Here is a 144,179-nt window from a genome sequence, read left to right as displayed (position 1 = left end):
TTACTCCATGAGTAGCCCTTGGATTCACACCAATAAAGATATTTACGCCATATCTTATGATAGATTTTCCTGGTGACACGCTTTCGTGCATGAATTAAGGTATCAATGACTGACTCGGAGAAACCACGCTTTGATAAAAACAGAATTTATGTTTACCTGATAAATTACTTTCTCCAACGGTGTGTCCGGTCCACGGCGTCATCCTTACTTGTGGGATATTCTCCTCCCCAACAGGAAATGGCAAAGAGCCCAGCAAAGCTGGTCACATGATCCCTCCTAGGCTCCGCCTACCCCAGTCATTCGACCGACGTTAAGGAGGAATATTTGCATAGGAGAAACCATATGGTACCGTGGTGACTGTAGTTAAAAAAATAAATTATCAGACCTGATTAAAAAACCAGGGCGGGCCGTGGGCCGGACACACCCTTGGAGAAAGTAATTTATAAGGTAAACAAAAAATATGTTTTGTACAACAAAGGTGTGTCCGGTCCACGGCGTCATCCTTACTTGTGGGAACCAATACCAAAGCTTTAGGACACGGATGAAGGGAGGGAGCAAATCAGGTCACCTAAATGGAAGGCACCACGGCTTGCAAAACCTTTCTCCCAAAAATAGCCTCAGAAGAAGCAAAAGTATCAAACTTGTAAAATTTGGTAAAAGTGTGCAGTGAAGACCAAGTCGCTGCCCTACATATCTGATCAACAGAAGCCTCGTTCTTGAAGGCCCATGTGGAAGCCACAGCCCTAGTGGAATGAGCTGTGATTCTTTCGGGAGGCTGCCGTCCGGCAGTCTCGTAAGCCAATCTGATGATGCTTTTAATCCAAAAAGAGAGAGAGGTAGAAGTTGCTTTTTGACCTCTCCTTTTACCGGAATAAACAACAAACAAGGAAGATGTTTGTCTAAAATCCTTTGTAGCATCTAAATAGAATTTTAGAGCGCGAACAACATCCAAATTGTGCAACAAACGTTCCTTCTTTGAAACTGGTTTCGGACACAGAGAAGGTACGATAATCTCCTGGTTAATGTTTTTGTTAGAAACAACTTTTGGAAGAAAACCAGGTTTAGTACGTAAAACCACCTTATCTGCATGGAACACCAGATAAGGAGGAGAACACTGCAGAGCAGATAATTCTGAAACTCTTCTGGCAGAAGAAATTGCAACTAAAAACAAAACTTTCCAAGATAATAACTTAATATCAACGGAATGCAAGGGTTCAAACGGAACCCCCTGAAGAACTGAAAGAACTAAATTGAGACTCCAAGGAGGAGTCAAAGGTTTGTAAACAGGCTTAATTCTAACCAGAGCCTGAACAAAGGCTTGAACATCTGGCACAGCAGCCAGTTTTTTGTGAAGTAACACCGACAAGGCAGAAATCTGTCCCTTCAGGGAACTTGCAGATAATCCTTTTTCCAATCCTTCTTGAAGGAAGGATAGAATCCTAGGAATCTTAACCTTGTCCCAAGGGAATCCTTTAGATTCACACCAACAGATATATTTTTTCCAAATTTTGTGGTAAATCTTTCTAGTTACAGGCTTTCTGGCCTGAACAAGAGTATCGATAACAGAATCTGAGAACCCTCGCTTCGATAAAATCAAGCGTTCAATCTCCAAGCAGTCAGCTGGAGTGAAACCAGATTCGGATGTTCGAACGGACCCTGAACAAGAAGGTCTCGTCTCAAAGGTAGCTTCCAAGGTGGAGCCGATGACATATTCACCAGATCTGCATACCAAGTCCTGCGTGGCCACGCAGGAGCTATCAAGATCACCGACGCCCTCTCCTGATTGATCCTGGCTACCAGCCTGGGGATGAGAGGAAACGGCGGGAACACATAGGCTAGTTTGAAGGTCCAAGGTGCTACTAGTGCATCCACTAGAGCCGCCTTGGGATCCCTGGATCTGGACCCGTAGCAAGGAACTTTGAAGTTCTGACGAGAGGCCATCAGATCCATGTCTGGAATGCCCCACAGCTGAGTGACTTGGGCAAAGATTTCCGGATGGAGTTCCCACTCCCCCGGATGCAATGTCTGACGACTCAGAAAATCCGCTTCCCAATTTTCCACTCCTGGGATGTGGATAGCAGACAGGTGGCAGGAGTGAGACTCCGCCCATAGAATGATTTTGGTCACTTCTTCCATCGCTAGGGAACTCCTTGTTCCCCCCTGATGGTTGATGTACGCAACAGTTGTCATGTTGTCTGATTGAAACTGTATGAACTTGGCCCTCGCTAGCTGAGGCCAAGCCTTGAGAGCATTGAATATCGCTCTCAGTTCCAGAATATTTATCGGTAGAAGAGATTCTTCCCGAGACCAAAGACCCTGAGCTTTCAGGGATCCCCAGACCGCGCCCCAGCCCATCAGACTGGCGTCGGTCGTGACAATGACCCACTCTGGTCTGCGGAATGTCATCCCTTGTGACAGGTTGTCCAGGGACAGCCACCAACGGAGTGAGTCTCTGGTCCTCTGATTTACTTGTATCTTCGGAGACAAGTCTGTATAGTCCCCATTCCACTGACTGAGCATGCACAATTGTAATGGTCTTAGATGAATGCGCGCAAAAGGAACTATGTCCATTGCCGCTACCATCAACCCGATCACTTCCATGCACTGAGCTATGGAAGGAAGAGGAACGGAATGAAGTATTCGACAAGAGTCTAGAAGTTTTGTTTTTCTGGCCTCTGTCAGAAAAATCCTCATTTCTAAGGAGTCTATTATTGTTCCCAGGAAGGGAACCCTTGTTGACGGGGATAGAGAACTCTTTTCCACGTTCACTTTCCATCCGTGAGATCTGAGAAAGGCCAGGACAATGTCCGTGTGAGCCCTTGCTTGAGGAAGGGACGACGCTTGAATCAGAATGTCGTCCAAGTAAGGTACTACAGCAATGCCCCTTGGTCTTAGCACAGCTAGAAGGGACCCTAGTACCATTGTGAAAATCCTTGGAGCAGTGGCTAATCCGAAAGGAAGCGCCACGAACTGGTAATGTTTGTCCAGGAATGCGAACCTTAGGAACCGATGATGTTCCTTGTGGATAGGAATATGTAGATACGCATCCTTTAAATCCACCGTGGTCATGAATTGACCTTCCTGGATGGAAGGAAGAATAGTTCGAATGGTTTCCATCTTGAACGATGGAACCTTGAGAAACTTGTTTAAGATCTTGAGATCTAAGATTGGTCTGAACGTTCCCTCTTTTTTGGGAACTATGAACAGATTGGAGTAGAACCCCATCCCTTGTTCTCTTAATGGAACAGGATGAATCACTCCCATTTTTGACAGGTCTTCTACACAATGTAAGAATGCCTGTCTTTTTATGTGGTCTGAAGACAACTGAGACCTGTGGAACCTCCCCCTTGGGGGAAGTCCCTTGAATTCCAGAAGATAACCTTGGGAGACTATTTCTAGCGCCCAAGGATCCAGAACATCTCTTGCCCAAGCCTGAGCGAAGAGAGAGAGTCTGCCCCCCACCAGATCCGGTCCCGGATCGGGGGCCAACATTTCATGCAGTCTTGGTAGCAGTGGCAGGTTTCTTGGCCTGCTTTCCCTTGTTCCAGCCTTGCATTGGTCTCCAAGCTGGCTTGGCTTGAGAAGTATTACCCTCTTGCTTAGAGGACGTAGCACCTTGGGCTGGTCCGTTTCTACGAAAGGGACGAAAATTAGGTTTATTTTTTGCCTTGAAAGGCCGATCCTGAGGAAGGGCGTGGCCCTTACCCCCAGTGATATCAGAGATAATCTCTTTCAAGTCAGGGCCAAACAGCGTTTTCCCCTTGAAAGGAATGTTAAGTAGCTTGTTCTTGGAAGACGCATCAGCCGACCAAGATTTCAACCAAAGCGCTCTGCGCGCCACAATAGCAAACCCAGAATTCTTAGCCGCTAACCTAGCCAATTGCAAAGTGGCGTCTAGGGTGAAAGAATTAGCCAATTTGAGAGCATTGATTCTGTCCATAATCTCCTCAAAAGGAGGAGAATCACTATCGACCGCCTTTATCAGATCATCGAACCAGAAACATGCGGCTGTAGCGACAGGGACAATGCATGAAATTGGTTGTAGAAGGTAACCTTGCTGAACAAACATCTTTTTAAGCAAACCTTCTAATTTTTTATCCATAGGATCTTTGAAAGCACAACTATCCTCTATGGGTATAGTGGTGCGTTTGTTTAAAGTGGAAACCGCTCCCTCGACCTTGGGGACTGTCTGCCATAAGTCCTTTCTGGGGTCGACCATAGGAAACAATTTTTTAAATATGGGGGGAGGGACGAAAGGAATACCGGGCCTTTCCCATTCTTTATTAACAATGTCCGCCACCCGCTTGGGTATAGGAAAAGCTTCTGGGAGCCCCGGCACCTCTAGGAACTTGTCCATTTTACATAGTTTCTCTGGGATGACCAACTTGTCACAATCATCCAGAGTGGATAATACCTCCTTAAGCAGAATGCGGAGATGTTCCAACTTAAATTTAAATGCAATCACATCAGGTTCAGCCTGTTGAGAAATGTTCCCTGAATCAGTAATTTCTCCCTCAGACAAAACCTCCCTGGCCCCATCAGACTGGGTTAGGGGCCCTTCAGAAATATTAATATCAGCGTCGTCATGCTCTTCAGTATCTAAAACAGAGCAGCCGCGCTTACGCTGACAAGTGTTCATTTTGGCTAAAATGTTTTTGACAGAATTATCCATTACAGCCGTTAATTGTTGCATAGTAAGGAGTATTGGCGCGCTAGATGTACTAGGGGCCTCCTGAGTGGGCAAGACTCGTGTAGACGAAGGAGGGAATGATGCAGTACCATGCTTACTCCCCTCACTTGAGGAATCATCTTGGGCATCATTGTCATTATCACATAAATCACATTTATTTAAATGAATAGGAATTCTGGCTTCCCCACATTCAGAACACAGTCTATCTGGTAGTTCAGACATGTTAAACAGGCATAAACTTGATAACAAAGTACAAAAACGTTTTAAAATAAAACCGTTACTGTCACTTTAAATTTTAAACTGAACAAACTTTATTACTGCAATTGCGAAAAAACATGAAGGAATTGTTCAAAATTCACCAAATTTTCACCACAGTGTCTTAAAGCCTTAAAAGTATTGCACACCAAATTTGGAAGCTTTAACCCTTAAAATAACGGAACCGGGGCCGTTTTAAACTTTAACCCCTTTACAGTCCCTGGTATCTGCTTTGCTGAGACCCAACCAAGCCCAAAGGGGAATACGATACCAAATGACGCCTTCAGAAAGTCTTTTCTAAGTATCAGAGCTCCTCTCACATGCGACTGCATGCCATGCCTCTCAAAAACAAGTGCGCCACACCGGCGCGAAAATGAGGCTCTGCTTATGCTTTGGGAAAGCCCCTAAGGAATAAGGTGTCTAATACAGTGCCTGCCGATATTATTATATCAAAATACCCAGATAAAATGATTCCTCAAGGCTAAATATGTGTTAATAATGAATCGATTTAGCCCAGAAAAAGTCTACAGTCTTAATAAGCCCTTGTGAAGCCCTTATTTACAATCGTAATAAACATGGCTTACCGGATCCCATAGGGAAAATGACAGCTTCCAGCATTACATCGTCTTGTTAGAATGTGTCATACCTCAAGCAGCAAGAGGCTGCACACTGTTCCCCCAACTGAAGTTAATTGCTCTCAACAGTCCTGTGTGGAACAGCCATGGATTTTAGTTACGGTTGCTAAAATCATTTTCCTCATACAAACAGAAATCTTCATCTCTTTTCTGTTTCTGAGTAAATAGTACATACCAGCACTATTTCAAAATAACAAACTCTTGATTGAATAATAAAAACTACAGTTAAACACTAAAAAACTCTAAGCCATCTCCGTGGAGATGTTGCCTGTACAACGGCAAAGAGAATGACTGGGGTAGGCGGAGCCTAGGAGGGATCATGTGACCAGCTTTGCTGGGCTCTTTGCCATTTCCTGTTGGGGAGGAGAATATCCCACAAGTAAGGATGACGCCGTGGACCGGACACACCTATGTTGGAGAAATCAAGCGTTCAATCTCCAGGCAGTCAGCCTCAGAGAAATTAGATTTGGATGGTTGAAAGGACCTTGAAGTAGAAGGTCCTGTCTCAGCGGCAGAGTCCATGGTGGAAAGGATGACATGTCCACCAGATCTGCATACCAAGTCCTGCGTGGCCACGCAGGCGCTATCAAGATCACTGATGCTCTCTCCTGCTTGATCTTGGCAATCAGACGAGGGAGCAGAGGAAACGGTGGAAACACATAAGCCAGGTTGAAGGACCAAGGCGCTGCTAGAGCATCTATCAGCGTTGCCTTAGGGTCCCTGGACCTGGATCCGTAACAAGGAAGCTTGGCGTTCTGGCGAGACGCCATGAGATCCAGTTCTGGTTTGCCCCAACGATGAATCAATTGTGCAAACACCTCCGGATGGAGCTCCCACTCCCCCGGATAAAAAGTCTGTCGACTTAGAAAATCCGCCTCCCAGTTCTCTACACCTGGGATATGGATAGCTGATAGGTGGCAAGAGTGAATCTCTGCCCAGCAAATTATTTTTGAGACTTCTAACATCACTAGGGAACTCCTTGTTCCCCCTTGATGGTTGATGTAAGCCACAGTCGTGATGTTGTCCGACTGAAATCTGATGAACCTCAGAGTTGCTAACTGAGGCCAAGCCTGAAGAGCATTGAATATCGCTCTCAGTTCCAGAATATTTATTGGAAGGAGTGACTCCTGAGTCCACGATCCCTGAGCCTTCAGGGAGTTCCAGACTGCACCCCAACCTAGAAGGCTGGCATCTGTCGTTACAATTGTCCAATCTGGCCTGCGAAAGGTCATACCTTTGGACAGATAGACCCGAGATAGCCACCAGAGAAGAGAATCCCTGGTCTCTTGATCCAGATTTAGTAGAGGGGACAAATCTGTGTAATCCCCATTCCACTGACTGAGCATGCAGAGTTGCAGCGGTCTGAGATGTAGGCGTGCAAACGGCACTATGTCCATTGCCGCTAACATTAAGCCGATTACTTCCATGCATTGAGCCACCGAAGGGCGAGGAATGGAATAAAGAACACGGCAGGAATTTAGAAGTTTTGATAACCTGGACTCAGTCAGGTAAATTTTCATTTCTACAGAATCTATCAGAGTCCCTAGGAAGGAAACTCTTGTGAGGGGGGATAGAGAACTCTTTTCCTCGTTCACCTTCCACCCATGCGACCTCAGAATTGCCAACACTATGTCCGTATGAGACTTGGCAATTTGGAAGTTTGACGCCTGAATCAGGATGTCGTCTAGATAAGGGGCCACTGCTATGCCCCGCGGCCTTTGAACCGCCAGAAGCGACCCCAGAACCTTCGTAAAAATTCTTGGGGCTGTAGCTAACCCAAAGGGAAGAGCTACAAACTGGTAATGCCTGTCTAGGAAGGGAAACCTGAGAAACCGATGATGATCTTTGTGTATCGGAATGTGAAGAAAAGCATCCTTTAGATCCACTGTAGTCATGTATTGACCTTCCTGAATCATAGGAAGGATGGTGCGAATAGTCTCCATCTTGAATGATGGAACTCTGAGGAATTTGTTTAAGATCTTTAGATCCAAAATTGGTCTGAAGGTTCCCTCTTTTTTGGGAACCACAAACATATTTGAGTAAAATCCCTGTCCCTGTTCCTCCTTTGGAACTGGATGGATCACTCCCATAACTAGGAGGTCTTGTACACAGTGTAAGAATGCCTCTCTCTTTATCTGGTTTGCAGATAATTGTGAAAGGTAAAATCTCACTTTTGGAGGGGAAACCTTGAAGTCCAGAAGATATCCCTGGGATATAATTTCCAACGCCCAGGAATCCTGGACATCTCTTGCCCACGCCAGGGCGAAGAGCAAAAGTCTGCCCCCTACTAGATCCGTTACCGGATAGGGGGCCGTTCCTTCATGCTGTCTTAGAGGCAGCAGCAGGCTTTTTGGCCTGCTTACCTTTGTTCCAGGTCTGGTTAGGTCTCCAGACCGTCTTGGACTGAGCAAAAGTTCCCTCTTGTTTTGCATTAGAAGAAGTTGATGCCGCACTTGCCTTGAAGTTTCGAAAGGCACGAAAATTAGACTGTTTGGCCCTTGATTTGGACCTATCCTGAGGAAGGGCATGACCTTTTCCTCCAGTGATAGCAGCAATAATCTCCTTCAAACCAGGCCCGAATAGGGTCTGCCCCTTGAAGGGAATGTTAAGCAGCTTAGACTTTGAAGTAACGTCAGCTGACCATGATTTAAGCCATAGCATCCAATGGAGTCGCTACCTGTAAAGCCTCTTCCAGAGACTCAAACCAGAACCCCGCAGCAGCAGTGACAGAAGCAATGCATGCAAGGGGCTGTAGGATAAAACCTTGTTGAATAAACATTTTCTTAAGGTAACCTTCTAAGTTTTTATCCATTGGATCTAAGAAAGCACAACTGTCCTCGACAGGGATAGTAGTACGCTTTGCTAGAGTAGAAACTGCTCCCTCCACCTTAGGAACTGTCTGCCATAAGTCCCGTATGGTGGCGTCTATAGGAAACATTTTTCTAAAAATAGGAGGGGGAGAGAACGGCACACCTGGTCTATCCCATTCCTTAGTAATAATTTCTGTAAACCTTTTAGGTATTGGAAAAACATCAGTGCACACCGGCACTGCATAGTATTTATCCAGTCTACACAATTTCTCTGGCACTGCAATTGTATCACAGTCATTCAGAGCAGCTAAAACCTCCCTGAGTAACACACGGAGGTGTTCAAGCTTAAATTTAAATGTAGAAATATCAGAATCAGGTTGCATCATCTTCCCCGAGTCAGAAATATTACCCACAGAAAGAAGCTCTCCTTCTTCAGCTTCTGCATATTTTGAGGCAGTATCAGACATAGCTTTTAAAGCGTCAGTATGCTCTGTATTTTGTCTAACTCCAGAGCTATCTCGCTTTCCTCTAAATTCAGGTAGTCTGGCTAATACCGCTGACAGTGTATTATCCATGACTGCCGCCATGTCTTGTAAAGTAAACGCCATGGGCGCCCTAGATGTACTTGGCGCCATTTGAGCGTGAGTCCCTTGAGCACGTGGGGAGAGTTAGTCGGCATAACTTCCCCCTCGTCAGATTCCTCTGGTGATAAATTTTTTAAAGACAGAATATGATCTTTATTGCTTAAAGTGAAATCAGTACATTTGGTACACATTCTAAGAGGGGGTTCCACCATGGCTTTCAAACATAATGAACAAGGAGTTTCCTCTATGTCAGACATGTTTGTACAGACTAGCAATGAGACCAGCAAGCTTGGAAAACACTTTAAATCAAGTTAACAAGCAAAAAATAAAAACGGTACTGTGCCTTTAAGAGAAACAAATTTTGTCAGAATTTGAAAAACAGTGAAAAAAGGCAGTAAATCAAACGAAATTTTTACAGTGTGTATAATAAGCTAACAGAGCATTGCACCCACTTGCAAATGGATGATTAACCCCTTAGTTCAAAAAACAGATAAAAAAAAACGATAGACGTTTTTTAACAGTCACACCAACTGCCACAGCCTTGCTGTGGGCCTACCTTCCCCAACAAACGATTTTGGAAAGCCTCTGAGCCCTTTAGAGATGTCCTATAGCATTCATGGGACTCCTGGAGGAAGCTGGATGTCTCAGTCTGTAATTTTTACTGCGCAAAAAAAGCGCTAAATTAGGCCCCTCCCACTCATAGTAACACAGTGGAAAGCCTCAGGAAACTGTTTCTAGGCAAATTTAAGCCAGCCATGTGGAAAAAACTAGGCCCCAATAAAGTTTTATAACCAAAGTATATATAAAAACGTTTAAACATGCCAGCAAACGTTTTATATTGTAAATATAAAAGAGTATTACCTCAGAAAGTAAGCATGATACCAGTCGCTATTAAATCACTGTATTCAGGCTTACCTTACATAAATTTGGTATCAGCAGCATTTTTCTAGCATTCACATCTTCTAGAAAATAATTTTAACTGCACATACCTCATAGCAGGATAACCTGCACGCCATTCCCCCGCTGAAGTTACCTCTCTCTTCAGTCATGTGTGAGAACAGCAATGGATCTTAGTTACAACCTGCTAAGATCATATAAATCACAGGCAGATTCTTCTATTTTTCTGCCTGGGACAAAATAGTATAACTCCGGTACCATTTAAAAATAACAAACTTTTGATTGAAGCAAGATAACAGCTACATTTCACCACTTTCCTCTTACTACCTCCATGCTTGTTGAGAGTTGCAAGAGAATGACTGGGTATGGCAGTTAGGGGAGGAGCTATATAGCAGCTCTGCTGTGGGTGATCCTCTTGCAACTTCCTGTTGGGAAGGAGAATATCCCACAAGTAATGGATGATCCGTGGACTGGATACACCTTACAAGAGAAATATGATTATGTATTTTAATGCTGTTTTTGCTAAAGGTATCTACCTTCCTACTGTTTGTTTCACACAGGGGAAGTTCTACAGATTTCTCTCCAGGAGTTATGGGTGTTCAAAGAGACCCACTGTCTTTGAGACTTTCTTTTACCGTACAAAGAAGGATGAAACAGTTTTCTGCCTGTTCATGTCTGTTCAGTGTCCTTCAGTAGATGTGTATGGTAGTAATTCTAGGCCTAACGTTTGCCACATGGATGCTATTCCTTTGCTAATTTTCATGATGCCTTTTCAGCTTTGTATGCTTCTGCAATGAAGCAGGGATCATACTCAGCTTTCTTATATGATTTGTTTGTTTCCAAGACACGACAGTCCCTGTCTTGGTGGCTGGATCATCAGTCCATTATTCAGGGGGCTCCTTTTGTTTATCCTATTTGGGTTCTATTATGACAGATGCAGGTGTTTCGGGCTGGGGTGCAGTCCGGGGGTCTCAGAGAACACAGGGAGTTTGGTTGCCTCAGGAGACACGGTTACCAATAAATGTTTTGAAACTTTGTTATCTTCAAGGCCTGTTGGAAAGGGAGTCTCATCTGTGTTTTCAGCCAGACAGCTCTGAAGTTCATATTACAGGGGTGAGTAATTGGGAAGCAGGTTTGCTTAGTCGTCAGTCCCTGCATCCAGATGAATGGTCTCTTCATCTGGATATCTTCAATCAGATTGGGAGTCTTTGGGGTATCCCAGAGATAGATCTGATGGCCTTTTAGTTGAACAACAAATTTCCCAGGTACTTTGCGAGGTTCTGGGATTCTAACAATTTGTGGATGCTCTTATAGCACCTTTGTGGTTTCTTCTAGCCTATGGGGTAAATTACCAAGCATACCAAGGTTGACAAAATGACTCCCAGAAGAGGAATATTCCAGCATGATAAAGATCCAAATCACAAAATAGTTTCTAAAGAACAAAAAAAGTGAAAACTATGACCTGGTCAAGCTTGTCACCTGACATAAATTCAATAGAAAACCGTTGAGTATTTTAAAGGGAAAGGAGGAGCAACACAACCTCTCCAGCAAAGAGCAGCTGAATAAAATTGTTGTTGAATGGCAGAAATGTCTGTAACACTGATATCCTCCATGCCAAAGAAGATTGAGACTATCATCAAAAATAAAGGTGGGCGTAGGACGTATTGAAAAGTAAAAGATTTGAATCTCAGTAATGAAAGATGTACTGACTTTTGTTGCATTGAGGTCTTACTGTGGGGCCGGTCTTTCTATTATAGTAAATCTAAACTGGAAGTTTTTAATTTTACATAAGAACAAAACTTAGACGTATTACAATTACTGAAAGGGGATATAATTTTGAATCACATGACATTGAATTGTTAATGCACAGAGGTGTACTCACTTCTGTTGTATACTTTATACACTCTAAGATTGCCTGTTTCTAAGCCCCTGCAGGACACCCTTATCTCCCTGTTTTTTTGTTTTTTTTTAAGCTTTTTACAGTTTTGCACAACAGCCAGACAGTGCTAGTTCATGTGTGTCATATACATAACATTGTGTCCACTCCATGGAGAATAATGGGTTCACAAGAACCAGCACTAATTGGCTTAAATGCGAGATTGTAAAAATCTAACCCCCACATATATAATGGTCATTCCGCAGGTGCTTAGATACAGTTAAAAAGTGTATAAACATAAGTGTTTGTTATGCAAAACTGGGGAATGGGCAATAAAGTGATTACCTTTTTAAACAATAACAATTTTCAAGAAGACTGTCCCTTTAAGTATTAAAATGTTCAGTATAGGTGGGGATACACCAGGCAAAAGCAGCTATTTCAAATGACAAAAAAAAAAAGTTAAAAGGATTTATTTATAACCAATTTAAAACACTTCAGCATATAAAATAGATAATTGAGTACACATTAAAGGGACACTGAACCCAATTTTTTTCTTTTGTGATTCAGATAGAGCAGCAATTTTAAGCAACTTTATAATTTACTCTTTTTTTTTACATTTTCTTCATTCTCTTGTTATCTTTATTTAAAAAGCAAGAATGTAAATTTAGATGTCGGCCCATTTTTGGTGAACAACCTGGGTTGTTCTTGCCGATTGGTGGATAAATTCACCCACCAATAAACAAGTGCTGCCCAGGGTCTGAAATAAAAATTGTCTGGCTCCTTAGCTTAGATGCCTTCTTTTTCAAATAAAGATAGCAAGAGAATGAAGAAAATTTGATAATAGGAGTAAATTAGAAAGTTGCTTAAAATTGGTGCTCTATCTGAATCACGAAAAGAAAAAATTTGGGTTCAGTGTCCTTATAAAGATGAGAATAAAAAATACAGTTCACTGTCACTTTAACATTGTAGATATAAGTAAGAAACAAACAAACATAACTTTCTACTTGCAATATTTACTGACATGAAAATAGCCTGCAAAACAAACAAACTAGAAAACTGCACTATTTCTGCATTCAGGAAATAAATCTACATATATAATAAATACCTCCTTATTCAAATATAAATTGAGTTATGTTTTGGAGATTAAAAAAAAATAAAAATCTTCATTTTCCTATTATCCTTTGTTTAAAATTAGTAAGGTAAGCTCAGGAGCGTGCACTTTTTCTTCTCTCTCAAACAAGTGTAGAGAGCGAGACACAGCTCTCCGTCTAAAGAAAACAACCTGCTTAGTAGGAAAGGGCATTTAGTAGTTTGTTTAGCTGCTGAATGTGGGAGTAGGTGGACGCTTGTGGACCGGACTGATGCTTGTAAAAGATCACCACACATCAGTGCATAAATCTGGCACAGAAAATAGCCAAAGCCAACGAGGTGCCGAATGCCCGTGCCTACTGTTTAGGGTACGTCCTCTAGCAGATTCATTAACAAGCTATCTAAAGCAGGTGATTGCAAAGCAGAAAGGATGTAATATGGAACCAAATTACAGCATTTACACAAAACCTGATGAAAGCACAGAAAAGGTTACTATGTACAAAAATATAATATAATACATTTATATCTCTAGTGCCGCAGATCTCAAATTCCAGGAATGTTTTTGTCATTGGAATTGATCTAGTTTTAACCCAGTTTCTCTTTTTGTATCTCACTCTCATCTTAGCTGGTTAAAGAAACACACATGACAAAGTAAAATAGGTTTATTGTGTTTATTTTTGATCAAACTAAAGATTTTAAATAATTTATAGTACAAAGTTACATATATTATGCTGCTCCCTGAAAACATAATAGGTTGTAATTAATGAGAACATCAAATCATCTGTATTTTACCAAACACTAAATGTCACTTATCAAACCATTTTTATAGCCAAACAACGGACACAGCCCTACTTTACCTGGATAGAGCGGGATACATATGCCACTTCGGTTAGTAGTAGGGACTGGCAAATATTCCACATTCATCAGTGATTTTTTATTTTATTTTAAAAAAAGCAACAACCTATTTTTGCTATGTTTAACCCCTAAATCAGGGCCGATCATCATGGACACTAGGGTGCATGGAAACCCTGGCACTGCCCCTTTGAAGGAGAGAGGAGAGGAGCTAAAACACACTTTTTCCCTTGACGCATTGCTCCTAACATTTCCGGGAGGCTTCAGCTGAGTGAGACAACCCATAGGCATGTTGTGAATGATTTATTAAAAGATGTTCAGTAAACATCTAGGAGCCAAGGACGCAGTACTTTGTTCAATTTAGAGAAGAATAATTGTCAGTGATACAATCTGGAGAAGTATATGTAAGTATCCCCCCAATCAAGGGCTGTATCCTTATCTGGGAAAACACAGAACAGACTACTGGGAACGTCTGCCGGACCTGCCAGGTATCTAAAAATACTCTTACAAACAGGGGCACTTTCATTTATTAAACTTTACATTGAAGCTTCATTTTTAAAATACTTACCTTTATGAGCTGGATGCCAAAGGGGGCACGCAACGATTGGAGGAAGCCAGATTCGTCATCGATCTGGTAACTACAGCAGGAGATGTGGGCGGAGGATCGCTGATCTGTTTTCCATAAAGAAAGGTTAAGTATTTTAAAAAAGAAGCTTCAATGTAAAGTTTAATGAATGAAAGTGCCCCTGTTTAAGAGTATTTTTAGATACCGGCACTTACTCATTGAACTTTACAATCACTAGCGTTGGAGCCCCAAAGCTGCTTTTGCACTTGTCTTTAGACATCGGACAACAGTGTTTACAACAATGTTTATATCAATGTCATACACTATGGCACATACTGCTAAAGACACATACAAGCTACCTACCTAGGTTTATTTTTCAACAAAGAAAACTGAGAATATCAACTTGTTTGCTGCAATTGTTTTTCAATAGCAAAACTACCCCCAGCAACTGACTTATTTGGAGGAGCCAACCTGGACTTGTTACTGTAGTAGACAGCTAGCCACAGACATTATGTTAGCAAATGTTCCATTGCTCTTTATCTGATCACCTCTGCTGAGGCCAGGACTTATATGTAGCAGGGTTGGGCTTATGAAGCCTGACAAATGCACTCTCTATGCTCAGACTTGTAAAACTAAATCTTAAAACGACAGTAAAGGAGACAAAATACATAATGAAATATCTCCTTATACACCATAAAAGGAACATATCTCAGCATTAAAAGGGACATTCCAGACAAAATTGGAATGCACATGGAAGCATTTCAGTTTTAAATAGAAGCAGTTTTGTACCATACACGTGTTAGCAAAAATGCTTCTAATAAAAGCTATAGCCGTTTCAAAGGTGTATTTAAAAGGGACACTAAACCCAATTTTTCTCTCTTTCATGATTCAGATACAGCAGCAATTTTAAGCAACTTTCTAATTTACTCCTATTATCAATTTTTCTTCGTTCTCTTGCTATCTTTATTTAAAATGCAGGCTATTTTTGGTTGAGAACCTGGGTTATGCTTGCTTATTGGTGGGTAAATGTCAGCCTCCAACAAGCAAGCGCTATCCATGTTGCTGAACCTAAAATGGCTGCTAAGATTTACATTCCTGCTTTTAAAATAAAGATAGCAAGAGAACGAAGAAAAATTGATAATAGGAGTAAATTAGAAAGTTGCTTACAATTTCATGCTCTATCTGAATCATGAAAGAAAACATTTGGGTTCAGTGTCCCTTTAAGTATGCCCCGTGCACCAGCATTTAACAGCACTTTCACCATCTGGTAATGACTCAATGTGTTAATTGCGGACATGATTACAAGCCCCACTGGCACTCTGAGTAGCTGCAGTAGATAAAATGCTGGTGCACTGAGAATATCTAGCTATGCTGCCCATGTACGTGCAGAGAAACATGCTAACACTAAAACAGTGATAACGTTTACTAGAAGCATTTTGCTAATACATAAATATTGTAAATAAGTTTCTATTCAGAGATGTAATTCCTCTATGTGCATTTACATTTAGACCGGAAAGTCCTTTTAAATTCCCATCACATTTATTTAGAGACAGAAAACAACACACTTGTAGGAATCTCCCGCTGCTACATAGCGATTGCTTTAAGTTTACAGGAGCTCAGTTATATCCTTCCAAACTGCACACAGCAGGACATGCGATACACAATGTTTAAGGGGTATATTCTGGGACAGCTTTTTATAGACCAGTATATGCAGTAGAATTGCATAATAAACAAATGCAATAGCACTTAGTCTGAGCTTCATATAAGTAGTAGATTTGTTTCTGACACATTTTAAAGTTTATTTCTACCCTTCCAGTATCATGCGACAGCCATGAACCAATCACAAATGCATATATGTACCATGTGCTAGCCATGAACCAATCACAAATGCATATATGTACCATGTGCTAGCCATCAGCCAATCACAAATGCATATATGTACCATGTGCTAGCCATCAGCCAATCACAAATGCATATATGTACCATGTGCTAGCCATCAGCCAATCACAAATGCATATATGTACCATGTGCTAGCCATCAGCCAATCACAAATGCATATATGTACCATGTGCTAGCCATCAGCCAATCACAAATGCACGAGTTGGTGACTCAAGTGTAAATATAAAAGGACTGAGCACATTTTGTAAATGGAAGTAAATTGGAAAGTTGTTTAAATTACTGCTCTAAATCATGAAAGTTTAATTTTCACTTGAGTGTCCCATTAAGCAGATTTATTAAGACGCATTTGCTGCTTTGCAGTGCACTCACACGAGCAAAACCTACAACTACAAATTTAAGAAGCTGAAACTCTCTCAGCCACCTCAGAGGTAGCAAGACAAATCACCTGATACTTGCTTGTTCAGAGTGATTGACATGCCCTGCTCTCACAATATTGGTGCCCAAGATCAGGGGCAGCATTGTAGAAGAAAGCTCTTGTGCAATGTTAAAGGGACATAAAATCCAAACATTTTCTTTCATAATTTAAATATAGCACGCCATTTTAAGCGTATTTTCAATTTAGTGCTTTAATCAAATTTGCTTCATTCTTTTGGTATCCTTTGTTAATGGAGCAGCAATGCACTACTGGGGGCTAGCTGAACACATCAGGTGAGCCAATGACTACAGGCATATATGTGCAGCGTCCAATCAGCAGACAGCTCCAGGTAGCGCATTGCTCCTGTGCATACCTAGATATGCTTTTTTTAAAAGGATACGAAAAGAATGAAGCTAAGTTGATAATAGCAATAAATTAAAAAAATGCTTAAAATGGTATGCTATATCTAAAGCATGATAGAAAATATTGGGGGTTCATGTCCCTTTAAATTTTGCAACGCATTGCAAGGAGTGTTCTCTCTAAAGCCAGTTTTGTGAGACGCACAGCAGTGAATACGCTAATTAGAGCAATAAAAAAACACTACACAATGCAGACTGCAAGGTGTGGTTCCCTTATTAACTGTTCCACTGCTGGTAGTTCACATTAACAAAACTGGCCTAAGAGGGAAAACTAAATTGCAAGTAGCAATTTCAGATGGACAGATTCTACTTGATACCTTGTCCGCCTACAATGTCATCCCCCATAAAATATGAAATAATGCATAAATAAAAAAAATGCAATTTCATTATTTATTTTCTGAGTTTCCTGTAATTTGACTCAAATTGTAGTGTCGTCCAGACCCCAGGCTAATATGTGCAGGGTATCATTTATACCTGTCCCTAATTGGCCACAGTAACCAAAGTACAATTATCAGTATTCTAGGGTGTGTCATGTGACAGCAAAACAATACACAAAATGACAATTCTAAATGCTTTTAAAAAATGTAATTCTTTATAAGATTTGTTGCAATGCAATGAATAATTTCTAAGTCACTAATAAGAAATAACTTTAGTGTCCATTTCATTGTGCATATAAAGAAAAAACAAAATCTTTAAATGTCCCTTTAAGTGTTTCTGAATAAACAAAGTTAGCTCAGTAAATGATACTGTAGATTGTTTGATTCAAAACCAACTACAAGCTATTAAAGGCTATGCAAACAGACAAAATGGTCTAATACACAAGACCTTAAGTTTGTTGATGCACCAGAGCCAGCATATAGCCCCAGCCTCGAGTAACTGAAAAAAACATAATTTATGCTTACTTGATACATTTTCTTTGTCAGTGAGAGTCCACAAATTAATTTATTTACCTATGGCTGTCTCGAATAAACGGATAGAATGTACCCAAGACCATGCTTGTAGCGCATTGGAGATGGCCCTCAGCTCCAGAATGTTGATAGGGAGTCTTCTGAGCACCAGATCACCTGAGCCCTCAGAGAACCCCAAATAGCTCCCCAGCCCGTCAGGCTCATACCTGTTATTTCCTAGGAAGGACATAAGAAACATCTGCCCAGGAGAATCGGTTCATGAGACAGCCATAGGTAAATGAATGAATTTGTGGACTCTCACTGTTATTAGAAAGAAGCGTTTCATTTTGTCCAGCAAATCAGGAGTAAACCAAACTGCAACTGCTGGACTGGAAAAGGGCGCTGCCCTTTGTACACTTCAGATCATCATAGCATATGAAGTTTTAGATTTATAAAAGAAAACTTCAGGGTAAAAAGTTCCTACGTATAAAAAAGAATAAATAAACCTAGTGTCTAGTCTAGCACACGTTTTCAGCTTGTTTAACCATTAGCCTTAGTCTATTTCCAAGTCACTGTCATCACTGTAACATTGAAGGGACGGGTTGCACATATTAGGACGAACAAGATCTTTTTCTGGTAATAAGCTACACTCGTGCAAAAAGGATTCCAGGTCTACAGCAAAGAAATCCTCTCCAAGCTGGTCGATTATCCTCACAAAGTTTCCAATGAGCTCTCCGCCCTTATATACCAGTAACGCGGGCAAAGCATTCTTAGTGAACTTTATGCTGGTTCCTAAAAGGGAACATTTCACTCGACAGAACTTGACTCCGGGATACTCTAATGCGAGACACAGAATGCTGCCATTTGCTGCATCTGAGCCAGGCACTTCGTCCTCGTAAATAAGTATGATAACCACAGTGTTCTTGTGCTCTTTATCTACGGTGTCCAAAAACTCCTCTGCGCTGGAAATGTCAAACACCTTCTTGAATATTTGTGCGTGGCACAGCTGCCGCCTCATCTCCTCGATTCGCTGCTTCCTGTATTGTTGTAAAAATTCCTCGTCCTCCTCGTTGTTCAGCATGTTGTATTCCTGCATGGTCATCTGAAAAAGCCAGAGATTATTACTGCAACTTAGGATCACATTTATTCTCTCTAATGCTGCTGTTCCACAGGCATAAGTAATTCAATTATCTAATCTGTTCAGGTAGAAGGTAATTCATATGGACAGTGATGTAAAACCCCCCAAAATGTATGCTAATCAGATAAATTCCTTTCTTTCCGGGCAAGGAGAGTCCACAACTTCATTCCTTACTGTTGGGAAATAGGCACGAACCACATCTAGATTGTGAAGCAAACGTTCCTTCACAGAGGAAGAACTGGGACACAAGGAAGGAACAACAATCTCTTGATTAATGTTCAGATCGGACACCACCTAAGGAACGAAACCTAACTTAGTACGTAAAACAGCCTTATCGGCGTGAAAAACACGATAAGGGGAATCACACTACAAGGCAGAAATCCCTGCGAGCAGAGGCAATAGCCAACAGAAACAGAACCTTCCAGGATAACAGTTTAATGTCAACAGTTTGCATTGGCGCAAACGGAGCCTGCTGCAACACACGAAGAACAAGATTGAGACTCCAAGGCAGAGACACCCTTCTAAACACAGGCCTGATCCTAGTCAGGGCCTTAAAGGACTGCACATCCGGAAGCTCAGCTAATCTCTTGTGCAGCAACACCGACAGGGCAGATATCTGTCCCTTCAGGGAACTAGCAGATAGACCCTTCTCCAATCCATCCTGGAGAAAGGATAAAATTCTGGCAACCTTAATATATACTTTATGGTAGATGCGTCGAGTAAGCAGCTTACAAGCTTGAATCAAAGTGTGAATAACACACTCAGAAAAACCTCTCTTGGCTAAGACTAAGGGTTCAATCTCCATGCAGACAGCCTCAGAATCTAGATTTTGATGTTGGAAGGGACCCTGTAGTAGCAGGTCCCTGCGACAGGGTAGCCTCCATGGAGGAGATTAGGACATCCCCACCAGATCCGCGAACCAAGTCCTTCGCGGCCAGGATGGAGCAATTAGAATCACTAGTGCTCGCTCCTGCTTAATTCGAGCCACCACCACAGAGGTAATGGAGGACATAGAAATTCAAAGTGAAATTGTATCAAAGCGCCAAACAAAGTAGGCTGGGTCAAGGATCAGCACAGCATCTTGTATTGCGTCACCTGTAAGCTCTTTCAGGTACATGGTTTTATATTTTTAACATTATTGTATGTGCTACATGGATCCATGTAATATAACTGTTCATAATTGAGTGTAACCACGTTTTTAAACCATATTGTAAAAATTGTTTACAACATTTATATCAGGATTGTATTTATGTATTAAATTTTACTTTTATTCACTTTCTTCTCATGTTACTGTTATCATTGTTATTTGCTGTGCTGATCCTTGACCCAGCCTACTTGGTTTGGCGCTTTGATACAATTTCACTTTGAATTTTTAACCCCCTATTGGCAACTAGGTGCCAATCCATCAGAGCTAGAGGTCTGTTTTAGTTGGCGCTTTGTAATTCTCCCCTATTAATGGAGGAGATAGATATGAGTCTGAACCTCCAGGGAACCGCTAGAGCATCTATTAGTTCTGCTTAAGGATCCCTCGATCTGAACCCATACCTGGGTAGTTTGGCATTTAGACGGGAGGCCAATCTCCGGCATCCCCCATCTGGAGCATATCTTTACAAATACCTTGGGTGGAGAGACCATTCCACAGGGTGAAAAGATTGCCTGCTGAGGAAGTCTGCTTCCCAGTTTTCCACACCCGGAATGTGGATCGCTGACAGCATACAGTTAAGGGTCTCTGCCCATTCCAGGATCTGAGAAACCTCTCTCATCGCCAAGGAACTTCTCGTTCCTCCCTGATGGTTGATGTAGTCTACAAACTGAAGCTTCATTCCTAAAAGCCCAAGAAAGTGTTGACTGATCTAGTAGAATGAGCTGTAATTCTCTGAGGCAGAGACTGTCCCGCCTCCAAATAAGCCTTGTGAATCAAAAGCTTTAACCAAGATGTCAAAGTAATGGCAGAGGCTTTCTGACCTTTCCTGGAACCAGAAAAACAACAAATATAGACTAGAAGTCTTTCTGAAATCCTTAGTTGCTTCAATATAGTATTTCAAAGTTCTTACAACATCTAAAGAATGTAAAGATCTTTCAAGAGCATTCTTAGGATTAGGACACAAAGAAGGAACAACAATTTCCCTACTAATGTTGTTAGAAATGACAACCTTAGGAATAAATTTAAACAAAGTCTGCAAAACAGCTTTATCCTGATGGAAAATCAGAAAAGGAGACTTGCAAGAGTGAGCAGACAATTCAGAAACTCTTCTAGCAGAAGAGATAGTCAAAAGGAACAACACTTTTGAAGAAAGTAGTTTAATATCCAAAGAATGCATAGGATCAAAAGGAGGAGCCTGCAAAGCCTTCAAAACTAAATTAAGACTCCAAGGAGGAGATATTGATTTAATGACAGGCTTGTTACGAACCAAAGCCTGAACAAAACAGTGAATATAGGAAGTTTAGCAATCGTTCTATGAAATAAAACAGAAAGAGCAGAGACTTGTCCCTTCAAATTACTTGCAGACAAACCTTTATCCAAACTATCCTGAAGAAACTGTAAAGTTCTATGAATTCTAAAAGAATGCCAAGAGAATTTATGAGAAAAACACCATGAAATATAGGTTTTCTAAACCCGATAATAAATCTTCCTTGAAACAGACTTATGAGCCTGTAGCATAGTATTGATCACTGAGTCAGAGAAACCTCTATGACTAAGCACTAAGCGTTCAATTTCCATACCTTCAAATTTAGCGATTTGAGATCCTGATGGAAAAACGTCCCTTGAGACAGAAGTTCTGGCCTTAAAGGAAGTGGCCAAGGTTGGCAACTGGACATCCGGACAAGATCTGCATACCAAAACCTGTGAGGCCATGCTGGTGCTATCAGAAACACATGCAATTGTTCCATTATGATCTTGGAGATCACCCTTGGAAGAAGAACTAGAGGCGGAAAAATGTAAGCAGGTTGGTAAACCAAGGAACTGCTAACGCATCCACCATCTCTGCCTGAGGATCCCTGGACCTGGAAAGGTACCTGGGAAGCTTCTTGTTTAGATGGGAAGCCATCAGATCTATTTCGGGAAGACCCCACATCTATACAATCTGATAAAAAACATTTGGATGGAGAGACCACTCCCCTGGATGTAAAGGCTGACGGCTAAGATAATCCGCTTCCCAATTGTCTACACCTGGGATATGTATCACAGAATTTAGACAGGAGTTAGATTCCGCCCAAGAAAAACTTATTTTATCTCTAAAGGACTGCGAGTCCCACCCCAATGATTGACATATGCCACAGTTGTGATATTGTCTGTCTGAAAACAAAATTAATGATTCTCTCTTTAGTAGAGGCCAAGCCTGAAGAGCCCTGAAAATAGCACAGAGTTCTAAAATATTGATTGGAATCCTCAAGAGGCGAGGTTACCAAACTCCTTGTGCTGTCAGAGACCCCTAAACAGCTCCCCAACCTGTGAGACTCGCATCTGTTGAAATCACAGTCCAGGAAGGACGAACAAAAGAGGCCCCTTGAATAATCCGATGATGGTCTAACCACCAAGTCAGAGAGTTGAGTGTTGGGATTTAAGAATATCAATTGTGATATCCGAGTATAATCCCTGCACCATTGATTTAGCATGCAAAGCTGCAGAGGTCTCATATGAAAACGAGCAAAGGGGATCACGTCACGAGACCTAAAACTTCCATGCACATAGTAAAGGTTTAGACGGGTTGAAACCAACTTTGAATGTCTCTTATCTGTTAAAGCCAGAGTCATGGACACTGAATCTATCTGGAAACCTAAAAAGGTGACCCTTGTCTGAGGAATCAAGAAACTATTTGGTAAATTGATCCTCCAACCAGGTCTATGTTGATTCGTGTGAGAATCTGCTAAATGAAAAGATTGAGCCAGTACCAAGATATCGTCCAAATAAGGAAATATTGCAATACCCTGCTCTCTGATTACAGATAGAAGGGCACCAAGAACCTTCAAAAAGATTTTTGGAGCTGTCGCTAGGCCAACTAGAAGAGCAACTAATTGTTAATGCTTGTCTAGAAAAGAGAATCTCAGAAACCGATAGTGGTCTGGATGAATCGGAATGTGAAGATATGCATCCTGTAAGTCTATTGAGGACATGTAATGACCTTGCTGAACAAAAGGCAGAATAGTCCTTATAGTCGCCACCTTGAAAGTTGGGACCCTTACAAATTGATTCAAAAACTTCAGATCCAGAACTGGTCTGAATGAATTTTCCTTCTTCTTGATAATGAATAGATTTGAATAAAAACCCAGACCCTGTTCCAGAAGTGGAACTGGTACAATTACCCCTGAAAGCTCCAGATCTGAAACACACTTCAGAAAGGCCTGAGCTTTCACAGGATTTGTTGGAACGTGAGAGAGAAATAAATCTCACAGGAGGTCTTATTCTGAAACCTATCCGATACCACTGAGAGACAATATTCTGAATCCAATGATTCTGAACGTAACCTGCCCAAACGTCTTGAAAAAAAATTTCAATCTGCCCCCCACCGGTAGAACTGGATTGAGGGTCGCACCTTCATGCAGTCTTGGGGGCTGGCTTTGGTTTATAAGACTTGGATTTATTCCAACTCGAAGATGGCTTCCAATTGGAGCCAGAGTCCTTAGGGGAAGGATTGGTTTTCTGTTCTCTATTCTGACGAAAGGAACGAAAACGATAAGAAGCTTTAGATTTTACCCTTAGACTTTTTATCTTGGGGCAAAAAAAAAAAGAGTATATTGTCGATCTGAAAAGGGGGGTAGGAGATGAATCCCTACGACCAATAACAGAGAACCATTGAACAGATTTTCCGTGAGAAAAAACATTAAAAAAAAAAAAAATCAATAGGTGATACTTTCTTCACATCCCTCTGACAAACACTGGTCTGAGAGGAATTGTGCTTCAGAATGCTTAGAAGCGCTTATCATAGAAGAAATCATAGAAATCAAGCGCAAACTTACTTCACCACCTCCATAGGAGGCAACGTTTGTAAAACTGAATTGTGGGTGTGGTGGGAGGTGTATTTATAGGCATTTTGAGGTTTGGGAAACTTTGCCCCTGCTGGTAGAATTGTATATCTCATACGTCACTAGCTCATGGACTCATTCATTTTGAATCTAAAGGAGGGTTCCTCGGCCGGAGGAGACTTAGTAACAGACGTCACAGACTCAAGAAGTTCACCCTCTGACGCTACAGAGGTTATCTCATCCTCGGATAGCTGAGACATACAGGCTAGATCCGATAGGAATTTAGATTACTCTAAGTCAGGAGAACTATGTTTAACCTTTCTCTTGCGTCCCAGAGATAGGTAGGGCACTCAGGGCAGCAGACACCGCTGATTGTAGCTGCGTGGTAAAGTCTGCAGGAAAAATGCCCCCGCCAGATGGAGATTTAGCTGTGCCGCAGGGAACTGCATGTGAAGCGGTTTGAGTAGACAGGGCAGAAATCTCTTGGGTCATAGAATCCTGAGAGGTTGATGGCTCAGAGGGACTAATTGCGCTATGGATATTGGCAGACTTGGCTCCCTTCTTAGGCTTTAAAACAGTGCTTAGGCAATTGGAACAAAATTGAGCAGGCGGGGAAACCACAGCCTCCTCACAATATAAACAGGTATTATTATTCACTATAGAACCCTCTAATGTAGTATCAGAGTCCTCCATAGCTTTGGTATGTAATTCCATAGAATTACAAAAATAAGTTATAAAAAAACAAGCATTTTTAATATAAACAGACACCTTTACAATCCCAATGGCTGGGACACTCAACACCTTCTAGATCCAGATAAATGAAATGCTCTCCTCAGGAGTGCTGTCTGCAGTAGGATCGCAAGGAAGTGAAAGAGGCCGCACCCGGTCACGTGGTGCGCAAGACAGGACTTCCCCTGCTATGCAAAAGATTGTTAAGCTAATATGAGCTGTGCAACACTCAAAAACAAAAGTGAAACCTGTCTGTTGAACCCAAACCTATCGCAGAACATAAAAATATTAACCCTTGATCATATTGAGGTATAGAGGAGTCACACTGACCCTATACAGGAGTCCCTGCTATAACAATAAAGTGGACTTACCCTCTAGGATCCATGCTGTGGAACAGATACAGCCTCTCAAGTGTGACAGCCTTGTAGCAATCAGTGCCGGACTGGGAATAAAAAGCAGCCCTGGAAAAATATGAAGACCAGCTCTATATTCCGTTGAGTCGGTAGAATGCATATGCCCCATTTTTCTCAAAGGGGATTACTGGGACACTCCTTCCCCAATATTTTTTCAGAATTAAATTATATTACTTTGTATTAAATAAAAATGTCAGATTGATGTTATATAGCAAAGCTACAACCCAATTGCAACCATTAATCACCCCTTTAAATTGTAGCTTTCCAGCCCTAGCTGCTGCAGCCCACCGGGAAATCTCCTGGTATCCTGGTAGGCCAATCCGGCCCTGGTAGCAATGCTCTCACAAGGACCTGAGTGATTAAAAGCAAGTAGAGAAATTTGTCAACACTGATTGCTCAGGAGTTGTTAGCCAACAGTCTGGATGCTTTTGAAGAAAACCTTTCCCTGCATCTCCAGACTAACTTTCATTAATACTCTCACTGAGAGGTTTATACGAGTACTTAAAACTCCAGTCCTCTCTTGAAGGGAACATACCCATTACAGGACTATCCGAATCTTCTGACACTTCTCTGCCACTTCCTCTAGTGACGAAAGGCAAAGAATGACTGGAAGGATAGGGGAAGTGGGAGGGATATTTAAGCCTTTGGCTGAGGGGTGTCTCCTCCTGGTGGCCAGGTGTTGTATTTCCAACAGTAAGGAATGAAGTTGTGGACTCTCCCTGCCTTATGGAAAGAAAAATTATAATTAAGACAGAACATGTAATCGGAACCTCTTAAGTGCAGAGGACGACACACAGTTGCCATCAACACAATTTCTTAAAGTGAAGGTAAACAAAGCAGCCGTTTTGATTAAAAACTTTCCTTTTTTTTCTTTTCACAGCCAGAGCAGTTTCCCCCACCTAGAGATCCTCTATTCACACGTCAGCAATGACTAATCCAGCTTCCTCCAATCACGGCTTTCCCCCCAGGGTAGTCATTGCCGACGTGTGAATAGAGGATTTCCAGGAGAGGAAAGCTGCTCTGGCTGTGAAAAGAAAAAAAAGGAAAGTTTTTAATCAAAACGGCTGCTTTGTAAACCGTTTTTAATAGTATTTTTAAATAACTGGCTTTCATTCATCAAAGTTTACCTTCACTTTAAGGCTCTTTTGAAGCACATTTTGGCTCCACCCCTTTCCACAGTAATGAGGTGGACAAGGAAATTGACATTGTTGGGTAGATCTGGGGATGCCAATTATGTTACCATGCCATCACCAAGCCAAGGAAACCCGTTAGCTCAGGCAGAGTTAGGGAGCTGGATGAAAAGGGCGGGGGGTTAGTACAAACACCTTGATTTCAGCTCCCTTTTGTCATAGAAAACTCTTCTATCCATATCATGAAAACAATGTTTGGGGTTTCCTGTTCCTTTAAGTAACCAGAGTGTTTAAAATAGAACATACAATTTAAACAACTTTCCAAATCACTTCTATTATCAAATTTGCTTCATTCTCTTATCATCCTTTGCTGAAGGAGCAGAATTGCACTATTGGCTGCTAGCTGAACACATCTAGTCAGCCAATCAATCACAAGAGACAAATGTGTGCAGGCACCAATCAGCAGCTAGCTCCTACTAGTGTAGGATATGTGGATATTCTTTTTCAACAAGGGATACAGAGAGAACAAAGCACATTTGACAATAGAAGTAAATTTAAAAGTGTCTTAAAAATGACCTGCTCTATATGAATCATGCAAGTTTAATTTCAACTTTCCTATCCCTTTAAAAGGGACAGTCTAGACCCAATACATTTTCTTTATTACTTATTGTTACATACCAGACCAGCATATTGCAATGGGTTCCACATCTAGAAACTTTAGACCCAATACATTTTCTTTATTACTTATTGTTACATACCAGACCAGCATATTGCAATGGGTTCCACATCTAGAAACTTGTTAGAAGTACATGAAACGTTTAAATAATCATAGTTTGTTAGCATGTTTAATATTTTTCTTTTAGCTAATTTTAAATTCTGCATGCGCAAATCAGCGTGTGTGAGTAGGAAATCTTATTTAAAGGATTACTAAGGTGGCCATCTTCCAACCAGTGTTGTCAGCCCGGATTGGACAATGAGAATAATGAAAAACGGAGTGGGTTTGGAAAGGTTTAAAACTTTGGAGCCAACTATCTTCTAAACGGCAAGTAATTGAAACAGATAGGGCATTATAAAAATATTTAATATATGATTGTCTTTTCAGCGGCAATTAGTTTTTTTTGTGCCTTCAGTGTCCCTTTAAGAGTCAATCGTGATTGGAGAAACTTAACATAGCAAGTCAGACATGCAACAGGTGGTCGGAGCTTGGCAGCCATTTTCGGCTCCTAACAAAATGACGAATATTTAAATGTTTCATGTACTTCTTACAAACGTATAGATGTGGGACCGGTTGCAGGATGCATCTCTGGTATGTAACAATAAGTGATGAAAATGATGTATTGCGTCTGTCCCTTTAATTAACCACCATAGGTTTATAGAAATATTGCAGATATTACAGTTAAATCAGTAAGACTTTGTTTTACAAATAAAAGAACTGTTGGTAGAGACGATGATGAAGACCTGAAAATATCTGAACAGCATAAGATGGTAGGAATTTACTGTTAACTTTTCAGGCACAAAGATTAAATAATCAATAAAATCTATTTATGTCTCTCTGTATAGTGTTCTCCCCAGGACCCATTTAGTGGGAACACCTCCCGCCTGATTTTAGTAACTACTCGGCTATAATTTAAGCAAATATTAACTTCACTAAATCATCCCCCCCCCCTCCCCAAATGTCTGTTGCACAAAATTTCATTAAATCAATTTATGTTAAATGATGCAATTAATGTGTACTTTGGGTAGCTTAAAAAGCACTTATGGATAACAGAAATTATTATAATACTGTCCCCGATGGCTACTTAAGGCCGCCCAGTTGACATGTTTTCTGTGGAGAACGCGGTTATAACAATCGGCACAGCTCTCCAAGCACTGTATAAAAAAAAATGAATACATTTTGTACAGTTCTCACGTCATGATATTTAAACAAAATAAAGGTAAATTTTGAATTTGCTGGGTCTGTTGATATTGGCTCAATGGATGATAATAGAAGCACAAAGGAATCCAATGCATGTGTGATATAGGAAATACCCACTCTTTCAATACTATGCCTGATTTAAAGGGACATTATACCCCAAACTTTCAAATGTACGCACAATTGTAACCCCTTCCGTGCCTGTAAGAGTGAGTCTGATCTACAGGAGCAATACAAATGCTGTTTCTGCATGCCTCGGAGAATGAAATGGGAAAATCTTCACTTAGGTTTATTTTTGTATATAAAATAGCTGGTTCTGTTAATTAAAACCACAACCCAATCAAAATGGTTGAACTTGCAGGTAGAGCAGACCTTATTATCATATCTCTATATAGTCTCCTTAATCTTATCTTTCACTGTGTACTCGAAGACCAACCAATATTTAGAGATAATTGAAAACTAACATTTTAGTACATCTCTGCCCCCCACTGGTAGCGTGATTTGTTTTAAACCTTCTGGTTTACATAGCTTTCTTATAGCCATTACTTATATCTCTCACTATGCACAAAGGCTTCTTTATCTTAGCTCTATATACAATGCAATGTGGGCGGTATAACTAGTCATATGGAAAACAAAGAGACAATGTACACTCCTCTCTATAAATTGTGGCCTTTTTGCATATACCTGCATATGAAAGATAATGATGCAAGTTTTCTCTACTTGCAAACTCAGCCCTTTTTAAGGACTGTGGCTTTAATAAGCAAAATCAAACCAATTTTACAGTACAGTGTCCCTTTAAAATTCCCAGTGAGCATAGAACATTTATAAACTAACCGTCGGCATTATTACCTTTCCATTCAGTGTCTCCTCGAGTTCTTTCTGTTTCTGTTTGTCTCTCTCCTCATCGAGATGAGATTTACACGTCATTGACAGATTTTTGATGAGCTGTTCCATTTCTCTGCGCTGTTCCTCATTTTGTTCAGTCTCTAACTGTTTGTAGCGTCGCCAGTCATTGAGAACGCCTTTTGGACCTTGAGAAAAAAAGAAAACCCTTACATTTACTTTTGTTATTCTAAAAACTGTACTAAACACATGCACGCTCCTGAGCATACCTCAGTATGCTTTCATAAAAAGAGGCTAAGCATCATTTAAAAAAAACATAAAAAGAATAATACAAAGGAGAGCCTAAGAGAAGGTCAAGGTATGCAACACTAGAAATCTAAAATAATATAAATCCTCACAGTGAAATATAGGTATATTTGTATGCAAAGACTCTTCCCAAATTAAAATATATTTAAACAAGTCTAGAAAAGTAGTTACACAAGTGTTAAAATCTTAAACATACAAAATCAAATTAGCTTGATAACGGATTCATGAGGCCTACATATGACCTCGCGCAAATCACAATGTATGCAAATAGAGTCAGGATGTTATGCCTAAATAAAATAAGTGTGACTTTAAAGTCTATCCTCGTGTAATGGGGGATGTGAATCCTCAATGAAGAAATAGGTGAAGTAAAAATCCTTCAATGGTGAAAAAATGGAGTGAGAAAAACGTTGAAAATGTACCAACAAATTGCAGTGAAAAGAAGCAAAAAATAATCCTAATGTAGCGGTGTGCTTGGTAGATCCTAACTAAGGTAGGTCTAGTATAAAGTTCTCCTTCTAGGTAATGTGTGCTACTGAAACCTAAAAGTAAAAATACAAAGAAAACAATAGTGCAATACTGCTAAGAACAATTGAAATATTCAGAAATAGGCTTACCATATACGGTCAACATGTTTCAGCGTTATAATAGGCCTTTATCAAAACTAAATATGGTGCGGGAACTTCTGGGCGGCGGCCATGATAGGCTGCAAAGTTATCTGCTGCCTCAGACCATATAATTAATCTACGCCATCATATACTCTTCTATATCATAACTTTTGCAGTGGAGCAAGCTCTTTTTGATTGATACCGCTCTTTCTAAGATCAGGGTTAGATTTCGCCTACCGGAGCTTTTCAATGGCTGCGGCCTTCCAACTTACCCCCCGGCAGTGTGCCTTCGTGCACCTGTTGTTATCAAGCAGTGATATCACGCAAGACACTGCAAAAAATACTGTGCATCATCTGCCTGCCAAAAGCTTACTACTACACACCTATCATGGAGATACCCTTTAATTTTCTGGAGGAGTTGCGCGACCTGCTTGATGGACACCATACTGCTCTAGCAGACGCACTGTGCAACTCATTTAATTGCAAAAGTTCAACAATTACCTCAAACTGAGCCCATCAATATGGAGGGCGAGGATGGTGACGCTTTGGGGCCCCAGCACACACTACCCACCTCCGGTACCTCTATGGGAGATGTGAAACCAGGGGCTGCAGAATCGACAGAACAATCAGAGAACGGCCTAGGGATCTCCGCTGCTCTATCCCCAGTCTGGGAGGTGGAAATCATAGAGCTTAGCTCTTCCACAGACTTGGAACATCCTGGAATGGGATCTAGATGCGATCCTACCTGGAAGATTTGGACATGACGCTATATCCTCGCAGACACAAACCGTGTACCCCTCAGCTGAAAAGGAGGTTGGTACAAGCCGGTTAACTTTTGTCCCGCAGCAGTTACCTACAAAGTATGCCCAGATCAAAGGATCCATACAGCTAAGAGTAGCGCAAATCCCACGAACACCTTATTTACCAGCTACTCGTTTCCATGTAGTTTTGCTACACTCGGGCTGGGATCCTGGCGGGCCGCATCAGACTGCTCCTTGTGACTACTACAGCAAGAAATAATGGCGATTTAACACAGTTTCTGCACACTCTTGCTGCGTCCGAGCTGGGACACCGACGTTCCTTCTCTTTTTGTATGTGTGAACATGACCGCGGCTGCTGAAGAGTAGCACCGGGCTTAAAGGACAAGTCAACCCTTACCTAATAATTCTGTGTTTAGTGACTGGTCTACCTAGTATTTTAAGTAAGATTTTATTGCGAGAATGCGGTTATGGTTCCCTTGTTATAGCAATATTTATGCCAGTATTTCACGCAAGACCACTTTGAGTTCTTATAATGAACCTTTTAGAGCATAAATATCTACGATACATTAACTGTCTCAAATTTAGTGACCCCTTGCGACCTGCTTAATGTTTTCCACCACCCACCTATATATGCATGACACTCTTCGTTCTAAATAATGTCCTAAGTTAGTATTTCTGTACCATTTACCCACACAGTTGTAGCTTTTAGGGCTACCTCTTCATTCACACCTATGTTATTATGCCCTACTTATATTTTTAATAGATCAGATCATAAAGGTGGTTCCCTAGTGGTCTGCTTTAGGCTTTCAGCAGCGATAACGACAAGAAGCTGGGGCGAGTCGCAGAGAACCACTTTACATTTTTCCGATTTCAAAATTCGACACGTTTTTTAAATTTTTGTTTTGTTTTTAAGTGACGTTTTTCAATTAGCCAGTTGAAATTCTGGCCGTTAGGCGGCAGTGACCCTACGTCATCCGCCTACTCGATGCGCTGTGCATGTGCTATATTCTATTTTTTGCTCTGTCTACACGCGCGTTCTCATTTCGCGCATGCGTACTTCTTTTGTTTACAGCAGCATTGAATCTGCACAAGAGGATCACTTAAAGTGATTGTAAATTTTGATGCTAAAGTGCCCGGGTTTTAAAAATTCGATTAAAAACAGGGGCACTTTAATTCATAAAAATTTACATTTCACTCCTGTTGTGAAAATACTTACCTTTTAATCTTGACAGCTGACCCGTCGCAAAGCCTCTTCCTGGGTCTAAAATGAGGAATCAGGCTTCCTCCAATCACGGCGTTGAATCAGACACCGATTCCCCCAGGGGGAAGCAGTGATTGGAGGATGACCTATCCATCATTTCTGACATCAGAAATGGCTTGCGACGACCGGTAGGAAGCTGGGAGCGGCTGTCAAGTTTAAAAGGTAAGTATTTTCACAACACAAGTGAAATGTAAATTTTGATGAATTAAAGTGCCCCTGTTTTTAATCGAATTTTTAAAAACCTGGGACTTTAGCATCAAAATTTACATTCACTTTAACTACGGATACTTTGTTTTATTGGTAAAAGATTTGCATTTAAAATCAGGTTGCAGAGTATAAACAAACAGCTGCTCTCTCTCGCATAACATAGTAATGAATATTATGAATAATCAATATTATGTTTTCCCCGCGATTAACGCATGCGCATATGAGACTGGTTTCAACCTCTATCGAATGCACATTAGTGAGGGGAAGCTCAGAATCGCGCATGCGCATTTGCAGTGCTCACCGTGAAAACGCTTCTGAGATTACGTATAGAGCGGGTGGGACCACTCTATACGTCACGGCACTTTAAATCCGGAATTAGGGTTTGGGAGGAGTTATCGACGGAACAGTAGGAAAAATTGGGAATAAAATTTTTTAAAAAAAATTTATTGAACAAAGTTAGCGATTACCTTAGCCAATGTAAAAAGAATGCATAGATATATTCGGATTACCTAAACTTTACCTTCACTTTAATATAAACCTGTTATATACATTTTTACTCTTATTTTGAATTGTATTACGCAAATAAAAAACTAAAGAGGTTTGTTTTGAGGCCTAAAAGTGGCCTCCTTTTATCTCAGGATAACCTTCACTCCAAGTTTCATTCTATAGTTGCGTGAGGTCCAAAAGTGGCCTCCTGAGTACTTAGGAAGGATTACACTTAATTAGGCAAAACTATTTTACCATTATATGATTGCATTGTTTCAAAGTGTTTGGTTCTTGGATTTCATACAAACATTTGATATTGGAATGTATCTGAAACTTACTATGATTTCTTACTTGTATGCCTTTTGTTAAACCTCAATAAAAAAAAACAACTAAATATGGTGTGTACTGGTAGCCTTGATATATTAAATGAGAAGTGTTACTCAATTATCTTTGGCGCCAATGTATTAAGGCGTGTCCTAGTGACGCTTTCTAATGTCCACTCTAAACATAGGGAGATTGTATCAAACCGGAAGTGACATTGTTACCATAGTAAGATTGTGTCAAACCGGAAGTGACATCGTTATTATAGTAACGCCTCTGTTTTGTGTGTGATATATTTCTCATTCGTCTGTGGGGTTATGTTTGCCCATATCCTGAAATCCAAAAGCCCAATATCTTTGTGTGCGACAAGGAGAAAGAAAAACAAAAAGACAACTCCCATATATTAATGTCATCTTCCGTGTGTCACAGTCTCACAACTCTAAACAACCGGAAGTAGCGTAACATCAGACGCAACCGGAAGTGCCGCATAGATCATAGCATCACTTTCAGTTATGAGCCCCGTGTTTAATTTGCTCTATTTAGCCAAAAATCAAATGAGTTTTCACTTATAAAAACGTGAGTATACTAGCATCTGGTTCATGCAAGGTTAACTGTATAATCTTAAAACACAGTACATTATAAAAGTGCACGTCATAATAAAAATACATATACATTATGAAAATACATTGTAAAAATACAAAAAGATACAAATAAAGATAAAAATACATTGTAAGAATCATGACAATGCATAAATCGGCAAAAAAAAGTTGACAGATTAGAAATAGACAGAATAAAAAAAATACAGAATCTCATAGAGGTTGTTCAAAATAGGAGTACTCTTTCAGTGGACTCGAGTCTAATTTTGATACAATCAAGGTAAATGCCTATTTGTATCCCATACAGCCATACCAAAATCTTAAGATACAGCTAACTAAACCCCTACAAGTGGGCATCTTCTGTGTGTGGGACTACTTGACGACTCAAAGATCTACGTCAATAAAATAGATAGAAATCTAAAAATATAGAAAAATAGAGGAAATGTGTGTAATGTACATCTAAAAATATAGAAAAATAGAGGAAATGTTTGTAATGTACAAAGAATGTATTTGGTTATATATAATTGAGCGTTCAACATTGTATTCCATCTCTCTTAATCTCACCCAATTAATATATGCATATATTCTACATATTGTGGCCTAGAGTTAGTATGAGCATACATGCACTAAGCAAAAGCCTGTATGTATGTATGTATGTATGTATGTATGTATGAGAGTTTAGTATACCTATTCCTCATATATTGATGAGATCAGATAGGTCTTCCTTGTTATTTAGGCCTTTAGGGTAAAGATAATCTAAATTGAAAATCCATTTGGATTCAGCAATTAATAGTTTTCTTTTGTACTCCCCACCTCTCCAGTTTGGTACAATTTTTTGGATGCCTATATATCTAAAATTCTTCTTATTTCCTTGATGATGTATTGTGAAATGCCTGTATAAAGGAGTGTCTGTATTTTTACTTTTGATCTGCAGTAGGTGTTCCCTGAAAGTTAACTTTCAACTGTCTAGCTGTTTGACCTACATATTGGAGGCCACAGCTGCATTGTATCACATATCACCCCCTTGCTTTGACATCTTATCAAATCTTTAATCTCATATTGGACGCTTGTATTATGGGAGATGACATTTTTTGATTTAACACCATGTTTACAAGCTTTACAGCTGGGGCAAGGGAAGAAACCTCTAATCCAATTCCCATATACGTCACTAATACTATGCTTGATCTGTCCAGGTATACTAGGTGAAAGTATATTCTTGATTGTTAGTCTTTCTGTATACAAATCTCGGTTTAGAAGTTAATTTCTCACCTATGATGTCATAATTTTTTAGTATTGGCCAGTGTCTCTTAAAGATGTTCTCGATAATGTGTCTATTCTAGGGCTGCAACAACTAATAGGCAAGTTTGATTATAAAAATAGTTGTCAACAAATCTCATTATCAATTAGGTGGTCAGCGATTAGTTAGTCAGTTGCACAGAACCAGCTGCTTTAATCTGATGATCTACTGCAACTAAGATTGTGCAAAAAATATTGAATGTATTTATTTTATTAATCTCTTTTCTATACGATTAATCAGACAATAATCATCCGATTAATCGGATAGAAAAAAAAAAAAGTTTGCACAATACCATGTGGAGGAGTTCATCAGATCGAAGCAGCTGGTGCTGTGCAATTAACCAACTAATCACCTAATTGATAATGAAATTCTTTGACAACTATTTTTATGATCAATCTTACCGATTAGTTGTTGCAGTAATTCTTACTGTATTCAGTAATAAATGGTATGGTTAGCGTGTGATCGGCTGGGTTGTAAGTGCTTTTGCTCTTGTATTTAAGGAGTTCTTTTCTATCGGTATTCCTTACTTCCTCTATATTAATATCCAATATGTTCTCCTCATATCCTCTCTCTATGAATCTCTGCTTTAAAACTAGTGCTTGTTCTTCCCACTTAGCGGGATTAGAACTATTCTTTTTAATTCTGAAAAGTTGACCTTTCGGTATGTTAGACTTCCAGTTGTGGTGGTGGCAGCTGTTCTGGGGGATATAATTATTAGGAGTTTTCGGGCGCAAATAAATGCTGCAACTTTTAAGAATGGTTTGGTTATGTTACTATATGTATACAAAATCGTAGAAACACTAAAATGGGTAATATTGTATTCGGTCAGTTCATTACAATGGTAGACAAATAGTTAAAAAATATAATCCTTTATTTTATAATATAAGTTTCTCTATAAAATGTTCATCGGATATCTATAAAACTTGTACAAAATCTATTAAAATATAAAGATACAAAAAGATCATAGAGAGGTATAATGACCTTTCATGTGAATGTGGGAAATATATAAGAGGGGTTTTTAAGTATATTCTGTCTTGGTATGTAGGGATCTAACTAAGAAAAGTGCATATGTGTTGGAAAAATATTTATATATTCCTAAAGATGTGGTCAATATAGATTTGTAACGTTATATGTGCAATACACATAGTACATAAAAACCTAGTGTAGTGTAGCTAAACCTTCAATTCACAATTGTTGCACGTCAGTAGAAATAATTAGTTGGTATTTGTTAGTATGCGAGCAATGAGAGCAGGTTTGAACTTTCTTAAGTAAGAGACCGCGATTTTAAAACAAACACTCACAATTTTGCAACAAAGGAGCCGCTATCTGTGAGCGGACCGGAGGACTACACCTGTGCCATTGCACCTAAGCTGTGAGCAAAGACGAAGCCATAACTTCTGAGGACATCGAAAAAGAAGCTACTTTCAGCAACATCTACAAAGTGACATCTACATCCAGGCTCCAGAATCGGCTAGGAGCATTTAAGTAAGTAAAACTCTTGTTCCTTACTATTTTATTTTTGCTCCTAGTCCGTAGAGCTCTGGCAATGTGAAAAATAACCCGGGCACGTACATCAGACTATTGATCAAAAATAGCAATAAATGAATAGACACACCAAACCGTAACAAAGGCTACAAATTGGTTTTTCAGTTTGGAAAAGCTATCCTTTTCAGTCGGCCGACTGTATTCCGCTGCATAAAAAACATGTTTGCATAAGAATTTAATAATCACACCTCCAGAGACTTTTCCTTCCATTTACCGTTTTTAATATATTTCTTTGAACATCGACTACATGTATTTATATCTCGAGGTGTAGAAATAGTGCATACTAACAAATACCAACTAATTATTTCTACTGACGTGCAACAATTGTGAATTGAAGGTTTAACTACACTACACTAGGTTTTTATGTACTAGGTGTATTGCACATATAACGTTACAAATCTATATTGACCACATCTTTAGGAATATATAAATATTTTTCCAACACATATGCATTTTTCTTAGTTAGATCCCTACATACCAAGACAGAATATACTTAAAAACCCCTCTTATATATTTCCCACATTCACATGAAAGGTGATTATACCTCTCTATGATCTTTTTGTATCTTTATATTTTAATAGATTTTGTACAAGTTTTATAGATATCCGATGAACTTTTTATAGATGAACTTTTTATAGAGAAACTTATATTATAAAATAAAGGATTATATTTTTTAACTATTTGTCTACCATTGTAATGAACTGACCGAATACAATATTACCCATTTTAGTGTTTCTACGATTTTGTATACATATAGTAACATAACCAAACCATTCTTAAAAGTTGCAGCATTTATTTGCGCCCGAAAACTCCTAAACTCTCTTCTGTACAAACGTATCCAATATCAATTGGGGTTGATATCTCAGGAGTTTAAGGCCAGTCAACACTAGGCAGCGCAGGAAAGTCTTTGAAAACTCTGTACTTTTTGGATATAATTATTAGTCAACTCCTTTAAAAAAAATGTAGAGGTCTCTAATTTACCGTCTGTAACTTCAATTTTCAAGTCTAAAAACGTAATTTCTGTTTTGCTATGTTCATGTGAAGCTGAGATTGTGTATTTCTATTCATGATTTCCACTGTATATTCTAGATCTTCTATTGACCCTTTCCATATAATAAGGATGTTGTCAATATATCTATGGTATAGACCAGGTCCGCGCTCGCTGGGCAGGAATCCCAAAATATGAGTTCCCATCTACCCATGCACAAGTTTGAATAACTCGGCGCGAACCTGGTCCCCATAGCCTTCTATAGAATTTCCCATTGTTATTAAAATAGTTGTGGGTTAAGATATAGTTTATGCTATCTAAAATTAAATACTTTTGTGGCTTTGGTACATTTGGGTCTTTATTTAGAAAAAAGTTTACAGCATCTATTTCCCCCTCGTGTGGTATACTTGAGTACAAAGATGTTACGTCACAGGTAGCTAGTATGAACTTATGTTCCCATTCTATGTTCTCTAATATATTCAGGACTTGTGTAGAGTCTTTTAAATATGATGGTAGTTGGGTTACATATTTCTGGAGGTTCCTATTGACATACTCTGATAAATTCCTAGATAGTGAACCAATCCCTGAGATAATAGGTCTACCCGGTGGATTAGATAACGATTTGTGTATCTTGGTAAGTTAGTAAAATACTGGAGTTAAGGGGTATTTAACTCCAATGTACCTGAATTCCTTCTCATTTAGTATCCCAAATCTTTTTGGCTCTTCCCAAGATACCATCCAATCCACTCTTGTATCCATCCACCAGGTTGTGTTTCAATATCTCATATGTATGACTATCAGACAATATCCTATTACATTCCTTGTCATAGTCTTCCTTGTCAAGGACAATGCCACCGCCTTTGTCGGATGGTTTTAATGATGATTTTATAGTTGTCCTCTAGGGTTATATTTAGCTGTGATTTAGAGAGATTATGTTTATGGTTCCTTAGTTTGTTTTGTCGTATATTTTTAATATCATTACAGACAACCGTCTTAAAAGTTTCTATTGCGTTGCCTTTACTGGCTATTGGAAAAAAACATAATTTATCCTTACCTGATAAATTTATTTCTCTTGTAGTGTATCCAGTCCACGGATCATCCATTACTTATGGGATATTCTCCTTCCCAACAGGAAGTTGCAAGAGGATCACCCACAGCAGAGCTGCTATATAGCTCCTCCCCTAACTGCCATATACAGTCATTCGACCGAAACAAACAGAGAAAGGAGAAACCATAGGGTGCAGTGGTGACTGTAGTTTAATTAAAATTTTAGTCCTGCCTTAAAATAACAGGGCGGGCCGTGGACTGGATACACTACAAGAGAAATAAATTTATCAGGTAAGCATAAATTATGTTTTCTCTTGTTAAGTGTATCCAGTCCACGGATCATCCATTACTTATGGGATACCAATACCAAAGCTAAAGTACACGGATGATGGGAGGGACAAGGCAGGGATTAAGCGGAAGGAACCACTGCCTGAAGAACCTTTCTCCCAAAAACAGCCTCCGAAGAAGCAAAAGTATTAAATTTGTAAAATTTTGAAAAAGTGTGAAGCGAAGACCAAGTCGCGGCCTTGCAAATCTGTTCAACAGAGGCCTCATTTTTAAAGGCCCAGGTGGAAGCCACAGCTCTAGTAGAATGAGCTGTAATTCTTTCAGGGGGCTGCTGTCCAGCAGTCTCATAGGCTAGGCGTATAATACTCCGAAGCCAAAAGGAAAGAGGTTGCCGAAGCTTTTTGACCTCTCCTCCAGAATAAACGACAAACAGGGAAGATGTTTGACGAAAATCTTTAGTAGCTTGTAAGTAAAACTTCAAGGCACGGACTACGTCCAGATTATGTAAAAGACGTTCCTTCTTTGAAGAAGGATTAGGACACAATGATGGAACAATAATCTCTTGATTGATATTCTTGTTAGAAACCACCTTAGGTAAAAACCCAGGTTTGGTACGCAGAACTACCTTATCTGCATGAAAAATCAGATAAGGAGAATCACATTGTAAGGCAGATAGGTCAGAGACTATCCGAGCCGAGGAAACAGCCATCAAAAACAGAACTTTCCAAGATAAAAGCTTAATATCAATGGAATGAAGGGGTTCAAACGGAACTCCTTGAAGAACTTTAAGAACCAAGTTTAAGCTCCATGGGGGAGCAACAGGTTTAAACACAGGCTTAATTCTAACCAAAGCCTGACAAAATGCCTGGACGTCTGGAACTTCTGCCAGACGCTTGTGCAAAAGAATAGACAGAGCAGAAATCTGTCCCTTTAAGGAACTAGCTGATAATCCTTTGTCCAAACCCTCTTGGAGAAAGGACAATATCCTAGGAATCCTAACCTTACTCCATGAGTAATTCTTGGATTCCCACCAGTAAAGATATGTACGCCATATCTTGTGATAGATTTTCCTGGTAACAGGCTTTCGTGCCTGTATTAAGGTATCAATGACTGACTCGGAGAAGCCACGCTTTGATAGGATCAAGCGTTCAATCTCCAGGCAGTCAGTCTCAGAGAAATTAGATTTGGATGATTGAAAGGACCTTGTATTAGAAGGTCCTGTCTTAGAGGCAGAGTCCATGGTGGAAAGGATGACATGTCCACTAGGTCTGCATACCAGGTCCTGCGTGGCCACGCAGGCGCTATTAGAATCACTGATGCTCTCTCCTGTTTGATTTTGGCAATCAGTCGAGGGAGCAGAGGAAACGCTGGAAACACATAAGCCAGGTTGAAGAACCAAGGCGCTGCTAGAGCATCTATCAGCGTCGCTTCTGGGTCCCTGGACCTGGATCCGTAATAAGGAAGCTTGGCGTTCTGGCGAGACGCCATGAGATCCAACTCTGGTTTGCCCCAACGATGAATCAATTGAGCAAACACCTCCGGATGGAGTTCCCATTCCCCCGGGTGAAAAGTCTGACGACTTAGAAAATCTGCCTCCCAGTTCTCCACGCCTGGGATATGGATTGCTGACAGGTGGCAAGAGTGAGTCTCTGCCCAGTGAATTATTTTTGAGACTTCTAACATCGCTAGGGAACTCCTGGTTCCCCCTTGATGGTTGATGTAAGCCACAGTCGTGATATTGTCCGACTGAAATATGATGAACCTCATTGTTGCTAACTGAGGCCAAGCCAGAAGAGCATTGAATATTGCTCTTAACTCCAGAATATTTATCGGAAGGAGTTTCTCCTCCTGAGTCCACGATCCCTGTGCCTTCAGGGAGTTCCAGACTGCACCCCAACCTAGAAGGCTGGTATCTGTTGTTACAATTGTCCAATCTGGCCTGCGAAAGGTCATACCCTTGGACAGGTGGACCCGAGACAACCACCAGAGAAGAGAATCTCTGGTCTCCTGATCCAGATTTAGCAGAGGGGACAAATCTGTGTAATCCCCAGTCCACTGACTTAGCATGCATAATTGCAGCGGTCTGAGATATAGGCGCGCAAATGGCACTATGTCCATTGCCGCTACCATTAAGCCGATCACCTCCATACACTGAACCACCGAAGGGCGCGGAATGGAATGAAGAATACGGCAAGCATTTAGAAGCTTTGATAACCTCGACTCCGTCAGGTAAATTTTCATCTCTACAGAATCTATAAGAGTCCCTAAGAAGGAGACTCTTGTGAGTGGGGATAGAGAACTCTTTTCCTTGTTCACTTTCCACCCGTGCGATCTCAGAAATGCCAGAACTATCTCTGTATGAGACTTGGCAATTTGAAAGCTTGACACCTGTATCAGGATGTCGTCTAGATACGGAGCCACCGCTATGCCTCGCGGTCTTAGAACCGCCAGAAGTGAGCCCAGAACCTTCGTAAAGATTCTCGGGGCTGTAGCCAACCCGAAGGGAAGAGCTACAAATTGGTAATGCCTGTCTAGAAAGGCAAACCTTAGGAACCAATGATCTTTGTGAATCGGTATGTGAAGGTAGGCATCCTTTAAGTCCACTGTGGTCATGTACTGACCCTCTTGGATCATGGGTAGGATGGTCCTAATAGTTTCCATTTTGAAAGATGGAACTCTGAGGAATTTGTTTAAGATCTTTAGATCCAAAATTGGTCTGAAGGTTCCCTCTTTTTTGGGAACCACAAACAGATTTGAATAAAAACCCTGTCCTTGTTCCGTCCGCGGAACTGGATGGATCACTCCCATTACTAGGAGGTCTTGCACACAGCGTAGGAATGCCTCTTTCTTTATCTGATTTGCAGATAACCTTGAAAGATGAAATCTCCCTTGTGGAGGGGAAGCTTTGAAGTCCAGAAGATATCCCTGAGATATGATCGCCAACGCCCAGGGATCCTGAACATCTCTTGCCCACGCCTGGGCGAAGAGAAAAAGTCTGCCCCCTACTAGATCCGTCACCGGATAGGGGGCCGTTCCTTCATGCTGTCTTAGAGGCCGCAGCAGGCTTTCTGGCCTGCTTGCCTTTGTTCCAGGACTGGTTAGGTTTCCAGGCCTGCTTAGATTGAGCAAAAGTTCCCTCTTGTCTTGAAGCGGAGGAAGTTGATGCTGCACCTGCCTTGGAATTTCGAAAGGCACGAAAATTAGACTGTTTGGCCTTTGATTTGGCCCTGTCCTGAGGAAGGGAATGACCCTTACCTCCAGTAATGTCAGCAATAATTTCTTTCAAACCAGGCTGAATAAGGTCTGCCCCTTGAAAGGAATGTTGAGTAATTTAGACTTTGAAGTCACATCAGCTGACCAGGATTTGAGCCATAGCGCCCTACGCGCCTGGATGGCGAATCCGGAATTCTTAGCCGTTAGTTTAGTCAAATGAACAATGGCATCAGAAACAAATGAGTTAGCAAGCTTAAGAGTTCTAAGCTTGTCAACAATTTCAGTCAATGGAGCTGTATGGATGGCCTCTTCCAGGGCCTCAAACCAGAATGTCGCCGCAGCAGTGACAGGCGCAATGCATGCAAGGGGCTGTAAAATAAAACCTTGTTGAATAAACATTTTCTTAAGGTAACCCTCTAATTTTTTATCCATTGGATCTGAAAAAGCACAACTGTCCTCAACCGGGATAGTGGTACGCTTTGCTAAAGTAGAAACTGCTCCCTCCACATTAGGGACAGTCTGCCATAAGTCCCGTGTAGTGGCATCTATTGGAAACATTTTTCTAAATATAGGTGGTGGGGAAAAGGGCACACCGGGCCTATCCCACTCCTTACTAATAATTTCTGTAAGCCTTTTAGGTATTGGAAAAACATCAGTACTCACCGGCACTGCATAGTATTTATCCAGCCTACACAATTTCTCTGGCACTACAATTGTGTCACAGTCATTCAGAGCAGCTAATACCTCCCCAAGCAATACACGGAGGTTCTCAAGCTTAAATTTAAAATTAGAAATCTCTGAATCAGGTCTCCCCGAATCAGAGACGTCACCCACAGACTGAAGCTCTTCGTCCTCAGGTTCTGCATATTGTGACGCAGTATCAGACATGGCTCTTACAGCATCTACGCGCTCTGTATCTCGTCTAACCCCAGAGCTATTGCGCTTGCCTCTCAATTCAGGCAATCTGGATAATACCTCTGACAGGGTATTATTCATGATTGCAGCCATGTCCTGCAAAGTAATCGCTATGGGCGTCCCTGATGTACTTGGCGCCATATTAGCGTGCGTCCCTTGAGCGGGAGGCGAAGGGTCCGACACGTGGGGAGAGTTAGTCGGCATAACTTCCCCCTCGACAGACCCCTCTGGTGACAATTCTTTTATAGATAAAGACTGATCTTTACTGTTTAAGGTGAAATCAATACATTTAGTACACATTCTCCTATGGGGCTCCACCATGGCTTTTAAACATAATGAACAAGTATCCTCTGTTTCAGACATGTTTGTACAGACTAGCAATGAGACTAGCAAGCTTGGAAAACACTTTAAAGCAAGTTAAAGGGACATTATACACTCATTTTTTCTTTGCATAAATGTTTTGTAGCTGATCTATTTATATAGCCCATAAAGTTTTTTTTAAAAATAAATGTATAGTTTTGCTTATTTTTAAATAACATTGCTCTGATTTTTAGACTCCTAACCAAGCCCCAAAGTTTTATTTGAATACCGTCAGCTACCTTCTCCAGCTTGCTCCTGTTTGTGTAAAGGGTCTTTTCATATGCAAAAGAAGGGGGAGGGGGGGGTCTTATTTGCCACTTGCAGTGGGCTTTCCAACTACCTTTTCAACAGAGCCAAACTGACAGCTTCTAAGTAAGTTTTTAAACAGTTTTATACTGGATTTTTATATCAGTATCTGTGCATCTTATTCTTTATAGTAGTGTCTATTACATGCAGTTATATGAAAATGAGTGTATACTGTCCCTTTAACAAGCAATATAAAAACCGTTACTGTGCCTTTAAGAGAAACAAATTTTGACAAAATTTGAAATAACAGTGAAAAAAGGGAGTTACACTAACAAAATTTTTACAGTGTATGTAACAAGTCAGCAGAGCATTGCACCCACTTGCAAATGGATGATTAACCCCTTAATAACAAAAACAATAATAAATGACAAAAACGTTTTTTAAACAGTCACAACAACTGCCACAGTCTACTGTGATTGTTACCCTCCTCAAACACGACTTTGAAGCCTTTTGAGCCCTTCAGAGATGTCCTGTATCATGCAGAGGGAAGCTGAATGTCTGTCAGTATTTTTAGCTGCACAGAAAAGCACTAAAATAGGCCCCTCCCACTCATATTGCAACAGTGGAAAGCTTCAGGAAACTGTCTCTAGGCAGAAATCAAACCAGCCATGTGGAAAAAAACTAGGCCCCAATAAGTTTTATCACCAAACACATATAAAAACGATTAAACATGCCAGCAAACGTTTTATATTACATTTTTATAAGAGTATGCATCTATATTAATAAGCCTGATACCAGTAGCTATCACTGCATTTAAGGCTTTACTTACATTAATCCGGTATAAGCAGCATTTTCTAGCAAATTCCATCCCTAGAAAAATAGTAACTGCACATACCTTATTGCAGGAAAACCTGCACGTCATTCCCTCTCTGAAGTTACCTCACTCCTCAGAATATGTGAGAACAGCCATGGATCTTAGTTACTTCTGCTAAGATCATAGAAAACGCAGGCAGATTCTTCTTCTAAATACTGCCTGAGATAAACAGTACACTCCGGCACCATTTAAAAATATAAACTTTTGATTGAAGAATAAACTAAGTATAAAACACCACAGTCCTCTTACGACCTCCATCTTGGTTGAGGCTTGCAAGAGAATGACTGGATATGGCAGTTAGGGGAGGAGCTATATAGCAGCTCTGCTGTGGGTGATCCTCTTGCAACTTCCTGTTGGGAAGGAGAATATCCCATAAGTAATGGATGATCCGTGGACTGGATACACTTAACAAGAGAAATGTAGATTTAGGTTTAAGGTTGGTATGCAAGTAAACCATCTGTGCATTGCTATCATCTGTAGCATATGTATTCCCATAGTTTACAACGTCTCGTTCACGCGGAGATTTCATGAAGTGTCATTTTAGCGATAGTTTCCTAACAAATTCTTTCGTGTTAATAAAAGTGTGAAAATGTATCTAAGCTCCTAGATGGAGCAAATGATAATCCATAACCGAGAATAGACGTTTCCCTATCTGTAAGTACTGTCGAGCTTAGGTTATATATACCTTTCCGCTTATTGTCATTTGTTAGTATATCAGTGGTGTGATTGGACTTTTTTTTTTTTTTTTTTGATCCTTTTCGTCCTCTCTTTCCTCTGTGGTTTTTCTTTTTAGTATAGGGGTTTGGAATTCTTCTGAATTCTAATTCTCTGACGAGATTCTAGTTCCCTGGTATTGATTTGGTTTACCCCTAAATAAGACTGCCCAGATGTCGAGGATTGTGTTATGCGTTTATATACCTGGATCTGGTCTCTGCTGTTCTTATCTCAGTATCCCTGTCTGATGTCAGTCTCAGATTTGTCAGGGCATACCTCTCTTCTGTTCTGTGTCTTTTCATTTTGTATGTGAGAGAATCTATTATTACTGTTATGATATCTTTCCTTCCAATCCTCTCCTCTATTGTGATTTGTATGTATTCCTTTGGTCACAGTGCCCCAATTGTCTATTATGTCTCCATGGGGTATATGCATTATTCCGATGATTATTGGAATATCATCTATTCTCATCATATCGCCTTTGAGGAAAATATGTTCCTCTTTTATGAGGGTAATGCATAGGGGAAGAGTCGTAATTTCTCTGGGAGTGGTGGAACTGATGTCTATTCTGGGGTGTATCCTGATATTGCCCCCTGTTTGAATAAAACCTATTCATAGGTGTGTTTGAATGTGGTTGGGGTCTGTCGTACCATGTATCTCTTGGGTAATCAGAATAATTTGCCCTATATGGGACATAGTTTCCATCTATGGGAGAAATCATTACTATCTCTATGGGATATGTTTCTCTGGTCAGAGCCATACATTGTGTGGTTGTTAGACCTATTGTCTCTATGGTGGTAGGTGTACTTCTTACCACCTCACCTAGGTGGAAATCTATGATTATGTTGCTTCTGATTATATGTAACTTTCGTCCAATCATTATCCACTTGTCTATCCTCATTATTACAGTGTGTAGTGTCCATATTGTCATTTGGTTGATAACTGTCATTTTGTATTGGATCTGTAGTCCTAAGGGATTTTAATTCTTTATTCAATTTTTTGGACTTCTTGTTCGTTATGTCTTCCATAATTTTGGTAACCTTCTTAATGAGGTTCTCTTTTTTGTCTAGTAGATCTTTTGTCTAATATTGATCCACTTGGATTTACTAGATTATCTTCATTTGTCTTAAAGGGACACTCAAGTCAAAATTAAACTTTCATGATTCAGATAGAAGAGCAATTTTAAACAACTTTCCAACTTACTTACACTAACAAAATGTTCACAGGCTTTTAATATTTACACTTTTTGAGTCACCAGCTCCTACTGAGCATGTGCAAAAGTTCACAGCATATACGTATATGCATTTGTGATTGGCTGATGGCTGTCACATGATACAGGGGGAGTGGAAATAGACATAACTTTGCAATTTATTTTTAAAAAAATCTACTACTCATTTCAAGTTCAGACTAAGTGCTATTGCATTGTCTTCTTATCATGCATTTGTTGATTATGTAAATCTACTGTATTGACTGGTCCTTTAATTTCTATATCTATGTGCTTCATAGATATAGTATCATTTAGCAGGCGAGCTTGTGCAGCACCTCAATACGGGAGCTTATCAATCACTATGGGGAAAAACAAGTTTAGGGCGATTTAACTCCACCTCTGACGCAGTGGAGAGGTTAGGAAGCAGTTAACTCACTATTAGCAGATTTGTGTGAGACCCTAAGCTTCAACAACAGATACACATTACAATAGCGCGATCCATCTGAATCATCAAAGTTTCAAGGGATATGAAACACAAAATATTTCTTTTGTGATTAAGACAGAACATACAATTACATTTTTTTTTACAATTTACTTCTATTATAAAATTAGCTTTGTTCACATGGTGTGCTTTGTTAAACGGATACCTAGGTAGGAATCAGGAGCACTACATGGCAGAAAAGGCAAGAAAAATGTGGACTGTCATATCCCTTTAATTCTGACTTCCATGTCTTTCTTAGATCTGGAGTCAACTTGGGACATCATGTGACCCACACAAACCAGTAGCCACACCCAAACCACCCAGAATTCACGTAAAAAAGAAAAAAGAGAACCACTCAACATAAAATGGAAATATAAGAAGCTTGAATGGAAGCTACTGATTGGTTGCGTTGATTCTATACTCATTGGTTATTTCAGCGCTTTATATACAGGCACACCCAACCAAGGGATTGTTTTTATTAATCCCGGGTGATTCATACAAGATGTTTCCAATTTGTGATGTGTTGGATTTGTACCTGTGTGTAGGGTTTAATGAAATTCAATTTTTATAAATTATAACAATCTCATTGGAGAAGGATTATAAACCCCATGCACCAAGATTATCCTTGTTAAAAGGTTTTGCAGTCTTAAAGGGACAGTCTATACTAATATTGTTATTGTTTAAAAAGATAGATAACGCCTTTACTACCCATTCCCAAGCTTTTCACAACCAACATTGTTATATTAATTTACTTTATAACATTTAAACCTCTAAATGTCTGCCTATTTCAAAAGACTCTACAGACAGCCTCTTATCACATGCTTTTTTAATAGCTTTTCACAACAGGAGACTGCTAGTTCATGTGGGCCATATAGATAATTGTGCTTACATCCCTGAAGTTGTGCATGACACAGTACTAATTTGCTAAAATGCAAGTCAATTGATAATAAATAAAAAAGTTATGTGACCAGGGGCTGTCAGAAGAAGCTTAGATACAAGGTAATCACAGAGGTAAAAAGTATATTAATATAACTGAGATAAGGGGCAGTCTGCAGAGGCTTAGATACAAGGTAATCACAGAGGTAAAAAGTATATTAATATAACTGAGATAAGGGGCAGTCTGCAGAGGTTTAGGTACAAGGTAATCACAGAGGTAAAAAGTATATTAATATAACTGAGATAAGGGGCAGTCTGCAGAGGTTTAGATACAAGGTAATCACAGAGGTAAAAAGTATATTAATATAACCGTGTTAGTTATGCAAAACTGGGGAATGGGTAATAAAGGAATTATCTGTCTTTTAAAACAATAAAAAAAATGGTGTTGACTGTCCCTTTAATTGTTTGATAGGAGTTGCAGATCTGTAATTTTTGTATTAAAAAAGGTTCTTTAAAAAGGACATGATAATCATAATTAAACTTGCATGATTCAGAGAGCGGACGTGACTTACGTTCTCTTGGTATCCTTTGTTGAAAAGCATATGTGCATGTTCTCAGTAGTAATGCACTACATGGGTGCTAGCTGGTGATTGGTGTTTAACACCTCTGCAGGGCCTCAGCATATTGTTATATGCCAGTAACAGTGCAATAATAAAATGCTATAACGCTAACATTTCAGATCAGTTTTTGTGCTTTTATGACGCTTTAAGCCAAGGCTGAACAAACCCAGGAGGCAGGGAGCCACTGGCTCCTAGAATTATACCCCTGGCTATGTTTTTGTACTATTGTCCATATATCTATATACAAATACCTCTTTATGGCTCCTAAATTTAAACAGATTTGCCAACCCCTGCTTTAATCCCAGCTATTTGATTTCAGATACCTGTGTTCACTGCACTTCCATCTTTGGCCATATCTAGTTCCGCAGAAGCACCTTGGATTGTCTTGGGACCTGGCTCGCTGTCCTCGTCATCACTGCTACTGCTGTAGTAGTACTGATTTTTTTCCCCGAGGAGCTTATCATCGAGGGTAGTCATTGTGACCTGTAAAATCGTACACGAGAGGTAACCTGGTTAATATGTAATAAACTATTCAATGAACATAAAATGCGGAATACTTACAAACCATAAAACGCTATTTATGCTCCCACAAACAATGTTTTAAAGGGCATTAAAGGAACATGAAACCCCATTTGTTTTTATTTCAGACAAAGCATACAGTGTAAAAAACAAACTAACCTTCTATTATCAGATTTGTTTGGTTTCCAATGTATTCTTTCTTGACAAGATACCTAGGTAGGTAGTATGCACAAACACTGCTGCCACCTAGTGCTCTTTTATGTATTTTAATAAATATTCGTTTTAAGAGATTTGTCTGAGAGTACTATTTTCCCACCAGTATAAAGTGGGAGTGCGCATTTCCCTGAGCTTGGTCATAAGCTCCAACAAATGTGAGTAATCACTCGTTAAACAAGCAGAACTACTTTACTTCAAGTGGTTACAGAGTTACACTATGTTGCATATTTTGTTTCCTTTCTCTTGAGAACACAAGAAGAGCAGTGCACAGTGAGTTACTCTAGTACTATAAACTGTACATAATAATACTAGAGAGCCAGAGCAGTGTACAGCAAGTTACTCTAGTACTATAAACTGTACATAATAATACTAGACAGCCAGAGCAGTGCACAGCTAGTTACTCTAGTACTATAAACTGTACATAATAATACTAGACAGCCAGAGCAGTGCACAGCTAGTTACTCTAGTACTATAAACTGTACATAATAATACTAGACAGCCAGAGCAGTGCACAGCTAGTTACTCTAGTACTATAAACTGTACATAATAATACTAGACAGCCAGAGCAGTGCACAGCTAGTTACTCTAGTACTATAAACTGTACATAATAATACTAGACAGCCAGAGCTGTGCACAGCTAGTTACTCTAGTACTATAAACTGTACATAATAATACTAGACAGCCAGAGCTGTGCACAGCTAGTTACTCTAGTACTATAAACTGTACATAATAATACTAGACAGCCAGAGCAGTGCACAGCTGGTTACTCTAGTACTATAAACTGTACATAATAATACTAGAGAGCCAGAGCAGTGCACAGGGAGTTACTCTAGTACTATAAACTGTACATAATAATACTAGACAGCAAGTTACTCTAGTACTATAAACTGTACATAATAATACTAGACAGCCAGAGCTGTGCACAGCAAGTTACTCTAGTACTATAAACTGTACATAATAATACTAGATAGCAAGAGCAGTACACAGCAAGTTACTCTAGTACTATAAACTGTACATAATAATACTAGACAGCCAGAGCAGTGCACAGGGAGTTACTCTAGTACTATAAACTGTACATAATAATACTAGACAGCTGTGCACAGGGAGTTACTCTAGTACTATAAACTGTACATAATAATACTAGACAGCCAGAGCAGTGTACAGGGAGTTACTCTAGTACTATAAACTGTACATAATAATACTAGACAGCAAGAGCAGTACACAGCAAGTTACTCTAGTACTATAAACTGTACATAATAATACTAGACAGCCAGAGCAGTGCACAGCAAGTTACTCTAGTACTATAAACTGTACATAATAATACTAGACAGCAAGAGCAGTACACAGCAAGTTACTCTAGTACTATAAACTGTACATAATAATACTAGACAGCCAGAGCAGTGCACAGCAAGTTACTCTAGTACTATAAACTGCACATAATAATACTAGGCAGCCAGAGCAGTGCACAGGGAGTTACTCTAGTACTATAAACTGTACATAATAGTACTAGACAGCCAGAGCAGTGCACAGCTAGTTACTCTAGTACTATAAACTGTACATAATAATACTAGAGAGCCAGAGCAGTGCACAGCAAGTTACTCTAGTACTATAAACTGTACATAATAATACTAGAGAGCCAGAGCAGTGCACAGCAAGTTACTCTAGTACTATAAACTGTACATAATAATACTAGACAGCCAGAGCAGTGTACAGCGAGTTACTCTAGTACTATAAACTGTACATACTAATACTAGACAGCCAGAGCAGTGTACAGCAAGTTACTCTAGTACTATAAACTGTACATAATAATAATAGAGAGCCAGAGCAGTGCACAGCAAGTTACTCTAGTATTATTATGTACAGTTCATAGTACTAGACAGCCAGAGCAGTGCATAGGGAGTTACTCTAGTACTATAAACTGTACGTAATAGTACTAAACAGCCAGAGCAGTGCACAGCAAGTTACTCTAGTACTATAAACTGTACATAATAATACTAGAGAGCCAGAGCAGTGCACAGCAAGTTACTCTAGTACTATAAACTGTACATAATAATACTAGACAGCCAGAGCAGTGTACAGCGAGTTACTCTAGTACTATAAACTGTACATACTAATACTAGACAGCCAGAGCAGTGTACAGCAAGTTACTCTAGTACTATAAACTGTACATAATAATAATAGACAGCCAGAGCAGTGCACAGCTGGTTACTCTAGTACTATAAACTGTACGTAATAATACTAGACAGCCAGAGCAGTGCACAGCTGGTTACTCTAGTACTATAAACTGTACATAATAATACTAGACAGCCAGAGCAGTGCACAGCTGGTTACTCTAGTACTATAAACTGTACATAATAATACTAGACAGCAAGTTACTCTAGTACAATAAACTGTACATAATAATACTAGACAGCCAGAGCAGTGCACAGCTGGTTACTCTAGTACTATAAACTGTACATAATAATACTAGAGAGCCAGAGCAGTGCACAGGGAGTTACTCTAGTACTATAAACTGTACATAATAATACTAGACAGCAAGTTACTCTAGTACTATAAACAGCAAGTTACTCTAGTACTATAAACTGTACATAATAATACTAGAGAGCCAGAGCAGTGCACAGCAAGTTACTCTAGTACTATAAACTGTACATAATAATACTAGACAGCCAGAGCAGTGTACATGGAGTTACTCTAGTACTATAAACTGTACATAATAATACTAGACAGCCAGAGCTGTGCACAGCTGGTTACTCTAGTACTATAAACTGTACATAATAATACTAGACAGTCAGAGCAGTGCACAGCTGGTTACTCTAGTACTATAAAACTGTACATAATAATACTAGACAGTCAGAGCAGTGTACAGGGAGTTACTCTAGTACTATAAACTGTACATAATAATACTAGACAGTCAGAGCAGTGCACAGGGAGTTACTCTAGTACTATAAACTGTACATAATAATACTAGAGAGCCAGAGCAGTGCACAGCTAGTTACTCTAGTACTATAAACTGTACATAATAATACTAGACAGCCAGAGCAGTGCACAGCTGGTTACTCTAGTACTATAAACTGTACATAATAATACTAGAGAGCCAGAGCAGTGCACAGCAAGTTACTCTAGTACTATAAACTGTACATAATAATACTAGACAGCCAGGTCAGTGCACATCTAGTTACTCTAGTATTATTATGTACAGTTTATAGTACTAAAGTAACTCCCTGTACACTGCTCTGGCTGTCTAGTATTATTATGTACAGTTTATAGTACTAGACAGCCAGAGCAGTGCACAGCAAGTTACTCTAGTACTATAAACTGTACATAATAATACTAGACAGCCAGAGCTGTGCACAGCTGGTTACTCTAGTACTATAAACTGTACATAATAATACTAGACAGTCAGAGCAGTGCACAGCTGGTTACTCTAGTACTATAAACTGTACATAATAATACTAGACAGTCAGAGCAGTGTACAGGGAGTTACTCTAGTACTATAAACTGTACATAATAATACTAGACAGTCAGAGCAGTGCACAGGGAGTTACTCTAGTACTATAAACTGTACATAATAATACTAGAGAGCCAGAGCAGTGCACAGCTAGTTACTCTAGTACTATAAACTGTACATAATAATACTAGAGAGCAAGAGCAGTGCACAGGGAGTTACTCTAGTACTATAAACTGTACATAATAATACTAGACAGCCAGAGCAGTGCACAGCTAGTTACTCTAGTACTATAAACTGTACATAATAATACTAGACAGCCAGAGCAGTGTACAGGGAGTTACTTTAGTACTATAAACTGTACATAATAATACTAGACAGCCAGAGCAGTGTACAGGGAGTTACTCTAGTACTATAAACTGTACATAATAATACTAGACAGCCAGAGCAGTGTACAGGGAGTTACTCTAGTACTATAAACTGTACATAATAATACTAGACAGCCAGAGCAGTGTACAGGGAGTTACTCTAGTACTATAAACTGTACATAATAATACTAGACAGCCAGAGCAGTGCACAGCTAGTTACTCTAGTACTATAAACTGTACATAATAATACTAGACAGCCAGAGCAGTGCACAGCTGGTTACTCTAGTACTATAAACTGTACATAATAATACTAGAGAGCCAGAGCAGTGCACAGCAAGTTACTCTAGTACTATAAACTGTACATAATAATACTAGACAGCCAGGTCAGTGCACAGCTAGTTACTCTAGTATTATTATGTACAGTTTATAGTACTAAAGTAACTCCCTGTACACTGCTCTGGCTGTCTAGTATTATTATGTACAGTTTATAGTACTAGACAGCCAGAGCAGTGCACAGCAAGTTACTCTAGTACTATAAACTGTACATAATAATACTAGACAGTCAGAGCAGTGCACAGCAAGTTACTCTAGTACTATAAACTGTACATAATAATACTAGACAGCCAGAGCAGTGCACATGGAGTTAGTCTAGTACTATAAACTGTACATAATAATACTAGACAGCCAGAGCTGTGCACAGCTAGTTACTCTAGTACTATAAACTGTACATAATAATACTAGACAGCCAGAGCTGTGCACAGGGAGTTACTCTAGTACTATAAACTGTACATAATAATACTAGACAGCAGTGCACAGCTAGTTACTCTAGTACTATAAACTGTACATAATAATACTAGAGAGCCAGAGCTGTGCACAGCTAGTTACTCTAGTACTATAAACTGTACATAATAATACTAGACAGCCAGAGCAGTGCACAGCAAGTTACTCTAGTACTATAAACTGTACATAATAATACTAGAGTAACTAGCTGTGCACTGACCTGGCTGTCTAGTATTATTATGTACAGTTTATAGTACTAGAGAAACTCCCTGTACACTGCTGTCTAGTATTATGTACAGTTTATAGTACTAGAGTAACTAGCTGTGCACTGCTGTCTAGTATTATTATGCACAGTTTATAGTACTAGAGTAACTCCCTGTGCACTGCTCTGGCTGTCTAGTATTATGTACAGTTTATAGTACTAGACTAACTAGCTGTGCACAGCTCTGGCTGTCTAGTATTATTATGTACAGTTTATAGTACTAGACAGCCAGAGCAGTGCACAGCAAGTTACTCTAGTACTATAAACTGTACATAATAATACTAGACAGCCAGAGCAGTGTACAGGGAGTTACTTTAGTACTATAAACTGTACATAATAATACTAGAGTAACTAGCTGTGCACTGACCTGGCTGTCTAGTATTATTATGTACAGTTTATAGTACTAGAGTAACTCCCTGTACACTGCTCTGGCTGTCTAGTATTATTATGTACAGTTTATAGTACTAAAGTAACTCCCTGTACACTGCTCTGGCTGTCTAGTATTATTATGTACAGTTTATAGTACTAGACAGCCAGAGCAGTGCACAGCAAGTTACTCTAGTACTATAAACTGTACATAATAATACTAGACAGCCAGAGCAGTGTACAGGGAGTTACTTTAGTACTATAAACTGTACATAATAATACTAGACAGCCAGAGCAGTGTACAGGGAGTTACTCTAGTACTATAAACTGTACATAATAATACTAGACAGCCAGAGCAGTGTACAGGGAGTTACTCTAGTACTATAAACTGTACATAATAATACTAGACAGCCAGAGCAGTGTACAGGGAGTTACTCTAGTACTATAAACTGTACATAATAATACTAGACAGCCAGAGCAGTGCACAGCTACTTACTCTAGTACTATAAACTGTACATAATAATACTAGACAGCCAGAGCTGTGCACAGCTACTTACTCTAGTACTATAAACTGTACATAATAATACTAGACATCCAGAGCAGTGTACAGCAAATTACTCTAGTACTATAAACTGTACATAATAATACTAGACAGCCAGAGCAGTGCACAGCTAGTTACTCTAGTACTATAAACTGTACATAATAATACTAGACAGCCAGAGCAGTGCACAGCTAGTTACTCTAGTACTATAAACTGTACATAATAATACTAGAGAGCCAGAGCTGTGCACAGCTAGTTACTCTAGTACTATAAACTGTACATAATAATACTAGACAGCCAGAGCAGTGCACAGGGAGTTACTCTAGTACTATAAACTGTACATAATAATACTAGACAGCCAGAGCAATGCACTGCTAGTTACTCTAGTACTATAAACTGTACATAATAATACTAGACAGCCAGAGCAGTGCACAGCTAGTTACTCTAGTACTATAAACTGTACATAATAATACTAGACAGCCAGAGCAGTGCACAGGGAGTTAGTCTAGTACTATAAACTGTACATAATAATACTAGACAGCCAGAGCTGTGCACAGCTAGTTACTCTAGTACTATAAACTGTACATAATAATACTAGACATCCAGAGCAGTGTACAGCAAATTACTCTAGTACTATAAACTGTACATAATAATACTAGACAGCCAGAGCTGTGCACAGCTAGTTACTCTAGTACTATAAACTGTACATAATAATACTAGACAGCCAGAGCAGTGCACAGCTAGTTACTCTAGTACTATAAACTGTACATAATAATACTAGAGAGCCAGAGCTGTGCACAGCTAGTTACTCTAGTACTATAAACTGTACATAATAATAATACTAGACAGCCAGAGCAGTGCACAGGGAGTTACTCTAGTACTATAAACTGTACATAATAATACTAGACAGCCAGAGCAATGCACTGCTAGTTACTCTAGTACTATAAACTGTACATAATAATACTAGAGAGCCAGAGCTGTGCACAGCTAGTTACTCTAGTACTATAAACTGTACATAATACTAGACAGCCAGAGCAGTGCACAGGGAGTTACTCTAGTACTATAAACTGTACATAATAATACTAGACAGCAGTGCACAGCTAGTTACTCTAGTACTATAAACTGTACATAATACTAGACAGCAGTGTACAGGGAGTTTCTCTAGTACTATAAACTGTACATAATAATACTAGACAGCCAGAGCAGTGCACAGCTGGTTACTCTAGTACTATAAACTGTACATAATAATACTAGACAGCCAGAGCAGTGCACAGCTGGTTACTCTAGTACTATAAACTGTACATAATAATACTAGACAGCCAGAGCAGTGCACAGCAAGTTACTCAAGTACTATAAACTGTACATAATAATACTAGACAGCCAGAGCAGTGCACAGGGAGTTAGTCTAGTACTATAAACTGTACATAATAATACTAGAGAGCCAGAGCTGTGCACAGCTAGTTACTCTAGTACTATAAACTGTACATAATAATACTAGAGAGCCAGAGCAGTGCACAGGGAGTTACTCTAGTACTATAAACTGTACATAATAATACTAGACAGCCAGAGCTGTGCACAGCAAGTTACTCTAGTACTATAAACTGTACATAATAATACTAGAGAGCCAGAGCAGTGCAGCAAGTTACTCTAGTACTATAAACTGTACATAATACTAGACAGCAGTGTACAGGGAGTTACTCTAGTACTATAAACTGTACATAATAATACTAGAGAGCCAGAGCTGTGCACAGCTAGTTACTCTAGTACTATAAACTGTACATAATAATACTAGACAGCCAGAGCAGTGCACAGCAAGTTACTCTAGTACTATAAACTGTACATAATAATACTAGACAGCCAGAGCAGTGCACAGCTAGTTACTCTAGTACTATAAACTGTACATAATAATACTAGAGAGCCAGAGCAGTGTACAGGGAGTTACTCTAGTACTATAAACTGTACATAATACTAGACAGCAGTGTACAGGGAGTTACTCTAGTACTATAAACTGTACATAATAATACTAGAGAGCCAGAGCTGTGCACAGCTAGTTACTCTAGTACTATAAACTGTACATAATAATACTAGACAGCCAGAGCTGTGCACAGCAAGTTACTCTAGTACTATAAACTGTACATAATAATACTAGACAGCCAGAGCAGTGCACAGCAAGTTACTCTAGTACTATAAACTGTACATAATAATACTAGACAGCCAGAGCAGTGCACAGGGAGTTACTCTAGTACTATAAACTGTACATAATAATACTAGAGAGCCAGAGCTGTGCACAGCTAGTTACTCTAGTACTATAAACTGTACATAATAATACTAGAGAGCCAGAGCAGTGCACAGGGAGTTACTCTAGTACTATAAACTGTACATAATAATACTAGACAGCCAGAGCAGTGCACAGCAAGTTACTCTAGTACTATAAACTGTACATAATAATACTAGACAGCCAGAGCAGTGCACAGCAAGTTACTCTAGTACTATAAACTGTACATAATAATACTAGACAGCCAGAGCAGTGCACAGCTAGTTACTCTAGTACTATAAACTGTACATAATAATACTAGAGAGCCAGAGCAGTGTACAGGGAGTTACTCTAGTACTATAAACTGTACATAATACTAGACAGCAGTGTACAGGGAGTTACTCTAGTACTATAAACTGTACATAATAATACTAGACAGCCAGAGCAGTGCACAGCAAGTTACTCTAGTACTATAAACTGTACATAATAATACTAGACAGCCAGAGCAGTGCACAGCAAGTTACTCTAGTACTATAAACTGTACATAATAATACTAGAAAGCCAGAGCAGTGCACAGGGAGTTAGTCTAGTACTATAAACTGTACATAATAATACTAGAGAGCCAGAGCTGTGCACAGCTAGTTACTCTAGTACTATAAACTGTACATAATACTAGACAGCAGTGTACAGGGAGTTACTCTAGTACTATAAACTGTACATAATACTAGACAGCAGTGTACAGGGAGTTACTCTAGTACTATAAACTGTACATAATAATACTAGACAGCCAGAGCAGTGTACAGCAAGTTACTCTAGTACTACAAACTGTACATAAAAATACTAGACAGCCAGGTCAGTGTACAGCAAGTTACTCTAGTACTATAAACTGTACATAATAATACTAGACAGCCAGAGCAGTGCACAGCTGGTTACTCTAGTACTATAAACTGTACATAATAATACTAGAGAGCCAGAGCAGTGCACAGCTAGTTACTCTAGTACTATAAACTGTACATAATAATACTAGACAGCCAGAGCTGTGCACAGCAAGTTACTCTAGTACTATAAACTGTACATAATAATACTAGACAGCCAGAGCTGTGCACAGCAAGTTACTCTAGTACTATAAACTGTACATAATAATACTAGAGAGCCAGAGCAGTGCACAGGGAGTTACTCTAGTACTATAAACTGTACATAATAATACTAGACAGCCAGAGCAGTGTACAGCTAGTTACTCTAGTACTATAAACTGTACATAATAAAACTAGACAGCCAGAGCAGTGTACAGCTAGTTACTCTAGTACTATAAACTGTACATAATAATACTAGACAGCCAGAGCAGTGCACAGCAAGTTACTCTAGTACTATAAACTGTACATAATAATACTAGACAGCAGTGTACAGGGAGTTACTCTAGTACTATAAACTGTACATAATAATACTAGACAGCCAGAGCAGTGCACAGCTAGTTACTCTAGTACTATAAACTGTACATAATAATACTAGACAGCCAGAGCAGTGCACATCAAGTTACTCTAGTACTATAAACTGTACATAATAATACTAGACAACCAGAGCTGTGCACATCAAGTTACTCTAGTACTATAAACTGTACATAATAATACTAGACAGCCAGAGCAGTGCACAGCAAGTTACTCTAGTACTATAAACTGTACATAATAATACTAGACAGCCAGAGCAGTGCACATCAAGTTACTCTAGTACTATAAACTGTACATAATAATACTAGACAGCAGTGTACAGGGAGTTACTCTAGTACTATAAACTGTACATAATAATACTAGACAGCCAGAGCAGTGCACAGCTAGTTACTCTAGTACTATAAACTGTACATAATAATACTAGACAGCAGTGTACAGGGAGTTACTCTAGTACTATAAACTGTACATAATAATACTAGACAGCAGTGTACAGGGAGTTACTCTAGTACTATAAACTGTACATAATAATACTAGACAGCAGTGTACAGGGAGTTACTCTAGTACTATAAACTGTACATAATAATACTAGACAGCAGTGTACAGGGAGTTACTCTAGTACTATAAACTGTACATAATAATACTAGACAGCCAGAGCAGTGTACAGGGAGTTACTCTAGTACTATAAACTGTACATAATAATACTAGACAGCCAGAGCAGTGCACAGCAAGTTACTCTAGTACTATAAACTGTACATAATAATACTAGACAGCCAGAGCAGTGCACAGCTAGTTACTCTAGTACTATAAACTGTACATAATAATACTAGACAGCCAGAGCAGTGCACAGCAAGTTACTCTAGTACTATAAACTGTACATAATAATACTAGACAGCCAGAGCAGTGCACAGCTAGTTACTCTAGTACTATAAACTGTACATAATAATACTAGACAGCCAGAGCTGTGCACAGCTAGTTACTCTAGTACTATAAACTGTACATAATAATACTAGACAGCCAGAGCAGTGCACAGCTGGTTACTCTAGTACTATAAACTGTACATAATAATACTAGACAACCAGAGCAGTGCACAGCTAGTTATTCTAGTACTATAAACTGTACATAATAATACTAGAGAGCCAAAGCAGTGTACAGCAAGTTACTCTAGTACTATAAACTGTACATAATAATACTAGACAGCCAGAGCAGTGCACAGCTAGTTACTCTAGTACTATAAACTGTACATAATAATACTAGACAGCCAGAGCTGTGCACAGCTAGTTACTCTAGTACTATAAACTGTACATAATAATACTAGACAGCCAGAGCAGTGCACAGCTGGTTACTCTAGTACTATAAACTGTACATAATAATACTAGACAACCAGAGCAGTGCACAGCTAGTTACTCTAGTACTATAAACTGTACATAATAATACTAGAGAGCCAGAGCAGTGTACAGCAAGTTACTCTAGTACTATAAACTGTACATAATAATACTAGACAGCCAGAGCAGTGCACAGCTAGTTACTCTAGTACTATAAACTGTACATAATAATACTAGAGAGCCAGAGCTGTGCACAGCTAGTTACTCTAGTACTATAAACTGTACATAATAATACTAGACAGCCAGAGCTGTGCACAGCTAGTTACTCTAGTACTATAAACTGTACATAATAATACTAGACAGCCAGAGCAGTGCACAGCTGGTTACTCTAGTACTATAAACTGTACATAATAATACTAGACAGCCAGAGCTGTGCACAGCAAGTTACTCTAGTACTATAAACTGTACATAATAATACTAGACAGCCAGAGCAGTGCACAGCTGGTTACTCTAGTACTATAAACTGTACATAATAATACTAGACAGCCAGAGCAGTGCACAGCAAGTTACTCTAGTACTATAAACTGTACATAATAATACTAGACAGCCAGAGCAGTGCACAGCTAGTTACTCTAGTACTATAAACTGTACATAATAATACTAGACAGCCAGAGCAGTGCACAGCTGGTTACTCTAGTACTATAAACTGTACATAATAATACTAGACAGCCAGAGCAGTGCACAGCTGGTTACTCTAGTACTATAAACTGTACATAATAATACTAGACAGCCAGAGCAGTGCACAGCTGGTTACTCTAGTACTATAAACTGTACATAATAATACTAGACAGCCAGAGCAGTGCACAGCTAGTTACTCTAGTACTATAAACTGTACATAATAATACTAGACAGTCAGAGCAGTGCACAGGGAGTTACTCTAGTACTATAAACTGTACATAATAATACTAGATAGCAAGAGCTGTGCACAGGGAGTTACTCTAGTACTATAAACTGTACATAATAATACTAGACAACCAGAGCAGTGCACAGCTAGTTACTCTAGTACTATAAACTGTACATAATAATACTAGACAACCAGAGCAGTGCACAGCTAGTTACTCTAGTACTATAAACTGTACATAATAATACTAGACAGCCAGAGCAGTGCACAGCTAGTTACTCTAGTACTATAAACTGTACATAATAATACTAGACAGCCAGAGCTGTGCACAGGGAGTTACTCTAGTACTATAAACTGTACATAATACTAGACAGCCAGAGCAGTGCACAGCAAGTTACTCTAGTACTATAAACTGTACATAATAATACTAGACAGCCAGAGCAGTGCACAGATAGTTACTCTAGTACTATAAACTGTACATAATAATACTAGACAGCCAGAGCAGTGCACAGCTGGTTACTCTAGTACTATAAACTGTACATAATAATACTAGACAGCCAGAGCAGTGCACAGCTAGTTACTCTAGTACTATAAACTGTACATAATAATACTAGACAGCCAGAGCAGTGCACAGCAAGTTACTCTAGTACTATAAACTGTACATAATAATACTAGACAGCCAGAGCTGTGCACATCAAGTTACTCTAGTACTATAAACTGTACATAATAATACTAGACAACCAGAGCTGTGCACAGCAAGTTACTCTAGTACTATAAACTGTACATAATAATACTAGACAGCCAGAGCAGTGCACAGCTAGTTACTCTAGTACTATAAACTGTACATAATAATACTAGACAGCCAGAGCTGTGCACATCAAGTTACTCTAGTACTATAAACTGTACATAATAATACTAGACAACCAGAGCTGTGCACAGCAAGTTACTCTAGTACTATAAACTGTACATAATAATACTAGATCCGTGCAGAGCGATGGGAATTTATATTGGCCCCTCCGGTAGTACCAAGAATCGGCTAGAGGCAGCAATGCGGACACATATGAGCTAGGCCATGAGTATGAGACACACCCGGCCGGCATATGTCCAGTGTTGTTCGCGCATTCCCGTTTCTATTACCGTATAAAATCACGCGCACTTCGGGCTTATTACGCACACAATTGATGAGCGCGCACACAACTAACTGGCACGCGCTATCCTTACCTTGCGGCGAATTCCAGACAATACAAATATGACAGCCTCAAATCCCCTGTGCTGTTAGGGCCAACCGGGCACCGCTACTCTGATTGGTTAAACTCTATATCCCGTGTATGGAAATCTGGACGTCCCTCCCACAGTTAGGTAGCACCTAGCTGTTGATTGGTCAAGTGATTATTACCAAGAGCGCTCATCTAGGTACTGATTGGCTAATATAGCACTAGCGTTTGGTGATTGGGCAACGCTTGCAGGGCAGTTATTGGTCAGTATTTCTCCTTATATTTGAAGGCGCATAATTATGTATGTGGTTTGGTTTTACGTATAAGCAAACAGTGTCCATCCATAATATAGTGACAGGGATTAGCTGCCTGGCAGAAGGCTTAGCCCAGGCTTAGCCCATATGGCCTGTACACACCTGTCAGTCAGGCATAGCAAACAAGAAGTACTAAGGTGTCACACTACACTAGGGACATGAAACCTAATATATTTCTTTAAAGATTCTTGAGAATATCATTTTAAACAACATTACAATTTACTTCTATTATTTAATTTGCTTCATTCTTCAGATATCCTTTGTTGAAGAAATAACAATGCAGATGGGTGAGCCAATAACACAAGGTATCTGTGCAGCCACCAATCAGCAGCTACTGACACTATTTAGATATGCTTTTCAATAAAAGGATATCAATAGAATGAAGCAAATTAGATCATCGTAATGCATTGGAAAGTTGTTTAAAAATGTATGCTCTTTCCAAATCATGAAAGAAAAAAAGTCTGGGTTTCATGTCCTTTTAATATATTATATCTTACACTGCTATAGTGATTGTACCCATGAGGCTTTGCGCCATCTAAAATAAACAACGTAAGAAGAGATATGTAAATAGCTGATTTCATGCAATACAAGTTCATTTGAAATATTAGCCTATAACGTGATTAATCTGACATTTATATAACGAGATTGCAGAAAAGGTACCATAATACATCAGTCAGCTGCTTGGCAACTGGTGCTCCTCGTCCAATCCTGCCCCCTGCTCTCACACAACCAATCATGTACAAGCAGGGTTGCCACTTGTCTGCCACATAAATACTGAACAATCTGTAGGCACGATGGTAGCTTGGGTCACAAAATCCTCCCTGCCCCCAAAAAGTCACCACTCTTAATATAAAATACTTAATGCATAGCTGGCAACAGTTAAAAAAAATTCCAGGGACACTTTGCAGCAGAGCAAGCAAGCGGGTTACTGGAGTATTGAAGACCCACTGTTCAACTGCTCCGCCCACTTACTTGTGCACTCAAAACACACCCATTTTATAGTAATAGTATAATTTAGACTTATCTATAGTTTATTATACAGATTACAGCACCAAGCGCTTACACCTACCCAGTCTCTGGAACACATTCTGGGCATATGGTTATTTATACAACACAGAATCAAAATTAGGCAGACAAATAATATGTGAACCCATTCAATAATAATAACAATATTCCATTAGGAATTAATTATATTTAAATAATACACCTCATCGATCTATCTATCTATATGTATATATGTATGTATATGTGTGTATTTGTGTGTATAAACACACATCAAATGTTCGGCAAAAGAGGTAGCATTTCCAGGGACATACAACAAAATCCAGGGACTGTCCCTGGAAATCAGGGACTGTTGGAAACTATATTAATGCAGAAAGCTCCTTTATTTGTTTCAAACGTTCGCCGCACTCAGGCAGACCATGGCAGAACGCTGTTTTGCTAGAAAGGTGACGTTTTCACCTCTTACCAAATAGTCTTGCGGGCAATACAGCTTGGTGCCTTGTGGTGCCAGATTTCCCACACACTATTTGCTAAGAGGTGGAAACGTCACCTCTCAGTAAAATAGCGTTCTGCGGTGGGCTGCCTGTGTAGCTCAGTGCGGCAAACGCTTGGAACACATAAAAGAGTATTTTATACTTCATGAATGAAAGTCCCTTTTATTTGTTCCAATAGTCAATTCTATTGTTTCACAAACGCTAGGATTGACTTTCCCTTTAATGTGATTGTAAAGTTTCTTAAAGGACCATTTTACTCTAATTGTGAAGATTATCTTGCAGCATCAACAGCATGTGCACAGATTTCTATTAATTCATAATGAAAATGAATATGTAAAAACAAATGTTTCTACATTTTTTATGTTGTATTTCACACGCAGTCCACAACGATCCCGGAATGCCCGGTTAAAAGGGAAGGACATCGCATTTTCTGCCCGCCTTCTGTCCAGTCATATGTGTGCAATTAGATGCACGAAAATATTGTTTAATATTGCGCATGCAAAATATAATCAGAGCGCGCCTCACTAGTAATTACCAAGCAGTGATGTCGCGGGTAAAGCAGTATTAAATAGATGCTATAAACAAATGTATTCAGATAAACAAGTTTAGGATATTAAATAAAAAATCAGTTGCACTGATTATTAAAGGGTCAGTAAATTCACAGTATCTAAAATCTTCAGCAATGTTCCTCTTTACCATTAAATTAACCGTTGATGGCTGTTCGTTCTCCAACCCTTGATGACATCTCTAATATGGGAGGTATAGGCCAAATCTGTTCTTCCCACATGCTAACTATGTAACGCCCGGATTTCCTCCCACTGAAGCTCGCTCGCGCTTATGTCTCTACTGAGTGGCTTTGTATGAAATTACTGTAGCGCATGCGTCAGTATCGTAGCTCTATTAAATCTGAGATTCTAAGCATTGATCGCTTCACGCATGCGCATACCTGTATAAAGAAGAAACCAGGAGTTAATGTCATTGTGCGCGCGTTCACTAATCTTCTACATAGCGCGACAGATATTATTACTATAGGTGGAAGCCAAATTCTTGAGAATCTTAAAAAAATGCGGCGGATCGGTAGGCGGACAGTGACACTACAAGGGGGCTTAGTTTTGAGATCGAATAAATAGTTAAAAAAAAGTTATTGAAAAAGTGATGATCAGGCTAATGTAGATTTGAAGTTTAAATTTCAGAGTATACCGTCCCTTTAATGTTGTTCTATGCCCAGCTCTGTGCATTAAAGGGATACTAAACCCAATTTTTTTCTTTCATGATTCAAATAGAGCATGAGATTTTAAGAACCTTTCTAATTTACTCGTATTATCAATTTTTCTTTGTTCTCATGCTATCTTGGTTTGAAAAAGCAGTACTGTAAGCTTTAGAGCCAGACCATATTTTGTTCAGCACCTGGGTAGCACTTGCTGATTTGTAGCTAAATGTAGCAAACCAATCAGCAAGCTCTACCAAGGCGCTGAATTAAAAATGGGCGGCTCCTAACCTTTTATTACTGCTTTTTCAAATCAAGATACCAAGAGAACAAAGAAAAATTGATAATAGGAGTAAATTAGAAAGTTGCTTAAAATTGCATGCTCTATCTGAATCATGAAAGGAAAAAAATGTGGGGATAGTATCCTTTTAAATATATTTAGGCTTTATCAGATGTCCCAGTTTGACTGGGATTATCCCTGTTTTGAGGCGCTGTCCCAGTGTGCCACTTGATTGTCCATTCTGTCCAAGCCGATGCCGGCATAGCTGACATGGGCGGTATTATCACAAAATGCTATAACTGTGTACGTCCCTGAATGCATCCTCTAAACTCAAAATGAATTGCAAGTACCACACAACCCTCCGATTGGAAGCCACACTCGGTGACACGCCCAAATAGCTTTATTCATCCAATCTAAAAACGCGCTGCGGTGAGATGAATTAAAGATGTCATGTGACAAAACACTGACAGCAGCAGTGACTGTGCAGGGCAGAACCAGGTCTATAAGGAACTGGTAATAATCGTGGAAGAAAAGGGAAGAAAAGACTGAACCAGGACATGAAGAGAGTCAGTAACAAAAAGCAAAGCAGGACCAGGAGAGAGTTAATCGTAACCGTGGCACCAAGGCACACAGGGCAGAACAGGAGCGAATAAGACCAGGAATATCCAAGCTACCTCCCGTACACACTACCATGCCTCCCCTCAGAATGAGCATAATCGGTTCGGGAAATTGGTGAATCAGAATCAGCAGTCATCACTGTGCCACAAGCAGTGAGTACCACTCATTTGGGTCATAGTCTCATAAGGACTGACCCGTTGAAACTAGGAAGTAAATAATAAATGCAAACAACTGGGATCTTGGTGTAGTATTATCCAGTACTGGTATTTATTTACATGAGCAACAATTACATCACTTAATTTCCTAAAACTAGAGTCTCTTATTTTACTGGTACAGTCTCCAACTCCCATCCATAAATGGTGAAATCCTAATCTTTTCACTGTTTGGGTCAGTGCTAACCATGAATACTACGTGATTAGTTATAATTCACTAGCGACTGCTTCTACTCTAACCTCCCATCACTAGACTAGCGCTGACCTCTCAACCACAACCATTAACCGCTAATGACTTCTAGTTACTATAGGCTTATTGCTTAGGATGTGAGGAATGTAGTTGTTATCTAGCTCTAGGGAGCAGCATCAGACATCTTTTTCTGTCTCTTCTCTCTCTATTATACAGCAGACGCAGAGAGGTTTAATAGAGATTACAAATTAGCCTTTGTTGTCCCCCCAAATGAAGCATTCAAGTGCCACAGAACAAATGACTACTCTTTTATATGGGTAAAAATAAAAGGGAAGGGTGTAAAGGAGGGGCTCAGTTTTTTACATTTTGCTATAGGGCCTAGAGTTTCTTTAGTTATGCCCCAGACTGATCAAGCAGTAGCCTCCTATCAAACATAGAAACATAGAAACATAGATATTGACGGCAGATAAGAGCCATAGGCCCAGCAAGTCTGCCCGACCTTACCTAACAGTATAAACTTATCTAGTTCGTAGGATAGCCCTATGCTTGTCCCATGCATTTTTAAAGTCCCCCACAGTGTTTGTTGCTACTACCTCTTGAGGAAGTTTATTCCATAAATCAATCACTCTTTCTGTAAAGAAGTGCTTCCTCAAATTACTTCTGAATCTACTACCCTTTAGCTTGAGCTCATGACCCCTTGTTCTTGAATTTTCCATTTTATGTAAAATACCCACAGCCTCAGTTTTACTAAACCCTTTAATGTACTTGAAAGTTGCTATCATATCACCTCTTTCCCTTCTCTCCTCTAAGCTATACATATTTAGGTCATTGAGCCTATCCTGGTAAGTTTTATTTTTTAGACCATGTACCATTTTGGTAGCCCTCCTTTGCACAGATTCAAGTTTGTTAATATCCTTCTGAAGATATGGTCTCCAGAACTGCACACAATACTCAAGATGAGGCCTAACTAATGATCTATAAAGTGGCATAAGAACCTTACTATTTCTGCTGCAAATATCTCTACCAATACATCCAAGCATTCTGCTAGCCTTACTCGCTGCATTACTACATTGTTTACTAAGTTTTAAATCATCTGAAATAATAATTCCCAAGTCCTGTTCCTCGTCTGTAACAGTCAGTAAAGTGTCATTGAGTCTGTAATTAACATTTGGATTTTTCTTCCCTAAATGCATTATTTTACACTTTGCTGTGTTAAACTTTAGACCCCAGTCATTTGTCCAATCCTCCAATTGTTGTATATCACTTCTCATTTTGTCTACCCCCCATGGAACATCCACTCTGTTGCAAATTTTTGTATCATCTGCAAAGAGACATACTTTCCCCTGTAGCCCTTTGCTGATATCGCAGATAAATATGTTAAACAAAACAGGCCCCAGAACTGACCCCTGAGGAACACCATTCTGCCCCTGCTCTTCAACTACTGACTGTTCATTCAGTTTTATTACTAAAATATGGTAATGAACACAGAAGAAAAAAAGATGGCAAAACACCATCTGGAGGTGCGCTTGAATGTGAAACAATCCAAATTCCAAACGATGGCTGAAGATCAAGGCTGCTCTCTCGACAAAAAACAGTTCACCAAAAGAAATCCTAAATCGGAACAAAGAGGCGCCAATAGGGTGATAACGTATGAACCAAGAACATACAGGTAAGGCCAACAGTTATACTCACAGACGAGGCGGCACCGTAGTGTGCCAGATACCGCAGACCGGGACCTATTCGTCGCCCGGCAGACAACCAATCGGCAAAAGACGTTGGACCGTCACGTGGGGCCTTTCCACCAATCAGGTAAAGAATCACATCCACACCTCTCTAGACGGCGGATCGACCAATCGATAGTGAACCTTGCCGCACACCTCTCTCCTCCGAAAATCCCAGTAGTGTAATCGTACTCAGTGAGTACTCGGGGGGAACAAAGAGGTGCTAAAGTCTTGAATCCCAGGACACCGGTAGCTTGAAGAATGGTGATAATAATCAAGGCTCCAAAGAGTATATATAAAAACGATTTATTAAAAGTTTAAAAAGTGAACAGCAACGCGTTTCTCGGCTACACAGAGCCGTTTCATCAGGCTATCATAGCCTGATGAAACGGCTCTGTGTAGCCGAGAAACGCGTTGCTGTTCACTTTTTAAACTTTTAATAAATCGTTTTTATATATACCCCTTTGGAGCCTTGATTATTATCACCATTCTTCAAGCTACCGGTGTCCTGGGATTCAAGACTTTAGCGCCTCTTTGTCCCCCCGAGTACTCACTGAGTACGATTACACTGCTGGGATTTTCGGAGGAGAGAGGTGTGCGGCAAGGTTCACTATCGATTGGTCGATCCACCGTCTAGAGAGGTGTGGATGTGATTCTTTACCTGATTGGTGGAAAGGCCCCACGTGACGTGACGGTCCAGCGTCTTTTGCCGATTGGTTGTCTGCCGGGCGACGAATAAGTCCCGGTCTGCGGTATCTGGCACACTACGGTGCCGCCTCGTCTGTGAGTATAACTGTTGGCCTTACCTGTATGTTCTTGGTTCATATGTTATCACCCTATTGGCGCCTCTTTGTTCCTATTTAGGATTTCTTTTAATGAACACAGATCAGCAGTTTAATGCTTCCATATTACAGTACCTCTATCCTTATACAATTGCAGGGCCTGTATGTGTCTCCTTATGTGCACCATGCTGTTGCATTGGTCATATTAGTGATAATTATCACTGCAAACACAGATACCAACATGTATAATGTTCAATATAATAATATAATTAATATATATATATATATATATATATATATATATATATATATATATATATACTAATTTGCATAGCCATATCCTCACCATCTCTGAGTAGTTTCTGCTTTAACATCTGACTTTTCCATCCCTAACTACTTTCATATAACTGAATGATCTAGTGTCACTTATTGATACCTTCAATTCCAGTCAGAGCCTATTTTTAAAGAGATTAAATGATGCATTTGTGAGTTTTTTTGAAAATTAGTTCCAGTCAGCAATCAGCACGCCCCCCTTGACCACACCCCCACTGGCACCGCGCCAGGTGGTCTCGGTTTCACCTCTAAAAATTATGGTAAACCTAAGTATATTCAGAACAAACTTGTTGAAATGAACATCGAAGCCCGTGTTCACACAGCGGTGACGTCAACGTCAGGCAGGGGCGGCACATGCGCTATTGGAGGACTTAGTATTGATGGACTGGCTGCATGACCACAAAATATTACTATGGGCTTTGGTTACTATTTAAAAAACAGACAATTTAAGATATAATTTCTTTCATCCAAAACGGATTACAAAACAATAATCAGCTATACCAGGATTACATTTTATTTTTTATTTTTTTTTAAATTGTATTAATTTTTAAGTAAACTGTCCTTTTAATGTAATGCACAGTATACAATTAGCCTTCAAAACAGGGCCACTTTCATTGATTACATTTTTTTAAAATACTTTATTTGTAAAATATTTACCATTTTGTGAAGGTAAACATTGCGCCGTTACTCCGCCCGCATCTCATACCTCATTTAGCTGAGCGATGACGAATCTGGCTTCATCCAATTGTTGCGTGGACGCTATGCTGGACGCCATGTGGGGCACGCAATAATTATTTGTAAAGAATGTAGCCACCAATCAGCAAGCGCTAACCAGGGTTCTGAACCAAAAATGGGCCAGCTCCTAAGCTTACATTCCTGTTTTTCAAATAAAGATACCAAGAGAACAAATCAAAATTGATAATAGGAGTAAATTAGAAAGTTTCTTAAAATTGCTGCTCTATCTGAATCATGAAAGAAAAAATGTGGGTTTCACATCCCTTTAAGATTATAGTGGAGCAGCTGGTTGTCTGAAATGGGAAACGGGCGGCACTTGACATCAGATATAGGAGAATACCAGATCAATAGAGTGTCCGTCGCGGTGAGTAGGGAATATGGTGGATTGTGAGAGACCGAAGGAGTTTGTGAGTTAGAGAAGTTTAGAGGCAGCAGGGGCAGATCGGTCATCATTAGGGATGTTGGAGTCCCCCCAGAATTAGAGCTGGTATATTTGGAGAAAGTGAGGAAGTCAGGCTGAAAAGTTGGCAAGGAATTGTGAGTTTGATCCAGGAGGGTGATAGATAACTGCCACTCTGAGAGAGAGGGAAGAGAACAGGTGAATGCAGTGAAGTTCAAAGGAGAAGAAAGAGAGAGATGGATTAAGATGCAGGTGCTGATAGGAGCAGGAGGGGGAGAATAAGATTCCAAAACCACCACCATGTCTCTCACCTGGCCTGGGTGTATGGCTTAAGTGAAGACCGCCATATGTGAGATCAGCAATGGAAGCAGTGTCACAAGAGAATAGCCAGGTTTCAGTAATTCCTAAAAGGCTGAAACTGTTAGAGATAGAGATGAACAGGTCATGGACAGTTGTAAGTTTGTTACAGACAGAGCAAGCATTCCAGAGAGCACAAGAAAAGCACTGTGGGTAATGGAGATAGGGTTGCCACCCGTCCCTTAAAATACAGAGCACTTATAAGTTACACATGCTGCAGGGTGTGCAGGGAGGAATTTGAATAGTGCTGTCCAGAAACACAATACATGTTCCTCCCTGCACACCCTGCAGCATGTGTAACTCATAAGTGTCCAGGAAAACATGGCTGAGGTGGCAACCCTAAATGGAGATGAGATTGATAGAATTGTGTGACCTAGAGTTTTTACCATGGAAGATTGAGCGAGAGTGTGGCAGTTTGGCAATTGACTAGGGGGTCAGGGTTAGGAGCCGTCACCAGCAGCAAACAGTAATAGAAGGACATTTGCCTTGACCAGCAATAAAGCGTGCAGCCCTCCAAACCCAATACACTCTTGCAGAATCCTTAGGGCAGTGATCGCTAACCTTGGCGCCCCAGATGTTTTGGAACTACATTTCCCATGATGCTTAGGCACTCTGCAGTCTAGTTGAGCATCATGGGAAATTTAGTTCTAAAACATCAGGGGTGCCAAGGTTAAAGAGACACTAAACCCATTTTTTTCCTTTCATGATTCAGATAGAGCAGCAATTTTAAGCAACTTTCTAATTTACTCTTATTATTAATTTTTTTCATTCTCTTGCTATCTTTATTTGAAAAAGAAGGAATGTAAGGTTAGGAGCTGGACCATTTTTGGTTCAGCCCCCTAGGTAGCACTTGCTGATTCATCAGCAAGTACTACCCAGGTGCTGAACCAAAAATGGTCCAGCTCTTAAAGAGAATGTAAATTTTGATGCTAAAGTGCCTGGTTTTTAAAAATTTGATTAAAAACAGGGGCACTTTAATTCATCAAAATTTACATTTCACTCGTGTTGTGAAAAAATACTACCTTTTAATCTTGACAGCAGCTCCAGCTTCCTCCGCCCGTCGCAAAGCCTCTTCCTGGGTCTAAAATGAGGAATCCTCCAATCACGGCGTTGAATCAGACACTGATTCCCCCGGGGGGAAGCCCTGATTGGAGAATGACCGATCCATCATTTCTGACGTCAGAAATGGCTTGCGACGACCGGGGGAAGCTGGTGCGGTTGTGAAGTTTAAAAGGTAAGTTTTTTTTCACAATGTGAAATGTAAATTTTGATGAATTAAAGTGCCCCTGTTTTTAATCAAATTTTTAAAAACCAGGCACTTTAGCATCAAAATTTACATTCACTTTAAGCTTTCATTTCTGAAGATACCAAGAGGTCAAAGAAAAATGTATAATAGGAGTAAATTAGAAAGTTGTTTAAAATGTTTGTTCTATCTGAATCATGAAAAATAATTGGGTTTAGTATCCGTTTAAGTCACTTTAGTGTATATTCTTTGTTGTTGTATTTCAATATTACCTTAAATTGTATTATGTTCATCTACAAATGTGTTACCAGTGTTACCAAAATGTACAAGGTTTTGTATTTCATAGTATGTCAGTGATTCACCCCTTAAAAACCATCCTGAATGGGTTTAACTGTGGCCAGAGACCAGATCTAGAGGCAAATTAGCTCATGATCTAAGAAATCAGTGTAGCATGTAGCAGGGTCACTAAAACTAGAACATTCTTTAGTACACTGTACGTAAACAGGATCACTATGAAGTGTAAAAAGACAAACTACAGAAGTAAACTGCAGTGAAAGCAGGCAAAAAACTCTAATAAAGAACAATGCACAAAGGCACTGCTTTGAAAGCTGCTAGTTTCTAGTGCAATGACCCTTACAACAAGAAAGGAATGGTTAATTTGATGGCATTTTCTCCCTTTTTTTCAACTCTAGATGACATTATGCTATAAATAAAAAAGTATCAACATCAACTATACATATGATTCTAGGACTAATGCGTTTAACTATATTCAGCATGCAATTGGCTACTAATTGTCACCTGACATCTTTTCTGGGGCTTGTCGTTCTAACCTAGCCAACTGCGTTGATATTGTTACATTTTAAGACTACATATCCCAGAAACACTTTAAGAAGCTGTCAGAGACGCAAATGTAGCCATTAGCCAATAAGATTTACACCATGGTTTGCACGCGATTTTCTGTGTCACGTGATGGTTGCAAAGCTTCCGTGTTTGGCAACTCTAGATACGATTTCCGGGTAACTTGTTAATTTCATTTCCGGGTGAGTGAGCACAGAGGTTTGAATGTTTTTCTGCAGTATTTGCGCGCGTAGCTTTATGTAGATGATACATTGTATTTAGTGACCAATTAGCTCTACATTACTTGCTGATTTATAGTAGATTACTGTGTGGTGCTGCTGGTAACTGTTGTTTTTTTTACAGTTTATATCAGAGGCAGTGCGCGTTATATTGAGATAAACGACCATAAAGCCCCACTACACTACACAGGGACCAACTTATCTTGCACTTTATTTTACTACCTTTCCCCCTGTAACTAGTGACATAATGAGTGGGTTTGTGAAATCCCTGCAGCCACCAGTCCTAGATGATTTCTGGCTGCTGATAAATGGATTAGTGGAAGAATTATTTAAAGGGTCAGTGAACCCAATTGTTTTCTTTCATGATTCAGATAGAGCAGCAACTTTCTAATTTACTCTTATTATCAATTTTTCTTCGTTCTCTTGGTATCTTTATTTGAATGTAAGCTTAGGCGCCGGCCCATTTTTGGTTCAGCACCTGAGTAGCGCTTGCTGATTGGTGGCTACATTTAGATACCAGTCAGCAAGTGCTACCCAGGTGCTTAGCCAAAAAATGGGCCGGCTCCTATGCTTTCATTCCTGCTTTTTCAATTAAAGATACCAAGAGATCAAATAAAAATTGATAATAGGAGTAAATTAGAAAGTTGCTTAAAATTGCCGCTCTATCTGTATCATGAAAGTTTCATTTTGACTAGACTGTCCCTTTAAGCAACTTAGCTTTGGTTGCTCAAGAAAGAAGATGAAGCGTTTAAATCACTACTGGCACACTACAATGATTGGCATAAAACCTGATAAAGTTTTCTTTCATGATTCAGATAGAACAAGCACTTTTAAACAACTTTGTAACTTCTATTATCAATTTGTTTTTTTCTCTTGATATCCTTTGCTGATAAGCAGAGGTAAGCTCCACGTCTGCATCAGTTTTGCAAGGTCACTAAATGGCGCACACTTTTTGCTGTCACGTAGGGCTTTAGTTATTGGCATCCCATCCACTGAAGTCACAGCTCCAGGCTACTCCTGCAAAATACATTTACCGAAGCCTGGAGTGCCGTTATAGCAGCGGATCACACCGCTCACACATCCAATCAGGCACAACATAAAGCATTACAGGGTGTGCTAGAAAATAAAGCTAAGTGTTAATTGACACAAATTCCAGGCATGTGCTCACTATCTACCTAGGTAGGTCTTCAACAGAATACAGTGAGCAAAGCAAATTTGCGAATAGAAGTACCTATAAGCTGTATTAAAGTTGTATTCGCTGTCTGAATTACAAAAGAAAAATTCTGTTTTTTTTTCATGTCCCTTTTAATGCTTAAAGGGACAGTCAACCCAAAATTTGTCCTAATTCATATATATAAAGTTGCAACCGCTTATTATTGCCAACCATAAGCCAATTTTGTAACCTATATCGTTTCCAAGTAAAACCCCTTACTATTTGCGTCTCTGCTGTTTTAAAATGTCCGCCTGCCCCCTCCCCTATTTAGTCGCCAGCATCATCATCTGCCTGTGATCGCAGTTAATTTGCGATCGTACATGTTCCTGTGTTTGGCGCATGCGCAATGCGCCGATTTTACTGAAGGGGGACGTTTCAAACGGGAACTAAAAATACCAGCTCATTATCCTAGCCGTTTCATATTTGCGGCGTACCAATGTGCTCCAGTTCAAATATGAAACAGCTAGGATAATGAGCTGGTATTTGTAGTTCCTGTTTGAAACGTCCCCCTTCAGTAAAATCGGCTCATTGCGCATGCACCAAACACAGGAACGTGTATGTTCGACAAAGTAACTGCAATCACAGGCAGATGATGCTGGTGACGAAATAGGGGAGGGGGCAGACATTTTAAAACGTCTGAGGCGCAAATAGTAAGTGTTTTTACTTGGAAACGATATACAGGTATACAGCAGGTTAGGGACCGGAGCCCCGCTGTAAAGTGAAAACCGCATTAAAGTGAAACAAGGCAGTTTTAGCTTTCTTTTCAGTGTTTAAAATCCGGAAAACATGTTTGAACTAACATATATTAGGGTTGCAATAGTGCTACGTTTAGTTTAACACTAGCACAGCAAGTATTCAATTAATATTCAATAAATACTGTACCTGTAAAATTGTGACAATTACTGTAGTAAATTTTGCCAGACTATAGCACTGAGACACAGATTGCGCTATAAACAGAGTGTGCTAAGCATAACAAAATGGTGCCATTCACTTTTCTAGCAATCTCACAATGATTATAGCACTGTTTCAAAATCCTTGGAGGTTGAACTTCAGCTCCACAAAGCGCTGTATCAGCGAATTGCTGTAAAGTGAGGTATACCTGTATGTTACAAAATTGGGCTACAGTTGGTAATAAGCGGTTGCAACTTTATATGTATGACTTAGGACACATTTTGGGTTGACTGTCCCTTTAATGGTTTGTTAGTCACTAGCACAAACTACACTCATAGAGGCGAGTCTTCATCACTCAGAACACCCCCAAAGTATCTGCTCCGTATCTGTAACACTTGACAATCACAGCATTATTAATGAATAAATCACATTCAGGGTGAGGGTTTAAAGGGACACTGAACCCAATTTTTTTTCTGTTGTAATTCAGAAAGAGCATGCAATTTTAAGCAACTTTCTAATTTACTCCTATTATCAATTTTTCTTCGTTCTCTTGCTATCATTATTTGAAAAAGAAGGCATCTAAGCTTTTTTTTGGTTTCAGTACTCTGGACAGCACCTTTTTATTGGTGGATGAATTTATCCACCAATCAGCAAGGACAACCCAGGTTGTTCACCAAAAATGGGCCGGCATATAAACTTACATTCTTGTATTTCAAATAAAGATACCAAGAGAATGAAGAAAATGTGATAATAGGAGTAAACTAGAAATTTGCTTACAATTTCATGCTCAATCTGAATCACAAAATAACTTTTTTGGGTACAGTGTCCCTTTAACTTATTGATTGCATAGAACACACAGCACTGATCTAACTACTTTTATTTGCCTGTAGTACCTGTGTGCAGTCAGTAGGTTAAATCACTGTCTCAATGATTAAATAGAACACAATGGCAGTGTTTAGGGTTGCCACCTCAGCCATATTTTCCTGGACACTTATGAGTTACACATGCTGCAGGGTGTGCAGGGAGGAACATGTAGTGTGTTTCTGGACAGCACTATTCATATTCCTCCCTGCACACCCTGCAGCATGTGTAACTTATAAGTGTTCTGTAGTTTAAGGGACGGGTGGCAACCCTAGCTTAGACCCTTATCAATAAGGGTCCAGGTCAGGCACTTGCAAGAGTTTAATAAATGCTGTTATTTATTGCGTCATTCTTGGCGCGAGAATTTTTTTTGGCATGAAGGTACGTCTTTGATGATGCAAGTTTGTCATTTCCGGCATCTTAGTTGACGCCAGGTTTCCTTGCACAAGGTTGCATCTGTTATGACGCGAGTTGCGTCATTTCCGGATGTTGTTGGCGCAAAAACATTTTTCAACTTCCTTTTGCTTTGTGCATAATACTTGACGCCAAAAAATGTAGTTTATTTTTCACCCCATTTCCTATATGCCTCTTGCCTTCTATATGTTCAGAGGGCTATGCTGTTTGCATTTTTCCCCATTCCTGAAACTGCCATATAAGGAAATTTATAAATTTTGCATTAATGTTTTTTTCTTTTACATTTTGCAAGATATCTCAATCTGATCCTGTCTCAGAAGCAACTGTTGGAACCCTGCTGCCTGATCAAAGTTCTACCAAAGCTAAGTGTCTCTGTTGTAAATTAGCTGAGATTATATCTCCAGCTGTGGTATGTAACAGTTGTCATGATCAGCTTTTGCACGCAGAAAACGTTTCCATCAGTACTAGTACAGTTTCTGTTGTTCCTTCAACATCTAATGTACATAACCCTGTTGATATGAAAAATTATATTGCTGATGTGATACAGAAGACTTTGTCTTCTATTCCGCCTTCTAATAAACATAAAAGGTCTTTTAAAACTTCTCATAAATTTGATGAAATTTGTAATGACCGACAACATACTAAAATATCCTCCTCTGATGAGGATCTCTCTGATTCAGAAGATCCTACCTCAGACATTGACACTGACAAATCTACTTATCTTTTTAAGATTGAGTATATTCGTTCCTTGTTGAAAGAAGTGTTGGTTACTTTGGATATTGAGGAGTCTAGTCCTTTTGATATTAAAACTAGTAAACGTTTAAATTCTGTTTATAAACCTCCTGTGGTTACTCCTGAGGTTTTTCCAGTTTGTGATGCTATTTCTGATGTGATTGCTAAGGAATGGATTAAACCTGGTACTTCTTTCATTTCCTTCTTCTAGGTTTAAAAGGTTGTACCCTTTCCCAGTTGCTATATTAGAGTTTTGGGAAAAAGTCCCCAAAGTTGATGGGGCTATTTCTACTCTTGCCAAACGTACTTCTATTCCTATGGAAGACAGTACTTCTTTTAAATATCCTTTAGATAGGAAACTTGAATCTTATCTAATGAAAGCTTATTTATATTCTGGCTATCTTCTCAGGCCTGCCATTGCTATGGCTGATGTTGCGGCTGCATCAACCTTTTGGTTGGATAGCTTAGCGGAACAGGAAACGGATCCTGATTTGTCTAGCATTGTTCGTTTGCTTCAACATGCTAATCATTTTATCTGTGATGCTATTTTTTATATCAAAATTGATGTTAAGTCTCTCTTTAGCTATTTTATGGCTCAAATCTTGGAATGCTGACATGGTATCTAAGTCTAGATTACTATCTCTTTCTTTCCAAGGTAACAATTTATTTGGTTCTCAGTTGGATTCAATTATTTCAACTATCACTGGGGGGAAGGGAGTTTTTTTTGCCTCAGGATAAAAGATCTAAGGGTAAATCTAAAGCTTCTTATCGTTTTTCCCCAGAAAGCCAATTCTTCCCCTAAAGACTCTGGTTCCAATTGGAAACCTTCTTCAAGTTGGAATCAATCCAAGCCTTTTAAGAAACCAAAGCCAGCCCCCAAGCCTGCATGAAGGTGTGGCCCTCAATCCAGTTCAGCTGGTGGGGGGCAGATTGAAATTATTCCAAAACATTTGGGCAGATTCTGTTCAAAATCAGTGGATTCAGAGTATTGTCTCTCAAGGGTATTGAATAGGATTCAGAATAAGACCTCCTGTGAGAAGATTCTTTCTCACGTTCCAGCAAATCTGGTGAAGGCTCAGGCAAATTTTCTGAAGTGTGTTTCAGATCTAGAGCTTTCAGGGGTAATTATACCAGTTCCGTTTCAGGAACAGGGTCTGCGGTTTTATTGAAATCTATTCATGGTCCCAAAGAGAGAAAATTAATTCAGGCCAGTTCTGGATCTGAAGTTTTTGAATCGTTTTGTAATAGTCCCAACTTTCAAGATGGTGACTATAAGGACTATTTTGCCTTTTGTTCAGCAAGGTCATTATATGTCCACGATAGACTTACAGGATGCATATCTTCACATTCCGATTCATCCAGACCACTATTGGTTTGAGCTTCTCTTTTCTAGACCAGCATTACCAATTTGTCACTCTTCCATTTGTCCTATCAACAGCTTCAAGGATCTTTTTGAACGTTCTCACTTCCCTTCTATCTGTAATCAGAGCACAAGGTATTACAGTGTTTCCTTATTTGGACGATATCTTGTTTCTAGCTCAGTCTTTACATTTAGCCGAATCTCACACAAATGAACTAGTGTTGTTTCTTCAAAAACATGGTTGGAGGATAAATTTACCAAAGAGTTTCTTGATTCCTCAGACAAGGGTCACCTTTTTAGGTTTCCAGATAGATTCAGTGTCCATTACTCTGTCCTTAACAGACAAGAGATGAATGAAATTGGTTTCTGCCTGTCGAAACCTTCAGTCTCAATTATTCCCTTTAGTGGCTATGTGCATGGAAGTTTTAGGTCTCATGACTGCAGCATCGGACGCAATCCCCTTTGCTCGTTTTTACATGAGACTCTACAGCTTTGTATGCTGAATCAATGGTGCAGGGATTATACTCGGATATTATAATTGATATACTTATATCCCAACATTCAACTCTCTCTGACTTGGTGGTTAGACCATCATCGTTTAATTCAGGGGGCCTCTTTTGTTCGTCCTTTCTGGACTGTGATCACAACAGATGCAAGTCTTTCAGGTTGGGGAGCTGCCTGGGGATCTCTGACAGCACAAGGGGTTTGGAAACCTTAAGAGGCGAGGTTACCAATCAATATTTTAGAACTCTGTGCTATTTTCAGGGCTCTTCAGGTTTGGCCTCTATTAAAGAGAGAACCATTCATTTGTTTTCAAACAACAATATCACAGCTGTGGCATATTTCAATCATCAGGGTGGGACTAGAAGTCCCCTAGCTATGAAAGATGTATCTCGGATACTTTCTTGGGCAGAATCCAGCTCTTGTCAAATTTCTGCGGTGCATATCCCAGGTGTAGACAATTGGGAAGCGGATTATCACAGCCGTCAGACCTTACATCCGGGGGAGTGGTCTCTCCATCCAGATGTATTTTGTCAGATTGTACAAATGTTGGGTTTTCCAGAAATAGATCTGATGGCTTCTCATCTAAACAAGAAACTTTCCAGGTACCTGTCCAGGTCCAGGGATCCTCAGGCGGAGATGGTGGATGCTTTAGCAGTTCCTTGGTTTTACCAACCTGCTTATATCTTTCCACCTCTAGTTCTTCTTCTAAGAGTGATCTCCAAGATCATTATGGAACAATCGTATGTGTTTCTGATAGCACCAGCGTGGCCTCACAGGTTTTGATATGTGGGTCTTGTTTGGATGTCCAGTTGCCAGTCTTGGCCACTTCCTCTAAGACCAGACCTTCTGTCTCAAGGGCCGTTTTTCTATCGGGATCTCAAATCGTTAAATTTGAAGGTATGGAGGTTGAACGCTTAGTGCTTAGTCAGAAGTTTCTCTGACTCGGTAATTAATACTATGCTACAGGCTCGTAAGTCTGTTTCAATGAAGATTTATTATCGAGTTTGGAAGACCTATATTTCATGGTAGAATTTTGCTTTGTTTTCTTTGTATTATTAGTTGAAAGCTAAACCTAGGAGGTTCATATGCTAATTTCTTAGACCTTGAAGGCTGCCTCTGCATTTGACAACTTTTCACCACTAGAGGGTGTTGGTTCATGTGTTTCATATAGATAACATTAAGCTCATGCACGTGAATTTACCGAGGAGTGAGCACTGATTGGCTAAAATGCAAGTCTTTCAAAAGAACTGAAATAAGGGGGCAGTCTGCAGAGGGTTAGATACAAGGTAATCGCAGAAGTAAAACGTGTATTTGTATAACTGTGTTGGTTATGCAAAACTGGGGAATGGGTAATAAAGGGATTATCTATCTTTTAAAACAACAAAATTCTGGTGTTGACTGTCCCTTTTAATACACTTTTTACTGCTGTGATTACCTTGTATCTAAGCCTCTACAAACTGCCCCCTTATTTCAGTTCTTTTGACAGACATCCATTTTAGCCAATTAGAGCTGGCTCCCTGGAACTCCAGTTATCTATATGACACACATGAACTAACACCCTCTAGTGGTAAAACACTGTCAAAATGCCCTGAGAGAAGAGGCGGCCTTCAGGGGCTTAGAAATTAGCATATGAACCTCCTAGGTTTAGCTTTCAACTAAAAATACCGATGAGAACAAAGCAAAATTGGTGATTAAAGTAAATTGGAAAATTGTTTAAAATTACATTCTCTATCTGAATCATGAAAGTTTATTTTGGAATAGATTGTCCCTTTAATATAACTGTTGGTTATGCAAAACTGGGGAAAGGGTAATAAAGGGATTTTTTTTAAACAATAAACATTTTGGTGTAGACTGTCCCTTTAACAACAATCTATATCTTTCCTATCATAGTGTAATGTTCCTTACATGGTTCCTTGTAAAGCTACCATGCAGCAGTCACATAAACAGGCCTGATTACTATAGGGGTTAGCGGAATATGATGGTGCTACCGTCTGTACAGAACAGGTCCGCTTGTGAGCGAACGCGCTACAGCAAATACACGGGAGTCAAACTGAGGGATCTTAAAGGGATATGAGACCCAAAAATGTTCTTTTATGATTCAGATAGAACAGACATTTTAAACAACTTTCTAATTTACTTCTATTATCAATTTTTCTTTGTTCTCTTGGTATTTTTTGTTGAAAAGCAGGGATGTAAGCTTAGGAGCCGGCCAATTTCTGGAGCACTATATGGCAGCAGTTTTGTAAGAATGTTATCAATTTGCAAGAGCACTAGATGGCAGCGTTAATTCCCGCCATATAGTTCTCTATACACCTACGAAGTATCATTATTATTGGTTATTTGTAGAGCGCCAACAGATTCTGCAGCGCTATAAACATAGGCGGTATACAGGGTAGCATTTATAGGGATCAAACGGGTAGAGGGCCCTGCCGAGTCGCACTGTTGTAGTCAGCTCGTATGAAGATGATCTACAAACAGCTGGACTCTTAGGCTTCCATGCTAGGGGGGTTCATGGCGGATAGCAGTGGAGATAGGAGATAGGTAAGCATCCCTGAATAGCAGCGTCTGTATGGAGTGCTTGAAGCTTTCAAAACTAGGGGAGAGCCTTGTGGAGCGAGGCAGAGAGTTCCATAAGATGGGAGTCAGTCTGGAGAAATCTTGTAGACGGGAATGTGAGGAGGTAACAAGAGAGGAGGAGAGTAGGAGGTCATGAGCAGAGCGAAGGGGACAGGAGGGAGAGTATATGGAGACAAGGTCTGAGATATAGGGGGGAGCAGTGCAGTTGAGGGCTTTGTGTGTCAGAGTGAGAATTTTGTGTTTAATCCTAGAGGCAAGAGGTAGCCAGTGAAGGGATTGGCAGAGAGGTGCGGCAGATGAAGAGCGACGTGCAAAGATGATGAGCCTGGCAGAGTCATTCATTATGGATTGTAAAGGAGCTAGGCGGCAGCTAGGGAGACCAGAGAGGATGGAGTTGCAGTAGTCAAGGCGGCAAAGGATGAGAGAGTGGATTAAAATCTTAGTTGTGTCTTATCATGGGAACAAAGCAAATTTGATAATAGAGGATATTATTTTTAAAAAAGTTTCCAATTTACTTCTGTCTTAATCACAAGAACATTTTTGGGTTTCATATCCCTTTAAAGAAAATAAAACGCAAAAGTTAAATTTTATGATTCAAATAGAACATTCAATTTTAAACAATTTTCCAATGTACTTCTGTTATTAAATCTTCGTTTTCTTGTAATCCTTTGTTGAAAAGCAGGTAGGTATGTTCAGGAGCGTGCCCGCATCTGCAGCACTAGACACTGCTAGTTCATGTGTGTCTAATAAATAACAACAATGTGCTCACGCCCGTGGAGTTATTTATGAGCCAGCACTGATTGGTTAAAATGCAAATTTGTCAAAAGAACGGAGATAAGGGGCAGTTTGCAGAGGCTTAGATACAAAGTAATCGCAGAGGTGAAAAGTATAATAATATGACAGTGTTAGTTATGCAAAACTGGGGAATGGGTAATAAAGGGATTATCTGGGTTTTAATTTTTTATTTCAATATTTTTATTGTGGTCATTACAGGCAAGATACACGGTCATTGCAAGTGACGTAGGAGCATAGAGTTTGCGAAACAGCAGAGTACAGTAGGTAAGATACACATAGATCTATCTTTTTAAACAATACCATTTTCAAGTAGACTGTCTCTTTAAGTAAACTTATGTTTATATCTTTATTATTAAGAAGCATTTTTCATACAAATACATTATTAAATACAAACAATAATTCAATTCATATGTTACCATTCGCCTTCACAAATGTATCTAGAAATTAAAGAAAAATCCCTTGTCTGGAGAAGGTCAGAATTGCATTTTTAATAGGATTTATCCAAGAGTGCAGAGTGTCTAGAAAGCCTTTGAGTCTGGCGGGTTAACTCACAACCACCATTCACCACCAAGGTACCTGTGGCACTATCTAAAGAGAAGCTTAGAAGGAAAACATCAACATTTTGAGCATAGTTGATGGAATCAGTATGAATTAACAACAAATTTAAGGAACCAAGAAAGAAAAACAAAAAGAGAACAAAAATAAAATATCAAAAAATGAATACAAAAGGAACATAAGTGAACAGCAAAACTGGGTCAATTGATATCTTCAAACAAATGTGTCAAATTGTATCAATCTGACGGTTGCTTAAATGTGAAAGTTAAAGTGTTGGTAGATAGAACGTTATCTGTACCGGAGTACAAAAATTAGTGGTATTTCCCTTTAATATCCAATAAAACCAATATTTGTGTACTGATTATTTTGTTATCTAAAACCCAAGAGGCTGATTCATACATTGAATAAGTAGTGTTAATTTTATTAAGTATTTCTGGCCAAGGAGGAGATCCTGTTTTCCAATATTTGGCCATGCATGTCCTTGTAACAGTGCAACATTTTTAATGAATGTATTGCTTGGGTTATTAAATTGACGGAAACGTTCATGTAGTAAGGCTTGGGCCTGAGTGAGTTAAATGTTTTCATCTAAAATGGAGCTGAGTAAAAGACAGTGTCCCATATACCTTTCACCTTATCGCATTCCCACCACATATGGTAGTAAGTATCTAGTGCACTACATCCTCTGTAGCATTGTCTACTCTCTGTAGGGAGCCTATGAGAAGTCTGGAGTGGGGGTAGATACAATCTAAATTCATGATTAACTGAGTTTTAGAGTGGATATGTGCCGACTGTATTGCAATATATAGCCTCGAAATGGTATGTTTTGGTCTATTATGTGATTTACACAACACTTCTAATATCGTATTGTACTGTTTCGGAGTATTTTTTTGCATGTCTTGAAAGGAGGTTCATATTTGTAGATAAAGAAATGAATTACATTTTAGGGCCACAATTCTGTCCTGTAGCTGGGTGTATGATATTTTATTGTTGGTCACTAAATCCGCTACCCTATAAAGTCCTTTGGTACACCATTTGTCTACTAGTATGTGAGTATCTCGTGGTAAAAGGAATCTAATCGGCATCGTCCAAGAGTATTGTGGTCTTAAATTAGAGGATTTTGCTAATTTATTCCATGAGGCCAGTGTGGAGTCTAATGTGGGGGCTTTAAGGTGTCGCAAATGGGTGTTGTGTGATTGTGTGTCCCAAAGTATGTCATCCGGGAAGCTCCATCCTCCCATCTCAGTCTCTAGGGTGGTCCAAAGGGTGTCTGAATTTGGATTACTGAGGAGTATTGTTTGAGCCAATCCTAGCTGCATTATAATAATCTATTAGGTTAGGTGCTCCCACCCCTCCTAATGTTTTATGTTTTGTAAAGATTGACGGAATTCTGGGTGATTTTTTTTTTCTCCCTTTATATACTTAATTAATTCAGATTGAATAGTAGTTAATTCCGAGAGTGAAAGTTTTTAATCGGGAGAGCTCTAAAAAGATACAAAATACGAGGCAAAATGTTCATTTTGACCTCTGCTAAACAGCCATACCAAGAAAACGAGTATGTTGACCATTTCTGGAGGTTGCAACGTATATTCTTGAATATAGGTAAGTATTTGTATTTATATAATTGGCTATATTGGGTTGTCAGGTGTATCCCCAAATATTTAATGGATTGTTTGGTCCATCTTAAGTTGAAATTAATCTCTATAAGTTTCTGTGTTGGATGTAGCAGTGCAATGGGGAGAGCTTCGCAATTGTCCAGATTAATTTTATAAAAATCGAAAGAGCGAGAACAGCACTCCATGAGAGAGAACGGAAGCTAGAAAAACTTCCATGCCTGTTCATTTTTATTTTAGCTCCTAAGGGTGCATGTTCTTTTTGCACACTATGCCCCTTCACAGAGAAAAAATATCCTGTAGCATATCAGTCTGACAATGCCCAATGACAGTCCAGCACTGAAATAGCAGGCAATTCTTCTCTGAACAAGGGAAGCAACAACCCCAGGCGATCGTTTCGGCCTCCTATGAGTCTCGTCAGTGAGGTGCTGTTGTATCTCTCTAAGGGCAAGTGTGCATGGAGTCCACATCTGGTTTCCCCATTACTCTTAAGGTGACCCAAGATCAATTTGCATAAAAATCGAAAGTGAGAGAACAGCACTACTTGAGATAGAACAGAAGCTAGAAAAACTTCCATGCCTGTTCATTTTTATTGTAGCAGATTAATTTTATAGCCTGATATAGCAGAAAAACTATTCAGTAACTTGTATGAATTAGGAAGTGAGATAAACGGTTTGCTGATAGTTAATAAAATGTTGTCGGCAAATAACGTTAATTTATATGTAGTGGGTTGTATTTTAACTCCCGTAATGTCTGGGGCAAGTTTGATTTGAGCCGCCAATGGCTCTATGCAGAGGGCAAACAGCAGGGGCGAAAGAGGGCGCCCCTGTCTGGTACCGTTAAGAATTAAGAAGATTTTGGATTTGTAGCCTGTTGCTGTCACCTGTGCGTCTTATGGTTGGAGTAAATTGCCTCAATAGCGGTAATGAAAGGCCCATCGAATCCCATGGTTTGGAGAACTGATAGTAAGTATTTCCAGTCAATGCTGTCAAACACCTTCTCCGCATCCAAAGACAGTAGCAGAGAAGGCGTTTTATTCTTGGTAAGATAGTAGATGGTGTCAATCATACGTCTAATATTGTCTGGGGCCTCCCTATCTTTTATGAAGCCAACTTGATCAGGATCTACTAATGTGGGCAAGATCAATTTGAGCCGATTAGCAAGGATTTTAGTGAAGATTTTGAGATCTTGGTTGATGAGGGATATTGGGCGATAACTGGAGCAATATTTAGGATTCTTACCTGGCTCGGGGGATAGCATAACCGTTTAAAATAGGGTTGCACCGATACCGATACCAAGTATTTGCATGAGTACTTGTACTCATGCAAATGCACCGATACTTAAACCGATACCTCCACTTCCTACCCATATGCCATCTTGTGGCATTTTTCAAACCGCATGTTCCCATTTCAATTTAAGCTGGAGTGAAGACTTAACTAAAAATTGTTCATTTCTGTTTTGCCAATACAAATTGGTGTTGTTTGTATTATTGTACGTTTGGGAGCAGTGCTCCAAAAGCTGCTACTATACAGCTGGAATCCTAGCTGAGAGAAATCACTACCTCATTCAGACAAACCCCTGAAATACTGGGGTTTGTCTCTGGCTAAAATGACCCATTATTCTAGTCTTGAGAAAGGCCCTTTTTTGAGGGCAGAAACGCGTTGACATATTGGTAAGCATTACTTTAATCTTTACTTCATTCTCATATTGGATACACTATGTTGTGAATTTCTTTTTTTACAGGGACACTTTTTAGGATACCATAGGAGCAACTGACAGGTGCTAGGATCCAATCAGCTACTTCAGCAACCACACTCAGGAATTTGGATCTGTTAAAGTAACTAACATTGGAAGGAATCAATTTCCGCACTTTCACCTTGCTTTTCATCACCCATTTTTTCCATTTTTTAGTTTTGATTGACTTATTTTTGTTCTTCACTAACATTTGTTGATCAACTTTTTGAACACTTTTTTGGATTATATTTTATATTTTATTTTTTATGTTATTGCATATTGTGTATTTTATTTTTTATGTTATTGCATATTGTGTATTTTATTTAATTATATCTTAACCTCACTGGATTAAGTAGCTAGCATTTTTATATCCATTTGCACTCACTCACTATTTGATTGTATTTATACAATTATTTTGCTACCCCCTTTTTTTGCACTGCAGTGCATTTTTCTATTTTTTGGAACACTATTTTTGTAACACTAATTTTGAACACTATTGTTTGTATTATTGTTTATTAGTTTTTTGCTTGATGCACTTGCTACAGTTGTACTTAGGCTAATTCTGTTTTATTAGTATACACTCTTATTCTGGTGTACCACTCACACTGATCACCTGTTATTACCTCTGTTTTTATTGTAATTATCAGCTTTGGCCCTTTGAGCCGCTTCTGTAAGATATTCCTGTATTTGTAATTTTATTTATATGTGCTTTTTACATTTTTTATATATAGTCTTTTATTACTGATGCTTTTTAACATGGTTCATTAAATAATCTTCTTTTATCTCTCTGTGAGTATATTTATCCCTTGGCCTCTTGTTGGCGCTGTATTCACTTCTTACTACTTGTGCATATTTTTTGGAGGTTGGTTAGGATCTCTGTTTGGATACAGCTTGGGGATTACCTTAGCGCTTGTACACACACCCTTTTCCTTAATAAGAACTTGCCACTAACTTTTGAAAAATTATTCTAATTGCTAGATTGCCTTTTATACTGCTAGTTCTCATCGTTAATAATTATGCTCAACACATACTGTACTCTGAGGAACATCCTTAGCCAGGGCTGGACTGGGAATAAAAAGCAGCCCTGGAAAAATATGAAGACCAGCCCTATTTTCTGTTCAGTTAGTAAAATGCAAATGCCCCATTTTTCTCAAAGGGGATTACTTTGGATACTTCTTCCCCAATATTATTTTCAGAATTTAATTATATTACTTTGTATTAAGTACAAATGTCAGATTGATGAGTTATATAGGCACCCTACAACCCAATTGCATCCAGTAATCACCCCTTTAAATTGTAGCTTTCCAGCCCAACTGCTGCAGCTGTTATTTATTGTTGTTGTAATATTTTTATTTATAAGCCTGTTCTGTGAACTTTGTAGCAACAAGCACATAAAACTGTTTTATTATTTCAAAATGTCTTTTGAGATACAGTACATAATTATATGACAGTTTACCAAGCACAATACAGACTAATGATTTAAGATCGCTTCTTTATGACATAAAAAAAAGTATCGGTGAGTATTTGAAAAAAAGTATCGGTACTTGTACTCGGTTTTAAAAAAAATGGTATTGGTGCAATCCTAATTTGTAATATTCCCCAGGAAACCCATCTGGGCCAGGGGCTTTTCCTTTTTAAAGCTGTTTTATAGCTAAGGTGATCTAGCTAAGGTGATCTCTAAGGGCGGTATCTGAGAGTTTAGGGATTCACAATCTTTCTTTGATAGAGTTTTTTAATTTGGCTGTTTTTAGGAAGTCGGTAGTGGAGGATTCCGTGGAGGGGGTGTGAGAGTCTTTCTTACCGTTGTATAACTCTCCATAAAAGTTAGCAAAGGTATCAACTATTTCCTGAGGGTGGGAAACTGGAACTCCATTTGAGTTGATTATAATTTGAGTTGATTATAATAGGAATAGAAGAGGCTTTACATCTTTCGCGTATTTTGTTGGCCAAAAATAGCTGCATTAGAGTTCAAAATGTTATTTAGTGTATCTCGTTTCTTGTTAAGGTCAATTAAGGTGGATTGTTTTTGCGTGCGTTTTTGTTGAGCCTCTAAGTTTTTTTTTATTTCAGTTTGAAGTTGTGATGTCATAGTTTTTCCTTGTTGGTTAAGTTGGGATTTACTTTGGATCAAAAGTCCTCTCATGTACGCTTTATGTGTAGCCCAGTTAGTTAGCGGGTTGGTAGTGGAATGTAAATGAATATTCCAGAATTCGGATAGCAATTTGTTAGTTTTTGTCTTGAGTAAGTTTGTCTCTAAGATAACTTGGGTCGTAACTTCAGGTCCTTGCTCTCTTAAAGTCTTGAACCCCATCTAATAGGAGAGATACTGGAGAATGGTCAGACCATGTACATGAATGGATATCCAAGCATAGTATGAGGGGAAGTAGAATCTGACTGATGAATATATAATCTATCCTAGTATAGGACCTATGAGCTGCAGAATAGAATGTGGTATCAGTTGTGATACCATATAGGAATTTCCAGGTATCAGTAAGTGTATGAGGGGTTAAAGTGTTGTGAATAGATATGACCATTCTGTTGTGTCGCTGTTGTTTATTATTTATCTTAGTGGTTGTGGTGGGTACAATGGGGGACATGTATCTTGACATCTCCTGCCATTTATGATCATGTATTGGGACTAATTAGTTAGCAAAAGGGAGATATTTCTAAAAAAGGTATGTTTATTCTCATTGGGAGTGTATATATTGCAGAAAATGTCAGTCACCTAATTGTCCTTTTACTATTAGGTGTCTGCCCTCAGGGTCCGATATAGTGGATTTGTGTATAAAATTAATGCATGATTGAATAAGAATAGACAACTCTCTTTTTAGCATCCGTCGTAGCATGAAAGTATTTCGTAAATACCTTGGACCAATATTTGAGGATGTTGGTACTAATAAAGTGGGTCTCTTGTAAGAAGAGTACATTCGCTTGGAGCTTGTGGTAGTAAGACATGGCCATCCGACGTTTTACATCGGTGTTCAGTCCTCTCACATTGTGTGAGACTAAGTGTATTTCTTCTACAAGATACGACGAGTCCATGGATTCATCCTTACTTGTGGGATATTATCCTCCTGCTAACAGGAAGTGGCAAAGAGCACCACAGCAGAGCTGTCTATATAGCTCCTCCCTTGACTCCACCCCCCAGTCATTCTCTTTGTCTATGCTAGTAATAGGAAGGGTAAAGTGATAGTGGTGATAAAATGATAGTTTTATTTTTTTTATTTTAATATGAACATTTATTAATATGTACATCATCAGTACAACACAAAGTATAGAATATTCACAATGTCATGTATAAAGATTTTCCAGTTTTATCCAGAAGTTACTGAAACGGATTGAAAGCATCAAAGCAGCTTTTTGAAATGAGTCTGGTAGCAGAAATTACACGAGGGGTCAGAGAGGAGGAAAGCAGTTTATAACCATCATGTAAATGTCTAACACTCTAATACATCACCACTAACACAGAGAAAAGGAGTTGTCTGCTGTTACTAATCTAGACAGTCTTTATTTTATTAGAAATTCATTTATTAATACTTCGGTTTAGCAACATCATGATGTCCAGCAAACACAATCTGTCTATTACTTAGCAAATCGTATAACAGTCAGCGCTTCATATTTTCATTGGATTAAAAAAGTCTGTGGTGTGCATTACTGGCTTGTATCTAGTGAGATATCTGAAAGGGTATGAAGAGACAAAACAATTATTGTAATCTCCCTTAATAGACACACAGAGGCCCTCTCAAGGTAGCTCTTGACAAGGTATTGATTATAGTACTATTAATCAAGTGGTGATGTCTACACAAGGTAGTAATATTACTCAGGTGACAAGATATTTACAAGATAGTAATATTACTCAGGTGACAAGATCTTTACAAGATAGTAATATTACTCAGGTGACAAGATCTACACAGGATAGTAATATTACTCAAGTTGCCAGATCTACACAAGACAATAATATTACACAAGATAGTAATATTACTCAGGTTATCAGGTCCCTAAAAGACAGTAATTTTACTCAGGTTATGAGATCTGTACAAGACAGTAATATTACTCAGGTTATGAGACCTGTACAAGACAGTAATATTACTCAGGTTATGAGATCTGTACAAGACAGTAATATTACTCAGGTTATGAGATCTGTACAAGACAGTAATATTACTCAGGTTATGAGACCTGTACAAGACAGTAATATTACTCAGGTTATCAGATATGTACAAGACAGTAATATTACTCAGGTTATGAGATCTATAAAATATAGTAATATTACTGAGCTTATGAGATCTGTACAAGAGCGTAATATTATTCAGGTTATGAGATCTGTACAAGACAGTAATATTACTCAGGTTATCAGATCTGTACAAGACAGTAATAATACTCAGCTTATCAGATCTGTACAAGACATTAACATTACTCAGGTTATGAGATCTATAAAATATAGTAATATTACTCAGGTTATCAGATCTGTACAAGAGCGTAATATTACTCAGGTTATCAGATCTGTACAAGACAGTAATAATACTCAGGTTATCAGATCTGTACAAGACAGTAATATTACTCAGGTTATCAGATCTGTACAAGACAGTAATATTACTCAGGTTATCAGATCTCAACAAGACAATAATACTACTCAAGCTGCGATCACCAATATGGAGTTGGTGGTCAAGTTAAACAATAAATCTGCACCTGGAAATTAACCTCTTCGTTACCTAACCAAATGGCATTTTGCCATGGGGGTTGTGCTATATTTGTGCTTTATTTTTATTCATTTTAACCCATTATTTTCAATGGAATACATCTAAAGATGTTAATGAAAACAATTAGCTAAAACATCTTTGTGCTTTTCTCCTTCAAATGTGCTGTATCATGCCCATGTGTGTCCAACCAACCCACATTACACAGTCAGTTGTATTTGTCATGTTACAGACATCTGTGAAGATTGAGGTGTGTATTTTTATTCCATTTAATAGAGTTTCTCTAATGTGTTCAACAAATCTGTTAAATGAAGGTGTCCGCTGCGTGAAATGGTTGGACACCCCTTTTTAGCCTTCTATTCTGCTGGCCACCTATAGCAGTAATTGGCTATTAGATTGCTGTTGCTTCTCTAACCACAACACTTACAAAAATACACTTACAGGAAGCAAGCCGCACTCTACCCCTATGTGAGTGTGTGCTGCCGGCCCAGACTAACAGGCTTTGGGATAAATACATATTTGACTATAACTGCTTTAAGAGTTTAGGTTAGTGAGATATGTAGATATGTACTAAAATCAATAAATGTTAGTGAAGCTTATCTCCTCTTTGTTAAAAAAAAATAAAAAATATTTGTTATATCATTTCTTTTTTACCATTTCTACTGCATAATAATAAATCACAGCTAATATACATTTCACTGAAATTACACAGATACCTACAATCTCTGCAAAGTGCAGAAGGCAGTTTTATTACATGCTGGCACGTCATTTTCTAGGGACCTTAAAGTCTACACCTAAACTACACAACAGAACAAGCTACAGCCACATTCTAAATACAAAAATAGCCAACTGTTTATCTCAGGCTGGATATGTAAAGAGTCTGCAAGACACCTAACGGGAGATCCTTACCATGGCACACCTGACTCTGGAGGGGCAATGCCAGGCATCAGTAGACTGGCCATTTGCAGGCAGTGGGAGCTACATATAAGGCATTGACAAAACACAGTATTTGATCTATTTGTCTTCTAATATGAGGGAGATATGTAATACACAAAAGAACAAAGATGGCCAAATGTCTACAATATACTGATGTTGCCTTTCTGTAATCTAACTCAAGGCTTGTCCACCCCCAAATCATGGTTAAATGCTAGCAAAATGCTTTGTGAGTCTTGGAAGACTATGATACCCACTAATTAAAGTTTAATAGAGGAATACCTCCATCCAGCAGAGGTAGAGAGTAGCTGAAACCAAAAATGTTAGGCAGCATGTGGGTATCAATAGATTCATTTCTCAGTGAAAGCACTTTGCAAAGCTCTTCTAGAGTCAAAGAACATGAGCGTAAGGGTTAAGTTTCGGTTGCAAGTTCTCATGTAGGGTGACTCTTGGGTTATCCACTCCCCGAGACTCATAAAAGTTCTCACTGGAGTGAAAATAATAGTGAAAATTAAATGAGACAATCTCCAAGTGACAACTTATTTGCACTTAGGTCTAAGTGCGAAGTTCCAGGTGGGTGCTAAAATGATAGTTTTAATTTCTTCAATCAAGATGTTTTTTATTTTAAATGGTACCGGTGAGTACTATTTTTCTCAGGGAGGATATGGCAGAAGATTTCCCCCTGAAAATTGATTATTTTAGCAGCAGTTACTAAGATCAATTATAGTTCCCACAGATCTGAAGGTAATATGAGAAAATTCTTCAGTGTGGAGGTCTCATGCAACAAGCAGCATTTGAGGTATGTTTCAGCCCTTTACTTCTGAGGAAATTTAATATATCAGAACTGGCTGATTTGGTTCCTTATAATGGGAACAGGGTAAGCAGTAGTCCTGTAATCAATAAGGGTGTTACTGTTTCTCCTGGGTGTTTTTTCTGACATATGCAGCTCAAGTAGATGTGCAGCATGGAATACAGACACTGGGGCATTTTTACTATTTATCATAGAGGATAAGTCGTTTTTTATTGCTGAGAAAAGAAGGACTTATATAGTTTGGTGTATTTATTTATTGGGGACCACATGGCTGTTTATAACCGCTTCCTATGCGGTAGTTTAAATTATTAGTGCGACGTCCATTGTGGGCGGGGCCTATTTTCACGCCTCAAACGCGCAGTTAACTCGGAAGGAGACAGCAGACATTGGCTCCGGTTGGGCCCTAACTGTGTTTTACACTATCTGGATTGGTGTCGATTCGTTTGACAGTTCTCTGGGGGCAGGTAGGTGCCACAGTAGAGCTGTGGCGAGGTGCAGGGGTCGTTATTTAACAAGTTGAGTTTTTTTGCTTTAATGTTCCTGTACAGGGTAATTTCAGCTCTTGCATGTGGGATGCAATCATTTTTGGCAACTCCGTATAGACATACATAGTTTTTGAGCATTTATAAGCGTTTTTAAGTGTGTGTAGAAAGAGATTGTGCGCTTTTATTTCTTAAAGGCGCAGTACCCGTTTTTTACAGAATTATTTTTTTCAATAAATAAAGTGTTTACCAACTGTTGTGGTTATTACTACTTTGTTTAACATGTCTGACATTCAGGAAACTCATTGCTCTATGTGTTTAGAAGCCATTGTGGAACCCCCACTTACATTGTGTACCTCTTGTACTGATAGAGCCTTACACTGTAAAGAACATATTTTAGGAAATGAAAGTGTGTCTAAGGATGATTCTCAGTCTGAAGAGAATCAGGATATGCCATCCAATTCTCCCTAAGGGTCACAACCTTTAACACCAACACAAGCGACACCTAGTACTTCTAGTGCGTCTATAATTCTTTTACTCTGCAAGATATGGCTGCAGTTATGTCAACTACCCTCACTGAGGTATTATCTAAACTGCCAGTTTTGCAAGGTAAACGCAGTAGGCCAGGTATTAATGTAAATACTGAACCCTCTGATGCTTTATTAGCCATTTCCAATGTACCCTCACAGTGCTCTGAATTGGGGGTCAGGGAATTATTGTCTGAGGGTGAACTTTCAGATTCAGGGAATGTGTTACCTCAGACAGATTCGGACTTAGTGTCCTTTCAATTTAAACTTGAACACCTTTGTCTGTTTCTCAGGGAGGTCCTAGCGACTCTGGATAATAGTGAACCTATTACAATTCCTCCAGAAAAATTGTGTAAGATGGATAAATATCTAGAAGTACCTACTTACACTGTTTTTCCGGTTCCCAAAAGAATTTCGGAAATTGTTAAAAAGGAATGGGATAGACCAGGGATACCGTTCTCTCCCCCTCCAAATTTTAGAAAATGTTTCCTATATCAGACACCATCAGGGACTCTTGACAAACGGTCCCTAAGGTGGAGGGAGCAATATCTACTCTAGCTAAGCGTACAACTATACCTATTGAGGACAGTTGTTCTTTCACAGACCCTATGGATAAAAAATTAGAGGGTCTTCTAAAGAAATTATTTATTCACCAGGGTTTCTTGTTACAGCCTACTGCCTGCATTGTTCCAGTAACTATGGCGGCGGCTTTCTGGTTTGACGCCCTTGAGGAGTCTCTGAAGGTAGAGACGCCCTTAGAGGACATTTTGGACAGAATTAGAGCTCTCAAGCTAGCTAATTCCTTTAAAAGATGCTGCTTTTCAGATTGCTAAATTAGCGGCGAAAAATGCAGGCTTTGCCATTTTGACGCGCAGAGTGCTATGGTTAAAATCGTGGTCTGCTGATGTATCCTCAAAATCTAAACTTTTAGCTATTCTGTTCAAGGGTAAGACCCTATTCGGCCCTGAATTGAAGGAAATAATTTCTGACATTACTGGAGGTAACGGTCACGCCCTACCTCAAGACAAACCTCTTAAGATGAGGGATAAACAAAATAATTTTCGTTCCTTTCGAAATTTCTAAGGAGTACCCTCTGCTTCCCCTCCTCCACTAAACAGGAAGGGAATTTTGCTTAATCCAAGTCTGTCTGGAGACCTAACCAGGCCTGGAATAAGGGTAAACGAGCCAAGAAGCCCGCTGCTGCTACCAAGACAGCATGAAGGGGCAGCCCCCGATCCGGGACTGGATCTAGTAGGGGGCAGACTTTCTATCTTTGCTCAGGCAAGGGATGTTCAGGATCCCTGGGCATTGGAAATTGTGACCCAGGGGTATCAGTTGGAATTCAAGGAATTTCTCCCAAGGGGGAGATTTTATCTTTCACATTTGTCTGTAGACCAGACAAAAAGAGAGGAGTTCTTACACTGTGTAAAAGACCTCTATACCATGGGAGTAATTTGTCCAGTTCCAAAGCTGGGACAGGGACAGGGGTTTTACTCAAACCTTTTCGTGGTTCTCAAAAAAGAGGGAACTTTCAGACCCATTTTAGATCTAAAATATCTAAACAAATTCCTCAGTCCCATCGTTCAAGATGGAGACTATACAAACAATCTTACCAATGATCCAGGAGGGTCAATACATGTACACCGTGGACCTAAAGGATGTGTATCTTCACATTCCTATCCACAAGGATCATCATCAGTTTCTAAGGTTTGCCTTTTTGGACAAGCATTATAAGTTCGTGGCCCTTCCCTTCGGGTTGGCCACAGCTCCCAGAATATTCACAAAGGTGCTAGGGTCCCTTCTAGCGGTTCTCAGGCCGCAGGGCATAGCAGTGGCGCCCTATCTGGACGATATCTTGATTCAGGCGTCAACTTATCTGACCAAATCTTAAACGGACATTGTGTTGTCTTTCCTAAGAACTCACGGTTGGAAAGTGAATGTAGAAAAGAGTTCACTTGTTCCACAAGCAAGAGTTCCATTCTTGGGAACTCTGATAGACTCGGTAGACATGAAAATATTTTTGACGGAGGTCAGAAAATCAAAGATTCTAAATACTTGCCAAGCTCTTCAGTCCATTCCTCGGCCATCAGTGGCTCACTGTATGGAGGTCATTGGATTTATGGCAGCAGCAATGGACATCGTCCTGTTTGCTCGCTTTCATTTCAGGCCACTGCAGCTGTGCATGCTCATGCAGTGGAATGGGGATTATGCAAATTTATCTCCTCAGATAAATCTGGATCAAGAGACCAGAGACTCTCTTCTTTGGTGGTTATCACAGGATCATCTGTCCCAGGGAATGTGATTCCGCAGGCCATCATGGGTTATAGTGACAATGGACGGCAGCTTCTTGGGCTGGGGTGCAGTCTGGAATTCCCTGAAGGCTCAGGGTACTTGGACTCCAATGGAGTCTCAATTACCAATCAATATTTTGGAACTGAGAGCAATATTCAACGCGCTTCAGGCGTGGCCTCAGTTGGCTCTGGCCAAATTCATAAGATTCCAGTCGGACAACATCACGACTGTGGCATATATCAATCATCAGGGGGGAACAAGGAGTTCTCTAGCGATGATAGAGGTATCAAGGATAATCCGATGGGCGGAGACTCACTCTTGCCATTTATCAGCAATCTATATCCCAGGAGTAGAGAACTGGGAAGCGGATTTTCTAAGTCGTCAGACTTTTCATCCGGGGGAGTGGGAACTCCATCCGGAGGTGTTTGCATCATTGATTCAACAATTGGGCATACCGGAATTAGATCTAATGGCATTTCGACAGAATGCCAAGCTTCCACGTTACAGGTCCAGGTCAAGGGATCCCCAGGCTGTACTGATAGATGCTCTAGCAGTACCTTGGTCGTTCAACCTGGCTTATGTGTCTCCACCATTTATTCTCCTGCCTCGTGTGATTGCAAGAATCAAACAGGAGAGAGCTTCAGTAATTCTATTAGCGCCTGCGTGGCCACGCAGGACTTGATATGCGGATCTAGTGGACATGTCGTCTCTACCTCCGTGGAAACTACCATTGAGCCAGGACCTTCTCATTCAAGGTCCGTTCCAACATCCAAATCTAAATTATCTGCAGCTGACTGCCTGGAGATTGAACGCTTGATTTTATCTAAGCGAGGATTCTCTGAGTCGGTCATTAATACTTTGATTCAGGCTGGCAAGCCTGTCACGAGAAAGATTTACCATAAGATATGGCGTAAATATCTTTATTGGTGCGAATCCAAGGGCTACTCGTGGAGTAGGTTTAGGATTCCTAGGATTTTGTCCTTTCTCCAAGAAGGATTGGAGAAGGGATTATCAGCTAGTTCCTTAAAGGGACAAATTTCTGCTTTGTCAATTTTACTACACAAGCATCTGGCGGATGTTCCAGATGTTCAGTCTTTTTATCAGGCTTTAATCAGAATCAAGCTTGTGTTTAAACCTATTGCTCCGCCATGGAGTTTGAATTTAGTTCTTAATGTTCTTCAAGGGGTTCCGTTTGAACCCATGCATTCCATAGATATTAAGTTGTTATCTTGGAAAGTTTTGTTTTTAGTTGCTATCTCTTCTGCTCGAAGAGTTTCTGAGCTTTCTGCGTTACAATGTGATTCACCTTATCTTATATTCCATTCTGATAAGGTGGTTTTGCGTACTAAACCTGGATTCCTTCCTAAGGTTGTTTCAAATAAGAATATTAATCAGGAAATTGTTGTTCCTTCCTTGTGTCCTAATCCTTCTTCTAAGAAGGAGCGTCTGTTACATAACTTGGACGTGGTTCGTGCCTTGAAGTTTTACTTACAAGCGACCAAAGATTTCCGTCAAACATAGTCTCTATTTATTGTTTATTCTGGAAATGTAGGGGTCGAAAAGCTACGGCTACCTCTCTCTCTTTTTGGCTGAAAATCATCATCCGCCTGGCATACAAGACTGCTGGACAGCAGCCTCCTGAAAAAATTACGGCTCCTTCCACTAGAGCTGTGGCTTCGACATGGGCTTCGACATGGGCTTTTAAAAACGATACTTCTGTTGAACAGATTTGTAAGGTTGCGACTTGGTCCTCCCTTCATACTTTTTCAAAATTTTACAAATTTGATACTTTTGCTTCTTCTGAGGCTATTTTTGAGAGAAAGGTTCTTCAAGCAGTGTTGCCTTCCGTTTAGGTATCTGTCTTGTCCCTCCCCTTCATCCGTGTCCTGTTGCTTTGGTACACAAGTAAGGATGAATCCGTGGACTCATCGTATCTTGTAGAAGAAAAGGAAATGTATGCTTACCTGATAAATTGATTTCTTCTACGATACGAGTCCACGCCCCGCCCTGTCTTTTTAGACAGATTTTATTTTACTTTTCAAACCTTCAGTCACCTCTGCACCTTTTTTAGTTTCTCCTTTTTCTTCCTATACCTTCGGTCAAATGACTAGGGGGTGGAGTCAAGGGAGGAGCTATATAGACAGCTCTGCTGTGGTGCTCTTTGCCACTTTCTGTTAGTAGGAGGATAATATCCCACAAGTAAGGATGAATCCGTGGACTCGTCGTATCGTAGAAGCAATCAATTTATCAGGTAAGCATAAATTTCCTTTTTTCACAAACTTTAGGTTTCTCACTGAAATTATTTACAAACAACTTGTGCAATTATGACACAAATGGTTGTAAATGCTTCTCTGGGATCCCCTTTGTTCAGAAATAGGAGACATATATGGTTTGGTCATTACTCTTTGGTAATTAGAAGGCCGCTAAATGCTGCTGTGCACCACACTTGTATTATGCCCAGCAGTGAAGGGGTTAATTAGGTAGCTTGTAGGGTTAATTATAGCTTTAGTGTAGAGATCAGCCTCCCACCTGACACATCAGACCCCCTGATCCATCCCTGACCTTCTCAAACCGCTCTCTTCCCTCCCCCACCTCACAATTGTCATTGCCATCTTAAGTACTGGCAGAAAGTCTGCCAGTACTAAAATACATTTAAAAAAATATAAATATTTTATCTGCAGTGTAGGTTCCCCCCCAACCTCCACAATCTCCCCCCCCCCCCCTCCAACAGCTCTCTTAACCTCGATCCTCTTCCTATTTGCGGCCAGACAGCTGCCAGTACACTAAAATTGTGCTGTGTTGTTTTTTTTTTTTTTTTTTTTTTTTTTAATAAAGCATATTTTCCGTAGTGTAGCTGACCCCCTCAATACCCTCCCAGATCCCTTTTTCCAAAACTTCTCCCACTCTCCCTTCCTCTCCTTCCCTTATACTGTAACAGTGAGTGTTAAGAAGAGTGTGCTCCTGCTCCCCTCACAGTCTCCCGAGAAAGCGATCCAGCGATGGGCCGCCCACCTGCCTCCCTCGTATTCCTCCCACACCACCAACGATCGGCACCATCACTTGCCAATGCAGAGAGGGTCACAGAGTGGGTAAAAAAAAGCGAACTGCAGGATGCCTCAATATTACCCTGAAATCGGCTGGAGGCAATCACAAACACTTCCAGCGCTTGAAAACACTGAGCACGTGCAGGGTATGTCCTTGGTCATTAACTAGCAGTTGCACGTCCTTGTTCGTAAAGGAACAATAAAGTCAGAATGAAACTTACATGTGTTGGATAAAGCATAACATTTTAAAGAACTTTCCAATGCACTTCTTTTATCAGTTTTGCTTTGTTCTCTTAGTATCCTTTTGTTAAAGAGTAATCCTTGGTGAGCTCAGGAGCGTGCATTAGTCTTTTTGTTTGCAACAGTGTTTTTAGTATTGTTATACATAATTGCAAACGCCACTGCCATAGAATGCTAAAAACTCGTGCACGCTCCTATTAGCCTGCTTAGCTTTACTCTTTGGCTTATCTAATGTGTTCAGCCAGCTCCCAGTAGTGCATTGCTGATTCTTCAACAAAGGATACCTAGAGAATAAAGCACATGTGATTATAGAAGTATATTGGAAAGTTTTTAAAATGGCATTCTCTGAATCATGAAAGTTTAATTTTTGAATGTACTGTCCCTTTAATTCTTGTTAGGTTATTGCAATAAATCATCTGGTGCTATGGTCTCTGATATATTTTTATGTTCTATGATATTGGGTCAGTGATGTCCATTAGATGGCGTAGGTGTAATATCATTTATATGTTGGCGTGTGTAGGGTTATTTGAGTGCCATTAGATGGCGTAGGTGTAATATCATTTATATGTTGGCGTGTGTAGAGTTATTTGAGTGCCATTAGATGGCGGAGGTGTAATAACATTTATATGTTGGCATGTGTAGGGTTATTTGAGTGCCATTAGATGGTGTAGGTGTAATATCATTTATATGTTGGCGTGTGTAGAGTTATTTGAGTGCCATTAGATGGCGGAGGTGTAATAACATTTATATGTTGGCGTGTGTAGGGTTACTTGAGTGCCATTAGATGGCGTAGGTGTAATATCATTTATATGTTGGCGTGTGTAGGGTTACTTGAGTGCCATTAGATGGCGTAGGTGTAATATCATTTATATGTTGGCGTGTGTAGGGTTACTTGAGTGCCATTAGATGGCGTAGGTGTAATATCATTTATATGTTGGCGTGTGTAGGGTTATTTGAGTGCCATTAGATGGCGTAGGTGTAATAACATTTATATGTTGGCATGTGTAGGGTTATTTGAGTGCCATTAGATGGCGTAGGTGTAATATCATTTATATGTTGGCGTGTGTAGGGTTATTTGAGTGCCATTAGATGGCGTAGGTGTAATATCATTTATATGTTGGCGTGTGTAGGGTTATTTGAGTGCCATTAGATGGCGTAGGTGTAATATCATTTATATGTCGGCGTGTGTAGGGTTATTTGAGTGCCATTAGATGGTGTAGGTGTAATATCATTTATATGTTGGCATGTGTAGGGTTATTTGAGTGCCATTAGATGGCGTAGGTGTAATATCATTTATATGTTGGCGTGTGTAGGGTTATTTGAGTGCCATTAGATGGTGTAGGTGTAATATCATTTATATGTTGGCGTGTGTAGGGTTATTTGAGTGCCATTAGATGGCGGAGGTGTAATATCATTTATATGTTGGCATGTGTAGGGTTATTTGAGTGCCATTAGATGGCGGAGGTGTAATATTATTTATATGTTGGCATGTGTAGGGTTATTTGAGTGCCATTAGATGGCGTAGGTGTAATATCATTTATATGTTGGCGTGTGTAGGGTTATTTGAGTGCCATTAGATGGCGTAGGTGTAATATCATTTATATGTTGGCGTGTGTAGGGTTATTTGAGTGCCATTAGATGGTGTAGGTGTAATATCATTTATATGTTGGCATGTGTAGAGTTATTTGAGTGCCATTAGATGGCGTAGGTGTAATAACATTTATATGTTGGCGTGTGTAGGGTTATTTGAGTGCCATTAGATGGTGTAGGTGTAATATCATTTATATGTTGGCGTGTGTAGGGTTATTTGAGTGCCATTAGATGGCGGAGGTGTAATAATATTTATATGTTGGCATGTGTAGGGTTATTTGAGGGCCATTAGATGGCAGAGGTGTAATATCATTTATATGTTGGCATGTGTAGGGTTATTTGAGTGCTTTTTTTAATCAGGAGGTTGAGTTTTATTGTATTTAAAAGATGAATTTGGAATATAGCGCATGTGACCTGATGTCTATTGATCTGAATAAAATAAGATTATTTGAGATTTAGTGTGTTTCTATTTAGCCCCTTACCGACACGGGGTGTCCTCCGTGATTTTCAGCCTGTATAGCGGGGGTCTCTGTAATAGGCGGGGGTCTCTCTAATAGCGGGGGTCTCTAATAGCGGGGCGCCTCTAATAGCGGGGCGCCTCTGTAATAGCGGGGGTCTCTGTATAGCGGGGCGCCTCTGTAATAGCTGGGGGTCTCTGTAATAGCGGGGCGCCTCTGTATAGCGGGGGTCTCTGTAATAGCGGGGCGCCTCTGTAATAGCTGGGGGTCTCTGTAATAGCGGGGCGCCTCTGTAATAGCGGGGCGCCTCTGTAATAGCGGGGGTCTCTGTATAGCGGGGGCCTCGCTGACTGCGTTGAGACTGAGCTATTACTGTGAGAGCCCCTAAATGTAAAAACAAGAGCTGACAGACACAATATATCGGCTGTCATTAAAGGGACAGTCTACTTCGTCATTTTTATTGTTTAAAGGGACATGAAACTCAATTTTCTTCTTTCACGATTCAGATAGAGAATACAATTTTAAAAGTTTCTAATTTACTTCTATTAAATTTTCTTCATTCTCATGTTTTTCTTTGTTGAAGTGATATCTAGTAGCGTGCACATGCCTGAAGCCCTACATGATAGGAAACAGTGCTGCCATCTAATTCTCTTGCTAATCTGAACCATTGTCACATTGCTGATGCCATATAGTGCTGCAAACACATGCACACTCCTGAGCTTACCTTCCTGTTTTTCAACAAAGGACCATTTTTTTTTAAGTTGTTTAAAATTATATATTCTATCTAAATCATGAAAGAAACATTTTATAAAAAGATAGATAATCTCTTTATTACCCATTCCCCAGGTTTGCATAACCAGGATGGTTATATTGATAAACTTTATACCGCTGTGATCACCATGTATCTAAGCCTCTGCAGACTGCTCCTTATCTCAGTTATATTAGTACACTTTTTACCTCTGTGATCACCCTGTATCTAAGCCTCTGCAGACTGCTCCTTATCTCAGTTATATTAATAAACTTTTTACCTCTGTGATCACCCTGTATCTAAGCCTCTGCAGACTGCTCCTTATCTCAGTTATATTAATATACTTTGTACCTCTGTGATCACCCTGTATCTAAGCCTCTGCAGACTGCTCCTTATCTCAGTTATATTAATATACTTTGTACCTCTGTGATCACCCTGTATCTAAGCCTCTGCAGACTGCCCCTTATCTCAGTTATATTAATATACTTTCTCCTGTTAAGTGTAGTCAGTCCACGAGTCATCCATTACTTATGGGATTATATCTCCTCCCTAACAGGAAGTGCAAGAGGATCACCCAAGCAGAGCTGCTATATAGCTCCTCCCCTCTACGTCATACCCAGTCATTCTCTTGCACCTAACTAATAGATAGGACGTGTGAGAGGACTGTGGTTATTAAAATTAGTTTTTATTTCTTCAATCAAAAGTTTGTTATTTTAAACAGCACCGGAGTGTGTTGTTTTTTCTCAGGCAGCATTAGAAGAAGAATCTACCTGAGTTTGTGTATGATCTTAGCGGTCGTAACTAAGATCCATTTGCTGTTCTCGGCCATTCTGAGGAGTGAGGTAACTTCAGAACAGGGGACAGCGGGCAGGGTTCACCTGCAAGGAGGTATGTTGCAGTATATTATTTTCTAAGGAATGGAATTGAGAAAATACTGCTAATACCCATATAATGTAAGTGCAGCCTTAAATGCAGTAGTAGCGACTGGTATCAGGCTGATATGTATGTATGTTTACACTGAGGTATTTCTAGGGAATGGAACTTCACTAAGAAAATACTGTATACATTTAACTTATATTTGAGCCCCCACTGCAGTGAAAGCGACTAGCAGCAGGCTTATTAATATCATTTCATAATTTTATTTTTAAAACGTTTACTGGCATGTTAATCGTTTTTCTCTGAGGTACTTGGTGATAAAACTTTTTGGGCATTATTTTTCCACATGGCTGTCGTTTATTTATGAATAAAATCAGTTTACTGAGCTTCCCCACTGTTATAATATGAGTGGGAGGGGCCTATTTTGGCGCTTTATTGCGCAGTAAGAATTCAGTCACAGTCTTCCTATTCCTTCCTCCATGATCCAGGACGTCTCTACAGAGCCCAGGGGTCTCCAAAACTAGTTTTGAGGGAGGTAATCACTCACAGCAGACCTGTGAGACTGTGTTTTTGACTGTGATAAAACGTTTATATTCTGTTATCCGTTTTTTGGGTATTAAGGGGTTAATCATCCATTTGCTGGTGGGTGCAATCCTTTGCTAACTTAATGCATTTACTGTGAAAATTTGGTTGCTATAACTAATTTGGTTCATTGTTATTTCAACTGTGACAGTTTATTTGTGCTTCTTAAAGGCACAGTAACGTTTTTTATATTGCTTGTAAATTTATTTCAAAAGTATTTTCCAAGCTTGCTTGTTTCATTGCTAGTTTGTTAAACATGTCTGACACAGAGGAAACTCTTTGTGCAATATGTTTAAAGGCCAATGTGGAGCCCAATAGAAATTTGTGTACTAATTGCATTGATGCTACTTTAAATAAAAGCCAATCTGTACATGTAAAGAAAATTTCAACAGACAACGAGGGGGAAGTTATGCCGACTAACTCGTGTCAGTACCTTCGTCTCCCGCTCAGGAGGTGCGTGATATTGTGGCGCCAAGTACATCAGGGCGGCCCATACAAATCACTTTGCAAGACATGGCTAATGTTATGACTGAAGTATTATCTAAATTGCCAGAATTTAGGGGTAAACGCGACCACTCTGGGGTGAGAACAGAGTGCGCTGATAATATTAGAGCCATGTCTGATACTGCTTCACAATTTGCAGAACATGAGGACGGAGAGCTTCATTCTGTGGGTGACGGATCTGATCCAAGTAAATTGGATTCAGACATTTCAAATTTTAAATTTAAGCTTGAGAACCTCCGTGTATTGCTAGGGGAGGTATTAGCGGCTCTGAATGATTGTAACACGGTTGCAATTCCAGAGAAAATGTGTAGGCTGGATAAATATTTTGCGGTACCGACGTGTACTGACGTTTTTCCTATTCCTAAAAGGCTTACAGAAATTATTAACAAGGAGTGGGATAGACCTGGTGTGCCCTTTTCTCCCCCTCCTATATTTAGAAAAATGTTTCCAATAGACGCCACCACACGGGACTTATGGCAGACGGTCCCTAAGGTGGAGGGAGCAGTTTCTACTCTGGCTAAGCGCACCACTATCCCGGTGGAGGATAGCTGTGCTTTTTCAGATCCAATGGATTAAAAGTTAGAGGGTTACCTTAAGAAAATGTTTGTTCAACAAGGTTTTATATTACAACCCCTTGCATGCATTGCGCCTGTCACGGCTGCGGCGGCATTCTGGTTTGAGTCTCTGGAAGAGACCATTAGCTCAGCTACATTGGATGAGATTACAGACAAGCTTAGAGTCCTTAAGCTAGCTAATTCATTTATTTCCGATGCCGTAGTACACTTAACTAAACTTACGGCTAAGAATTCCAGATTCGCCATTCAAGCGCGCAGAGCGCTGTGGCTTAAATCCTGGTCAGCAGATTTGACTTCTAAATCTAAATTGCTTAACATACCTTTCAAAGGGCAGACATTATTCGGGCCCGGTTTGAAAGAAATTATCGCTGACATTACTGGAGGTAAGGGCCATGCCCTGCCTCAAGACAGAGCCAAACCAAGGGCTAGACAGTCTAATTTTCGTGCCTTTCGTAACTTCAAGGCAGGAGCAGCATCAACTTCCTCCGCTCCAAAACAGGAAGGAACTGTTGCTCGCTACAGACAGGGCTGGAAACCTAACCAGACCTGGAACAAGGGCAAGCAGGCCAGAAAACCTGCTGCTGCCCCTAAGACAGCATGAAGTGAGGGCCCCCGATCCGGAAACGGATCTAGTGGGGGGCAGACTTTCTCTCTTTGCCCAGGCTTGGGCAAGAGATGTCCAGGATCCCTGGGCGTTAGAGATCATATCTCAGGGATATCTTCTGGACTTCAAAGCTTCTCCTCCAAAAGGGAGATTTCATCTTTCAAGGTTGTCAGCAAACCAGATAAAGAGAGAAGCGTTTCTACGCTGTGTACAAGACCTTTTACTAATGGGAGTGATCCATCCAGTTCCGCGGTCGGAACACGGACAAGGGTTTTACTCAAATCTGTTTGTGGTTCCCAAAAAAGAGGGAACCTTCAGACCAATTTTGGACTTAAAGATCCTAAACAAATTCCTAAGAGTTCCATCGTTCAAAATGGAAACTATTCGGACAATCTTACCTATGATCCAAAGGGGTCAATACATGACCACAGTGGATTTAAAGTATGCCTACCTTCACCTACCGATTCACAAGGATCATTATCGGTACCTAAGGTTTGCCTTCCTAAACCGGCATTACCAGTTTGTAGCTCTTCCCTTCGGGTTAGCCACGGCTCCAAGAATCTTTACAAAGGTTCTGGGCTCTCTTCTGGCGGTACTAAGACCGCGAGGAATTTCGGTAGCTCCGTACCTAGACGACATTCTGATACAAGCGTCAAGTTTCCAGACTGCCAAGTCTCATACAGAGTTAGTTCTGGCATTTCTAAGGTCGCATGGGTGGAAGGTGAACGTAGAAAAGAGTTCTCTATTGCCACTCACAAGAGTTCCCTTCTTGGGGACTCTTATAGATTCTGTAGAAATGAAAATTTACCTGACAGAAGACAGGTTAACAAAACTTCTAAATGCTTGCCGTGTCCTTCATTCCATTCAACACCCGTCAGTGGCTCAATGCATGGAGGTAATCGGCTTAATGGTAGCGGCAATGGACATAGTACCTTTTGCACGCCTGCATCTCAGACCACTACAATTGTGCATGCTAAGACAGTGGAATGGGGATTACTCAGATTTGTCCCCTATGCTGAATCTGGATCAAGAGACCAGAGATTCTCTTCTATGGTGGCTTTCTCGGCCACATCTGTCCAGGGGGATGCCCTTCAGCAGGCCAGATTGGACAATTGTAACAACAGACGCCCGCCTACTAGGTTGGGGCGCTGTCTGGAATTCCCTGAAGGCTCAGGGATCATGGACTCAGGAGGAGAGTCTCCTTCCAATAAACATTCTGGAATTAAGAGCAGTTCTCAATGCTCCTCTGGCTTGGCCTCAGCTAGCAACTCTGAGGTTCATCAGGTTCCAGTCGGACAACATCACGACTGTGGCTTACATCAACCATCAGGGAGGGACAAGGAGTTCCCTAGCGATGATGGAAGTCTCAAAGATAATTCGCTGGGCAGAGTCTCACTCTTGCCACCTGTCAGCGATCCACATCCCAGGCGTAGAGAACTGGGAGGCGGATTTCCTAAGTCGCCAGACTTTTCATCCGGGGGAGTGGGAACTTCACCCGGAGGTATTTGCACAACTGCTTCGGCGTTGGGGCAAACCAGATCTGGATCTCATGGTGTCTCGCCAGAACGCCAAGCTTCCTTGTTACGGATCAAGGTCCAGGGACCCGGGAGCGGTTCTGATAGATGCTCTGACAGCACCTTGGGTCTTCAACATGGCTTATGTGTTTCCACCCTTCCCGATACTTCCTCGATTGATTGCCAGGATCAAACAGGAGAGAGCATCGGTGATTCTAATAGCGCCTGCGTGGCCACGCAGGACCTGGTATGCAGATCTAGTGGACATGTCGTCCTGTCCACCATGGTCTCTGCCTCTGAGACAGGACCTTCTGGTTCAGGGTCCTTTCAAACATCCAAATCTAATTTCTCTGAGGCTGACTGCATGGAGATTGAACGCTTGATTCTATCAAAGCGTGGATTCTCGGAGTCAGTGATTGATACCTTAATACAGGCTAGGAAACCTGTTACCAGGAAAATTTACCATAAAATATGGCGTAAATACTTACATTGGTGCGAATCCAAGAGTTACTCATGGAGTAAGGTTAGGATTCCTAGGATATTGTCTTTTCTACAAGAAGGCTTAGAAAAGGGTTTATCTGCTAGTTCGTTAAAGGGACAGATCTCAGCTCTGTCCATTCTTTTACACAAGCGTCTGTCAGAAGTTCCAGACGTTCAGGCTTTTTGTCAGGCTTTGGCCAGGATTAAGCCTGTGTTTAAAACTGTTGCTCCGCCATGGAGCTTAAACTTAGTTCTTAACGTTTTACAGGGTGTTCCGTTTGAACCCCTTCATTCCATTGATATCAAGCTGTTATCTTGGAAAGTTCTGTTCTTAAGAGTCTCTGAGTTATCGGCCTTACATTGTGATTCTCCTTATCTGATTTTTCATTCAGACAAGGTAGTTCTGCGTACTAAACCTGGGTTCTTACCTAAGGTAGTCACTAACAAGAATATCAATCAAGAGATTGTTGTTCCTTCATTGTGCCCTAATCCTTCCTCAAAGAAGGAACGACTTCTGCACAATCTGGACGTCGTCCGTGCCCTGAAATTTTATTTGCAGGCAACTAAAGATTTTCGACAAACTTCTTCCCTGTTTGTCGTTTATTCTGGACAGAGGAGAGGTCAAAAGGCTTCGGCTACCTCTCTCTCCTTCTGGCTTCGTAGCATAATACGTTTAGCCTATGAGACTGCTGGACAGCAGCCTCCTGAAAGAATTACAGCTCATTCTACCAGAGCTGTGGCTTCCACTTGGGCCTTTAAAAATGAGGCCTCTGTTGAACAGATTTGCAAGGCTGCAACTTGGTCTTCACTTCACACCTTTTCAAAATTTTACAAATTTGACACTTTTGCTTCTTCGGAGGCTGTTTTTGGGAGAAAGGTTCTTCAGGCAGTGGTTCCTTCCGTGTAAAGGTCCTGCCTGTCCCTCCCGTCATCCGTGTACTTATAGCTTTGGTATTGGTATCCCATAAGTAATGGATGACACGTGGACTGACTATACTTAACAGGAGAAAACATAATTTATGCTTACCTGATAAATTCCTTTCTCCTGTAGTGTAGTCAGTCCACGGCCCGCCCTGTTTTTACGGCAGGTCTAAATTTTAAATTAAACTCCAGTCACCACTGCACCCTATAGTTTCTCCTTTCTCGTTTGGTTTCGGTCGAATGACTGGGTATGACGTAGAGGGGAGGAGCTATATAGCAGCTCTGCTTGGGTGATCCTCCTGCACTTCCTGTTAGGGAGGAGATATAATCCCATAAGTAATGGATGACCCGTGGACTGACTACACTACAAGAGAAAGGAATTTATCAGGTAAGCATAAATTATGTTTTTTACCTCTGTGATTACCTTGTATCTAAGCCTCTGCAGACTGCTCCTTATCTCAGTTATATTAATAAACTTTTTACCTCTGTGATCACCTTGTATCTAAGCCTCTGCAGACTGCTCCTTATCTCAGTTATATTAATATACTTTGTACCTCTGTGATCACCCTGTATCTAAGCCTCTGCAGACTGACCCTTATCTCAGTTATATTAATATACTTTTTACCTCTGTGATTACCTTGTATCTAAGCCTCTGCAGACTGCTCCTTATCTCAGTTATATTAATATACTTTGTACCTCTGTGATCACCCTGTATCTAAGCCTCTGCAGACTGTCCCTTATCTCAGTTATATTAATATACTTTTTACCTCTGTGATTACCCTGTATCTAAGCCTCTGCAGACTGCCCCTTATCTCAGTTATATTAATATACTTTTTACCTCTGTGATTACCCTGTATCTAAGCCTCTGCAGACTGCCCCTTATCTCAGTTATATTAATATACTTTTTACCTCTGTGATTACCTTGTATCTAAGCCTCTGCAGACTGCCCCTTATCTCAGTTATATTAATATACTTTCTCCAACATTGGTGTGTCCGGTCCACGGCGTCATCCTTACTTGTGGGATATTCTCTTCCCCAACAGGAAATGGCAAAGAGTCCGAGCAAAGCTGGTTACATGATCCCTCCTAGGCTCCGCCCACCCCAGTCATTCTCTTTGCCGTTGCACAGGCAACATCTTCACGGAGATGGTTAAGAGTTTTTTGGTGTTTAAATGTAGTTTTATTCTTCTATCAAGTGTTTGTTATTTTAAAATAGTGCTGGTATGTACTATTTACTCTGAAACAGAAAAGGATGAAGATTTCTGTTTGTAAGAGGTAGATGATTTTAGCAGACAGTAACTAAAATCGATTTCTGTTTCCACACAGGACTGTTGAGATGAAATAACTTCAGTTGGGGGAAACAGTTAGCAGACTTTTCTGCTTAAGGTATGACTAGCCATATTTCTAACAAGACCATGTAATGCTGGAAGGCTGTCATTTCCCCTCATGGGGACCGGTAAGCCATTTTCTTAGTTAAACATAAAAGAATAAAGGGCTTCAAAAAGGGCTTAAAAACTGGTAGACATTTTTCTGGGCTAAAACGATTGCTTTACTAGGCATATTATGCAGATTCTAACTAATAATTGGTATTATAATCTTGGGGAACGTTTAGAAAAACGGCAGGCACTGTGTTGGACGCCTTTTTCAGATGGGGACCTTTCTAGTTATAGACAGAGCCTCATTTTCGCGCCATTAATGCGCAGTTGTTTTTGGAGAGCAAGGCATGCAGATGCATGTGTCAGGAGCTAAGAATCACTGAAAAAGCTTATAGAAGGCGTCATTTGGTATCGTATTCCCCTCTGGGCTTGGTTGGGTCTCAGCAAAGCATATAGCTGGGACTGTATAGGGGTTAAATGTAAAAACGGCTCCGGTTCCGTTAATTTAAGGGTTAAAGCTCTGAAATTTGGTGTGCAATACTTTTAATGCTTTAAGACACTGTGGTGAAATTTTGGTGAATTTTGAACAATTCCTTCATACTTTTTCACATATTCAGTAATAAAGTGTTTTCAGTTTGAAATTTAAAGTGACAGTAACAGTTTTATTTTGAAACGTTTTTTGTGCTTTGTTGACAAGTTTAAGCCTGTTTAACATGTCTGTACCATCAGATAAGCTATGTTCTATATGTATGAAAGCCAATGTGTCTCCCCATTTAAATTTATGTGATAATTGTGCCATAGTGTCCAAACAAAGTAAGGACAGTAATGCCACAGATAATGATATTGCCCAAGATGATTCCTCAAATGAGGGGAGTAAACATGATACTACATCATCCCCTACTGTGTCTACACCAGTTATGCCCACACAGGAGGCCCCTAGTACATCTAGTGCGCCAATACTTATTACCATGCAACAATTAACGGCTGTAATGGATAACTCCATAGCAAATCTTTCATCCAAAATGCCTACTTATCAGAGAAAGCACGATTGCTCTGTTTTAAACACTGAAGAGCAAGAGGACGCTGATGATAACTGTTCTGACATACCCTCACACCAATCTCAAGGGGCCATGAGGGAGGTTTTGTCTGATGGAGAAATCTCAGATTCAGGAAAAATTTCTCATCAAGCTGAACCTGATGTTGTGACATTTAAATTTAAATTAGAACATCTCCGCGCACTGCTTAAGGAGGTGTTATCTACTCTGGATGATTGTGACAATTTGGTCATTCCAGAGAAATTATGTAAGATGGACAAGTTCCTAGAGGTTCCGGTGCCCCCCCGACGCTTTTCCTATACCCAAGCGGGTGGCGGACATAGTAAATAAAGAGTGGGAAAGGCCCGGCATACCTTTTTGTTCCCCCCCCTATATTTAAGAAATTATTTCCTATAGTCGACCCCAGAAAGGACTTATGGCAGACAGTCCCCAAGGTCGAGGGGGCAGTTTCTACTCTAAACAAACGCACTACTATTCCTATCGAAGATAGTTGTGCTTTCAAAGATCCTATGGATAAGAAATTAGAGGGTTTGCTTAAAAAGATTTTTGTACAGCAAGGTTACCTTCTACAACCAATTTCATGCATTGTTCCTGTCACTACGGCAGCGTGTTTCTGGTTCGAGGAACTAGAAAAATCGCTCAGTAAAGAATCTTCGTATGAGGAGGTTATGGACAGAGTTCAAGCACTTAAATTGGCTAACTCTTTTGTTTTAGATGCCGCTTTGCAATTAGCTAGATTAGCGGCGAAAAATTCAGGGTTTGCTATCGTGGCGCGCAGAGCGCTTTGGCTAAAGTCTTGGTCAGCGGATGTGTCTTCCAAGACAAAATTGCTTAACATTCCTTTCAAAGGTAAAACATTATTTGGACCTGATTTGAAAGAGATTATTTCAGACATCACTGGGGGAAAGGGCCACGTCCTCCCACAGGATAGGTCTTTTAAGGCTAAAAATAAGCCTAATTTTCGTCCCTTTCGCAGAAACGGACCAGTCTCTAATTCTGTATCCTCTAAGCAAGAGGGTAATACTTCACAACCCAAACCAGCCTGGAAACCAATGCAAGGCTGGAACAAGGGTAAGCAGGCCAAGAAGCCTACCACTGCTACCAAAACAGCATGAAGGGATAGCCCCCGATCCGGGACCGGATCTAGTGGGGGGCAGACTTTCTCTCTTTGCTCAGGCTTGGGCAAGAGATGTTCAGGATCCTTGGGCGCTAGAAATAGTTTCTCAAGGTTATCTCCTGGAATTCAAGGAACTACCCCCAAGGGGAAGGTTCCACAGGTCTCAATTATCTTCAAACCAAATAAAGAGACAGGCATTCTTACATTGTGTAGAAGACCTGTTAAAGATGGGAGTGATACACCCAGTTCCAATAAGAGAACAAGGAATGAGATTTTATTCCAATCTGTTCATAGTTCCCAAAAAAGAGGGAACATTCAGACCAATTTTGGATCTAAAGATCCTAAACAAATTTCTCAGGGTACCATCGTTCAAAATGGAAACTATTCGAACGATCCTACCTACTATCCAGGAAAATCAATTTATGACTACCGTGGATTTAAAGGATGCGTACCTACATATTCCTATCCACAAAGATCATCAGTTCCTAAGGTTCGCTTTTCTGGACAAGCATTACCAGTTTGTGGCACTTCCATTCGGATTAGCCACTGCTCCAAGGATTTTCACAAAGGTACTAGGGTCCCTTCTAGCGGTTCTAAGACCAAGGGGCATTGCAGTAGTACCTTACTTGGACGACATCCTGATTCAAGCGTCGTCCATGTCAAAAGCAAAGGCTCATACGGACATCGTCCTAGCCTTTCTCAGATCTCACGGATGGAAGGTGAACAAAGAAAAAAGTTCTCTGTCCCCGTCAACAAGAGTTCCCTTCTTGGGAACAATAATAGATTCCTTAGAAATGAGGATTTTTCTGACAGACGTCAGAAAATCAAAACTTCTAAGCTCTTGTCAAGTACTTCACTCTGTTCCTCATCCTTCCATAGCGCAGTGCATGGAAGTAATAGGATTGATGGTTGCAACAATGGACATAGTTCCTTTTGCACTAATTCATCTAAGACCATTACAACTGTGCATGCTCAGACAGTGGAATGGGGATTATACAGACTTGTCTCCGACGATTCAAGTAGATCAAAAGACCAGAGATTCACTCCGTTGGTGGCTGACCCTGGACAATCTGTCACAGGGAATGAGCTTCCGCAGACCAGAGTGGGTCATTGTCACGACCGACGCCAGCCTAGTGGGCTGGGGCGCGGTCTGGGAATCCCTGAAAGCTCAGGGTCTATGGTCTCGGGAAGAGTCTCTTCTCCCGATAAACATTCTGGAACTGAGAGCGATATTCAATGCTCTCAGAGCTTGGCCTCAACTAGCAAAGGCCAAATTCATAAGGTTTCAGTCAGACAACATGACGACCGTTGCATATATAAATCATCAGGGGGGAACAAGGAGTTCCCTGGCGATGAAAGAAGTGACCAAGATAATTCAATGGGCGGAGGATCACTCCTGCCACTTGTCTGCGATCCACATCCCAGGAGTGGAAAATTGGGAAGCAGATTTTCTGAGTCGTCAGACATTCCATCCGGGGGAGTGGGAACTCCATCCGGAAATCTTTGCCCAAATAATTCAATTATGGGGCATTCCAGACATGGATCTGATGGCGTCTCGTCAGAACTTCAAGGTTCCTTGCTACGGGTCCAGATCCAGGGATCCCAAGGCGACTCTAGTAGATGCACTAGTAGCACCTTGGACCTTCAACCTAGCTTATGTATTCCCACCGTTTCCTCTCATCCCCAGGCTGGTAGCCAGGATCAATCAGGAGAGGGCCTCGGTGATCTTGATAGCTCCTGCGTGGCCACGCAGGACTTGGTATGCAGACCTGGTGAATATGTCATCGGCTCCACCATGGAAGCTACCTTTGAGACAGGACCTTCTTGTTCAGGGTCCATTCGAACATCCGAATCTGGTTTCCCTCCAACTGACGGCTTGGAGATTGAACGCTTGATTTTATCAAAGCGTGGGTTTTCATATTCTGTAATAGATACTCTGATTCAGGCTAGAAAGCCTGTAACTAGAAAAATTTACCATAAAATATGGAAAAAATATATCTGTTGGTGTGAATCTAAAGGATTCCCATGGAACAAGACAAAAATTCCTAAGATTCTATCCTTTCTACAAGAAGGTTTGGAGAAAGTATTATCTGCAAGTTCTCTGAAGGGACAGATCTCTGCTTTATCTGTTTTACTTCACAAAAGACTGGCAGCTGTGCCAGATGTTCAAGCATTTGTTCAGGCTCTGGTTAGGATCAAGCCTGTTTACAGACCTTTGACTCCTCCCTGGAGTCTAAATCTAGTTCTTTCAGTTCTTCAAGGGGTTCCGTTTGAACCCTTACATTCCGTAGATATTAAGTTATAATCTTGGAAAGTTTTGTTTTTGGTTGCAATTTCTTCTGCAAGAAGAGTTTCAGAGTTATCTGCTCTGCAGTGTTCTCCGCCCTATCTGGTGTTCCATGCAGATAAGGTGGTTTTGCGTACTAAGCCTGGTTTTCTTCCGAAAGTTGTTTCCAACAAAAATATTAACCAGGAGATAGTTGTACCTTCTTTGTGTCCGAATCCAGTTTCAAAGAAGGAACGTTTGTTACACAATTTGGACGTAGTCCGTGCTCTAAAATTCTATTTAGAGGCTACTAAAGATTTCAGACAAACATCTTCCTTGTTTGTTGTTTATTCTGGTAAAAGGAGAGGTCAAAAAGCGACTTCTACCTCTCTTTCCTTTTGGCTTAAAAGCATTATCCGATTGGCTTATGAGACTGCCGGACGGCAGCCTCCTGAAAGAATCACAGCTCACTCCACTAGGGCTGTGGCTTCCACATGGGCCTTCAAGAACGAGGCTTCTGTTGACCAGATATGTAAGGCAGCGACTTGGTCTTCACTGCACACTTTTGCCAAATTTTACAAATTTGATACTTTTGCTTCTTCGGAGGCTATTTTTGGGAGAGAGGTTTTGCAAGCCGTGGTGCCTTCCATTTAGGTGACCTGATTTGCTCCCTCCCTTCATCCGTGTCCTAAAGCTTTGGTATTGGTTCCCACAAGTAAGGATGACGCCGTGGACCGGACACACCAATGTTGGAGAAAACAGAATTTATGCTTACCTGATAAATTACTTTCTCCAACGGTGTGTCCGGTCCACGGCCCGCCCTGGTTTTTTAATCAGGTCTGATGAATTATTTTCTCTAACTACAGTCACCACGGTATCATATGGTTTCTCCTATATATATTTCCTCCTGTCCGTCGGTCGAATGACTGGGGTGGGCGGAGCCTAGGAGGGATCATGTGACCAGCTTTGCTGGGACTCTTTGCCATTTCCTGTTGGGGAAGAGAATATCCCACAAGTAAGGATGACGCCGTGGACCGGACACACCGTTGGAGAAAGTAATTTATCAGGTAAGCATAAATTCTGTTTTTTACCTCTGATTACCATGTATCTAAGCCTCTGCAGACTGCCCCTTATCTCAGTTATATTAATATACTTTTTACCTCTGTGATTACCCTGTATCTAAGCCTCTGCAGACTGCCCCTTATCTCAGTTATATTAATATACTTTATACCTCTGTGATTACCTTGTATCTAAGCCTCTGCAGACTGCCCCTTATCTCAGTTATATTAATATACTTTTTACCTCTGTGATTACCCTGTATCTAAGCCTCTGCAGACTGCCCCTTATCTCAGTTATATTAATATACTTTATACCTCTGTGATTACCTTGTATCTAAGCCTCTGCAGACTGCCCCTTATCTCAGTTATATTAATATACTTTTTACCTCTGTGATTACCCTGTATCTAAGCCTCTGCAGACTGCCCCTTATCTCAGTTATATTAATATAATTTTTACCTCTGTGATTACCCTGTATCTAAGCCTCTTCAGACTGCCCCTTATCTCAGTTATATTAATATACTTTTTACCTCTGTGATTACCCTGTATCTAAGCCTCTGCAGACTGTCCCTTATCTCAGTTATATTAATATACTTTTTACCTCTGTGATTACCCTGTATCTAAGCCTCTGCAGACTGCCCCTTATCTCAGTTATATTAATATACTTTTTACCTCTGTGATTACCCTGTATCTAAGCCTCTGCAGACTGCCCCTTATCTCAGTTATATTAATATACTTTTTACCTCTGTGATTACCTTGTATCTAAGCCTCTGCAGACTGCCCCTTATCTCCGTTATATTAATATACTTTTTACCTCTGTGATTACCATGTATCTAAGCCTCTGCAGACTGCCCCTTATCTCAGTTATATTAATATACTTTTTACCTCTGTGATTACCCTGTATCTAAGCCTCTGCAGACTGCCCCTTATCTCAGTTATATTAATATATTTTTTACCTCTGTGATTACCTTGTATCTAAGCCTCTGCAGACTGCCCCTTATCTCAGTTATATTATTATACTTTTTACCTCTGTGATTACCCTGTATCTAAGCCTCTGCAGACTGCCCCATATCTCAGTTATATTAATATACTTTTTACCTCTGTGATTACCCTGTATCTAAGCCTCTGCAGACTGCCCCTTATCTCAGTTATATTAATATACTTTATACCTCTGTGATTACCCTGTATCTAAGCCTCTGCAGACTGCCCCTTATCTCAGTTATATTAATATACTTTTTACCTCTGTGATTACCCTGTATCTAAGCCTCTGCAGACTGCCCCTTATCTCAGTTATATTAATATACTTTTTACCTCTGTGATTACCCTGTATCTAAGCCTCTGCAGACTGCCCCTTATCTCAGTTATATTAATATACTTTTTACCTCTGTGATTACCCTGTATCTAAGCCTCTGCAGACTGCTCCTTATCTCAGTTATATTAATATACTTTTTACCTCTGTGATTACCTTGTATATAAGCCTCTGCAGACTGCTCCTTATCTCAGTTATATTAATATACTTTTCACCTCTGTGACTACCTTGTATATAAGCCTCTGCAGACTGCTCCTTATCTCAGTTATATTAATATACTTTTTACCTCTGTAATTACCTTGTATCTAAGCTTCTGCAGACTGCTCCTTATCTCAGTTATATTAATATACTTTTTACCTCTGTGATTACCCTGTATCTAAGCCTCTGCAGACTGCTCCTTATCTCAGTTATATTAATATACTTTTTACCTCTGTGATTACCTTGTATCTAAGCCTCTGCAGACTGCTCCTTATCTCAGTTATATTAATACACTTTTTTTACCTCTGTGATTACCTTGTATATAAGCCTCTGCAGACTGCTCCTTATCTCAGTTATATTAATATACTTTTTACCTCTGTAATTACCCTGTATCTAAGCCTCTGCAGACTGCCCCTTATCTCAGTAATATTAATATACTTTTTACCTCTGTGATTACCCTGTATCTAAGCCTCTGCAGACTGCCCCTTATCTCAGTTATATTAATATACTTTTTACCTCTGTGATTACCTTGTATCTAAGCCTCTGCAGACTGCCCCTTATCTCAGTTATATTAATACACTTTTTACCTCTGTGATTACCTTGTATCTAAGCCTCTGCAGACTGCCCCCTTATCTCAGTTATATTAATATACTTTTTACCTCTGTGATTACCTTGTATCTAAGCCTCTGCAGACTGCCCCCTTATCTCAGTTATATTAATATACTTTTTACCTCTGTGATTACCTTGTATCTAAGCCTCTGCAGATTGCTCCTTATCTGTTATATTATATACTTTTTACCTCTGTGATTACCTTGTATCTAAGCCTCTCCAGACTGCTCCTTATCTCAGTTATATTAATATACTTTTTACCTCTGTGATTACCTTGTATCTAACCCTCTGCAGACTGCCGCTTATCTCAGTTATATTAATAAACTTTTTACCCCTGTGATTACCTTGTATCTAAGCCTCTGCAGACTGACCCTTGTCTCAGTTATATTAATATACTTTTTACCTCTGTGATTACCTTGTATCTAAGCCTCTGCAGACTGCCCCTTATTTCAGTTCTTTTGACAGACTTGCATTTTAGCCAATCGGTGCTGACTCATAAATAATTCCACGGTCGTGAGCACAATGTTATCTATATGGCACACATGAACTAGCGCTAGAAATTAGCATATGTATGAGCCTACCTAGGTTTAGCTTTCAACAAAGAATACCAAGAGAACAAAGCTAAATTTGATGAGAAACATAAATTGAAAAGATATTTAAAATGCCATGCCTATATGAATGATGACTGGACTGTACCTTTTAAAGGGACATAATACTCAGATGCTAAATCACTTGAAACTGATGCAGTATAACTGTAAAAAGCTGACAGGAAAATATCACCTGAACATCTCTATGTAAAAAAGGAAGATATTTTACCTCAAAAGTTCCTCAGTACCCACATCCCATTGTAAAGGACTTCTAAGCAACAAATCAGTAGGTCTGTCTCGGGACAGAGGAAGGAGTGGGCTTACGTGCACTCATCTTATTTCCCTATTCAGCTTAAGCAAGTTTACAATGAAATCTAATGAGAGTTAAGTCAAATCTCATGAGATCACAGTAAGAGAGTTCATGACCTCAGCACTGTTGATGCTGATTGGCTGCTGTTCATTTTTTTTTAACCTGCAGCTGGGCAGCAGCCGAGTATAACTTTTTACATAGCACTTACTCTGCTGAGCTGAGGAAGTTGTGAGGTAAAATATCTTCCTTTTTTACAGAGTAAGTGCTATGTAAAAAGTTATACTCGGCTGCTGCCCAGCTGCAGGTTAAAAAAAAATGAACAGCAGCCAATCAGCATCAACAGTGCTGAGGTCATGAACTCTCTTACTGTGATCTCATGAGATTTGACTTAACTCTCATTAGATTTCATTGTAAACTTGCTTAAGCTGAATAGGGAAATAAGATGAGTGCACGTAAGCCCACTCCTTCCTCTGTCCCGAGACAGACCTACTGATTTGTTGCTTAGAAGTCCTTTACAATGGGATGTGGGTACTGAGGAACTTTTGAGGTAAAATATCTTTCTTTTTTACATAGAGATGTTCAGGTGATATTTTCTAGTCGGCTTTTTACAGCTATACTGCATCACTTTCAAGTGTTTCAACATTTGGGTATTATGGCCCTTTAAGGAGTTAAATAAAACAAACTGGGCACAGCTGTTATGGTTGTATGAATTCTCACTAAGAGATACTACTACTAACACAGCTCTGTTAGAGAAATGGGACATACTTTTTATAGAAACAATTTTTTCTCAAGCGTAGAATTATTTAATTAAAAAGTAAACAATAAGCTAACATAAATTGAAATGCCCTCCTTAATTGGAACAAATGGGGGGAACATTTTTAAATAACTCTCAGATTTTAAGCAATAATCATATCTGATTTAAAGGGACATTGTACACTAGATTTCTCTTTGCGTACCTGTTTTGTAGATTATCTCTTTATATATCTGGGAGTGTTTTTGTAAAGATTTATAGTTTTGCTTATTTTTTTTATAAAATTGTGCTGATTTCCATCTAAAGGGGAGGAGAGTCCACGGATTCATTCATTACTATTGGGAATTAAGAACCTGGCCACCAGGAGGAGGCAAAGACACCCCAGCCAAAGGCTTTAAATACCTCCCCCACTTCCCTCATCCCCCAGTCATTCTTTACCTTTCGTCACCGGAGGATGGCAGAGAAGTGCCAGAGTTTTGGAGTAGCCTCTTATGGAGGGTAGTTTTCTTCGCATTGGGACTGGAGTTTTAAGTAACCCTGTCAGCCTCTCAGTGAGAGCCTGGGCGAAAGTTAGAGTCCGGAGATGCAGGGAGAGTCTTTCTGCGAAACCATTCCGACTCATATTAACAGCTCCACAAGCAATCAGCGTTGACGACTTTCGCTACCTGTTTTCTACACTCAAGTCCATGTCAGGAGCGAGGCTACTAACCTGTCAGACTTGAAGGGCCCTGTTCCACGGCGTAGATTCTGGTAAGATAGTTTCATTATTTTTTATTACGAATGATAACATAGAAGACAGGGTCACAGTGTGGCGCCTCCTTATCTTTACAATATCAAGGGTTAATGTTCCTGGAAGCAGTGTTAATTTTGACAGCAAATTTCAATTTAGTCTTAGTTTTAGTGTTTTGACTAAAATGCCATTTTAGTTTGTCGTATTTTAGTCATCTGAATTCGTTTAGTTTTAGTCGACTAAATCTCCAGTAGTCGACTAAAATCTAAGGGGTTTAGTTAAAGTGTAATACATTATTTAAGCATTTCTCTATAATTTGCAAACTGATTATATACTCCAGGAGTAAACATAACACCTGTTAATATTTATGGTATTAAGGTTTAAACATGCAATACAGACACAGATTTAGCCGTTGTGATATATAACATCTTTATTAAACTTACAATTAAATAAAACCACGTTTCATAAACAAACAGACGTGCAACTTTAAAATATAAAAAAACTAAACTGTAAACTGTATTGGCTGTATTGAACATATTACCCAATATAAAAACTTTAACAGTTCTCTGTTAATAATTAAAACAAGTATCAAGTAACTCAACACAACAAAAAGTTTCTGCAGCTAGCACAGACACAGCATAACAAACCCATATTCGTGGTTTATGCTTATTTCTATAGGAAGAATCAATTGATTGTTCACAGATTCGAAAAAGTTTTGGCATCAATATTAGCACTGCTCTAGAACTTCCAAACTCAGTATATACCCCGGGAGTAAAGGTTTATTAACCTGTTTTTATTTATGGTATTAAGGTTTGAACATGCAATACAGATATAACAGATTTAACTGTTGTGGTATATAACATGTCTTTATTTATCTTAAAATTTAATAAAATTAAGTTTCGTAAATTTTACAAAAGAGTAGTTGCATATCGATTTGATTATAACAACTTGCATAAAATGTTTTTGTCAGCAAATTTTGATTTAGTTTTAGTCATAGTCTTTTGACTAAAATGTCAATTTAGTTTTAGTCGTATTTTAGTCATCAGAATTTCCCTCTTTAACAAAGTCTTTTTCCTGTGTTTATTGTGAGGAGGTTCTGGTAGATCAGCCTGTTCAACTATGTTGCACATGCCATGATAAAGTTACAACATCTAAATGTAAACAGATGTCTAGTACTACTGAGCCATCCACCTCTGAGGGTTCTTCGTCTCGTGAGGTGCGTTCCCTACATTCATCTCTGATTGCACATGCAGCACTTTGGGGTCCAACTGTTACTCCTTTGGGAGAGATTAGTTGGCCATCAAACTTTGCGGACCAACTGGAATCGGCGGTTTCGAAGGTGATCCATGCCTTACCACGTTCTTCTAAGCGCAAGTGTAGGGTGTATCATGGTGGCCCGGCCCAGGGTTTGGAAGATCCAGAGGCTCTATACGAAGACGAGGCCCACTCCGACTCTTTGGAGGAGGCCCTTTCTGGGTCGGAGTGTGCGTCATCTAAACCTCTGGCTGCGGAGGAGCCTGGTTATAGGTTTAGAATGGAGAATTTGTGCTTTCTGCCGCGGCAGGTGCTTGCTACTCTGGAGGTTCCGGAAGCTAAGATCCTGGAGGAAGCTGCGATTCCTAAGCTTGACAAGGTATACGAGGACAGGGTAGTACCTCAGACTTCTGCGGTTCCCGTTAAGATGGCAAATATTATTAATGTTGAATGGAAGCGATTAGGTTCGTCCTTTTCCCCTTCTACTTTTAAAAAACTGTTCCCTGTTCTGGACTCTCAGCTTGAGCTGTGGGGTTCCATCCCTAAGGTGGATGGGACTATCTCTACGCCCGCGAAGCAGACGACTATTCCCCTCGAGGTTAGTTTAAAGAGCCCATGGTTAAAAACCTAGAATACATGTTGAGAAAGAGATGTTTCAGCACACATGGTTTGTTTTTCAGCCAGCAGTGGCCGTTGCAGTGGTCACTGGAGCTGCGACATATTGATGTGAATCCCTGTGTGAAATGGTCGAGGGGGAGACCCCCATCGACGAGATACAGGAAAAGATTAAGGCGCTGAGGATCGCCAATTCTTTCATTTGTGATACCGATATGCAAATTATTTGCCTGAATGCTAAGGTGTCAGGTTTTTCGGTTTTAGCGCGCAGGGCTCTGTGGCTAAAATCTTGGTCTGCGGTCATGACCTCTAAATCGAGGCTGTTGTCCCTGCCGTTTCAAGGAAAGATCCTATTCTCAGACGCATGGTTGCAGGACGTTAAGGACCCTTGGGTTCTAGAAGTTGCCTCCCAGGGTTACAGGATAATAAACATAATGTTTTAATGAAACATAAATATAGGTTAGTAATGATGGTAAATTGTAAATAAATAGCTTGGTTATTTATTTAGATAGATTTTTTATTTTTAAATTTTGAGAAGTTTAAAAGGGCAATAATATAAATGAAACGATTGCCTTTAAATGTTCAATGTGTGTAAATAGTTAAAAACACATGGTGGCGCTAGAGAGAGGTTTTGAAAATGGCGCCAAACCTATTAGCTTTAAAAAGAGGCATTTCAGTGTACTGTTTGTATAGCATGATTAAGTGATATCTATCACTAAACATTGCTTTTTTTGTCAAATAAAGACTTTTTAAATATATCTGCTGCTGTGGACACATTGTTTCGTAGAGGGTTACAGGATAGGGTTCAGATCCCATCCCAAAGACCAGAGAAGAGAGAGGCCTTTCTAGAGTGTGTGAGGGATCTCGCCTCTCTCAGGGTTATTGTACCAGTACCCCTAGCAGAAAGGGGTTTAGGGTACTATTCCAACCTTTTTGTGGTTCCAAAGATTTCTGTTTGGATTGGCGACGGCTCTGAGAGTCTTCACAATGGTTCTGGTTCTGCTTGCAATGGCCAGATCCAGGGGCATTGCAATGGCTCCATACCTGGACGACATCCTGGTTCAGGCGCCGTCGCTCAGCCTCGCAGAGTATCATTCGAGGGCTGCTCTTCTTCTGCTCCAATCTCACGGTTGGAAGATCAACTCATGAAAATTCCCCGGTTCCCAGCAACAGGGTGGAGTTCCTGGGCATGATAATAGACTCTATGTCCATGAAGATATTTCTCACAGATCAGCGACGCAGGAAGCTTGCGTCCACCTGTCTTGCCCTTCAGTCCTCCACATGCCCATTAGTGGCTCAATGTATGGAGGTGATAGGTTTCATGGTTTCAAGCATACATGTCATCCCATTCGCCAGGTTCCATCTCAGACCTCTTCAATTGTGCATGTTGAGGCAGTGGAACGCCGATCATTCAGATCTATCACAGGTGATATCCATGGATCCTCGGACTCGGAACTCCCTCTCTTGGTGGATTCGTCTGGAGCAGCTGTCCATGGGGACATCCTTCCTGAGACCGTCCTGGGAGATTGTGATCATGGACGCCAGTCTGACGGAATTGGGAGCTGTTTGGGGTGCCAGGATGGCACAAGGAAAGTAGTCAGGGAGGGGTCTCTCCTTCCGATCAACATCCTGTAACTACGAGCAATTTGCAATGCTCTAAATGCATGGCCTTCTCTTGGGTCGGTCAGTTTTATCAAATTCTATTCCGACAACATTACCTCGGTGGCCTACATAAACTATCAGGGGGGTACGAGGAGCTTCCTCGCGATAAGAGAGGTGTCTCGGTTTCTGGAGTGGGTGGAGTCCCACGACTGCTCGCTTTCAGCGATTCACATTCCAGGTGTGGACAACTGGGAAGCAGACTTTCTCAGCAGACAATCCTTCCACCCGGGGGAATGGTCTCTTCCCCCCGAGGTGTTTGTGGAGATTTGTCTCAGATGGGGAACGCCGGAGATAGATCTAATGGCGTCCAGACTCAATTGCAAGCTATCTTGATACGGGTCGAGGTCCAGGCAGATCTGATAGATGCCTTTAATTGTTCCTTGGGTATTCAGCCTAGCTTACATTTTTCCACCGTTACCACTTCTACCTCGTGTAGTGGCACGCATCAAACAGGAGTGGGCCTCCGCCATTCTGATTGCTCCTTTGTGACCGCGGAGGACGTGGTTTGCGGATCTGGTGGGGATGTCATCCACTCCGCCGTGGAGGTTACCCTGTCGCAGGGATCTGCAGTCACAGGGCCCCTTTCAACATCGAAATCTAGATTCTCTGAGGCTGACTGCATGGAGATTCAACGTCTAGAGGCTTTTCTGAAAGTGTGATTGATACTCTAATTCAGGCAAGGAAGTCAGTCACTCGTTGCATCTACCATAAGGTGTGGATGACTTGCTTGTCCTGGTGTGAGAAGCATGGATATCCTTGGCATAAGGTGAAGGTAGCCAGGAATTCTGTCTCTTCTCCAAGATGGTTTAGAGAAAGGTCTTGCCACTAGTTTCTTAAAGCTTTATCAGTCTTGTTGCATAGGAGACTCGCTGAGTTCCCTGACATCCAATCTTTTGTTCAGGCTCTGTCTAGAATCAGGCCTGTATTTAGACAGTCGGCTCCGCCTTGGAGCTTAAACTTAGCCCTTAAGGTTTTGCAGAGGGTTCTGTTTGAACCTATGCATTCCATAGACATTAAGATTCTGTCCTGGAAGGTTCTCTTCCTGTTGGCTATTGCATCGGCACGCAGAGTATCTGAACTAGCTGCCTTGCAAAGTGGTCCTCCTTATTTGGTGTTTCATGCAGATAAGGCTGTACTTCGTACTGGGTTGGGATTTCTCCCCAAGGTGGTGTCTAACCGTAATATCAATCAGGAAATAGTTGTTCCTTCTTTATGTCCTAACCCTTCTTCTTCAAAGGAGAAGTTATTTCATAACCTGGATGTGGTTCATGCCTTGAAGTTTTAGCTTCAGTCTACAAAGGATTTCAGACAGTCTACATCTCTCTTTGTGGTGTATTCTAGGAAGCGCAAAGGGCCTCTGCTGCTACTTTGTCTTTTTGGTTGAGGAGCTTGATTCGCTTGGCTTATGAGACAGCGGGACATAAGCCTCCTCAGAGGATCACGGCTCATTTAACTAGAGCTGTAGCTTCGTCTTGGGCCTTAAAGAATGAGGCCTCTATGGAGCAGATTTGTAAGGCGGCTACCTTGTCCTCCTTACACACTTTTACAAAGTTTTACAAATTTGACGTTTTTGCTTCTGTGGAAGCTGTTTTTGGGGGAGAGGTTTTGCAGGCTGTGGTGCCCTCAGATTAGGGTTCGCCTTTTACCCTCCCGGTTTCATTCAGTGTCCTCTAGAGCTTGGGTATATGTTTCCAATAGTAATGAATGAAGCTGTGGACTCTCCTCCCCTTTAGATGGAAAAAGGAAATTTATGCTTACCTGATAAATTTGTTTCTTTTTAGATACGAGTCCACGGATTTCAGCCTTACTTGTGGGATATCGCCTCCTGGTCAGCAGGAGGAGGCAAAGAGCACCACAGCAGAACTGTATATATAACTCCTCCCCTCCCTCCCACTCCAGTCATTCGACCGAAGTTAGGAAGAGAAAGGAAAAGCCAAGGTGCAGAGGTGACTGAAGTTTAACAAAAATAAAGACCTGTCTCATAAAACAGTGTGGGCTGTGGACTCATCGTATCTAAAAAGAAACAAATTTATCGGGTAAGCATAAATTTCTTTTTCTTTTTAAAGATACAATGAGTCCACGGATTTCATCCTTACTTGTGGGATACAATACCAAAGCTATAGTACACGGATGAAAAGGAAGGGACAAGACAGGGAACCTAAACTGAAGGCACCACTGCTTGAAGAACTTTCCTCCCAAAAACAGCCTCAGCCGAGGCAAAGTTATCAAATTTGGAAAATTTGGAAAAACTATGAAGAAACGACCAGGTTGCTGCTTTGCAAATCTGTTCAACAGAAGACTCATTTTTGAATGCCCATGAGGAAGCTACAGCCCTAGTGGAATGAGCCGTAATTCGTTCAGGAGGCCTCTGTCCAGCAGTCTCTTATGCAAAACGGATGAGACCCCTCAGCCAAAAAGAAAGAGAGGTAGCCGTAGTCTTCTGACCCCTACGTTTCCCTGAAAAAACAACAAACAAGGAAGATTAATGTCGAAAATCCTTAGTCGCCTGTAAGTAGAACTTCAAAGCATGGACCACGTCCAAATTACGTAACAGACTCTCCTTCTTAGAAGGATTAGGACACAAGGAAGGAACAGCAATTTCCTGATAAATATTATTTGAAACAACCTTCGGAAAGAAAACCAGGTTTAGTTCGTAACACCACCTTATCTGAATGGAAAATAAGATAAGGAGAATCACATTGTAATGCCGAAAGGTCAGATACTCTGCGAGCAGAAGAAATAGCAACCAAAAACAAAACTTTACAAGATAATAACTTAATATCTATGGAATGCATAGGTTCAAACGGAACCCCTTGAAAAACTCTAAGTGTAACAAAAAAGGCAAAGCAGAAAACTGTCCCATTAGGGAACTAGCTTATAACCCCTTCTCCAATTCTTCTTGGAGAAAGGACAAAATTCTGGGAATCCTTACCCTACTCCATGAGTAACCCTTGGATTTACACCAAGATAGAAAATTACGCCATATCTTATGGTAAATCTTCCAAGTAACAGGCTTACATGCCTGAATTAAGGCATCTATGACCGAATCAAAGAAACCTTGCTTGCATAGATCAAAGAGAGAAACTAGATTAGGGTGGAGAAGGGACCCTACAGAAGAGATTCCTACTCAACGGATTAGTTCAAGGTTACAGAGATGACATGGTCAGCAGATTAGCATACCAAAGCCTGCGAGACCACTCAGAAGCGAGGAGAAGCACCGATGCCTTCTCCTATTTGATCAAAACAAACCCCCGGCAAAAAAAAAAGCAACAGAGGCAAAAGAGATCCTAGGCTGAAGACCAAAGAACTGCCAAGGTCGTTATCAGCTCGGACTGGGGCCCCCGGACCTGGATCCGTGTCCCGAATATTAGGCACTCAGAAAATCCGCTTCCCAAGTGTCCACCTCTGGGATATGGATCACTGACAGATAGCAAGAATGAAACTGGGCTGAAGCCAACTGAGGCTAGAACCGAAGAGACTTGAAGCTCGCTCTCAGTTGTAGGAAATCGAAGAACAGACTCAACTGGAGTCCACACTCTGCTAATCATGTACCCTGGGACAGGTGATCCAGAGACAACCACCATAGAAAAGAGTCCCTTGTCTCGTGCTTCAGAGTTAATTGAGGAGATAAGCTTGCATAGACTCCGTTCCATTGCCTGAGTATGCTCAACCGCATAGGTCTGAAGTGGAACGAACAAACAGAAATTCAAGAGTCACAAGGCGCTGCTCATATTATCAACCTCTGGAGGATTAAAGGTGGAGTGGTCCTCACCAGGGATTGAGCCTGCAACCCTCGGGTTTCCACATAGCTCAGCCACAGTGCTGTAGCATGCTGCGCTATCTGTCCAGCTAACGTCCAGTCCGTCACCATCAGCCCGAATATCACTATGTACTGAGCCACTGAAGGCCGAGAAGTGGGCTGAAGGCCCAGACCAGTAATGATAGACCTTTATTTCCTGACCTCAGTCAGAAAAATCCTAATGGATGTGGAATCTGTCATGATTCCCAAAAAGCTACCCTTGTGCTTGAGACAAAGGAACACCTTTCCAAAGTCATCCTCCACCCGTGAGCTCACGGGAATAATAATACCATGTCCGTGGAAATCTTGCTTGCTGTAAGAATGACGCCTGGACTAGGATATTAGCCAGAGAGGGCGTCATTGCAATGCCTCATAAGAATTCAGAACTGTGGCAAGACCGAACGGAAAGACCACAAACGGGAAGTGTTTGTCCATAAAGGCAAGCCCAAGACGAATCTCGTGAACGGTACAGGAAGGTACTTGACCCTTAATCCACCGTTGACATAAATTGACCCTCTAGAATCAAGGGAAAAATGGTCCAGATCCTGTATCCAAGTACTAACCAGGCCCGACCCTGCTTAGCTTCCGAGATTATTCTAGATCTGGCGCATTCAGGGTGGCGTGGCTGTAGGCTCAATATTAGAACTGGAACAATCACCTCAGGTCTGAGAGGTCTCTTATGCAGCGTAAGGACGTCTCTCCCTGTCTGATCCTTAGACAACCTAGAAAGGAGAAACTGCCTCTGAGAGGAAAACATTTGAGCTCGAAACCAAACTAGAGCGAAAACGGAAAGCCAGCCCCCTACAAGATCCATCCCGGACCGGAGCATGTTCCCATGCTGTCTTTGATTCAACAGCAGGCTATGCGTTCACCAAAAGCTTAGTCATAGAACACATAGCCATAAAAACAAGGCTCTAACCATCAGATACTAAGAGCCGGAACAGAGCTACCTATGCTCCCAGTTTGATAACTAGAAGGGAAGAAATTGAAATAAAAGAATTAGGCAATATGATGCCACACCAGTGACAGTAGCAAAGTACACAGATGGTTGCCATTGTAAACACTGGTGAGTGTCCCATATCTAAATTTAGCCCATTAGGACTATCCTCTAAGGGCATAGAAGTTCACATAGAGATCGAAACTACTTCCCCCCTAAGGCATGTCGTCCAGCCTCTTGGCTGATACGGCTATGGGAAACAGTCTTGTAAATATAGAGAACGCCCAAGGCACCAATTCCATCTGAAACCGAAATTCTCAGTAACATGGAGAAACCGTTAGAATAGCAATTTCTCCAGCAATGCTAAACCTTATGTAAAAACATAGAATGCATCATAACCCAGAGTGGAGTGTGAAGGACACGCAGGACACAGCATATGGGCCATAAAATTTCGATTGGAATACTATAAGAGAAATTTGTGGCCATTTGTTAAGACTCCCAAACAGCGATCGCCGAAGAGGGAATAGGTTCAAACAGAAAAAATAAATTTGAACAAATCTTAATCAGATTTTAAAATAGGAAACGATACAGTTCCTTTAAATCTGAAAATTAACTCTATGCTTGAGTGCGTTTGTTTCATCCTCAGTCATAAAGTATGAACTAACAAAGAAAACAGCTGAAATACATTTAATATAATGCACACAGAACAAGACGCTACTGTCCCTTTAATTCTTAAAGAAACTCATTCTTGTGAAAGTTTGTACCATCCTACGTCACAAAGGTTGATTGAACAAACAAAAACAGCCGCAATGCTTTAAATAAAATTTACACAGAAAAATGTTACCGTCTCTTTAAATTTTAAAAGAAAGTTTTATTTCTGTCGTGCAGAAACAATCTAATAACATAAAAACTGCTGCAACTAGACATCTCTATGTACATCAAAAGCAAAGTCTATGAACTGCAGAGCACTGCCTGTGGGCCCTAAATCAATCTGGAGACTATTGTGGCATGGATTTAAGCAGTGTTACCGGACTCCTAACAGCCATAGCTTTAGAAAAAGTAATTAAATAAAAAATTAACATATGAAAATACGTGACTGTTTCTTTAAATTTTAAAAAGAATAACTTATTTCCATTCAAAAACCAGCAAAAAAATTGGGCAAATTTAATGCTAGATCAGAACAGCCCTCAACAGTATCCCCTCTGAGTGTGATGTTCTAAACTGGAACCCCACAGCAACAGGGAAAATTAGGTCACAATCCGACTTATTTCTGTCGGCAATTAAGCCTACAATATATTAAAATGTGTCTTTGGACCCTTCCATTCTTTTATAGAGAAGGGAGAAACGGGACACTCTCAGGAATGTACGTAACATATCTCCCGGTCGGTATATAGAAATAAAGAACCGCCATGAGAGATACTGAGTGCGCCATGCAAATGGCATTCCCCCAAGGACCGCCCATCGTAGGCGGTGACACGACAGACATCTCCCGGGCTGCATGTTAGTGAACTGCCAGGAGATAAAGAGGACACACTCACAAAAACATTGCATCTCAAATACCGTCCTTCGTGGACATTGCCACAACAGGTATCTCCCGGCGTCATGCTATGATGTATTAAAAAGCCGGGAGATAAATAAGGCGCGCAAATGTAAAGTGCGTCCCCAAGGACCGCCCTTCATGGGCATATGTACTTCTAACAGCCATCAATCATACAGTCATCTCCCGGTCGCCATGTTTAACCACCGGGAGTTGTAACAAAGTTCTTAATCTAGAAGCATAGGGAAAGAGTAGTTTTAACGCACAGTCATCTCCCGGTCGGCATGCTCTTGTTTTATGAATCCGCCGGGAGATGATATTGACAAGGGGAATCGGAAGCAATATCAGTGTGTTATTGCGTTTTACCCCCTTAGTTGCAAGTAACCCCTAGGGAAAACATTAACACAGACATCTCCCGAGCGGTATTATGTAACCGCTGGAAGATAAGGTCTATCTACAGATCCCATAAGTAGAATGCCTTGCTGTCTAGAATTGTCTCACATGAAAGGAGAAAAAACATACCTGAATAAAGAGCCCCTTCTCTTTCTCTAAGGGCTGTTATTCACAAATTGAGTGGCCAATGTCTTCTGAGCCCTTTTCTATTCTACCAGGAATAAAAAATGACACTTACCTCCCAGCTGCCGACAGCAAAGGCAGTTCCTAGGCGTGTGAAGTCCTACTGCTCACATGGACCTGAGGATAACAAGGAAACACTGAGTAAGATCCCTCAGATTTTTCCCCGAATAGGGCAGCAACAGTATATGGGAGGCGCAGTGAGAATAATGTCCCACCAGTTCCCATTGCATTAAAGCCACCAAATGCTTCTTTTTTACTGTAGAGACTGATCTGGTCTAGGCTACACCCAAGCACAAAGTGGCACTCTTTGGCACTACTTTAAAAATAATAAACTCTTGATTGAAGAAACTAAAACTAACACCTGACTTTACCTCTTCCTATCACTAACACATGCAAAGAGAATGACTGGAGTGGGAGGGAGGGGAGGAGCTATATATACAGCTCTGCTGTGGTGCTCTTTGCCTCCTCCTGCTGACCAGGAGGCGATATCCCACAAGTAAGGATGAAATCCGTGGACTCATCGTATCTTTAAAAAGAAACTTAATTTATGCTTACCTGATAATCTCATTTCCATCGAGGGGAGGAGAGTCCACGGCTCCCACCCGTATCTCCAATGGGCGGACCTAAATGCATTTATCTTTTGGCACCATTTGTACCCTGATATTTCTTCTACTGTTACTGGTTCCCTCGGCAGAATGACTGGGGGAGGTATTTAAGCCTTTGGCTGGGGTGTGTCTGCCTCCTCCAGGTTCTTAATTCCCAATAGTAATGAATGAAGCTGTGGACTCTCCTCCCCTCGATGGAAATGAAAATATCAGGTAAGCATAATTTATGTTTTTCAGACCTTTTATCAAAGTCCTAAAGTATCAGATGTAGACTGAAGTTTACAGACTACCGTTGGCTCCTTTTTGTGTAATCTGTCTTCTCATATGCAGGTTAGGGGGTGGTGGGTCTGCTCTTCCTGCTTTCCCAGCCCCTTTCACTGGGTGTCCCAACCTAACCTCATTAACAGTACTAAACTGGGAGCTTCTAAGTAAGTTTTTAAAAGGTTTTATACTGGATTTTAGATCATTATCTGTGCTTAATCTTCTTTATAGTGGTGTCTGACAATTATTTAAAAATTGGTAGAATTAGAAGTATGTGATATCTGGAGAAGGAGACATCCGACTGATAAAGATTATACATGTCTCAAAAACTGTGGGCTCACTCTCCAGAATAGATCTGTTTTGGGTGTCTGATTCCTTGATCCCCTGTATCAGGCAGGAAAAAATACACCCAATTTTGCTCTCAGATCACGCCCCTATTGAAGTGACACTGGGACTCGGTAGACCCAAGTTGAACAGAAATATACTTAGATTCCCATCTTACTTGATGCACTCTGAAACCTTCCAAAAACATTTAGTTCACTGTTAGAACGATTTCCTTACTGATAACCACCAACATTTACAAACACCCCACCTGCTCTGAGACACGGCCAAAGTAGTCCTTACAGGTCACATAATTTCTTATGTTGCAAATTTAAAACACAAACTTCAAAAAAGATATGAGCTACAAAAGAACCTTGAACAATCATACCAAACATACACCTCCAACAAGTCCAGAGAGGCGTATGACACCTTTTTGATGGTTAAGGAGGAAATGGATACCTTTCTAAAGCAGAAAGCAACAACTGGGCTCTTGAGAGTAGCGGGCAAATTATATAGATTTGGAAATATATCAGGCGGACTTTTAGCTTCACTGGTAAACAAAAAAGCAATGCGACGAGAAGTGTCAGCCTTACGTTACAAAGACATTACATACAAAACAACGTCGAAGTGGCACAGTGTTTTGCACAATACTATAAGGATCTCTACACGAAGCAGCCTACAGCTGCAGCAGAGACCTTAGAACAGTTTTGGAGTACAATATCACTCCCTAAACTGAATACAGATCAGTTAGATTCTCTCAATGCGCCCATCTCGGTAGACGAGATACAATCCACAATAAAGTCAATAGCTTTGGGTAAAGCAGCAGGTCCTGATGGTCTACCGATAGAGTTCTATTGGATGCTGATGCCCCAAGTCTCCCCTATTCTGAGAAATCTCTATAATGGCCTCTTCGTGAGGAGGTTGTTCCTTCCAGTACTTTCTCTTCTGCACACATAACTTTAGTCCCCAAAATCCTATCAAATCGCTTAAAATACATTTTACTTACTCTTTTACATCCTTAGCAAACAGGCTTTGTTTATAAGCGTTCCTCTGTAACGAACCTGAGACGAGTGCTCCAGGTTATAAGCCACTATTGGGGGGGAGGGAAATGTCACTCCTAATGATAAGAAATCGGAAGCCTTTCTGCTGTCTCTTGACGCGGAAAAGGCTTTTGATCTAGTAGAATGGCCCTACCTTTTTGACGCACTGGAACGATTCAATTTTCAGGGACCTTTTCTTCAAACGTTACGCAAAATTTACTCAACTCCGATTGCCCAAATTCTGGTCAATGGCAGCTTCTCTTCAGACTTTGTTCTTGAGAGAGGCACTAGGCAGGGCTGCCCTTTATCCCCTTTAATATTTGATTTGGCCTTAGAACCCCTGGCGGTGAAGTTGAGACAGACCTTCCCAGGGGTTAAGATAGGGAATAGTGAACAGAAACTATCCCTTTATGCGGATGACATGCTGCTGTTTGTCGAATCCCCAAGACTATTTGTTCCCAAAATTGTAAACACTCTAGAAGTGTTTGGCAAATTTTCCGGCTACAAGATAATTCCAAATTGGAAATCTTGTGGCTACATAAAAATAAATACGAATCTAAGACTTACCCTTTTGTGGAGGTGCCACATACACTTACCTATCTAGGCATACATTTAAATAAAAGCCCCAACAAACTGTACAAATTAAATATTGGGACCCAGTGTCGTACAATATGCTCCCAACTGAGGGGATGGAAAAATCTTCCCCTGGGCCTCACTGGACGCATTAACCTCTTCAAAATGTCACTTTTACCAAAGATCCTATAGCCGCTGCTTATGCTACCCTTGGAGTTGACTAAGAGTGCCCTTAGGGAAATAGAGAAAGCTATTCAACACTTCATATGGCGAGGGCGAAAGTCAAGAATGGCGGCTCATAGACTCCAACCTACCTACCTTGACGGTGGTTTGGGGCTCCCAAATATAAAACTTTACAATTGGGCAACACTATTACGCTTAGTCATGGACTGGCAACTAGATACAGAACATTTCTATGATAAATCCTTGGGGGAATCGGTTACGAAACCTTTAGCCCTAGCCGCACTTCCATACTGCCCATTAGGAAATCTCCCACAACACATAAAAAGTAATTTCCTATACAGAGAACCCCTTAGGATATGGGCCCAAACTCATAGAATGCTGGGACGATCATACCCTTCCCCAAAGTTCATTCCTATTATAGGGAATTCCGGCTTCCCAGCAGGAAATTACTACTCCCCTTTTGTGACGTGGAAGGAGAAAGGGCTGCTTAGAGTGGGAGATGCTCTGGATCCATTATTGCATACTGTAAAGAACGTTCCAAGAGTTGAAATCAAAATTTGACCTGTCCCATAAACATTTTTACGCCTATCTTCAACTAAGACATTATATAACGTCATTAATAGAGTCAGATAAAGACTTCTGGAATCAATCTCCATTTGAAATCCCACAGACGGCGTTCAGCCTGGGTAGATTTTCAATTTCGGAATTTTACAAGATATTACTCAAACATCAATCCACTAAGGTTCACACTAATATTATAGAGACATTACTATTGCGGATGTTAAAAATAGTATTCTGAAGGTTAAGTCAGCCACACTGAACAAGACATTGCGAGAAGCGCAGATTAGACTACTACTACATAGGGATTACAATACTCCTAGTAGATGGAAAAAATGGAACACCCAAATCAGTGTGTAAAGTGTAAATATCCTAATCCCTCTTTGACTGCTTTTTAGAATGCCCAAAGGTTTGTCGCTTCTGGGGACTCCTACAATACTGGTTTAAATCAATTATGTCAATTGATATTGCCTTCACCATTGATAAGATTTATTTATTCAAGTGGGATAATGTGAACTCTAAACTACACGCCCTACTAACCCTTTGTACACTTATAGCAAGAAAATGCATACTAACTTTATGGTGTTCTACGAGCGCCCCCACCTTGACACAATTCAAAAAAGCCCTGTACAAACAAATATTCATAGAACAACAGGACACTATGATGGACATTGGAGGTAGACTCCCAACATTTCTGAAAAAATGGAAAATTCTTTTGGAAAATCTAAACCCGGGAACACAGACAAATCCTCAAACCTTTCATCCATCATGAGATGATAGAGGCTACATTAAGGGGAGAGTGGGGGGCACTACACAATCTCACCTCAGACTCGCATTAGAAAATCTGAATGTAATAAATACTGGTTTTCTTTTTTTAAGTGATTTTTTTTTTCTCCCCCCCTCTCTTTCGAACCACCTCCCCTCCTAACAATAGGTAGGAAATAGTTTAATTAAGTATAATATGATTTTGGTTTATTTTGTTTATTGTTATTGGTTTTATATACAACTGAAAACTGAAGGGCACATGACGGTAGACACAGGTAAACTTGATAAACAAAAATATGAAATACTGTTACTTTATTGATATCTTATAATTCTGGTCCAGAATATACCAGATGGCATAAATGTATGTTTTAATACAATATAATATGTCAAGTTTTTCGTGTAAACCTGTATTGTCTCTGTGTCCTTTTTCAATAAAATATATTTAAAAATTTTTTTTTTTTAAAAATTGGTCTATACTGTCCTTTTTAAAGGCGTATGCAACTTGAGAAATATCTGCAAAACATTTCAATACCTTATCTTTGTATTGTTGCTTTCGGGTACAGGTATCCCTCAGTTTACGCTGGGGTTAGGTTCCAGAAGGAATGGTTGTAAATCGAAACCATTGTAAATTGAAACCCAGTTTATAATGTAAGTCAATGGGAAGTGAGGGAGGTTCCAGGCCCCTCTCAAAATTGTCCTAAGTAACACCTAATACATTATTTTTAAAGCTTTGAAATGAAGACTTTAAATGCTAAACAGCATTATAAACCTAATAATATTGTATCAAACTAAGTTTTTAATGAACAAAACGTTTTTTTACTTGCATTTTTCTGCAAACAGTTCTCTGCATTGTTAGCATGTTAGATAATATTGGGTCAGCATCTATTCTATGCATTTCAATCTGCAGTGATTAATTTGCAGTTAGGCACCCTCACCTCAAGCAGCTTGACAGGAAGATAAAAGGGAAGTGGCTGCTAGATCTTGTTGCTCGATAGATCTGGTCTGCTCTGTGTACACAGATCAATTTTAGTCTGCTAAGTTGCATAACTTTGCTGCAACACAAGCGGACAGCTCCACCTACTGGCTATTTTAATTGGTGCTCTGCTTTCCAATGCTTTGCAATAGCAGTCACATGACTGAAAAAAAAGGTTGTTATTCTGAAACGGTACAAATTGAACCGGCGTAAACCGAGGGCCACCTGTACTTCTAAAAGAATGCCTATAGTATATTTTAAACAGTCTGTCTCACATAAACAAGGAAGCACAAACGCAAAACCTGTGATGTGCTTGTGTTTCATTACAAAGAATCAGCAAGAATCACCATCACCTCCTTTATAGAAACACACGTTCACGTAATTGTACACACACACACACACACACATATATATATATATATATATATATATATATATATATATATATCAATGTAAATATTTGCATAGGAAATTAGCACATCTAGGCAAGATTCCCCGCTTGCTTTTTCCCAGAAATACTTCATATACAATGTTACCAATGCACAAGAGAATTCTGGGTAAGATATGCAAATTAGATATGCAAATTCTCAGTTTTTTTGCTTCAAGTATACACACACGTATATATAATTATCTTAGGACTAACAAAATCGTTATAACAAATTTGTTTCCTTTTTAATTCATTTACAGAATATTCCACCATGTCAGATTGCATCGTGAAAGGCTGTTTCAGCAGTACAAAGAAAGGGAAATCCAATCCTGCTGTGTCTCTCCATGTTTTCCCAAAGACTCCTAAACTAATAAAAACCTGGCTACAGCAAACAGGTCAATATGTTGGAAACCTTGACAATAAGGTTAAACATGTTCTAGAGACAAATAAGTATCACAAATATAGGATGTGCTCAATACATTTCACTGAGGATTCATATTATACACATGGTGTTAAAAAATATTTAAGACTAGATGCTATTCCAAGTCTCTTTCCACATAATTCACTATATCCAACTGCACCTCCAACCTCTGCAGAGCATTTGCCATCTACCTCTGGCTCTCAAACTAATTTTTTACCCACCAAAAAAATTGTTATTTCATTGAATGATGGTCAACCGTTCGAGCAAGTATTTCAGTTAGGGGCTAAATCGACTCAGACAACACCACGTGTGTCGCAGCAACAAACTACATGCCATGTTTGTGGTCATCATATTTATAAAAGTTACCAAGATGCAAGTACAAACACAGAGCCTCCTGAGATTTCTGACAAAAGCACAGATTTTGATCCTTTTTATGGTACACTAACTTGTCAAAACCAAACTGGCTCAATGTTGGGCATGAGAAATGCATCATCTACTACAAAAGGCTTGGTTAAGATGGTTGATGCATACTCTTGGACTGGTGTAGTTACTAAATACTGGGATTTTTCATCTGAACAGTCTGAAGATTTTCTTCAACCGGGTGATACCATTATAGAACATCAAGAAAAAAAAGGTATCGGCACTCAAGATAGAAATCTAATGAAAAAACGTTTACGCTCCCGATCTAAAAGATCTTCAAAGCACCAAAGTGCTTCAGCTGTTGAAGTGCAGTCGGTTAATACTGATCCTGTTTCAGAAACTTTAAAAATGTCAACAGAAATTACATTTCAATCAAACATGGTATGTGGTGACTCAAAAATATTAGACTCTGATTGCAGTGCAGAGACAGCAGGTTACAGCATGGAGGAATTTTCTGTTCTTGATGACCCACCATTTCAAGATTATGTAAAGGAAAGAAAATACATTGTTTTCGAAAGTTGCATTGATCAGTTGTTAAAGCGAACAACTTGCACCTCTGTAAAAAGCTGCAAATCACCCCTAGTAAAAATAACTAAAAGAGTTGTTGGCACAATGTTGATGGTTAGTGGTGAATGTCAGCAGGGTCACAAGTGTTCATTGTGGCAAAGCCAGCCTTGCCTCAGTGGATTTCCTGTTGGAAACATGTTGTCCTGTGCCTCAATTCTTTTCAGTGGAAACCAATTTCCAATGATCAAAGAAATGTTCAGTTACCTTGGGGTTCAGTTTGTAGACGACTCAACATATTACAAGTATCAAAAACAGTATTTATTCCCAACGATTGATATGCGCTGGAAGGAAGGGAAACGGTCAATCATTAGGTCACTCCATGGTAAACCAATTACTTTATATGGAGAAGGGCAGTGTGATAACCCTGGATATACTGGAAAGTTTTACACGTATACCATGCTTGAAGAGGAAAGCAAAAAAATAATCGATTTCAAAATCATTAAGGTTTCTAAAGCGACCTCCTCAGTAGCTATGAAGGCTAAGGCTTTCCGGAGGTGTTTGAATAGTATACTGAATGATGGTCTACTTGTCAGGATTGTTGCTACAGATAGACATGTTAAAATAAAAAAAATAATGCTAGAGGAGTATTCAGAAATCCTTCACCAATTTGATATTTGGAATTACAGTAAAAGCCTTAGAAAGAAACTTCTAGCTGTGAGCAAAAATAAGTCTTGCATGGATCTAACACCATGGGTTCCAGTTATTATAAACCACCTATGGAAATCGAGCATGCTGTGCCAAGGGAATGAGCAATTAATGTCAGAAATATGGAGATCTATTCTCTTCCACGTTGTGAACATTCATTCTTGGAAAAGTGGTAGCTTAGTAATGTCTTGTGCACACAAGCCAGCAAATGATGAGGAACTGAAAAAACCACCGTGGTTGCCACAAAAGTCTCACACGATCCATGACTTGCGTTCTATTGTCTGCAGTCCACAGATAGAAAGTGACATGAAGAACTTGACGGAATTTTGTCACACAGGGAACATAGAGGTTTTCCACAATCTCCTTTTAAAATACAAAGTGAAAGGAATGCATTGTAAAATGGATGAAATGGAAGCTAGAACTAAACTAGCAGTCCTAGCGCATAATTCTAATGTATATGGAGAGCAGAAACGAATAAGATACACTTATGGAGATCTGCAGTTCAAACCGTTTTTCCCTAAGAACAAGCACGAATGGCAAGTACGACCAACTTATGACTCCATGAACATGGACCATATTTTCCCAATGATGACGGATGTACTTAAATTGGTATTCTGGGAAATGGAACATTCCTGGCAGTCGCGAATTTCTCATCTTGACCCGACCTGTCCAAGAAAGTATTGATAGAAAGCGAAAGTTGCATTTTGATAAAACAAAACTAATGTAATACAGAGGAATATAATTATCTAAGATAAGAGAACTTTACATAATATAACGTTTGTGTTGCTGAAGACCACCAACTACATATTTTACATGTAGATTTTTGTTTACTAATTCATAGGCTTAACTTTTCCATTAACATTTTCAATTTGAAACAATTAAAGTATAACCTTTTTCTCTCTTGTTGAGTCACTTAGCTCCTCCCAAAAATAAAGCTGATAATATTAAGGGGAAATTAAACCCAAAAGGATTCTTTCATTTTTCACTTAGGGCAGCGATGAACCAACCACCTAACACATTGGGCAGATCAATATTTTAGAAGCTTTTAGAGCTGCATATACATTTCTAGCTATTAAAGGGACATGAAACCCATTTTTAATGATTTGTATAGAGAAAACAATTTTGAACAACTTTCCAAGTTTTGTATCTTTGTTGAAGAGATGTCTAGATAGGTAGCGTGCACATGACAGGAAATAGTGCTGCCATCTAGTGCTCTTGCTAATGTAACACACTTGCAAAATTGCTGCCATCTAGTGCTCTTGCTAATGTATAACATTATTATAAAACTGCTGCCATCTAGTGCTCTTGCTAATGTATAACATTATTATAAAACCGCTGCCATCTAGTGCTCTTGCTAATGTATAACATTATTATAAAACCGCTGCCATCTAGTGCTCTTGCTGATGTAACACACTTGCAAAACTGCTGCCATCTAGTGCTCTTGCTGATGTAACACACTTGCAAAACTGCTGCCATCTAGTGCTCTTGCTAATGTAACACACTTGCAAAACTGCTGCCATCTAGTGCTCTTGCTAATGTAACACACTTGCAAAACTGCTGCCATCTAGTGCTCTTGCTAATGTATAACATTATTATAAAACCGCTGCCATCTAGTGCTCTTGCTAATGTAACACACTTGCAAAACTGCTGCCATCTAGTGCTCTTGCTAATGTATAACATTATTATAAAACCGCTGCCATCTAGTGCTCTTGCTAATGTAACACACTTGCAAAACTGCTGCCAACTAGTGCTCTTGCTAATGTATAACATTATTATAAAACCGCTGCCATCTAGTGCTCTTGCTAATGTAACACACTTGCAAAACTGCTGCCATCTAGTGCTCTTGCTAATGTAACACACTTGCAAAACTGCTGCCATCTAGTGCTCTTGCTAATGTAACACTTTTGCAAAACTGCTGCCATCTAGTGCTATTGCTAATGTAACACACTTGCAAAACTGCTGCCATCTAGTGCTCTTGCTAATGTAACACACTTGCAAAACTGCTGACATTGCGTGTACGCTCCTGAACTTGCCTTCCTGCTTTTGAACAAAGGATAACAAGAAAACAAACAAAATTTGATAATATAAGCGGGAATTTGTTTAAAATTGTATTTTCTGATTCATGAAAGAACTATTTTGGATTTATGTCCCTTTTAAACACGCAAATAATATTTCCTAAAAATGTTCCGTTCAGCAGAGGGCATTTTGGGACATGGTCACCTTGTTTTTCCACCCATCAGAAGTTTTCAAAGCACAAATTTCTGTTTTTTCCTGAGGCCAAAAAAAAATAACACCCATTCTGCTTTTTCTGGGAGCCTCCGAAACTATTGCCAGGGGCCACAGGTAGCCCACGATCTGCTAGTTGGCCATTCTTGAGATAGAGCATACAATGTTAAACAACTTTCCAATATACGTCTGTTATTTGCTTCCTTCTGTTGGTATTCTTTGTTGAAAATCATACCTAGGTAGGCTGTGGAGCTAACTGGAACTATCTGCTGATTGGTGGCTGCACATATATCTCTTGTCAGTCAATCTCAGTGCATTGCTGCCCCTTTAACAATGATTTGCGTATATAATTAAAGTGATTGTAAATGCTCGGATTTACCATCACTTTAAATTGGAAATGTAAATTTGATTTATAAATGCATGTTCTATCTGAATCATGGAAACACATTTGGGTTTCAGGTCCCTTTGAGACCGATTGCTTTTGTATAACAGTTGTCTGTTTTGTAGTAATTGTATTTTTGTAAGTTACTCTCTAGTATTCTGTAAGCATTTGTGTTTTAAAAACGATTCCATTTTGACTATATAAGGAAATAAAAACGTTTTTATAATAATAGTTTTGTGGGATTTTATTAAAAAGCATTTCTTTAGGATTAATTTTGCAATTGAAATAGCTGGTTTTGGTCAATGAAATCACTATCCATAATGACATTTTCAGTAAGTATTGCAGCTCTTCCTGCAGACTCAGTCAATTTGATGGACATGTTCTTAAAAACTGAGGCTAGTAGTTTTAATGATGAAAAACTGCTATTTCATGTACAAAAATAAACATGCCATTTTCCAATACATTTCTAATCTTCTGTGGCTGTATACACATTGAGGGAAAACACATTTTTACAGTACTGCATAACACAACATTGGATTTCTCATGTTTCTAAGTGCAGCCTTTGCCACAGCTGGGTGCCAACTGTTTATTCCAGATTAACCTATTGGCATGCAGAGCTCTAGTTCCCTACATATGTATCTCTTCAGCAATGAATACCATTGGAATTAAAGGGACATCATGTTTCTTTCATTATTCAGATAGAGAATACAGTTTTAAACAACATTCAAATTTACTTCTATTATATAATTTGCTTAATTCTTTAGGTATCCTTTGTTGCAGAAATAGCATTGCACATGAGTGAGCCAATCACACAAGGCATCTATGTAAAGCCACCAATCAGAAGCAGCAGAGTATATTTAGATCTGCTTTTCAACAAAGGATATCTAGAGAAAATAGAAGTAAATTAAAAAGTTGTTTAAAATTTACATACTCTTTCTGAATCATGAAATAAAAAAATGTGGGTTTCTTCTGTTAAGTGTGATCAGTCCACGGGTCATCATTACTTCTGGGATATTACTCCTCCCCAACAGGAAGTGCAAGAGGATTCACCCAGCAGAGCTGCATATAGCTCCTCCCCTCTACGTCACTCCCAGTCATTCTCTTGCACCCAACGACTAGATAGGATGTGTGAGAGGACTATGGTGATTATATTTAGTTTTTGTCTTCAATCAAGAGTTTGTTATTTTAAAATAGCACCGGAGTGTGTTATTATCTCTCTGGCAGAGTTTGAAGAAGAATCTACCAGAGATTTTGTTATGATTTTAGCCGGAGTAGTTAAGATCATATTGCTGTTTCTCGGCCATCTGAGGAGAGGTAAACTTCAGATCAGGGGACAGCGGGCAGATGAATCTGCATAGAGGTATGTAGCAGTTTTTATTTTCTGATAATGGAATTGATGAGAAAATCCTGCCATACCGATATAATGTCATGTATGTATACTTTACACTTCAGTATTCTGGGGAATGGTACTTCACTAGAATCACACTGTAAGAAATACATAAAGCTGTTTAATAACTAGAGATTATGTTTAACGTTTTTGCTGGAATGTAAAATCGTTTTAATTTACTGAGGTACTAAGTGAATAAATGTTTGGGCACTATTTTTCCACTTGGCAGTTGCTTAATCTGTTTTCTGACAGTTTCTGTTCTCCCTCACTGCTGTGTGTGAGGGGGAGGGGCCGTTTTTTGGCGCTTTTACTACGCATCAAATATTTCAGTCAGCAACTCATTGTATTCCCTGCATGATCCGGTTCATCTCTACAGAGCTCAGGGGTCTTCAAAACTTATTTTGAGGGAGGTAATTTCTCTCAGCAGAGCTGTGAGAATTGTAGTTTGACTGAGATAAAAAACGTTTATTCTGTAATTTTTTCCTGCTTTCAGAATTTGTTAGCTTTGCTAATGGGATTAAACCTTTGCTAAAGTTGTGTTGTTTTCAAGATGGAGACTATTCGGACAATTTTACCAATGATCCAAGAGGGTCAGTACATGACCACTGTAGATTTAAAAGATGCTTACCTTCACATACCGATTCACAAAGATCATTATCGGTACCTAAGGTTTGCCTTCCTAGACAGGCATTACCAGTTTGTGGCTCTTCCATTCGGATTGGCTACAGCTCCAAGAATCTTCACAAAGGTTCTGGGTGCTCTTCTGGCGGTACTAAGACCGCGGGGAATCTCGGTAGCTCCATACCTAGACGACATTCTGATACAAGCTTCAAGCTTTCAAAAAACTGCCAAGTCTCATACAGAGTTAGTGCTGGCATTTCTAAGGTCACATGGATGGAAGGTGAACGAAAAGAAAAGTTCACTCGTTCCACTCACAAGAGTTCCCTTCCTGGGGACTCTTATAGATTCTGTAGAAATGAAGATTTACCTGACAGAGGACAGACTAACAAGACTTCAAAGTGCTTGCCGCACCCTACATTCCATTCAACACCCGTCAGTGGCTCAATGCATGGAGGTAATCGGCTTAATGGTAGCGGCAATGGACATAGTACCCTTTGCACGCTTACACCTCAGACCACTGCAACTGTGCATGCTAAGTCAGTGGAATGGGGATTACTCAGACTTATCCCCTTCTCTGAATCTGGATCAAGAGACCAGAAATTCTCTTCTATGGTGGCTTTCTCGGCCACATCTGTCCAGGGGGATGCCATTCAGCAGACCAGACTGGACAATTGTAACAACAGACGCCAGCCTTCTAGGTTGGGGTGCCGTCTGGAATTCTCTGAAGGCTCGGGGACAATGGAGTCAGGAGGAGAGTCTCCTGCCAATAAACATTCTGGAATTGAGAGCAGTTCTCAATGCCCTCCTGGCTTGGCCCCAGTTGACAACTCGGGGGTTCATCAGGTTTCAGTCGGACAACATCACGACTGTAGCTTACATCAACCATCAGGGAGGGACAAGAAGCTCCCTAGCTATGATGGAAGTATCAAAGATAATTCTCTGGGCAGAGTCTCACTCTTGCCACCTGTCAGCAATCCACATCCCGGGAGTGGAGAACTGGGAGGCGGATTTCTTAAGTCGTCAGACTTTTCATCCGGGGGAGTGGGAACTTCATCCGGAGGTCTTTGCCCAAATACTGCGACGTTGGGGCAAACCAGAGATAGATCTCATGGCGTCTCGACAGAACGCCAAGCTTCCTCGTTACGGGTCCAGATCCAGGGATCCAGGAGCAGTCCTGATAGATGCTCTGACAGCACCTTGGGACTTCAGGATGGCTTACGTGTTTCCACCCTTCCCGTTGCTTCCTCGATTGATTGCCAGAATCAAACAAGAGAGAGCATCAGTGATTCTAATAGCACCTGCGTGGCCACGCAGGACTTGGTATGCAGACCTGGTGGACATGTCATCCTGTCCACCTTGGTCTCTACCTCTGAAACAGGACCTTCTGATACAGGGTCCCTTCAAACATCAAAATCTAACTTCTCTGAAGCTGACTGCTTGGAAATTGAACGCTTGATTTTATCAAGACGTGGGTTTTCTGAGTCAGTTATTGATACCTTAATACAGGCTAGGAAACCTGTTACCAGAAAGATTTACCATAAGATATGGCGTAAATACCTATATTGGTGTGAATCCAAAGGTTACTCTTGGAGTAAGGTTAGGATTCCTAGGATATTGTCTTTTCTACAAGAAGGTTTAGAAAAGGGTTTATCTGCTAGTTCATTAAAGGGACAGATCTCAGCTCTGTCCATTCTGTTACACAAACGTCTGTCAGAAGTTCCTGACGTCCAGGCTTTTTGTCAGGCTTTGACCAGGATTAAGCCTGTGTTTAAAACTGTTGCTCCACCATGGAGTTTAAACCTTGTTCTTAATGTTTTACAGGGCGGTCCGTTTGAACCCCTTCATTCCATTGATATAAAGTTGTTATCTTGGAAAGTTCTATTTTTAATGGCTATTTCCTCGGCTCGAAGAGTCTCTGAATTATCAGCCTTACATTGTGATTCTCCTTATTTGATTTTTCATTCGGATAAGGTAGTCCTGCGTACTAAACCTGGGTTCTTACCTAAGGTAGTTACTAACAGGAATATCAATCAAAAGATTGTTGTTCCTTCTTTATGCCCAAATCCTTCTTCAAAGAAGGAACGTCTACTGCACAATCTGGATGTAGTCCGTGCTCTAAAATTTTA

General features: G+C 40.0%; 2 protein-coding genes across 3 annotated transcripts; one reads left to right on the top strand and one right to left on the bottom strand.

The window, feature by feature from the left end:
* Window positions 1-13,493: 13,493 nt before the first annotated feature.
* On the bottom strand, window positions 13,494-61,983 carry PDCL (phosducin like). Of its 2 annotated transcripts, none has more exons than XM_053696078.1 (4): window positions 61,858-61,983; window positions 48,541-48,700; window positions 29,010-29,191; window positions 13,494-18,975 (listed from the first exon to the last, which is right to left on the bottom strand). In XM_053696078.1, exons 2-4 carry the CDS (start codon window positions 48,692-48,694, stop codon window positions 18,427-18,429), a joined length of 885 nt encoding a protein of 294 aa, XP_053552053.1. In that variant the 5' UTR covers window positions 48,695-48,700; window positions 61,858-61,983; the 3' UTR covers window positions 13,494-18,426. The 2 variants fall into 2 exon arrangements, with proteins under 2 accessions (XP_053552053.1, XP_053552054.1); XM_053696079.1 differs by lacking the exon at window positions 61,858-61,983 and adding an exon at window positions 48,896-48,952.
* A 20,374-nt stretch (window positions 61,984-82,357) lies between these two features.
* Window positions 82,358-140,274, top strand: LOC128643172 (uncharacterized). The gene is made up of 2 exons (XM_053696144.1): window positions 82,358-82,425; window positions 135,645-140,274. Exon 2 carries the CDS (start codon window positions 135,656-135,658, stop codon window positions 138,119-138,121), a length of 2,466 nt encoding a protein of 821 aa, XP_053552119.1. The 5' UTR covers window positions 82,358-82,425; window positions 135,645-135,655; the 3' UTR covers window positions 138,122-140,274.
* The last annotated feature ends 3,905 nt before the right edge of the window (window positions 140,275-144,179 follow it).

The sequence above is a fragment of the Bombina bombina genome, chromosome 12 (assembly GCF_027579735.1).
Source record: "Bombina bombina isolate aBomBom1 chromosome 12, aBomBom1.pri, whole genome shotgun sequence".
NCBI lineage: Eukaryota > Metazoa > Chordata > Amphibia > Anura > Bombinatoridae > Bombina > Bombina bombina.
Note: the sequence above shows the minus strand (reverse complement) of the source record. Positions and strands in the feature narration are given on the sequence as shown.

Excerpts from the sequence above, each read along its gene's own strand:
- PDCL (XM_053696078.1), bottom strand. The coding sequence starts at position 48,694 with ATGACTACCCTCGATGATAAGCTCCTCGGGGAAAAAAATCAGTACTAC. Across the intron at positions 29,192-48,540 it reads TGGAAGTGCAGTGAACACAG|GTCCAAAAGGCGTTCTCAAT; the intron begins GTATCTGAAATC and ends TTTTTTCTCAAG. Across the intron at positions 18,976-29,009 it reads AGGAGACACTGAATGGAAAG|ATGACCATGCAGGAATACAA; the intron begins GTAATAATGCCG and ends TGGCTTTTTCAG.
- LOC128643172 (XM_053696144.1), top strand. The coding sequence starts at position 135,656 with ATGTCAGATTGCATCGTGAAAGGCTGTTTCAGCAGTACAAAGAAAGGG.